This window comes from Salmo salar, chromosome ssa11 (genome assembly GCF_905237065.1).
Source record: "Salmo salar chromosome ssa11, Ssal_v3.1, whole genome shotgun sequence".
NCBI classification, from domain to species: domain Eukaryota; kingdom Metazoa; phylum Chordata; class Actinopteri; order Salmoniformes; family Salmonidae; genus Salmo; species Salmo salar.
In genome coordinates, this window is record NC_059452.1 from 35,124,094 (window position 1) to 35,235,966 (window position 111,873).

Genomic DNA, 111,873 nt, shown 5'->3' on the forward strand with positions numbered 1-111,873 from the left:
TGTTATTATAACTAGGCCTTATGCTCCATTCAGTTAATACTGTTATTATAACTAGGCCTTATGCTCCATTCAGTTAATACTGTTATTATAACTGGGCCTTATGCTCCATTCAGTTAATACTGTTATTATAACTAGGCCTTATGCTCCATTCAGTAAATACTGTTATTATAACTAGGCCTTATGCTCCATTCAGTTAATACTGTTATTATAACTAGGCCTTATGCTCCATTCAGTTAATACTGTTATTATAACTAGGCCTTATGCTCCATTCAGTTAATACTGTTATTATAACTACACCTTATGCTCCATTCAGTAAATACTGTTATTATAACTAGGCCTTATGCTCCATTCAGTTAATACTGTTATTATAACTAGGCCTTATGCTCCATTCAGTTAATACTGTTATTATAACTAGGCCTTATGCTCCATTCAGTAAATACTGTTATTATAACTAGGCCTTATGCTCCATTCAGTAAATACTGTTATTATAACTAGGTCTTATGCTCCATTCAGTTAATACTGTTATTATAACTAGGCCTTATGCTCCATTCAGCAAATACTGTTATTATAACTAGGCCTTATGCTCCATTCAGTTAATACTGTTATTTCAGCATTATAACTAGGCCTTATGCTCCATTCAGTAAATACTGTTATTATAACTAGGCCTTATGCTCCATTCAGTTAATACTGTTATTATAACTAGGCCTTATGCTCCATTCAGTTAATACTGTTATTAGAACTAGGCCTTATGCTCCATTCAGTAAATACTGTTATTATAACTAGGCCTTATGCTCCATTCAGTAAATACTGTTATTATAACTAGGTCTTATGCTCCATTCAGTTAATACTGTTATTATAACTAGGCCTTATGCTCCATTCAGTTAATACTGTTATTATAACTAGGCCTTATGCTCCATTCAGTTAATACTGTTATTATAACTAGGCCTTATGCTCCATTCAGTAAATACTGTTATTATAACTAGGCCTTATGCTCCATTCAGTAAATACTGTTATTATAACTAGGCCTTATGCTCCATTCAGTTAATACTGTTATTATAACTAGGCCTTATGCTCCATTCAGTTAATACTGTTATTATAACTAGGCCTTATGCTCCATTCAGTAAATACTGTTATTATAACTAGGCCTTATGCTCCATTCAGTAAATACTGTTATTATAACTAGGTCTTATGCTCCATTCAGTTAATACTGTTATTATAACTAGGCCTTATGCTCCATTCAGTTAATACTGTTATTATAACTAGGCCTTATGCTCCATTCAGTTAATACTGTTATTATAACTAGGCCTTATGCTCAATTCAGTAAATACTGTTATTATAACTAGGCCTTATGCTCCATTCAGTAAATACTGTTATTATAACTAGGCCTTATGCTCCATTCAGTTAATACTGTTATTATAACTAGGCCTTATGCTCCATTCAGTAAATACTGTTATTATAACTAGGCCTTATGCTCCATTCAGTAAATACTGTTATTATAACTAGGTCTTATGCTCCATTCAGTTAATACTGTTATTATAACTAGGCCTTATGCTCCATTCAGTAAATACTGTTATTATAACTAGGCCTTATGCTCCATTCAGTAAATACTGTTATTATAACTAGGCCTTATGCTCCATTCAGTTAATACTGTTATTATAACTAGGCCTTATGCTCCATTCAGTTAATACTGTTATTTCAGCATTATAACTAGGCCTTATGCTCCATTCAGTTAATACTGTTCAAATATTTGTTTATTCAGAGGGGGCATAATGTTGATAAATGGTTGCAATCAGGTTATGTAGTCTGTAATAATTTCATGACTAGCATTATGGTTTAACACAAACTATGGAAGGGAATAAAGTGCCTAAGCAATATTTTACTCAGTACTCAGATTGAAAAGCTGTGACCTATCAAACATCTAACTGTTCTGACAGATATTGCATTTTTTGATAAAAGGTTTGAGATCATTTTGATATCAGTGTAATTATATTTGACCAAAAGTATCATAAACATCAGATGAGTCTAGTATATTTTTATTGAAGATTAGCATAATATAAATTCTGTAGACATTCTGTTTGAATCACATAGCCTACAGACCATGTTTGTTCATATTGGCTCACCTGAATCCTAAAAATCTTCAGCCTGTTTGTAGAAATAGATGATTTATTGAGCAGTGACACATAGTCACCTGAGAACTTCAAACACTCCCCTCGCCAGTCTGCCAACACTGCAGGGCTCATGCCAGGGCAGAGGCTGCCAAATGCTGTGTGGAGGTCTCTCTGCACGAAGTTCAGCTACATGATTTACTCACATGCACAGAAACACGGCACGCAAATGCCGACACACATAGACAACGGCAAAGACACACACACACAAACACAGACACACACACACACACACACACACACACACACACACACACACACACACACACACACACACACACACACACACACACACACACACACACACACACACACACACACATGGATGCAGATACACACATACACACACACACACACACACACACAAGCCAGAGGAAACCACAACCCCAATACTCCTCCTGCCAATATCTACTCTGCGGGCAACTCTCTAGACTATTGAATAACTTTCTTCTGAATTTCACTAAAACCACATCATTTTACTGAGGAGAGCAAGGTGGTAGTGTTACAGTTTTTTACACTCACTTTGGCACTAATTTAAGAACCTTGATGTCATTTTTCAAAACTCTAGACACAAAACTCACAACCAATGATCAAAATGCTAATTTTTCAAAACTGACACTTTTTCCAATTGCTTGGATACAACACACATAAAGCTAAGATCATTTGTTCATTGAACTAAAATCACCTGTTCAAAATGAGACATCTTAGCATCAAATTATTACCATTTCAAAATACAATTCACACATTACATCTGAGATGACTGTCTATTCATTTCATTACAATCATCTAACTATCAAATGATACAACTGATCAAAATGATGAGTAACTGTTGCATTACTCTTAATGCATAGTTTTATGGAAACTGACAAACAATATTCCATGTTTAGATCATGAAAGTTTCAGAATAACGAGATCCATTGACACCAATTACCGTGGAACATGAACCAACTGGACTACATTATCTATGGATGTAATATTTCATCATCATTCTTTATCGGACACTGTTTCTATGGTCCCATGTGCCACTTTTCCAGACCATGTTTTCAGATTTGACATTACTGTACACTCACCGGCCACTCTATTAGGTACACCTATCTAGTAGGTGTACCCTTTTGCCTCCACCACAGCCTGAATTATTCACGGTGTTGTACATTAAGAGATGCCCTTCTGCACACCACTGTTTTAAACAGCTGTTATTTAAGCATTTGTGGCCTTTCTGTTAGCTTGAATGAGTCTGGACATTCTCCTCTGACCTCTCTCATTAACAAGGTGTTTTTGACCACAGAACGGCTGCTCACTGAATGTGTTTTGTTTATTGCACCATTCTCTGTAAACTCTAGAGACTGTAGTGCATAAAAATCCCAGGAGGGCAGCTGTTTCTGAGATGCTGGAATCACCATGTGTGGCATCAACAATCCTACCAAGGGTCAAAGTTGCTTAGATTACTCATCTTGCCCGTTCTAATGTTTGATCGAACAACAACTAAAGCTCTCTACTCTATATACTCTATATATTGAGTTGCAGGCAGCCACATGATTCGCTGTTTGAATATAACCTTCTTTGATGAGCTAAATCAGGTCTGTAGAGCTGATGGCATGACCTATGTCATTGTGTGGGATAATGTCAGGTTCCACCATGCTCAAATGGTGCAAGCATGGTTTCAGGCCCATCCACAATTTACCACCCTGTACTTACCACCATACTCTCCTTTCCTTAACCCGATTGAGGAATTTTTCTCCACATGGAGGTGGAAGGTATATGATAGGCGCCCTCACGAACAAGCCGCCCTTTTCCAGGCCATGAATGACGCATGCAATGACATCACGGCAGACAAGTGTCAGGCCTGGTTTCGCCATGCCCGAAGATTCTTCCCAATATGATTGGCTAATGAAAACATCCATTGTGATGTGGTTGAGAACCTATGGCCAAATCGACAAGACAGGGTTGATGGAAATATACATTTACATTACATTTAAGTCATTTAGCAGACGCTCTTATCCAGAGCGACTTACAAATTGGTGCATTCACCTTATGATATCCAGTGGAACAACCACTTTACAATAGTGCATCTAAATCTTTTAAGGGGGGTTAGAAGGATTACTTTATCCTATCCTAGGTATTCCTTAAAGAGGTGGGGTTTCAGGTGTCTCCGGAAGGTGGTGATTGACTCCGCTGTCCTGGCGTCGTGAGGGAGCTTGTTCCACCATTGGGGTGCCAGAGCAGCGAACAGTTTTGACTGGGCTGAGCGGGAACTGTGCTTCCTCAGAGGTAGGGAGGCGAGCAGGCCAGAGGTGGATGAACGCAGTGCCCTTGTTTGGGTGTAGGGCCTGATCAGAGCCTGAAGGTACGGAGGTGCCGTTCCCCTCACAGCTCCGTAGGCAATCACCATGGTCTTGTAGCGGATGCGAGCTTCAACTGGAAGCCAGTGGAGAGAGCGGAGGAGCGGGGTGACGTGAGAGAACTTGGGAAGGTTGAACACCAGACGGGCTGCGGCATTCTGGATGAGTTGTAGGGGTTTAATGGCACAGGCAGGGAGCCCAGCCAACAGCGAGTTGCAGTAATCCAGACGGGAGATGACAAGTGCCTGGATTAGGACCTGCGCCGCTTCCTGTGTGAGGCAGGGTCGTACTCTGCGAATGTTGTAGAGCATGAACCTACAGGATCGGGTCACCGCCTTGATGTTAGAATATAGAAGTACAGTAATCAATCCTTTGTTTTGCTTTTTACAGTAAGCCAGGTGAGGAACACTGCAGTTGATGTTTTACTGTAGTTTTTTCTTTTTTGTAGCTAATTATTTTTGCTTTATTCAAAGAAACCTATGTTGTGATTGTATTGTATTTCATCAATACATTTCAGATTTTGTTCAATGATTCCTCTGTGTCTGTAGTATTCTCTCTACTAGTCCTTTTACAGTGATGTATTTACGTGTAGTACCATAATGAAACATGTATCACATATTTTGTACTACAATATTTAATGATTGAACGAACAACTACATAGTGAAACTATCGGTATCTTGTGTGTGGGTGATCTAAATGAATGTTCCTATGGTATTTCATGATAAATGAGTTATTTGAACCAATGATTCTGCAAGTGCAAGGTTTCTTTAAAGATATGAATGCGCAAAGCAATATTTTTAACATTGGATAGCCTGTGTTACAAGTGATGACCGTTTTGAGTTTTGTGTCTAGAGTTTTGAAAAATGACCACAAGGTTCAGAAATGAGTGCCAAAGGGATTGTAAAAAACTGTAACAGACTCTTGCTGACCCCATATAACCGCTGACACTAAATCCCATCCAAAACATATGAAAACAAGCTAATAAGCATTTTGCTGTCACTGTCAAAGGACATGTTTGTATACATGCATTTCAGACGTGTTTATTTCAGATTCTGTCGCCATTTCTGACCCAGAGGATTTTTACAACCGTTCAGGTCGGTGCCTTGCATGTTTATATCACCCATTTCTCAGGATAAGTACATCGTGTTTGAGGTATTGTCGCCATGCACCAGAGGCCATGGTCGAAAGACATGGCCATATTTCTAAACCAATGGCCTAAGCAATGACTTAGACCCAGTCTTTCCCGCCTCACTAGGTTAGTATATGAGTGTTGTACCCCTGAGAATCATAGTCCCATCCCACACACAGACATTATTGGTACAGCAGTGAGAACAACCTAGATCACACCAGCCTTATACCTACAGAACCCTTCACTGAGGATAATACTACAAGTTAAACCATTGCAGCATGATGTTTAGTCTGTTACATGTCACACCTAGCAATACAATGTTGTATTCCCCTTTTCAGTGTTCAACTCTTTATCCACAAGTATGTTAGGATTTTTCCCCTTGTAAATCTCCATGGTTATTCAGTGTTTTGCTGCTATAATGTTCTTGGATTATGAACAAAATAGATAAAGACCATTATGTTGTGACCCGTTACTTTCCGAAGCCTATAAACCACTTGTGTTTGTGTTAGGAACATTGACTCAAATAAAGCCATATCATGAAGCTTGGGAAGCGAGACCACTGGTCCTTCATAAAAGTCATGATTCTTTATGATTGTTGAAGGTATATTGTCCGTAGTTCCTGGAGGGTTTTGTAAACATTCGCAGAAAGTGAATCTATTGCTACAGCTTTCACTCTGACAAAAACAGGGAAACACTTTTTATTCTCTTGATATTTTATAAAGTCTGTGACATCAGGTGTGAGAGAGGAAAGTGACTGGAGGCATCTGTCTCTGTATTTGTCTGTAATCTATGGACATACTCATAGAACAAGGTGATTGCATGACATGAAATGATACGCGCTTCAAATGTGAAAAAATAGATTTGGTAATGTTTGCTGTGAATTCACTTTTTTCGTAAAACAATTTACATTTGTTATTACAATGTAGAAAATAACATGTTAACTTAAATAAACACAAAGTCAATAGAATAGAATAGAATATTGTCCATTTGTTTGACTTGTTGCCTTTGTCTTCTGCTGAGGACACACGTTGAGAGAAACAGGGTCAGCCGAGTATAGCACCCCTAGAGCGGTTTTGGGTGTGAAGTGTCTTGCTCAAGGGCACAATGGCAGTGAATAGTATCTTAAACCAGCAGCCCCCCGGTTGCCAGGACATCCTCCACTTTTCTCACAGCATCTTTCTGGCTATTGGTCCCCCCCTCTAAGTGGATTTCAAGAAGTTGCCTTTTGGGCTCCTGCTGTTGGAGATATAACATTTCATTGCGGATGTAAACTTTTACTGGAGTTTCAGCTTTCTGCATTCCACACCCAGTTCTTTTGAAAAAGTTCTTACGTATGGCTATAACTAGCCATTAGGATACCAGCTCCTCCCACTACTCCTGCTGTGACATGTCCTCCTGCTAGTATTTCTGCAGGTGCCAAGGCACAAGCCACTCGTGCCTGCTCCCACTGCAGCGACTACAGACATTTTTACAGCCACTTTCTTTAATCTCATCCTCTCGGGTCTTTCTTTGAGCCTCCTGGTACATCAAATTAGATTGTATTCATCAGGTCGCCTAGTGGTTAAGCACATTGGGCCAGTAACTGAAAGGTTGCTGGTTTGAATCCTGAACTAACTAGGTGAAAATCTATCAATGTGCTCTTGTGTTGTTGTCTGTGTCACACTGCTTTGCTTTATCTTGGCCAGGTCGCAGTTGGAAATGAGAACTTGTTCTCAACTAGCCTACCTGGTTAAATAAATAAATAAAAACTTAAACTTAGTTGCTCTGGATAAGAGATCGGTAAAATGTACATGCCTTGTAAACAACAGGTGTAGATTAACAGTGAAATGCTTCCTTACGTTCCCTTCCCAACAATGCAGAGAGATATAAATAATAGCAAAGTAATAATAACAAATACACAATGAGTCATAGGAATTGATCGTGGAAACATTATGTACAAAAAAAATATAAATCACACAAAATAGACCCGACTTATTGGTGTTGTGCTGTCATCCATTCTTCTCCTCTATCTTCCTTAGCAGCTCTGTCACCTGAGTCTGGCCATCTCTGGCTTTATTATTAATGACATGAGCTCTATCATCACCACCTAAAGGAGAGTCAGAGGCTCCTTGCCCCCTTAAAGAAACACCTCCACTGGTTTTCCTTCCAGCTGATCCGCTCTAGTGAATATTACTATAGTGTAGTGTGAGGCCTCTTTTCCAAAGTTCTTCTGGATCCACTTCACTGCATCCAGCATCGCCGCTGTGTGTTTCCCAACGCCAATCACCAGAAGAAACGCATGGGGTTCTGGGACTGACAATTTGATCCAATTTCCTATGTCACTTTTCATTTCCTTTAATGACTGAGGTGTATCAGAGCCCCACGGTGTCGGTCACATGAACCTCCTTCTCATCCGCTTCTCCACTATGTTTCTGACACTGTGGTCACAGACTGTGGTCACAGACTGTAGAGAAATACACTTGAAATGCCTCTCTCCCCAGGATGGTGTTTCCAGTTGCCCTCTTCCCTGCTCCAGTTTCACCCACCAGAACAATCACCATCAGCTTATAAACGGAATCAGTTTATAAACACCCAATAAAACAGAACCCAATGCTGAATTTTCCTGTTGTGAATCAAAACTGGAAATGACCACAGCAACAGTTCTTTACTGTATGTCTAATATTCTGTACACACTGTAAAAGAGTAATGGTGAAGCATGTGACAATACCTCAACTTCCTCTTCATAAGTGGGAGGGATCATCTATGCTTCCACATGCGATGTTTGTGGTCTACATGTAACCGATGTGAAATGGCTAGTTAGTTAGCGGTGGTGCGCGCTAATAGCGTTTCAATCAGTGACGTCACTCGCTCTGAGACTTGAAGTAGGGTTGCCCCTTGCGTTGCAAGGGCCGCGGCTTTTGTGGCGCGATGGGTAACGATGCTTCGGTGGGTGTCAGTTGTTGGTGTGTGCAAGGGTCCCTGGTTTGAGCCCGGGTTGGGGCGAAGAGAGGGACGGAACCTACACTGTTACATACAGGCACAGTGAGGAACAATCAAAACACTTAAAAAGTCTGAATGTCACATAAAAAAGTGAACATGTGATGTTGACAGGCCTGTTATGACAAGCACACCTGGTCCATCACTGTTAAAGTTTTAAACAATAATCAACAGCATCATCTTAGGGGGGTTGGGGGGGGGGGCATGGTGAAGTGGGGACTGAAAAATGGTGATAGACTCACAGATGGCTGGAGGGAGGGAGTTCCAGAGGTTGGGTTTAGCCCCGGAGAAGTCCCTGTTGCTGAAGCTCTGGCCTCTTGGAGGATTTATCTCTAATAGATCTACAGTACCTGTGCAATGGGGTCTCACGATACATTTAGCGTACATAGTGACATTTTTTATTGCTACATAGTTAGTAAAGTACCCCCCCCCCAGCAAACAGGGAACTATACATGCACTATTCCCAATATAGTGCATGTATATTTGGTCAAAGTAGAGCCCTATGTAGAGAATAGGGTGCCATTTGGGACGCAGTGAGGATTCACCCTCAGAGGTTTGGGAATGGAAATGTTCTGGTCTTCTATGATAACTCCAGAGTGAGAACACATGGCCTTGGTAAAGATGTTAATAATGACTATTCTCATATCAGCATTGTAAATATCCCCCCCAAAATCTAGCTGCAATAATTGTTTTATGAGCTATTTTTCATTCAAAGCCATTGTTCAGTAGCGCATTGACTCTTCCCGAGCGACGTGCTCCTATTTTAGCGCAGGTTGGAGAGGCGTGGGCTACTACCGATCCCCTATGAGTGAGGCTTTGATGTTCGCACAGACGGGCTCTTTACTAGTGTGTTCCGCTGCTATAGGCTACGCATGAATGGCATTCGCTATTGGTGGCTGTGCGTACATGTAGAGGAGCGCTAGCGCGGGATAAGGGTTGGCGCCTGAGGTTCATATTTTCAACTTTTTACGGAATGAAATATCAGTCAACCCGGCTGTAAATTTCACTCGGACATGATGGATTTATGACAAACAGCATGCCTTTTCTGATGGAGTTGGATTGACGATTGACTAATTTGAGCGTCCATGCGTGTTATATTTGTAGATATGTGTTTTATCCCTTATTCTAGAGCTGATGTTGTAGGACAAGTTTCGGACACCAAAATGTGTTTATTTTTTATTTTCATATTTTCAACTTTAGAAATATGTCAGTCGCTGGCCCCTCGGAACGTTTATACAAATCACTGGGCAGTGCGTATTGCAGGGGGACAAGAAGAAGCGGATAAACTTGCTGCTAAATATGGTTATAATAATTATGGACAGGTAAGACCATTACCGTGTTTTTATTTTGTGCAGCCTGACCTGTTATGATTCCCTCTTTCTGCTTTGCGGATCAATAGTCTAATGTTTTGTCGAGTTCAGCTGCTGAACTTCGATACAGTAGGCTGGCTTTTTGTCGATCTTAATGCAGAGACATTCATAGAGGAATCAAAGAAAAGTGACGTGTGCGATTATTATCCGTGTCTGGCAAGCACCTGAACCCCTGCGCCAAATGTACAGCTTTGCGAGTTCCAGAGCGATTTTCTGTTGGCAACAAACGCACCAGCGCCACTGAAGTACATTCTTTTCAGGCCGTTGACTTATGGGCAATGGTTACGTTGCACTGTCCACATACAACGAGATTAAACATGACGCTGTAATTATACAATGTGTTGTAGACTACAGTAGGCTTGTGGACGATGATCAACACTGGAAATGGCACTGTGCCAAAAAAGAAAGTGCCCAAATTCCGTAATATTGGGTCATTTTCATTTCCCAAATTCGAAAAGGACTACAATCCAACTTGGTACACCATTGATGTTTTCACTTTAAGGATGTTATATATGACTGGAATGGGTTTACTTCATTCTAATAGTGGATTTGTTCTGCTCTTGTTCTAGCCATAATAGCCTTTACAATCCTCCCCAGGGGGTAATGCATTGATTATCCAGATGATTTGGAAGAGGAGTGCACCACAGCATGGCTTCTGTTGCAGCCTTTTTGTTGAAGTTGACCACATGCTATAAACTGCAATAAATTATCATGTGGTGTTGACATTTTAGTCTGTCTCCCATTGGGATTCACCCCCTACTAAACTTCCTAACGGATCTTCATTTTAATTTATTGACAGGTGATAGATACTCTTGGAGAATTCATGCAGACTGTGAAGATGACATGCTTGTGGATGGGGGAGCTGGCTGTCTTACAATAAAAAGAAAGCAGTAGATATTCTATAGATTATTGACATGAATCTGAGGATAAAAAGTCATTTAGGAGTAAGGACGTAGCCCACATAACTACTGTAGCCTAACAGTATGATACATTTATTCAGGGTATAAGGATGGAGACTGTGTTTGCATGACTCAGAGAAGTGTGATATCTGAAATTAAAGTTTATTCAATGGACCTTTAACCTTTTATGTTGTGACATTTTATATCTGCAGCGTCTGTGTACACTTGATATCTAAGCAATCATTCTAAATTCCTAAAAACTGACAGCCTTGGATGGAGATGGAGAGGGAAAGGCAGAGGGTGAGAAAGAGGGGAGAAATGGAGTGAGAACGACAGAGTGAGTGAAAGAGGGAAAGAGAGAGTTGAAATGAGTGGGGGAGACATATAGAGCAAGAGACAGAGAGAGAAAGAGGGTGAAAGGACAAATGAGTGAGAACAAGACAGAGGGAAAGAGGTGAAGGGAGGTAGCGAAAGGTTGAGAGAGAGCGAGAGAGAGAGTGTTGAAGAAGTCCTGGTTCAGATAATAACGCGGCTCAGTGCCAGAAGTGCACAAGTGCTCTGGGAATCCTGCCCGCATTTTTGGTGCAAAGTTATTTTTTCCTATTTATTACTTCACCTGCTTTGAATTTGAAATTGTTATTTTCCTCTGAGTAAGCAACATTTGCAGAAAAAGTCCCCCTGTACAAATGTAGGATCTTAATTTAATCACCATGTTGTAGGAGAAAAAAATTGTTTATTTGAGGTTTAAAAAAGGCTTCTGAAGTTTGTAATTTCCACTTTGAAAATTCAGACTCGATTTTCCCTTACAAAATTTGTATCAACCCTCTACAAAAATGTCCATGAATTATAATCCACATAATAATTAACATGTCCTGTTGCTGCATGATTATTTTCCTGCTGTAGCAAACTGGCTAACATTAAGATCCTACATCTGTATGTGTTCACACACTTCACATTGTTGGATACCGGTGCAAACATGTTCTTTCTCAAAACAATGTAGGTTGTTTGGTTTTAGGCACCATATTCCAAGTTAACCAATATCATGTACTGTATATCGATTTGCATTGATGTACAGACAGTAACATACAATACAATTATATGTGTTCTTGATCACTTCACTGCATGCTCAGTATCTCACTTTACTGTAGAATGCAGATTTAATCTGGCATTACCCTGTCTGCTGCCCACAACGATCATTTTTATGTATACTGTAAAGATTGCCGTGTATTTGCAGTGTATTTTCTTCTTTTTCTTCTTCTTCTTCTTCTCGCTACAAACCTACTGTTTGTTTTCATGTTGTTGCTGTCCAGATCGGGAGTCTGGAGGACCATTACCATTTCCACCACAGCAGAGTGGTGCGCAGAGCAGCTTTCTCCACTAGGGGCGCTCACTCCTTCATCCAGATGGACCCGAAGGTGAGACGTCTGCTTGGTAGTTACTCAGGGTGAATCCTAACCTAGAATTTTCACATAGTGGTCTATTTTCGTCTGGCATTAAGGCAGCGCTAGTGTCAAACGCATTTTAGTTTGCAATTTCGTCATGTGAAAACTGGTGCATTTGCATTTTCCAGCCCTAACACCAGGTTCGGTAATTTACCTGTCAAACATCAGCACACTTGCGCTCAGATGGGAGGGGCTGGAAATATTTGAGGCGTGTCCTTAGAAACATGATCCAAAGTGCTAATTTCAGGCAGTTCTGGTAGGGATATTTAAGACCAACCAAAAGCTGGTTTGGTTATGACATGAATTTTGACAGCAGAAACACAGCCTATCCAGCCGTGACGCACACTGCCCATATGAACATGGAACAAGAGTAGCCTGATGAGCTTTTGGAGTCTGAATACTTCCTATTTAGAAACATAAAAAATGTGTGTTTTTTCCCATTTCGTTTTATTTGCTTAAAAACCAAGCATAGCCTCCTCTCAATTAAGGCTTTTTTTCTGCCCAAATCAATCGCAAAGTAGTCAAGACTGTCGATAAAAGGTTTGGCTCCTGAGACCGCTTGGAAATAAATCTTAATCACCAAAGCTTTATTAAAATGTAAAGTTTGAGAGGAGTTAAACAGTGAGCTGACATTCCCTTTTTATCTGTGCAATGTAGGCAGGCCCACATTATTTTAGCATGCAGGTCACGTTTTGGATGTGTATAAAACCCTCCATAGTCTGCGTTGTTTTAATATTATATGTCCAAGGGAAGAAATGATGGTGCCTGTAAGTGTGACATAGCCTATTTAAAACAGGTTGTTTTGTTGTTTCATTCTCTTTTTAGGCCTTATCAATAATGAATTTAATCTTGCTTATTGACAATGTTTTGCATGTCCATGCTCAGCCATAATGCAATCTACTGTAGACCTAGTCCCTATATCAGTGTGAATTCTATTGAAGCCATGCAATTACTTAGAACAATGTGGACTGCAAATGGGTTCAAGTTAACCTATTTAGCAAAGATGGAATAGATAGGTGTACATGTTGTTATTTCGCATCTGTAAGCCATTTAACAAACTATAACGGACTAACATTGGCATTGGAGTTGATTCCAAGGCAATACATAAAATACCTTAAATACACAACTTGAAGCAACCACACGTTTAGCCATGGAGCACATTCTGATTGGCCAGTGAGGGGCCAAGCCTTGACACACCCACAACTTGTTTATTCATCAAAACCCAGCCCTTTCCCGCCAAAGCCAGCAAGTCCACGGATAATTGTAATAGTGAAAATTGCCAAAATATTTCGGACACACGTCTGAACCTATAACGCCACCACTTGCTCTTAGATTTACCATTGTGTTAGGTTTGTTAAAATAGAGCCCATAGTCTCCCTTTGACATCAATACATTACTAAGTGAACAGTTATGATTCACTTCTAAGGTGAATGCTAGAAAGGATGAATGGTAGGAATAATACTTTGGTGGTTTCTTATATTTCTCCTATTTCACACATGTACAAGTCTATTAATATGCATGTGTGAATTGTAAATGTGTTTTTTGCATATCCTAACTCCCCCTGAGACACCTTCGGAGAGCGGGGTCACGGCCAGGGTCTGTTATCACCAACAGCAACCAGGGAGCAACAGATGAGCAAGTACCAGAGGAGGCTGGTGGGAGGAGCTATAGGAGGAATCAATGCAACGGTATCACACACATCAAACATACGTAGTCCCGTGTGGCTCTGTTGGTAGAGCATGGTGTTTGCAACGCCAGGGTTGTGGGTTCGATTCCCATGAGGGACCAGTACGGGGAAAAAAAAAGGATGAAATGTATGCAATGACTACTAAAAAGTCGCTCTGGATAAGAGTGTCTGCTAAATGACTAAAATTTAAATATGGAAACCATGTGTTTGATTCTGTTCCTGCCATTACAATGAGGTTGTCCTCCTATAGCTACTCCCACCAGCATCCACTGGCAAATACATAGTCACAACAGTATAATGTTAGTCACAAAAGATGAGCAAGTACATGAGCTTAGGGATAGTTCCCTCGAAATTCAAATGTACATGATTTTCCACTTAGCTTGGCTGTAGTTGATTCACTGACACAGCTGTTGATATTTGCTTCTGTAGCAGGAGCCTACTGGGGAATGCAAGCCTGTGACATCATCTGCTCTGCTACAGATTTTGACTAATGTCTCTGGGTTAGAAATGTGGCAGACAGATGAAATATTTAACGGTAAAGAGCAAAACTTCATATTTGAAGTGGAATTTCCCTTTAAAGTTGGAATCCTTAATGGTGAAAGTGCCACATCGGTTTCGCGTGTTACAACAACAAAGAAGTACCATCATTCAGGGGCAGTAGAACAGCACAATATGTATTGGTGTTTTTAGTGTTGACCACTCTGATCAACACACCTCACCTCTGTTTAGTCCACAAAACAGAACTAATAACAAAAGTGCTCAGAGGCGCTGTTTCCCATAATGCAGATTCCATCTTCTAAGATTAGGATCAAGGGTTGAACTCGTGTTACGGATACGGTAATGTTTAGGGGTTAAAATCCCATTTGTCGCCAGAAAGTGTTGTACCTCTGTTCTTCGGACCACTTCAGCCCAGCTGTTTTACAGACGCAGCCCGCACACAGAGTTGGGTCTTTAACATACCTAACATAGTGATAGTTGACAGACCATTTATCCACTCAAGTGTCTCCCTCTCTGCATGCCCAGATCTCTTCATTTATTCTGTCTGGATGAAACATAAGCAGAGACACAAACACACACACACACACACACACACACACACACACACACACACACACACACACAGACACACACACACACACACACACAACACACACACACACACACACACACACACACACACACACACACACACACACACACACACACACACGCACACGCACACGCACACACACACTATCAGGGAACAAGAGAAGGCAATCCAATCAAAATCCTATCAGAACCTCAAGACAGATACACTTGGATAGATACATAGATACATGTACCCATCACCCGTATCACATCAGGCCCATCAGGTATTACTAGAGGCCTCCTTCCACCCTCCACTTCTAGCCTACAGGCAGCTTTAAGAATAAAAGTACAGCTGTTTGGGGAGCCTCTCCTCTGGCCTTCTCCCTGAGATTATCTCACTCAGACAGGCAGGATCTCAAGAGTAATAAAAGCCAAAGCCCAAAGTCTGGAGCTCCTCGACAGAGCTCATCCTGATCATATCACGCTCTAAGCCCTGTGTGTTTAAATGAAAGGTTGGGGCTGATGCCTAGAAACCAATTTTACCTCTGTCAGGCCTCTGATTTGCTGCCCCCCCAGCCTGTATGATTTCACCACCAACCACCAACCACTGTCACAACATAATTTATCAAGAAGAGAACTCTAAACACGGCATCTATATGGTTTCTGGGCCTCTCACCACAACCACTGGTCAGACCTACTACAGTAGGCTATATACAGTAGTTAATAAGATAGGACAGGTTTCTCGGACACAGAGTAAACCTAGTCCTGGACTTTAACGGTATTTCAATTGATATTCTCCATTCAGCATACTTTTAAGTCTATGGCCAGGCTTAATCTGTGTCTGGGAAACGGGCCCATTGTGTACAATTAACACCTAATATGCAATGGTTTGAGACTGCTATGAAGGCATGCACTGAATCGGATCATGCAGACACCACATGCAATTAAAACACGTCTTTGAATTGGGACTGCACTGCACGTAAACGCAGTGTGTACGTATGCAAGGTGCTTTGTGAATTTGCATTTGAATGTGTTTATCACATGGATTAAGAATAGATAGGATGGCTCCCAAATGCCCCCTGTTCCCTATGTTGTGTAATACTTTTGACAAGAGCCCTATGTGCCTTGGTTAAAAGTAGTGCACTACATAGTGAACAGGGTGCCATTTGGGACAGATACATAGTCATTCATTCCAATTTGCAAATCGACAAACATGTGTTTGTTTGTTAATGTGTGTAAAACTTCATCAGCGATTTCCATTCCCATATCCATCCTTGGGAGTCGCTTAAGCAAGCCACAATGTCCCTGTGGTCTCTCTACTGTGTGTGTGTGCGTGTGCGTGTGTGCACTCGTGTGTGTGTGTGTGATGTCTTTCTAGGTTGACTGGGTTCAACAGCAGCTAGTGAAGCAGAGAGTAAAGAGATACATCAAAAGCGACACCCGAAGCCCTGACCCCAACTTCATCCACTTCAACGACCCCAAATGGTCCAACATGTGGTATATTGTAAGTACACTACATATCTACCATCTATCCTCACTGGAGTCATATATGTAGTAGTACTTGAAATAATTGAATCAAGGAATAAATAATTAGCTGAAATGAAAATCAGGGTCATATTCATTAGGGAACGCAATGGAAACCTTTAATCGTCCCTGGTCAAAAGTAGTGCAGTATCTAGGGAATGGAGTGCCATTTTGGACGGGCCCCAACGAGTGCCCTCACTTCCCCTTGACACCATCGATCCCCCTGTTTAAGGTGCACCACTATTCCCTGAACATGTTTTGTCACCACACGAGTCTAATACAAACTGCCTTAAGCTAATGCATCTCTGCGGCTACGGTCCGGTCGTCTTTTAGTAATTAAACCAGGTTGACGATAAGAGCTTTGGGTAGGAACTCAAGTGTGAAATTGTCCAGAGCCTGCAGCTCTGTTGTCTACTCGGGAGAAGTGTCCAAACTTCTCAGGGCTCAGGGTAAATCTGGGGTTAGGATAGATTAGATGCTATAGAGGCGATGGATGTGGGTAAAATGATTCACTACCTGAATGCACTACATGGCAGGAATGTAACTGTTGTCTATGCTGGGGATGGGCCTCCGCTTTGGCATTCTGTGGGAGAAGACATTTTTAAACAGACAGATGGCCTATAATGGTTTCTCTCCCACAGAGCTTACGTTGTATATCTCTTTATCCTATATCTCATGCCAGAGTCTGTTGGTGCGAGTGTTTAACATGCATACTAAAAATAGGAGTCAAGGGGCAGAATCCTAATGCTCTTTAAGAAACGTGGGCTGGGTAAATGTAGGGGAAGTGCTGTGTTGTCATACTGAGTTTGGATCCAGAACTGGTTCTCTCAAATACTTTGAGCATTTGATAGATTAAGCATGCCTGGAATGCCAGATGGGCAGGGTTTACACTTTTCGGACTATTCTGTTCCATTGTGCCAGACACGCTAAATCAAGCGCTGCTAAAGTATTTGAAAGAAAACACATATGTGAACCCAGATCTGTTGGAGGGGGTTGGGTGATATAACATATAGAGAGACGATAATGGATGGAGAATTTATACTCAGGGTCATGTTTGTCTCACATCACCCTAATGCTGGGTGAGTTCAGAAGGGCACACCTTATCAAAACGTTTTGCAACAAAAAATGAAAATCAGTGTTCCTATTGAACAATATCTGGTAGTACCTCCCAGATTAATTTTAAAACCTTTTGCACCTATTTAACACGACCCCAGTATCCTGCCAGACAGTTTCACTCATCTGAGGGGAACAAGAATTGCTCTTCAATGTCCTCACATTCAAATTAGAAGGTGGGATGCAAAGATGAAAAAATGACAAACTCAAGGACAACCAAGCCATTACTGTTGAATAAAGATTTTCAATTTTTAAGGTTGTCAGTGACACATCGGTTGACATGACAGATATACGTACTGATTAACATAGGACCCCAGTCTGACCACTCCTCTGTTTCCTATTAACATTGTATGTGTCCTCTGTGGTCCTCTTCCTCAGCACTGTACGGACAAGAACAATCGCTGTCGGTCAGAGATGAACATTCTGGCAGCATGGCAGAGAGGCTACACAGGCAAGAACGTGGTGGTCACCATCCTGGATGACGGCATCGAGAGGAACCACCCTGACCTGGCACAGAACTATGTAAGTATACTATTGGGGTCTCTTCACATAGTCAAACGTTTTGTTCCCATATTCCTAGCACACAATGACTATATCAAGCTTGTGACTCATTGGATGCATTTGCATTTTGTTTGGGTTGTGTTTTGGGTTATGTTTTGGGTTGTGTTTTGGGTTGTGATTTGGGTTATGTTTTGCCCAGTGGGAACTGAATGGTGATTGATGTTCATGTTTTGAAAGGGCTACAGTAAAGTAAAGTGTTTATAAATTCCAAAATGATATCGCTGTCAAATGAAAAATTGCAACTGATATCAGTGCCCATCCCTAATGGATATGAATAAACAATTGAACAGAATATAACACAGATACAGTGGGGGGGAAAAGTATTTGATCCCGTGCTGATTTTGTACGTTTGCCCACTTACAAAGAAATGATCAGTCTATAATTTTAATGGTAGGTTTATTTGAACAGTGAGAGACAGAATAACAACAAAAAAATCCAGAAAAACGCATGTCAAAAATGTTATAAAATGATTTGCATTTTAATGAGGGAAATAAGTATTTGACCCCTCTGCAAAACATGACTTAGTACTTGGTGGCAAAACCCTTGTTGGCAATCACAGAGGTCAGACGTTTCTTGTAGTTGGCCACCAGGTTTGCACACATCTCAGGAGGGATTTTGTCCCACTCCTCTTTGCTGATATTCTCCAAGTCATTAAGGTTTCGAGGCTGACGTTTGGCAACTTGAACCTTCAGCTCCCTCCACAGATTTTCTATGGGATTAAGGTCTGGAGACTGGCTAGGCCCCTCCCGGACCTTAATGTGCTTCTTCTTGAGCCACTCCTTTGTTGCCTTGGCCGTGTGTTTTGGGTCATTGTCATGCTGGAATACCCATATACGACCCATTTTCAATGCCCTGGCTGAGGGAAGGATGTTCTCACCCAAGATTTGACGGTACATGGCCCCGTCAAATGATGCGGTGAAGTTGTCCTGTCCCCTTAGCAGAACCCCCCCCCCCCCCCCAAAGCATAATGTTTCCACCTCCATGTTTGACGGTGGGGATGGTGTTCTTGGGGTCATAGGCAGCATTCCTCCTCCTCCAAACACGGCGAGTTGAGTTGATGCCAAAGAGCTCCATTTTGGTCTCATCTGACCACAACACTTTCACCAGTTGTCCTCTGAATCATTCAGATGTTCATTGGCAAACTTTAGACGGGCATGTATATGTATTCTTGAGCAGGGGGACCTTGCGGGCGCTGCAGGATTTCAGTCCTTCACGGCGTAGTGTGTTACCAATTGTTTTCTTGGTGACTATGGTCCCAGCTGCCTTGAGATCATTGACAAGATCCTCCCATGTAGTTCTGGGCTGATTCCTCACCGTTCTCATGATCATTGCAACTCCACGAGGTGAGATCTTGCATGAAGTCCCAGGCCGAGGGAGATTGATAGTTCTTTTGTGTTTCTTCCATTTGCGAATAATCGCACCAAATGTTGTCACCTTCTCACCAAGCTGCTTCGCGATGGTCTTGTAGCCCATTCCAGCCTTGTGTACATCTACAATCTTGTCCCTGACATCCTTGGAGAGCTCTTTGGTCTTGGCCATGGTGGAGAGTTTGGAATCTGATTGATTGATTGCTTCTGTGGACAGGTGTCTTTTTTACAGGTAACAAACTGAGATTAGGAGCACTCCCTTAAAGAGTGTGCTGCTAATCTCAGCTCGTTACCTGTATAAAAGACCCCTGGGAGCCATAAAACTTTCTGATTGAGAGGGGGTCAAATACTTATTTCCCTCATTAAAATGCAAATCATTTTATACCATTTTTTTGGGTTATTCTGTCACTCACTGTTCAAATTAAACTACCATTAAAATTATAGACGGATAATTTCTTTGTCAGTGGGCAAACGTACAAAATCAGCAGGGGATCAAATACTTTTTTCCCCCACTGTAATAACATAACGTCCACCACCACCACCTTAGTTGCTGGAAAGGACAATGTGAAAAGAAAATACCCGGGCCAGAACAGTTTGGTTTGGCACGATTGTGTGAAAAGGGTACGTCCACAAAAACAACACACCCACACTGCTAGTATTTGTTGAGGCCATAACAACACACCACCTTTGTCGGAGAAATTTCATTTCTGTGCCTGACACATTGGATTACGTCTCTAAGTTATGGCCGGTGTTGGTTCCAATCTGTCACTGGTTCTCTAATAGTGCACGAGATGAGATATGACTGAAATGTAGAAAAACCATGGCAATATATTTCCTTTTCTGTTTTATGTCCTTTAGTGAGCAATACCTGCTTTGTTTTCTCCTTCTATCTGTCTCTCTCTGTTGCTCTTTTTATGTTCTCTCTCTTCTTTCTCTCTCTATCTCTTTCTCTGTCTCTCTGTCCCTCTGTCTCTGTCTCTCCATCTCTCTCCAGGACCAGCTGGCGAGTTATGATGTCAACGGGAACGACCATGATCCAACTCCTCGTTATGATTCTAGCAACGAGAACAAGTGAGAGCAAATATCCCTCAGTCCCCATCCTATCCCTCTATCCTTCATTTATTCCCTCCATCTCTCCATCCTTCTACGTCATCACTTTATCCCTTCACCTATCCATCCATCCTTCTATTCCTCATGCATTTATTCCCCTGTCCCTTTATCCATCATCTCTCTATTCCCTCTTCCCCTCTCCTTATCCATCCTTCCATTCACTCTTTCTGCTCACCCCTCCATTACTTGCACCCCTTTCTATTCCCCGTTCCCCGTTCCCCATCACCACGTACCTCCATTCCTCCATCCTTCCATTCCTACATATTTCCTTCCATCCATCCCAATGTACCTTTACTATGTACCTTTATCGCTCTTTTCCTCCATCCCTCCATCTCTCCATCAACCCATCCCTTGGGCTATTGACAGGAGGGTCCACTTCCCCACACCACGCTTCTGATGTAACCTAAATGACTCATGCACTGTTTTAATGTACATCCTTATTAATATGGTACTTTAATGAAACACTTTGACTTTCATCTCTGGTGGATGTGGCTGGGTGTTCATATGCTGCCTCTCTCTCTCTCTCTCTCTCTCTCTCTCTCTCTCTCTCTGTCTGACGTCTACAGGCTGGCTAATGAATATAAAGAGGACACAAAGACAACTTTGAAATGTGACAGGAAAATGTGACGGCTTTGAAATGTCCCCCAGCCGCAGTGTACCACTCTTTTATTTGTCATTGAACCTCGTGTTGTTTGTATCATACTTGTCCCACTGGAACGTCCAACATTCCATTGGTGACGATTTGAGCAGCTTGCTATGAAATAGTTTGACATACTTTTTTCTATTATACGTATTCAGTTTGAGAGTTATACTTATTCAGTTACACAAATGCCTCATTTCTGGATAGAAACTGACTCCAGACCAGACAGACTAGTCACTCATCATATCCTGTTGTGTATTCAGTTAGACAAACGTCTCATCTCTGGTTAGAAACTGACTCCAGACCAGACAGACTAGTCACTCATCATATCCTGTTGTGTATTCAGTTAGACAAACGTCTCATCTCTGGATAGAAACTGACTCCAGACCAGACAGACTAGTCACTCATCATATCCTGTTGTGTATTCAGTTAGACAAACGTCTCATCTCTGGTTAGAAACTGACTCCAGACCAGACAGACTAGTCACTCATCATATCCTGTTGTGTATTCAGTTGCTATCATCGTGTTTCTTATTGCTGCACTGAAGGCATTTCTGTCACAACACAAACTTCACCAAGCAATCAAATTAATCTGGAGTCTTGTTGACAAGCAAACAAACCCAAAAGGTCTTTATTCATTTTCTCCTCCTTCATCTCTCTCTCTCTGGGTGGTGTAATTCACCCCTGGCTGTAGAGGGACACGTAATTGGGATCAGGGGGAGAGGGGAAACAACTATTAAAGAGAAAGCCATTCAGGTTCTTTCTCTGTCACCCAGCCTTGGTGAGATTAGTTCACTGGATGCACCCAGCCTTGGTGAGATTAGTTCACTGGATGCACCCAGCCTTGGTGAGATTAGTTCACTGGATGCACCCAGCCTTGGTGAGATTAGTCCACTGGATGCACCCAGCCTTGGTGAGATTAGTTCACTGGATGCACCCAGCCTTGGTGAGATTAGTTCACTGGATGCACCCAGCCTTGGTGAGATGAGTTCACTGGATGCACCTGGACTGGGGTGAGATTAGTGCGTGTGTGCGTGTGTGTGTGTGTGTGTGTGTGTGTGTGTGTGTGTGTGTGTGTGTGTGTGTGTGTGTGTGTGTGTGTGTGTGTGTGTGTGTGTGTGTGTGTGTGTGTGTGTGTGTGTGTGCATTGGTATACAGGTGCTCTCTTCTCTTAAACTCATTACTGCGTGGCCTAACAGGAGGCGATGTGACACCATGTTTTATATTCCACCATGTTTTATATTCCACCATGTTTTATATTCCACCATGTTTTATATTCCACCATGTTTTATATTCCACCATGTTTTATATTCCACCATGTTTTATATTCCACCATGTTTTATATTCCACCATGTTTTATATTCCACCATGTTTTATATTCCACCATGTTTTATATTCCACCATGTTTTATATTCCACCATGTTTTATATTCCACCATGTTTTATATTCCACCATGTTTTATATTCCACCATGTTTTATATTCCACCATGTTTTATATTCCACCATGTTTTATATTCCACCATGTTTTATATTCCACCATGTTTTATATTCCACCATGTTTTATATTCCACCATGTTATATATTCCACCATGTTTTATATTCCACCATGTTTTATATTCCACCATGTTTTATATTCCACCATGTTTGGCCACACATTAATTTTCAAACAAGGCGACCAGCTGCACGGCAGGGGAGTGAACAGCGTACTGGTCCACGTACTCAGCTCAGTTCTCGCTTTCTCGGGAGAAAGGACTGGAACAACACTCCTTGTAGTTCTTTTCTCTTTATCTGTTTCTCTCCATCACGCTCTCACTAATTCCACATCTCAGTTGAAGGCTGAAATTCACCCTTTACAGTTTCAGTAGATCTCTGTATTCAGTACGATAACGTCTTTGTCACTTCCTTACTTAAAACTTCACAACATTTTCTCATCTAATTTCTCTTTAAAACATTTATTTGGTGAGTCTGGTTTGTTTTTGTGAAGAGGTGAAGTACGAGTTTTTTTTTTGTAATGTTTTTCATGTCTCTCGCTGGTGAAACAGTCATTATCCAGTAGCCATCGGTCCCTTGGGGCTGTAGGCTCCTATCAGGTGTGTTAACATGCTGTGATAAAGAGCGAAGGGAAGGAGAGAGAGAGAGAGAGAGAGAGAGAGAGAGAAGAAGGGAATGAGGAAGAGTGTCAGGTGTTGAATATTCACTCCTCCACCACCTGCTGAGCCTGTGAAGATAGGATAACCTTTACTTCATTCCAGAGGTGGACTGATCCCTTCTATTTGTGTGATATGTAAATGAAGAGTGGGAGATGAAATGCTTAGTATAGACCTTCAACTCTTTTCAATCCTTTACTAGTCCTTATGTTTAGTGACGGTATTACCCTGGACAGCCTAAAAGAGGATGGAACCTTCTGAGCCTGGTTCCTGGTACACTATTAGAAAAAACGGTTCCAAAAGGGTTCGTTGGATGTTCCCATTGGAGAACCCTTTTGGGTTCCATGTAGAACCCTCTGTGGAAAGGGTTTTTACATGAAACCTGGAACCAAAAAGGGTTCTTCAAAGGGTTCTCTTATGGGGACAGCCAAAGAACCCTTTTAGGTTTTAGATAACACCTTTTTTTCTAAGAGTGTAGTAAAGTTTCTTCCTTCTAGGGAATTTTTCCCTGTGCTTCTGCTTTTTATTTTTATTTGGGTCTAGGCACTGTTACTGTAAAAGCACTTTGTGACAACTGCTTTATAAATATGATTTATTTGATTGCAGCCAATTTAGATAAGGTACATGTGCCAGCACTACCATAAGATAACATTCATTTACATTGGTATGAGTTTCTGCCTGACAGCATTCCATCATGTAGTTCTCCTGGGCTAATACTAGCCATACTGATGAAAAACGTTCCTTTTCTTGCTCCATCTCTCCTCTCCCTCTCTCCTCTCCTTCTCTCCTCTCGCTCCCCCTCTCCTCTTTTTCTCTCCAGACATGGGACGCGGTGTGCCGGTGAGGTTGCAGCTGTGGCCAATAACTCCCACTGCATTGTGGGAATTGCATACAACGCACACATTGGAGGTAGAGTATCCTCTCCTCTCCTCTCCTCTCCTCTCCTCTCCTCTCCTCTCCTCTCCTCTCCTCTCCTCTCCTCTCCTCTCCTCTCCTCTCCTCTCCTCTCCTCTCCTCTCCTCTCAGACAGAATTATTCTGCATGTGTGCACCAGATTAACCTTGACTTGTCCTGCTCTGTGTAAAAAGTGTGTGTGTGTGAGAGGTGTAATAAGAGTGTTTCTCTAGCTTGCAGCGCTAAGCTGTGGACATTCATGCGTTCACAAGGCATTAATCCTGCCACGGTTTCTGTGATGTCAAATGTCGAGGGTTTTTAATCAAACGACAGAATCTCACATCCCCTCCCACTTTTTTGTCTTCTCTGCAGCTGTGCTGAAAGCGCAGGCATTTCTGTCTTTCTCGCTCACTCTTTGTCTTTCTCCCTCTCTCTTTTTCCATTCATCCATCTCTCTATCTCCCTCTCTCTTTCTTTTCTCACCCCAATGATCCCTCTCTCTTTTTAAACATATTTCTCTCTCTTTTTCTATTTCTTCTCTTTATAACCCTTTCCCCCTCTCTCTCGTCTACAGATGTCTGGAATGGTACCAGTAGCAGATACAGTACCATAGTGTAGTGAATGGTACCAGTAGCCTTTACAGTACTGTAGTGTAGTGAATGGTACCAGTAGCAGATACAGTACCATAGTGTAGTGAATGGTACCAGTAGCCTTTACAGTACTGTAGTGTAGTGAATGGTACCAGTAGCAGATACAGTACCATAGTGTAGTGAATGGTACCAGTAGCCTTTACAGTACTGTAGTGTAGTGAATGGTACCAGTAGCAGATACAGTACCATAGTGTAGTGAATGGTACCAGTAGCCTTTACAGTACTGTAGTGTAGTGAATGGTACCAGTAGCCTTTACAGTGCTATAGTGTAGTGAATGGTACCAGTAGCCTTTACAGAACTATAGTGTAGTGAATGGTACCAGTAGCCTTTACAGTTCTATAGTGTAGTGAATGGTACCAGTAGCAGATACAGTACCATAGTGTAGTGAATGGTACCAGTAGCCTTTACAGTACTGTAGTGTAGTGAATGGTACCAGTAGCCTTTACAGTACTGTAGTGTAGTGAATGGTACCAGTAGCCTTTACAGAACTATAGTGTAGTGAAGGGTACCAGTAGCCTTTACAGTGCTATAGTGTAGTGAATGGTACCAGTCGCCTTTACAGTTCTATAGTGTAGTGAATGGTACGAGTAGCCTTTACAGTACTGTAGTGTAGTGAATGGTACCAGTAGTCTTTACAGTACTGTAGTGTAGTGAATGGTACCAGTAGCCTTTACAGTACTGTAGTGTAGTGAATGGTACCAGTAGCCTTTACAGTTCTATAGTGTAGTGAATGGTACCAGTAGCCTTTACAGAACTATAGTGTAGTGAATGGTACCAGTAGCCTTTACAGAACTATAGTGTAGTGAATGGTACCAGTAGCCTTTACAGTGCTGTAGTGTAGTGAATGGTACAAGTAGTCTTTACAGTACTGTAGTGTAGTGAATGGTACCAGTATCCTTTACAGTACTGTAGTGTAGTGAATGGTACCAGTAGCCTTTACAGTGCTATAGTGTAGTGAATGGTACCAGTAGCCTTTACAGTTCTATAGTGTAGTGAATGGTACCAGTAGCCTTTACAGTTCTATAGTGTAGTGAATGGTACCAGTAGTCTTTACAGTACTGTAGTGTAGTGAATGGTACCAGTAGTCTTTACAGTACTGTAGTTTAGTGAATGGTACCAGTAGCCTTTACAGTTCTATAGTGTAGTGAATGGTACCAGTAGCCTTTACAGTTCTATAGTGTAGTGAATGGTACCAGTAGCCTTTACATTTCTATAGTGTAGTGAATGGTACCAGTAGTCTTTACAGTACTGTAGTGTAGTGAATGGTACCAGTAGCCTTTACAGTTCTATAGTGTAGTGAATGGTACCAGTAGCCTTTACAGTTCTATAGTGTAGTGAATGGTACCAGTAGCCTTTACAGTTCTATAGTGTGGTGAATGGTACCAGTAGTCTTTACAGTACTGTAGTGTAGTGAATGGTATGCTTGGATAATGGGAAGAATGAGTAGACGTTACTAGGTTCTAGCTTCTAGGGTTCTGGGTTCTAGATGGGCTCTAGATTAGATCGTTTACACAAATCAGTTATTGATGCATGGGCTAGCCTGCCATGCAATATCGTGATGGCTAAAACCCTTTTAGCTTTTACAGTTAGGCTAAACTACATTTTATTTCTCCAACACTCATCCATGTTACTCAGTAGAACTGTTGGTTTTCCCTCTGTGGACCCTCTCCCTTTTCATTAATCCCTCTTCTCTGATTTTCCTCATCTGCTTCAAGTCAGTGTATTTATACTCTCTCTCTCTCTCTCTCTCTCTCTCTCTCTCTCTCTTCTATCTTCTCTCTTGCTCTCTTTCTCTCTCGCTCTCTCTATCTTCTCTCTCTCTCTCCCTCTCGTTTCTTTCTCTCTCTCTCTTCTCTCTCGTTCGCCCTCTCTTTTCTCTCTCTCTCTCTGTCTCTCTCTCTCTATTCTCACTCTCCCTCGCTCGTTCGGTCTCGCTCTCTCTCTCTCGCTCTCTATCCTCTCTCTCCTTTCTTCTTTACGGTGAGGTTTCTCTTGTGAACGCAGCTCTCATCAGGTCTGTATCCCCCCACCCCCCAAGGGAACAACAGGAGAGGGCATAACAAACCAATACAAACACCATAACCCCCCCCCCCTTGTTCCCCTTTCACCACCAACCCTCCCCAAGGCACAACTTCAATGATATTTCTCTCTGTCGCTCCAAAATAAAAAGTGACTTATACAAGATACCATAATGACCTACCGTGGCTGTGAGAGCTATCGCTGGAACAGTTTTTGCTGTTTTGATTTAGTAGAATCAGGTGTGTTGGTTGTTTGTGTGTCTGTGGGGGGTTTGGGGGGGTGAAGAGGGCCGTGGGTTTGTTATGGTGTTTGTATTGGTTTGTTACGCCCTCTCCTATTGTTCCCCCGCTAACACAGAAATGTCCATTTCTATAATGGGAAAGACAATTGACACACAGGTGTGTGTGTATCTGATGGATTGTGAGATATGGGCGACGAGAGCCTATTCAAGAAAATAATAATCCTCCACAACCGTAAAGAAAGATGCTCTTGTCAAATAGTCATTTCCAGATCCAGCACACATTTCCTTTATCTTCCTCTCCTGCCAAATACAGAACTAGAACTCTGGCATGGCAACCATGGTCAGAGTAATGCATGCGTATCCCTCGTATTAAAACACTTCTGGAGTTCCTGGTTGTATCCTTGTGAGACACATCAGGAGCCTCTTAGCTTTCTTCATGCACCATAGAAACCAAACCGTGATGCTCGCTCACTCACTCACTCACTCACTCACTCACTCACTCACTCACTCACTCACTCACTCACTCACTCACTCACTCACTCACTCACTCACTCACTCACTCACTCACTCACTCACTCACTCACTCACTCACTCACTCACTCACTCACACACTCACACACACACACACACACACACACACACAGTTGGAATCCTTGATGGAGCCCTGTGTCTAATGGAGTAAAGGATTCAATAAAGTAATTATAGATTTACCACAGTAACACTGTTTGTTTGTGTGTGTGTGTGTGTGTGTGTAACTGGCGGCAATGCTGGCGGACGGCCAGAGTAAATGTTGTCAAAGTGGATTCCACCCGTTGACTTCATAGCTTATTGCTATTGCTTTTTAACCTAGCTGTCTGAACAGGCTCTCTGTTTGAGTTTACCACACACACACACGAACATGCGCACACACACACTTTATGTTCTTCTATCTTTGTGGGGACCTAAAATGTATTTCCATTCAAAATCATTTTTTCCCTACCCTAATTCTGACCCTAACCCTAATTGTAAACCTAACCCTAAACCTAAAACCTAAGCTTAAAATAGCCTTTGTTCTCATGGGGACTTGGGAAATGTCCCTACGGGGAGAAATGTCCTTGTTTTACTATCCTTGTGGGGACTTTTGTGGATTTTTGGTCCCCACAAGGATATACAGTAGCTTGCGAAAGTATTCACCCCCTTGGCATTTTTCCTATTTTGTTGCCTTACAACCTGGAATTAAAATTTATTTTTTGGGGGTTTGTATAATTTCATTTACACAACATTTACACAACACAACACTTTGAAGATGCAAAATATTTTCTTATATATTTTTATTGTGAAACAAACAAGAAATAAGACAAAAAAAACAGAAAACTTGAGCGTGCATAACTATTCACACCTCCCCAAAGTCAATACTTTGTAGAGCCACCTTTTGCAGCAATTACAGTTACAAGTCTCTTGGGGTATGTCTCTATAAGCTTGGCACATCTAGCCACTGGGATTTTTGCGCATTCTTCAAGGCAAAGCTGCTCCAGCTCCTTCAAATTGGATGGGTTCCGCAATCTGTAAATCATACCACATATTCTCAACTGGATTGAGGTCTGTGATTTGACTAGGCCAAGACATTTAAATGTTTCCCCTTAAACTACTCGAGTGTTGCTTTAGCAGTATACTTAGGGTCATTGTCCTGCTGGAAGTTGAACCTCCATCCCAGTCTCAATCTCTGGAAGACTGAAACAGGTTTCCCTCAAGAATTTCCCTGTATTTAGCGCCATCGATCATTCCTTTCATTCTGACCAGTTTCCCAGTCCCTGTTGATGAAAAACATCCCCACAGCATGATGCTGCCACCGCCATGCTTCACTGTGGGGATAGTGTTCTCGGGGTGATGAGAGGTGTTGGGTTTGTGCCAGACATAGCGTTTTACTTGATGGCCAAAAAGCTACATTTTAGTCTCATCTGACCAGAGTACCTTCTTCCATATGTCTCCCACATGCCTTTTGGCAAACACCAGACGTGTTTGCTTATTTTTTTCTTTAAGCAATGGCTTTTTTTCTGGCCACTCTTCCGTAAAGCCCAGCTCTGTGGATTGTACAGCTTAAAGTGGTCCTATGGACACATACTCCAATCTCCACTGTGGAGCTTTGCAGCTCCTTTAGGGTTATCTTTGTTCTCTTTGTTGTCTCTCTGATTAATTCCCTTCTTGCCTGGTCCGGGAGTTTTGGTGGGCGGCCCTCTCTTTGCAGGTTTGTTGTGGTGCCATATTCTTTCCATTTTTTAATAATGGATTTAATGGTGCTCCGTGGGAAGTTTCAGATATTTTTTTATAACCCAACCCTGATCTGTACTTCTCCACAACTTTGTCCCTGACCTGTTTGGAGAGCTCCTTGGTCTTCATGGTGCTGCTTGCTTGGTGGTGCCCCTTGCTTAGTGGTGTTGCAGACTCTGGGGCCTTTCAGAACAGGTGTATATATACTGAGATAATGTGACACTTAGATTGCACATAGGGGACTTTATTTAACTAATTATGTGACTTCTGCCGGTAATTGGTTGCACCAGATCTTATTTAGGGGCTTCATAGCAAAGGGCGTGAGTACATATGCACGCACCACTTTTCTGTTAAACATTTTTTTGAATTTTTTTAAACAAGTCTTTTCTAAATAACTATAATAAAATGTATTGGAACAGATTTGCCAGCTGGTAATTGAGGGAAATGGTTTTGCTAATGCAAACAAACAGCCTTTATGAGTGAACCCCTGCTTTATAATTTGTTTGATGCTCAGAACTTCCTCCAGAACTTTTCACACTCTCTCTTGCTCACGCCCCCCTTGGGAACATACTGTTCATTTTGAAATGAGGAGAGGGGTGGATGGAGGAGTGAACTCAATGGAGGGTTGGAGTAGAGGTGGAGGGGAAAGGGGGAGAGAGAGTCTTGCCAGGGTACAGCGAGTAGAGATCTATCCATGTAACTCTAACACACACTCACGCATGTGTACACACACACCCACACACAAAGGCACACACACAAACACACAAACACACACACACACACACACACACACACACACACACACACACACACACACACACACACACACACACACACACACACACACACACACACACACACACACACACAGTCTTCTTCACACACCCTCTCGCCGGCTGTGTTTGACAATAAATATGGGTTTAGAGTGGAAGATAAAGCAGAAGAGGAGGGCTGAACCAAACAAAAGAGTGAAACTGTGTCTTTGTGCTTCAGTAAAGGGAATAAATGTGTCGGCATAGTTTCACATTGGTCACACTTTTCTCTCAGTACTCAGCGGTCGCCTAGCTGGCAGCAAAGGCTTCTGATTATAATCATGCCACGTTTAGCAGAGTGTGATCTTAATTCTGCCCCTCAAACCCTTTGGCCTTGTTTCAATTCTATAAAGCGGCATCGTTCGTTGGTTCGTTAGTTTGTTAGTTCGTTAATTTGTTGTTTTTTGGTTAGTTGGTAGGTTCTTTTCTTCTTTCTTTCCTTCCTTACTTCCTTCCTTGGTGTAATCACTGACCTGACTAATCGTTATCAAAGCTATGTGAAAATATCCTGGCTCTCAACTATCCAACATGTGGATTTTGAGGGGACCCAAGGTAGACTAGCTGTTACTACACAAACAAAACAAATACGCTGACTCATTCTTTTAAACGGCAAGTCACCTTTGGACACAAATATATGCTAAATGACCATCTATTTGTTACTGTAAAACACTTTATGACAAAGATAAAAAAGTGACTTAGAAATGCATTTGATTGGTTGATTGATTCATTGTTTTATTTATTTATTGATTGGTTGATTGATTCATTGTTTTATTTATTTATTGATTGGTTGATTGATATTGGTTGTGTACCTGTGAGCAGGTATTCGTATGCTGGATGGTGATGTGACAGATGTAGTAGAGGCTAAGTCCCTTGGTATCAGACCTGACTACATAGACATCTACAGCGCCAGCTGGGGACCTGACGACGATGGAAAGACTGTGGACGGACCAGGGCCTCTGGCCAAACAGGCCTTCGAGATGGGCATCAAAAAGGTGAATTATGGTCTATAACCACGTTTCCATCCCCAGTTTTATGTGAGTAAAGTCATATAGTATTAAAAAAGACTGCTGTGCTGGAAACAGGAAGTTTCGGTACAATTTTATGAATGCCGACAGATCATCTGTCCGGATCTTTTTGTGCAGGTAAAATTCATTTTGCGAGAAATTCTGGTGGAAATGCCTTTATGCACAAACATTTATATTTTAGTCATTTAGCAGACACTCTTATCCAGAGCGACTTACAGTAGCGAATGCATACATTTCATACATTTTTTTTCTGTGCTGGCCCCCCGTGGGAATCGAACCCACAACCCTGGCATTGCAAACACCATGCTCTACCAACTGAGCTACAGGGAAGGCAATAATAACCATCATATGGAAGTAAACTTGGAGTCACATGATGATATGGTGTGTGGTCCTCCCACTACGACTCAGGAAACCATGTAGTTTATTTAGCTACAGATTAAATAAATTATGATGAAGTTCACAGGGTGATGAAAGTGCACAATGATGAGCTTGATGCTTCTTTCTACTAACTATCGTGGGTCTTATTCTGGTGACATGATGATCGCTTGACTACCGTTTGACAAATGTAAATATTCTTCTCCATAATAATCTCATCATGGAGACGACCCTACCTGCACTGTATCTGTGAGTGGTTGGCTAGAGCACCAAGACCAGACGAGGCACATTTGCTATTTAACGCAACAGTTTTTGTGAAAAAACTATCTGTAGAGTTGAAAACGTGATGGAAACACATGGAACTACAGATGTTTATTGGACACCTGAAAACTGAAGCAAAAAGTAAATGTTGTGCACACTAACTCATAACGCACCGATTTTTTGGCGGAAACACACCACTGGTGGGAAAATGCGCATATTTTCTTTATGTGGATTTTAGAATATTCGCATGAAAATCTGTAGACAATTGGATGGAAACCTAGTTTATAGCTAATCACACCCTATGTATTGCCCAATGTAGCGCACTACTTCGATGACACCCCATTCCCTGGGCCATATAGTGCTTTACTGATAACCCCCTTTGGGCCATATAGTGCACTACTAATGACCCCCTTTGGGCCATATAGTGCACTGCTAATGACCCCCTTTGGGCCATATAGTGCACTACTGATAACCCCCTTTGGGCCATATAGTGCACTACTGATAACCCCCTTTGGGCCATATAGTGCACTACTGATAACCCCCTTTGGGCCATATAGTGACTACTAATGACCGCCTTTGGGCCATATAGTGCACTACTGATAACCCCCTTTGGGCCATATAGTGCACTACTAATGACCCCCTTTGGGCCATATAGTGACTACTAATGACCGCCTTTGGGCCATATAGTGCACTACTGATAACCCCCTTTGGGCCATATAGTGCACTACTGATAACCCCCTTTGGGCCATATAGTGCACTACTGATAACCCCCTTTGGGCCATATAGTGCACTACTGATAACCCCCTTTGGGCCATATTGTTATGCTTTTCATAGGAGAAGTATCGAAGTCAGGCGCAGGACACAGGAATGAGTGCAAACAAAACGTTTTACTCAAAAACAATAATCCATCTTCTCCCGCAGCAATAAAACATGGCTGGGAGAAAATCCTCCAACAACTACAAAACAGGTAACAATCACGGACAAGATAAACATGAAAGCCAGAGGGTTAAATAATGAACATAATCAAGGAATATGAAACAGGTGTGTATAATAAAGACAAAACCAAACGAACAGGGAAACATAGATCGGTGGTAACTAGTAAGCCGGCGACGTCGATCGCCGCCCGAACAAGGAGAGGGGCCGACACCGGCCTCAGGGACGACCCGGAGGACGGGGAGCAGGGCGATCCGGACGGAAGCGGTGAAACTCCTGGATTAATGATGGGTCCAAGATGTCCTCCGCCGGTACCCAGCTTCACTCCTCCGGACCGTACCCCTCCCACTCCACGATGTACTGAAGGCCCCTCACCAGACGTCTGGAGTCCATAATGGCTCGTACTGTATACGCCGGGGCCTCCTCGATATCCAGAGGGGGCAGAGGAACCTCCCGTACCTTAGACTGCTGGAGCGGACCAGCCACCACCGGCCTGATGAGAGACACATGGAACGAGGGGTTAATATGATAATCAGGGGGGAGTTGTAACCTATAACAAACCTTGTTCAATCTCCTCAGGACTTTGAAAGGCCCCACAAACCGCGGACCCAGCTTCCGGCAGGGCAGGTGAAGGGGCAGGTTTCGGGTCGAGAGCCAGACCCGATCCCCAGGTGCATAAACCGGGGCCTCACTGCGGTGGCTGTTGGCACTCGCCTTTTGCCGCCTGATGGCTCATTGTAGTCATACATGGGCAGCGTTCCATGTCTCCTCCGAGTGCCGAAACCATTCATCCACCGCAGGAGCCTCGATCTGGCTCTGATGCCATGGAGCCAGGACCGGCTGATAACCTAGCACACACTGAAAAGGGGTAAGATTAGTTGAAGAGTGGCGTAGGGAGTTTTGGGCCATCTCCGCCCAGGGGATAAACGAGGCCCACTCTCCCGGCCGGTCCTGGCAATAGGACCGCAGAAACCTACCCACCTCTTGGTTGACTCTTTCCACCTGCCCGTTACTTTCGGGGTGGAAACCCGAGGTAAGGCTGACCGAGACCCCCAGGCGTTCCATAAACGCCCTCCAGACTCTAGACGTAAATTGGGGACTCCAATCAGACACTATGTCCTCAGGCACCCCGTAGTGCCGGAATACATGGGTGAACAGGGCCTCCGCAGTTTGTAGAGCCATAGGGAGACCGGGCAAAGGAAGGAGACGGCAAGACTTAGAAAACCGATCCACAATGACCAGGATCGTGGTGTTACCCCGTGACGGGGGAAGATCCGTCACGAAATCCACCGATAGGTGTGACCACGGTCGTTGCGGAACGGGAAGGGGTTGTAATTTCTCTCTGGGCAGATGTCTAGGTGCCTTGCACTGTGCGCATACCAAACAGGAGGAGACATAAACCCTCACGTCCTTAGCTAACGTGGGCCACCAGTACTTCCCCGCAAGGCAGCGCACCGTCCGACCAATACCAGGATGACCAGAGGAGGGTGATGTATGGGCCCAACAGATCAAACGATCGTGAACATCAAACGGAACGTACACGCGCCCAACGGGACACTGGGGGGGAGTGCGTTCTGCACGTGACGCCCGTTCGATGTCCGCGTCCACCTCCCATACCACCGGTGCCACCAGGCAAGAAGCTGGAGTTATGGGAGTGGGCTCCGTGGACCGCTCCTCTGTATCATACAGCCGGGACAGTGCGTCTGCCTTCACGTTCTGGGAACCTGGTTTGTAGGAAAGAGTGAAAGCAAAGCATGTGAAAAACATAGCCCACCTAGCCTGGCGAGGGTTCAGTCTCCTCGCTGCCCGAATGTACTCCAGATTTCGGTGGTCAGTCCAAATGAGGAAAGGGTGTCTAGCCCCCTCAAGCCAATGTCTCCACGCTTTCAGAGCCCTGACCACAGCCAACAACTCCCTATCCCCCACATCATAGTTACGCTCCGCTGGGCTGAGCTTCTTCGAAAAGAAAGCACAGGGGCGGAGTTTTGGTGGCTTACCCGAGCGCTGAGATAGCACAGCCCCTATTCCAGCCTCGGATGCGTCCACCTCAACTATGAACGCTAAGGAGGGATCAGGATGCGCCAGCACTGGAGCCGTGGTAAACAGAGCCTTCAGGTTACCAAAAGCTCTGTCCGCCTCAGCCGACCACCGCAGTCGCACCGGTCCCCCCTTCAGTAAGGAGGTAATGGGAGCTGCCACCTGGCCAAAACCCCGGATAAACCTCCGGTAGTAGTTGGCAAACCCTAAAAACCGCTGCACTTCCTTTACCATGGTTGGAGTCGGCCAATTACGCACGGCTGAAATGCGGTCAGCCTCCATCTCTACCCCTGACGCGGACCAACGGTACCCAAGGAAGGAGACGGACTGTTGGAAGAACAGACATTTCTCCGCCTTGACGTAAAGGTCATGCTCCAACAGTCGACCAAGCACCATGCGTACAAGGGACACATGCTTAGCGCGGGTGGTGGAGTATATTAGAATGTCATCTATATACACCACTATACCCCGCCCGTGCAGGTCCCTGAAGATCTCATCCACAAATGATTGGAAGACGGCTGGAGCATTCATTAACCCATACGGCATGACGAGGTACTCATAGTGCCCAGAAGTGGTGCTAAATGCCGTCTTCCACTCTCCCCTCCCTTGATACGTAACCAGGTTGTACGCGCTCCTGAGGTCCAATTTTGTGAAGAAGTGCGCCCCGTGCAATGATTCTGTCATACTAGCGATAAGAGGCAGCAGGTAAATGTATTTTACCGTAATCTGGTTCAAACCTCGATAGTCAATGCACGGGCGTAAACCGCCATCCTTCTTCTTCACAAAAAAGAAACTCGAGGAGACAGGTGAAATGGAGGGCGGAATGTATCCTTGTCCCAGAGATTCGGTGACATATGTCTCCATAGCCTCCGTCTCCTCCTGTGACATAGGATACACGTGACTCCTGGGAAGTGCAGCGCCCTCCCGGAGATTTATCGCACAATCCCCCGGTCGATGGGGTGGTAATTGAGTCGCCTTCTTTTTACAGAAGGCGATTGCCAAATCGGCATATTCGGGGGGAATGTGCATGGTGGAAACCTGGTTTGGACTCTCCACTGTAGTGGCACCTAAGGAAACACCTAAACACCTCCCTGAACACTGACAGGACCATCCCTTGAGAACCCTCTGTTGCCACGAAATAATAGGATCATGAGAAGCCAACCAGGGAAGACCCAAAACAACGGGAAACGCAGGAGAGTCAATCAGAAAGAGACTAATTCTCTCCTCATGACACCCCTGCGTCACCATAGCAATGGGAGCCGTGACCTCCCTAATCAGCCCCGACCCCAAAGGACGACTATCTAGGGCATGTACAGGGAAGGGAACATCAACGGGAACAATAGGAATCCCTAATCTATGAGCCAAAGACCGATCAATAAAGTTCCCAGCTGTGCCTGAATCTACTAGCACCTTATGCTGGGAATGCGGGGAGAACCCCGGAAATCCTATAGATAACCACATGTGAGCAACGGGGGGTCTGGGTGAGTCGTGTGCCTACTCACCTGAGATGAACCAGCAGTGTTCCGCCTACCACCTCGACTTCCTGGAGAACCTCCCCAGCACCAACCAGCAGTGTGTCCTCTGCGGCCACAGCTAGTGCATGGAATGGTTCCCCCTCCGGTCTCCCTCGTACCAGCCCCTCCCAACTCCATAGGTGTTGGGTCTAAGGGGCTGGGGGATGGAACCAACGAACCCCGATCTGGACGTTCGCGGGAGGCCAACAGGTTAAGTCCACCAGCTGGTCCAGGTGGATGGTGGTGTCCCTACAGGTTAGCTCCCGACGAACGTCCTCTCGCAAACCACACCTGTAGTGGTCGATCAGGGCCCGCTCATTCCATCCCGCACCCGCCGCCAGAGTACTAAAGTCCAGCGCAAACTCCTGAGCGCTCCTCATCCCCTGTCTTAACTGCAACAATCGCTCCCCCGCCGCTCTCCCTTCCGGTGGATGATCAAATACTGCCCGAAAGCGACGGGAGAAGTCCTCGTAGTTATCCAGAGTAGGGCCTACCCCTTCCCAGATGGCGTTGGCCCACTCCAAGGCTTTACCAGTCAGACAGGAGATGAGAGCGCTCACTCTCTCGCGTCCCGAAGGTGCCGGCTGGACAGCCGCCAGGTAGAGCTCCAGCTGGAGTAGGAACCCCTGGCACCCGGCAGCTGTTCCGTCATACGTTCCCGGGAGCGAGAGCCGAATCCCACTGGATACTGACGACGGATGGTTGAGCATGTGTGTCTGATGTGGTTCTGGTGGTGATGGAATGGCTGGGTCGAAGGGAAATCCTCTTCTCTCAATACTGTCCATAGTCTGCAGCACGCGATCCATGGCTGTCCCGAGACTCTGTAACATGATCGCGTGCTGCTGGACGCGCTCCTTTACTGGACTAGGAGTACTGGCTGCTCCTGCTGACTCCATTATAGTGGTCCGTGATTCTGTAATGCTTTTCATAGGAGAAGTATCAAAGTCAGGCGCAGGACACAGGGATGAGTGCAAACAAAACGTTTTACTCAAAAACAATAATCCAACTTCTCCCGCAGCAATAAAACATGGCTGGGAGAAAATCCTCCAACAACTACAAAACAGGTAACAATCACGGACAAGACAAACATGAAAGCCAGAGGGTTAAATAATGAACATAATCAAGGAATATGAAACAGGTGTGTATAATAAAGACAAAACCAAACGAACAGGGAAACATAGATCGGTGGTAACTAGTAAGCCGGCGTCGTCGATCGCCGAACGCCGCCCGAACAAGGAGAGGGGCCGACTTCGGCGGAAGTCGTGACACATATAGTGCACTACTGATAACCCCCTTTGGGCCATATAGTGCACTACTAATGGCCCCCTTTGGGCCATATAGTGCACTACTGATAACCCCCTTTGGGCCATATAGTGCACTACTAATGACCCCCTTTGGGCCATATAGTGCACTACTGATAACCCCCTTTGGGCCATATAGTGCACTACTAATGACCCCCTTTGGGCCATATAGTACACTACTGATGACCCCCTTTGGGCCATATAGTGCACTACTGATAACCCCCATTGGGCCATATAGTGCACTACTAATGACCCCCTTTGGGCCATATAGTGCACTACTAATGACCCCCTTTGGGCCATATAGTGCACTACTGATAACCCCCTTTGGGCCATATAGTGCACTACTAATGACCCCCTTTGGGCCATATAGTACACTACTGATGACCCCCTTTGGGCCATATAGTGCACTACTGATAACCCCCTTTGGGCCATATAGTGCACTACTTTTGACCAAACATTTGATCAAATGAAACCCAATTGTAGTGCACTACTTTCTTACATGAGTGTTTCAATGAAACCCTCCATTCCCTTCCTAGTGTACTACTTTTGACTTGAGCAACTCAAATTACACCCTATTCCCCATGTAGTGCACTACTCCTGACCAGAGGAATTTTTGATCAGAAAACGTCATGAATATCAGCCTTTGACGAACATGATTTGCCCAAAATAACTTTGGAAATCAGTGTACAGAACTGCATCACTCAAATTAGATTAGACAGTAACAGGACCTCAATATGAGGCACTTGATTTCAAAAGGTATTTTGGAGCAAATCAATCTACTTAACCGAGTCACTCAAATGAAACGAATAAGGAAATGCAATTCCACTTATTGTTTAGTGCCCCCAGAAGTACAAAGTGAAATGGTCCTTATTGCTGTGTGGTATTGAACTGGGCCTCAACTCTGTTGAAAAATGGATTGCATTGATTCAGTGGAGCGCTAAGAGCACATTACTTAACAAAGAGAAGAAAGTGTTTTTTGGGGGATGTACGAAGGCCATTTACAATGGAGATAATTTTAACGAGAAAGAAGTATTTTTCAAATCAACTTTCAATGTCTACTGATATCCTTTTCACACTATCGTGCTGAACCAAACTGTGCAGGCTCAGGTATCTTCTTTTCAAGTTGTATTTCTCAACAACTATGAAGGATGAGTAACCCAGCTTGATTTGGATCTTCTCTGTTTGGCTCAGTTGTTCACATCTGTCCCTCTCTCCCTCTCAAACAAGGCCCTAAAGGGTCTGGGCTCCATCTTTGTTCACATCTGTCCTTCTCTCCCTCTCAAATAGGGCCGGAAGGGTCTGGGATCCATCTTTGTTTGGGCGTCGGGGAACGGCGGTCGCCAGGGCGACCACTGTTCATGTGACGGCTACACCAATAGCATCTACACCATCTCCATCTCCAGCACCACAGAGAACGGCAACAAGCCCTGGTACCTGGAGGTCTGCTCCTCCACACTGGCCACCACCTACAGCAGCGGGGAGTTCTATGACAGGAAGATAGTAAGTGTGCGTGTGTGTGTGTGTGTGTGTCTGTGTGTGTCTGTGCATGTGTGTGATTCGTGTGTGTGTGTCTGTGCGTGTGTGTCTGTGCATGTGTGTGTGTGTGTGTGTGTGTGTGGTGGAGGAGGTATTGTGTGTGTGTGTGTGTGTGTGTGTGTGTGTGTGTGTGTGTGTGTGTGTGTGTGTGTGTGTGTGTGTGTGTGTGTGTGTGTGTGTGTGTGTGTGTGTGTGTGTGTGTGTGTGTGTGTGTGTGTGCAAGTCCTAGTACTTGGAGATCTGCTCTTCGTGGCAAGTTTTACAAAAGGAAAATAGTTGAGTTTTGAGGTGTGTTGATGTTTTAATCAAGTGTGCCTTTGCCTGCTTTCCCATGGAAGGAAAGCTGTTTAGTTGCAGGGTTAAATTTCAAACAGATTCAACCATAAAGACCAGGGAGGTTTTCTAATGCTTCACAAAGAAGGGTACTTATTGGTAGATGGGTTTAAAAAAAGCAGACATTGAATAGCCCTTTGAGCATGGTGAAGTTATTAATTACACAGTAGGAGAGGAAGGAAACCGCTAGGGATTTCACCATGAGGCCAATGGTGACTTTAAAACAGTCACAGAGTGTAAATTGCTGGGATAGGAGAGAACTGAGGATCGATCAACAACATTGTAGTTACTCCACAATACTAACCTAAATGACAGAGTGAAAAGAAGGAAGCCTGTACAGAATAAAAAATATTCCAAAACATGCATCCTGTTTGGAATAAGGTACTAAAGTAAGAAATTAACTTTACAGTGACGGAAAAAAGTATTTGATCCCCTGCTGATTTTGTACATTTACCCACTGACAAAGAAATGATCAGTCTATAATTTTAATGGTAGGTTTATTTGAACAGTGAGAGACAGAATAACAACAAAAAAATCCAGATAAGCGCAGGTCAAAAGTGTTATAAATTGATTTGCATTTTAATGAGGGAAATAAGTATTTGACCCCTCTGCAAAACATGACTTAGTACTTGGTGGCAAAACCCTTGTTGGCAATCACAGAGGTCAGACGTTTCTTGTAGTTGGCCACCAGGTTTGCACACATCTCAGGAGGGATTTTGTCCCACTCCTCTTTGCTGATCTTCTCCAAGTCATTAAGGTTTCGAGGCTGACGTTTGGCAACTCGAACCTTCAGCTCCCTCCACAGATTTTCTATGGGATTAAGGTCTGGAGACTGGCTAGGCCATTCCAGCACCTTAATGTGCTTCTTCTTGAGCCACTCCTTTGTTGCCTTGGCCGTGTGTTTTGGGTCATTGTCATGCTGGAATACCCATCCACGACCCATTTTCAATGCCCTGGCTGAGGGAAGGAGGTTCTCACCCAAGATTTGACGGTACATGGCCCCGTCCATCGTCCCTTTGATGCGGTGAAGTTGTCCTGTCCCCTTAGCAGAAAAACACCCCCAAAGCATAATGTTTCCACCTCCATGTTTGACGGTGGGGATGGTGTTCTTGGGGTCATAGGCAGCATTCCTCCTCCTCCAAACACGGCAAGTTGAGTTGATGCCAAAGAGCTCCATTTTGGTCTCATCTGACCACAACACTTTCACCCAATAGTCCTCTGAATCATTCAGATGTTCATTGGCAAACTTCAGACGGGCATGTATATGTGCTTTCTTGAGCAGGGGGACCTTGCGGGAGCTGCAGGATTTCAGTCCTTCACGGCGTAGTGTGTTACCAATTGTTTTCTTGGTGACTATGGTCCCAGCTGCCTTGAGATCATTGACAAGATCCTCCCGTGTAGTTCTGGGCTGATTCCTCACCGTTCTCATGATCATTGCAACTCCACGAGGTGAGCTCTTGCATGGAGCCCTAGGCCGAGGGAGATTGACAGTTCTTTTGTGTTTCTTCCATTTGCGAATAATCGCACCAAATGTTGTCACCTTCTCACCAAGCTGCTTGGCGATGGTCTTGTATCCCATTCCAGCCTTGTGTACGTCTACAATCTTGTCCCTGACATCCTTGGAGAGCTCTTTGGTCTTGGCCAGGGTGAAGAGTTTGGAATCTGATTGATTGATTGCTTTTGTTGACAGGTGTCTTTTATACAGGTAACAAGCTGAGATTAGCAGCACTCCCTTTAAGAGTGTGCTCCTAATCTCAGCTCGTTATCTGTATAAAAGACACCTGGGAGCCAGAAATCTTTCTGATTGAGAGGGGGTCAAATACTTATTTCCCTCATTAAAATGCAAATCAATTTATAACATTTTTGACATGCGTTTTTCTGGATTTTTTTGTTGTTATTCTGTCTCTCACTGTTTAAATAAACCTACCATTAAAATTATAGACTGATCATTTCTTTGTCAGTGGGCAAACGTACAAAATCAGCAGGAGATCAAAATTTCCCTCACTGTATGCCCTGAATTCTAAGTGTTATGTTTTGGGCAAATCCAGCACACGTCACTGAGTACCACTCTTCATATTTTCAAGCATGGTGGTGGCTGCATCATTTTATGGGTATGCTTGACATCACCAAGGACTAAGGATTTTATAGGATAAAAATAAACGGAATAGAGCTAAGCACAGGCAAAATCCTAGAGGAAAACCTTGTTCAGTCTGCTTTCCAACAGACACTGGAGACAAATTAAGGACAATAACCTAAAACACAAGGCCAAATATACACTGGAGTTGCTTACCAAGATTAAGAAGGAAAGCAATTCCACAATTTCACTTTTAACAAGGCACACTTGTTAATTGAAATTCATTCCAGGTGACTACCTCATGAAGCTGGTTGAGAGAATACCAAGAGTGTGCAAAGCTGTCAAGGCAAAGGGTGGCTACTTTAAAGAATCTCATATATAAAATATATTTTGATTTGTTTAACACTTTTTTGGTTACTACATGATTCCATATGTGTTATTTCATAGTTTTGATGTCTTCACTATTATTCTACAGTGTAGAAAATAGTAAAAATCACGAATAACCTTTGAATGAGTAGTTGTGACCAAACTTTTGACTGGCACTGTATGTAAATGAGATATTTCTGTATTTCATTTTCAATACATTTGCAAAACAATTATTAGATATAAATATTTTTTTTTTGCTTACGGCACCTGGTATTCCCATGCCGTCTCCCATCCAAGTACTAACCAGGCCCAAAATTTCTAAAAACGTGTTTCACTTTGTCATTATGGGGTATTGTTTGTAGATGGGTAAGGAAAAAAAATATTAAATACATTTTGAATTCAGGCTGTAACACAAGAAAATGTGGAATTAGTCAAGAGGTATGTCACGCATGTGTGTAGAAACGGACCAAGGCGCAGCGTGAGTATTGTTACACATCTTTATTATATTGTGAAACTTAGCCAAACAAACAATAAACTATAAACAAAACACAAACCGTGACGACCGAGGTGCAACATGCACTAACTCAAAATAATCTCCCACAAACACAGGTGGGAAAAACAACTACTTAAATATGATCCCCAATTAGAGACAACGATGACCAGCTGCCTCTAACTGGGAATCATACAAAAACCCCAACATAGAAAAAAGGAACTAGAACACAACATAGAAAAAATAAACTAGAGCACAACATAGAAAAAATAAACTAGATAAACCCCCCAGTCACGCCCTGACCTAATCTACCATAGAAAATAAGAGCACTCTATGATCAGAACGTGACAGGGTATGAATACTTTCTGAAGGCACTGTAAAGTAGTTCATTGAATTTTCATAAAATTCAAATGTTTTGCTGGCTTACAGGTAGCGATAAAACAGATAGTGAGTATTTTGTGGGTGGAAACTTGGACAAAAGATAGATAGGTCTGTGTTTAGAGATGCTATATTGATGGATGCTAGTTAAATTAAATGTCAGGGGTGCGTTCACTACATTCCACAAATCTGAAAGTAGTGGATTGGTGGAGGCATAGGCTTGAGTTTTTATTTGTATTTATTTTAGTTTACAGCACCAGGTATTCCCAGGCTGTCTTCCATCCAAGTACTAACCAGGCCCAACTCTGCGGAGCTACTGAGATCAGAAAATATCAGCCGTGTTCAGGGTGGTACGGCCTAAAGCATATTTAAAAAATATATAATTCTCCCCGAATTACGACCTTGGCTCATCGCTACAGTACAACTCCCGTATGGGCTCGGGAGAGGCCAGTACAACTCCCGTATGGGCTCGGGAGAGGCGAATACAACTCCCGTATGGGCTCGGGAGAGACCAGTACAACTCCCGTATGGGCTCGGGAGAGACCAGTACAACTCCCGTATGGGCTCGGGAGAGGCGAAGGTCGAGTCATGCGTCTTTTGAAACATGACCCGCCTGGCCTCGCTACTTTTTTTTATCACACTGCTTGTTTAACTCCCTTAACAATTCTTTAAAATTACAAACTTATAAATGTGTTTCCTTAACTTGAATGCAGTCCAGGGACAAGGAGATGTAAATCCAGACTTAGGTTTGGTATACATAGCCATTACCACTAACTGCTAACATAAGCATTTTCTAACAAACCTATAACAGTCAATGTATCCCAAAATAGAAGTATCCTTTAAAGAGCGCGGCATAATGTGGTAAAAAAAATCTGTTGGTTGGTAGCAGGGGCATAGGTAAACATAACCAATTGTGTCTTGCGGTTTCTCATTGACTGCTTCCAAGGTAAAGAAACAAAATGTAATATGCAATTTTGTAATTTGGGTGAACTATCCCTTTAAGGCCCTGGTGTGATAACTCTGGGTGGGGCTCTGGCCTCCTGGGCTCAGGGCCCATATTTGTCAAGACGCTTGATACAGCCCCCTGAGGCTGTGGATCCTGTACCTCTCCCCCTGGGGCTGTGGATCCTATACCTCTCCCCCTGGGGCTGTGGATCCTGTACCTCTCCCCCTGGGGCTGTGGATCCTATACCTCTCCCCCTGGGGCTGTGGATCCTATACCTCTACCCCTGGGGCTGTGGATCCTATACCTCTCCCCCTGGGGCTGTGGATCCTATGCCTCTCCCCCTGGGGCTGTGGATCCTATACCTCTCCCCCTGGGGCTGTGGATCCTATGACTCTCCCCCTGGGGCTGTGGATCCTATACCTCTCCCCCTGGGGCTGTGGATCCTGTACCTCTCCCCCTGGGGCTGTGGATCCTATGCCTCTCCCCCTGGGGCTGTGGATCCTATACCTCTCCCCCTGGGGCTGTGGATCCTATACCTCTCCCCCTGGGGCTGTGGATCCTATACCTCTCCCCCTGGGGCTGTGGATCCTATGCCTCTCCCCCTGGGGCTGTGGATCCTATACCTCTCCCCCTGGGGCTGTGGATCCTATACCTCTCCCCCTGGGGCTGTGGATCCTATGCCTCTCGCGGCCCCCTCCCCTGCCTATGGTCTAGGCCAACACTGTGGGTGTCCTGGTTAGAATAATATTTACTGAGTTTAGCAGAAGCTGAACCTGTGGCCCCAGCCCAGTACACATGGTAGGGCAGTGGTGGTATTTGGTATTTATTAAGATCCCCATTAGCCGCTGCAAAAGCAGCAGCAACTCTTCCTGGTGGTGGTGGTGGGGTTACCGCAAGGAGACTGCTCTCTGCCCTTCTCCCCTCACCCATCTGTCATGTACTTTAACAAGCCTTGGCTATGTGCTCCCTGCTCCGGCATCCACTTAACAGTCAATTGGTCTTTCCTCGCCAAGAGTCCGAAATAGCCTCCACTCATTGCTGTCTCCTTGCCGTCATTACTAATGATTTGTGAGAATGTCATATGTGAGTGAGAGTGTAGTGGCAAAGGGAACAAGAAAAGGAAGCTGCATAAGAGTATTAGGACATAACCCAAAATGCCAAAAAAACAAGTTCCTGTACTTAGTCATTATTATGTCATCACTTCTGTAAATAACTGTAAATATTACTGTAAATAGAATGTATGTTGTATTGCTATAGTCCGGTGTGTCTCGACAGGCAACTGGTTGTACAGTGCATTTTGTGGTTTAGGGAACACATTTCTGAGTGTCATCTTTGCGGCAGCCATTCATTCTAACTCAAGAAGAAATGAATGTAAAGAAAGATGATGAGTGAATAAGATGTAAACTCTGTCGTTTTCCCTTCTGTCAGATGACCACAGACCTGCGGCAGCGCTGTACTGATGGCCACACTGGCACCTCTGTGTCGGCTCCCATGGTGGCTGGGGTCATCGCTCTCGCTCTGGAGGCCAAGTCAGTACCCCTCTCTCTCTCTACCCTATCCCTCCATCCCTCTCTCTCTCTACCCTATCCCTCCATCCCTCCCTCTTTCTCTCTCCACCCTATCCCTCCATCCCTCTTTCTCTCTCTACCCTATCCCTCCATCCCTCCCTCTTTCTCTCTCTACCCTATCCCTCCATCCCTCTCTCTCTACCCTATCCCTCTATCCCTCTTTCTCTCTCTACCCTATCCCTCTATCCCTCTTTCTCTCTCTACCCTATCCCTCCATCCCTCTTTCTCTCTCTACCCTATCCCTCCATCCCTCTTTCTCTCTCTACCCTATCCCTCCATCCCTCTTTCTCTCTCTACCCTATCCCTCCATCCCTCTCTCTCTACCCTATCCCTCTATCCCTCTTTCTCTCTCTACCCTATCCCTCCATCCCTCTTTCTCTCTCTACCCTATCCCTCTATCCCTCTTTCTCTCTCTACCCTATCCCTCCATCCCTCTTTCTCTCTCTACCCTATCCCTCCATCCCTCTTTCTCTCTCTACCCTATCCCTCCATCCCTCTCTCTCTACCCTATCCCTCCATCCCTCTTTCTCTCTCTACCCTATCCTTCCATCCCTCTTTCTCTCTCTACCCTATCCCTCCATCCCCCTTTCTCTCTCTACCCTATCCCTCCATCCCTCTTTCTCTCTCTACCCTATCCCTCCATCCCTCTTTCTCTCTCTACCCTATCCCTCCATCCCTCTTTCTTTCTCTACCCTATCCCTTCATCCCTCTTTCTGTACCCTATCCCTCATCCCGCTTTTCTCGTTTCTGTCTAAAGCCCGCCTGTTTAGATTTCTTTCTTTTTCCCACTCCATTTCTCTTTATCCCTCTTCCTCTCTCTCTCCTGGCTCATTATGTCTTCTGTCCATCCATTTGGATCTTGTTCTCTCTATCTTTCCTTTCTCTCTCTCTTTCTCTTTACTGTATCCCTCTCTTTCTCTCTCTCTTTCTCTTGACTGCATCCCTCTCTTTCTCTCTCTCTTTCTCTTTACTGTATCCCTCTCTTTCTCTCTCTCTTTCTCTATACTGTATCCCTCCCTTTCTCTCTTTCTTTCTCTTTACTGTCTCCCTCTCTTTCTCTTTACTGTCTCCCTCTCTTTCTCTTTACTGTCTCCCTCTCTTTCTCTTTACTGTCTCCCTCTCTTTCTCTTTACTGTCTCCCTCTCTTTCTCTTTACTGTATCCCTCTCTTTCTCTCTTTTTACTCTAACCCTTTCCCCCACTCTCCTTGCTCATTGTCTGTCTGTCTGTCTGTCTGTCTGTCTGTCTGTCTGTCTGTCTGTCTGTCTGTCTGTCTGTCTGTCTGTCTGTCTGTCTGTCTGTCTGTCTGTCTGTCTGTCTGTCTGTCTGTCTGTCTGTCTGTCTCTGTCTGTCTGTCTGTCTGTCTGTCTGTCTGTCTGTCTGTCTGTCTGTCTGTCTGTCTGTCTGTCTGTCTGTCTGTCTGTCTGTCTGTCTGTCTGTCTGTCTGTCTGTCTGTCTGTCTGTCTGTCTGTCTGTCTAAATATCTATCTATCTATTCAATTCAATTCATGGGGCTTTATTGGAATGGGAAACACATCTTAACATTGCCAAAGCAAGTGAAGTAGATAATATACAAAGTGAAATAAACAATAAAAATGAACAGTAAACATTACACATACAGAAGTTTCAAAAGAATAAAGACATTACAAATGTCATATTATGTATATATACAGTGTTGTAACGATGTACAAATGGTTAAAGTACACAAGGGGAAAAGAATAAGCATAAATATGGTTTGTATTTACAATGGTGTTTGTTCTTCACTGGTTGCCCTTTTCTTGTGGCAACAGGTCACAAATCTTGCTGTTGTGATGTCACACTGTGGAATTTAACCCAGTAGATATGGGAGTTTATCAAAATTGGGTTTGTTTTCAAATTCTTTGTGGATCTGTGTAATCTGAGGGAAATATGTGTCTCTAATATGGTCATACATTGGGCAGGAGGTTAGGAAGTGCAGCTCAGTTTCCACCTCATTTTGTGGGCAGTGTGCACATAGCCTGTCTTCTCTTGAGAGTCAGGTCTGCCTACGGCGGCCTTTCGCAATAGCAAGGCAATTATCACTGAGTATGTACATAGTCAAAGCTTTCCTTAAGTTTGGGTCAGTCACAGTGGTCAGGTATTCTTCCTGGGTCATATTTATCTATCTATCTATCTATCTATCTATCTATCTATCTATCTATCTATCTATCTATCTATCTATCTATCTATCTATCTATCTATCTATCTATCTATCTATCTATCTATCTATCTATCTATCTATCTATCTATCTATCTATCTATCTATCTATCTATCTGTCTGTCTGTCTGTCTGTCTGTCTGTCTGTCTGTCTGTCTGTCTGTCTGTCTGTCTGTCTGTCTGTCTGTCTGTCTGTCTGTCTGTCTGTCTGTCTGTCTGTCTGTCTGTCTGTCTGTCTGTCTGTCTGTCTGTCTGTCTGTCTGTCTACACACATTTGAGCTGAGGAACTCAGGTAGTAGCAGGGGTGATTTGTGTTCAGACCTTCAGCAGCTCTGCACCTGTGGATCAGGGACTATTAGACTATTCCCACATCTGTAGATAACAGAGAATAATTGAAGATAATAATAGATGGAATACTAACTAGATATGTTAATGGTGTTCTATCTTACTGCTGTTACTGGGTCATGTAGCTCATAGTTGTCCCCTAGACAGTGGGAGGAGCCCTGGATATAGACTATGTGCTTAATACCCAATTATAAACTGGGTGGTTCGAGCCCTGAATGCTGACAGGCTGACAGCCGTGGTAGATCACGGGTATGACAAAACATGTATTTTTACCGCTCTAATTACGTGCTTAATACACAATTAGACAATGATACACAATGATACGACTGCAGAATGGGGTACATTTAATTTGATCGCTCTACATCAGATTTTTATGAGCAAATTGATCTTCTAAATTATTTAAATTAAGTTAAACGTCAAACTATTTGTGAGTGAATTGTTAGGGACATGACTTGTGCAAATACATTTGACTTATTTCTATAGTTTTCTACTTTTGGCCATACTGTATAAGAAAAAAAATATGGGTAAACAGCTGTCATTTCTTACTGCCTTCTTTGTGATTTTCTTAAGACCTGGGCACAAACCACAAGCTAAGTCAAGAAAACGTTAAGTATTGGGTCGTGTTCATCAGGGCACGCAGTAACATATTTATTTATGTTGTTCCAGCCCATTGGTCAGCTGGAGAGATATCCAGCACCTGCTGGTCAAGACGTCCAGGCCTGTCCACCTGAAGGCCAACGACTGGAAGACCAACGCAGCCGGACACAGAGGTAGCTACAGTACAATGGACTCCTCCTGTACCAGTGGAGGCTGGTGGAGGGAGAGATGGGGAGGACAGGCATTTTTCCTTCACCAGCCTCCACTGTCATATACTGTATGGCAGTGTTAGTTAACTTGGTCCTTCAGAGATCCCCAGCATTCAGAGATCCCCCAGCATTCAGCATTCAGAGATCCCCCAGCATTCAGAGATCCCCCAGCATTCAGAGATCCGCCAGCATTCAGAGATCCCCCAGCATTCAGAGATCCCCCAGCATTCAGAGATCCCCCAGCATTCAGAGATCCCCAGCATTCAGAGATCCCCAGCATTCAGAGATCCCCCAGCATTCAGAGATCCGCCAGCATTCAGAGATCCCCAGCATTCAGAGATCCCCCAGCATTCAGAGATCTGCCAGTATTCAGAGATCCCCCAGTATTCAGAGATCCCCCAGCATTCAGAGATCCGCCAGTATTCAGAGATCCGCCAGCATTCAGAGATCCGCCAGCATTCAGAGATCCCCCAGCATTCAGAGATCCCCCAGCATTCAGAGATCCCCCAGCATTCAGAGATCCCCCAGCATTCAGAGATCCCCCAGCATTCAGAGATCCCCCAGCATTCAGAGATCCCTCAGCCATTGCACACATTTGTTCTGTTCCAGCACTCGTGTTGGTTTATGATTTTCAAGTAATTGCTCGCCTTCGACTCACAAGGCACACTGTAGGGCTGAGTGGGTGTGTGAATGTACGTGTGAGTGTGTGTGTTTGATTATGGCTGGTACCTCTCTTATCACTTCACCTGGAGAGGAAGGTGTAACATTTGAACTGTTTCTTACAAATCCATCATCAGCTGTATAGCAGTTACACCAGTTCAGGATATCCCTCCCCCCCTGCCCACCCCCGAAATTAAAGAAAGGAAAAAAGAAAGATGGAATGTAATAATTTAGGGCAGCTTTCTCTTTAGAAGCTTCACTCATCCATTTAGACACAGGTCTAACTCCTCCTCATCTCTCTCCCTCTCGCTCTCGCTCCACCCCTCCCTCTCTCTTAGTGAGTCACCTGTATGGCTTTGGGCTGGTGGATGCGGAGGGTATGGTGGTGGAGGCTAAGAAGTGGAGGAGTGTTCCTACCCAGCACACCTGTACTAGGATGTCTGAACGACGTACCAGGTAAGGAAGCAGCGCCCTACCGGTTATGTGGTTCCCTTTGTGCCAAGACAACCTGTAACGTTCAGAATACATTTAAAAATAATGTCAAATACCCATTCAGGAGGGCTGTGGTATATTTGGTGAAGCATTCAGAATGTTTCAGATAGAACTATAATGAATAGAGCTCAAACAATTCCTTGTTCTACTGGACACACACACACACACACACACACACACACACACACACACACACACACACACACACACACATACACATTCAGACACACACATACATGATGGTAATTCAATTTCATATTGGCTGCTTTCTATTCATTCTGTCACTACCCTTAGCAACACAACGCTCCTCTGACACCCCATGCAGTCTATAATACAGTCAACATGTGTCTAATACAGTCGTTTCAGAAAAGGGTAGCTTTTATGGTAGCAGTATGTTTCACATGTCTGGTTGTCTTTGGTTTGTGAGTGGCCCCAGGCTTGCATAACAGTGATACTGCTTCTGACTCAGTCCTTCACAGAAAAACAGTAAGGAAAGAGAAAATATTACCTTGTTTCGAGGAAACCATATTTCTTTTTAAAACATTCACCACTTTGCAACGGAAACACAATGAATAGGTTCAGAGCTTACTTTTTCTCAAGGATGCTCAAGGCAATCTTGTTGTTTAGAAAATCATTTTTGAAAGGCTTTAATGTATTATCTTCACATTTCAATTGAAGCTTTCAGAAAGTTATTCTTAAATTGAAATGCAATACTTTAGATGCTTTTTCTACCTCTTTCTGGGAAATAGGCTTCTTTCTTTCTGGCATTGTGCATCTTTCGCAATGAATATGAGAGAACCAATCTCATACTGTGGCTCTTAGCCAATAAAAACAGTCCTCAATCAGCTCTAAGAGGTTAGAGGTCAGCTGGGTTTTAAGATGGGGAATAAGATGGAACATTAAAGTGGACTATAATATCCTCCACTGCCCTATCCCAAATCGACCCCTACTCCCCCCTCTCTTAAGGCGTCCGCATGCATTACACCTGAAACAGTTCGGGACAGTTAGTGCATATATTATGACAACATTTTCTGACGTCTTTGTCTGTTTTGGTCTTCGGGCAAAGGTCTTCGGCTGTTCGTGTGCACTACATTTTTTCTCGAAGCAAGTCGAAGTCGGTAGCCGAAGTCTACACCCCTTCGACGGTGATTGGTCAACAATAGGGATTCTTCAACGTGAGACAAATCGTTTTCATGCTAACATCTTAGTTAGATGTAAAATTGCACAACTAAGATCTCTTTGGCAAAATTTATGACAGATTATCTTAGAATAATTCTGACTATTTTGAGGTGGACAAACCATACTATTGCTAGTACTCGTTTTCAAAGGGAAGGTGTTTTAAAGGAGTATGGGAGCACACTCGTTCGGTACGCCTAGCCGAACTGAAGCATGTTGACGCCTTTACTCCCTTGGCACATGTAGATCTAGAAACATTGTCAAAAAAGCTAATGAGAAAATATTTGTGTAAGTTGGAGCTATTACCATAATGTTCATACGTATTGCCAGGAATTGTTACTGACCACATGAAGTATTTACACGTATCAGATCCTTTCAGATCTACACAAGTGCCTATAGGCCCGAGGGCAGGGGTCACCAACCCTGTTCCTGGAGAGTTACCATCCTGTATGTTTTAACTTCAACCCTGTTCCTGGAGATAACGAGATATCCTCAGCTCACCCCTAACAAATGTCTCTGAACACTTCCCTCTCTAAAAAACATCTCACTCAATATGAATAGGGTATTCTGTGCACGTGTGCGTGTCAGTTTGCTAAACCAAAATCAACTTAGATCTTCCATGATTTACTGTACTACTACTCTGACTGCCTGTCAGCGGTCCAAATGTCATCACCTCATATGACTCATATGACTCCCTTGGATAGGATCTGGAGCCTCCTGGCTCAGTTGGTAGAGCATGGTGTTTGTAACGCCAGGGTTGTGGGTTCGATTCTCACAGGGGACCAGTACCGGAAATAAATGTATGAAATGTATGCATTCACTACTGTAAGTCGCTCTGGATAAGAGCATCTGCTAAATGACTGAAATGTAAATGTCTAGTGAGGAATAAGGATTTGATTATGTACAGTAGCACGTCCATCAAAGACTGTGTTCCTGCCACAGATTCTTAACACATTGTGTGTCCCAAATGGAAGCCTATTCACTAGATAGTGCACTATGTTTGACCCATTTGGGATGTAGTCACAGTCAAGTATAGCAGCACTGGAGGGCATTGTGGACTGTTGTTTGCAATGTGACATTCTGCTTTGATTGGTGACAATCTGTTCTTCAGTGTGACATGTCACACACATGCACGCAAACACACACTCGCTGTCTCTCTCTTCTTCTCTCTCTCAAACACACAGACTCTCTCACTTACTCATGCGCACACACACACACACACAGGTCTTCAGTTGGATTTTCATTAGCCTGGTGGCTGAGCCAATTGAATGCTGATCCACCTCCGTCCAATAGAGCAGTGGAAAATATCCTGTCAGGTTTCATGAAAGAGATGAATATTCACATAACTGTGTGTGTGTGTGTTCCTGTGCGTGCGAGCGTGCGTCCGTGCGTGACTGTGACTGTGTCTGTGCCTGTGTGTGCGTGTGTGCATGCCTGTGTCTGTGTGTCTGTGCCTGTGCCTGTGCCTCTGTCTGTGTGTGCCTGTGTGTGTGTGTGTGTGTGTGTGTGTGTGTGTGTGTGGCATCTGTATGGGGGGATTACACGTTTTGGATGGGGACATAGTTCTGTGTCGTCCAAATCAGTGTTATTGACTTGCCATCTGTGGGTCGTAAACAAAGCAACTGTGATTCAATGTCTTTAAACTGATGTGTTCGTAGATCAGTGGAAATATAACTGTTATTATGTGTTGCCTATGAAAACACATGAATAAGCCTTTGGTATTTTGTTGCAGAACAGTTTTTTGCTAGCAACTTGCTTTGAACATTTCTCATCCATATACACTGCTCAAAAAATAAAGGGAGCACTAAAATAACACATCCTAGATCTGAATGAATGAAATAATCTTATTAAATACTTTTATCTTTACATAGTTGAATGTGCTGACAACAAAATCACACAAAAATAATCAATGGAAATCCAATTTATCAACTCATGGAGGTCTGGATTTGGAGTCACACTCAAAATTAAAGTGGAAAACCACACTACAGGCTGATCCAACTTTGATGTAATGTCCTTAAAACAAGTCAAAATGAGGCTCAGTAGTGTGTGTGGCCTCCACATGCCTGTATGACCTCCCTACAACGCCTGAGCATGCTCCTGATGAGGTGGCGGAGGGTCTCCTGAGGGATCTCCTCCTAGACCTGGACTAAAGCATCCGCCAATTCCTGGACAGTCTGTGGTGCAACGTGGCGTTGGTGGATGGAGCGAGACATGATGTCCCAGATGTGCTCAATTGGATTCAGGTCTGGGGAATGGGTGGGCCAGTCCATAGCATCAATGCCTTCCTCTTGCAGGAACTGCTGACACACTCCAGCCACATGAGGTCTAGCATTGTCTTGCATTAGGAGGAACCCAGGGCCAACCGCACCAGCATATGGTCTCACAAGGGGTCTGAGGATCTCATCTCGGTACCTAATAGCAGTCAGGCTACCTCTGGCGAGCACATGGAGGGCTGTGCGGCCCCCAAAGAAATGCCACCCCACACCATGACTGACCCACCGCCAAACCGGTCATGCTGGAGGATGTTGCAGGCAGCAGAACGTTCTTCACGGCGTCTCCAGACTGTCACGTCTGTCACATGTGCTCAGTGTGAACCTGCTTTCATCTGTGAGGAGCACAGGGCGCCAGTGGCGAATTTGCCAATCTTGGTGTTCTCTGGTGTTGTTGGGTTGTTGCCCTCCTACGGCCTCCTCCACGTCTCCTGATGTACTGGCCTGTCTCCTGGTAGCGCCTCCATGCTCTGAACACTACGCTGACAGACACAGCAAACCTTCTTGCCACAGCTCGCATTGATGTGCCATCCTGGATGAGCTGCACTTCCTGAGCCACTTGTGTGGGTTGTAGACTCCGTCTCATGTTACCACTAGAGTGAAAGCACCGCCAGCATTCAAAAGTGACCAAAACATCAGCCAGGAAGCATAGGAACTAAGAAGTGGTCTGTGGTTACCACCTGCAGAACCACTCCTTTATTGGGGGTGTCTTGCTAATTGCCTATAATTTCCACCTGTTGTCTATTCCATTTGCACAACAGCATGTGAAATTTATTGTCAATCAGTGTTGCTTCCTAACTGGACAGTTTGATTTCACAGAAGTGTGATTGACTTGGAGTTACATTGTGTTGTTTAAGTGTTCCCTTTATTTTTTTGAGCAGTATATTTATATATTCTTATTCCTTCCTATTACTTGTTATTACTTACTGCACTGTCGGAGACTAAAAGCACAAGCATTTCACTACACTCGCAATAACATCTGCTAACCATGTGTATGTGACCAATACATTTGATTTGATTTGAATACAGTGGGGCAAAAAAGCATTTAGTCAGCCACCAATTGTGCAAGTTCTCCCACTTAAAAAGATGAGAGAGGCCTGTAATTTTCATCATAGGTACACTTTAACTATGACAGACAAAATGAGGGAAAAAAATCCAGAAAATCACATTGTAGGATTTTTTTAATGAATTTATTTGCAAATTATGGTGGAAAATAAGTATTTGGTCAATAACAAACGTTTATCTCAATACTTTGTTATATACCCTTTGTTGGCAATGACATAGGTCAAACGTTTTCTGTAAGTCTTCACAAGGTTTTCACACACTGTTGCTGGTATTTTGGCCCATTCCTCCATGTAGATCTCCTCTAGAGCAGTGATGTTTTGGGGCTGTCGCTGGGCAACACGGACTTTTAACTCCCTCCAAAGATTTTCTATGGGGTTGAGATCTGGAGACTGGCTAGACCACTCCAGGACCTTGAAATGCTTCTTACGAAGCCACTCCTTTGTTGCCCGGGCGGTGTGTTTTGGATCATTGTCATGCTGAAAGACCCAGCCACGTTTCATCTTCAATGCCCTTGCTGATGGTAGGCTTTGTTACTTTGGTCCCAGCTCTCTGCAGGTCATTCACTAGGTCCCCCCGTGTGGTTCTGGGATTTTTGCTCACCGTTCTTGTGATCATTTTGACCCCACGGGGTGAGATCTTGCGTGGAGCCCCAGATCGAGGGAGATTATCAGTGGCCTTGTATGTCTTCCATTTCCTAATAATTGCTCCCACAGTTGATTTCTTCAAACCAAGCTGCTTACCTATTGCAGATTCAGTCTTCCCAGCCTGGTGCAGGTCTACAATTTTGTTTCTGGTGTCCTTTGACAGCTCTTTGGTCTTGGCCATAGTGGAGTTTGGAGTGTGATTGTTTGAGGTTGTGGACAGGTGTCTTTTATACTGATAACAAGTTCAAACAGGTGCCATTAATACAGGTAACGAGTGGAGGACAGAGGAGCCCCTTAAAGAAGAAGTTACAGGTCTGTGAGAGCCAGAAATCTTGCTTGTTTGTAGGTGACCAAATACTTATTTTCCACCATAATTTGCAAATAAATTCATAAAAAATCCTACAATGTGATTTTCTGGAATTCTTTTCTCTCATTTTGTCTGTCATAGTTGACATGTACCTTTTTAAGTGGGAGAACTTGCACAATTGGTGGCTGACTAAATACTTTTTTGCCCCACTGTATGTGCCCACCAGAGGCTGTGAGAGAAGATCAGTGGGGAAAAAGAGAAAACCTGAACATGCATTTACAGCTTTATAATGCTCACTGTAAGGGGGTTACCATGAATTTTACATCTTTATAATGCTCACTGTAAGGGGGTTACCATGAATTTAACATCTTTATAATGCTCCCTGTAAGGGTGTTACCATGAATTTGACAGCTTTATTGTCACGTCCTGACCATAGAGAGCTCTTATTTTCTATGGTAGAGTAGGTAAGGGCGTGACTGGGGGGTTGATCTAGTTTATTTATTTCTATGTGGGGTTCTAGGTTTGATTTTTTATGTTGATGATTTGTATGATTCCCAATTAGAGGCAGCTGGTAATCATTGTCTCTAATTGGGGATCATATTAAGTAGCTGTTTTTCCCACCTGTGTTTATGGGATCTTGTTCTGAGTTAGTGCACGTAGCATCTCTGTAGTCACGGTTCGTTTATTCATTCTTTGTTTGTTTTGTAGTTTGCTAAGTTTTACTTTATTAATAAAGATGTGGAACACTACTCACACTGCGCCTTGGTCCGATCATTATTACAACGAACGTGACAGAATATCCCATGAAACCAGGACCAAGCAGCATGACCAGGAGGAGCAGGGATCCTGGGCACGGGAGAGAAGAGAGTGGAGGACTTCCTGGACTTGGGAGGAGATCATGGCAGGAGACAAGAGCCTGCCATGGAAGCAGGCGGAGGCTGCGAAGGAGCATCAACGACGAGTCCGGGGTTCGCAACCATGACGGAAGCCCGAGAGACAGCCCGAAAAAGTTTTTTGGGGGGGGCACATGGAGTGGTCAGCGAGGCCGAGGGGCGAGTCAGAGAGTGAAGAGGAATATTGGGAGAGACTGAGCAAGGAGTATTGTGAGATAGTTGAGGGGAGTGATGAGGTACAGTTGATGGTTTGGTGTATGGAGCAAGACAGTCGCCGTGAGGAGCGTGGGACTAGTCAGGCACCATATTTTACGGAGATATGCAATGTGTCTCCAGTGCGCATCCACAGCCTGGTGTGTTCTGTGCCAGCTCCTTGCACTTGCCGTGCGAAAGTGAGCATCCAGCCAGGACGGGTTGTGCCGGCTCAGCGCTCATGGTCTCCAGTACGTCTCCTCGGTCCAGGATATCCTGCGCCAGCTCTACGCACTGTGTCGCCAGTGCGCCTTCACAGCCCAGTGCGTCCTGTGCCAGCGCCCCGCACTTGCCGGGCTAAAGTGAGCATCCAGCCAGGACGGGTTGTGCCAACTCTACGCTCCAGACCTCCAGTGCGCCTCCACGGTCCAGTATATCCTGCACCGGTTCTACGCACCAGGTCTCCAGTGCGCCTCCACAGCCCAGTGCGTCCTGTGCCTGCTCCCCGCACTCGCCCTGAAGTGTGTGTCACCAGTCTGGCGCCACCTGTGCCGGCTCCACGCACTAGGCCTCCAGTGCGCATTCCCAGTCCAGTACGTCCTGTGCCTACTCCCCGCACTCGTCCTGAGGTGCGTGTTCCCAGTCTGGCGCCACCTGTGCCGGCCCCACGCATCAGGCCTCCAGTGCGCCTTCCCGTTCCAGAGCTTCCGGTGACAGTTCCCCGTCTAGAGCTTCTGGCGACGGTTCCCAGTCCAGAGCTTCCGGCGACGGTCCACAGTCCGGAACCTCCTGAGACGACCCACGGTCCGGAACCTCCTGAGACGGCCCACTGCCCAGAACCTCCTGAGACGGCCCACTGTCCGGAACCTCCTGAGACAGCCCACGGTCCGGAACCTCCTGAGACGGTCAACGGTTCGGGACCTCCAGCTTCAAGGCCAGAGTCTTCTTCTGCGTTGGTGCCCAGTCCAGGCACAGCGTCCAGTCCCACTCCATGGCCGGAGCCTTCCCCTGCGCCGATGCCCAGTCTAAGCACAGCGTCCAGTCCAGCTCCAAGGCCAGAGTCTTCTTCTGCGTTGGTGCCCAGTCCAGGCACAGTGTTCAGCCTGGGTCCATGGCTGGACCCGCAGGATGAGCGGGTTCTTCGGCCCGCACCAGAGCCGCCCCCGATGCTGGTGGATCTGTGGGATGAGCAGGTACTTCACCCCGCACCAGAGCCACCACCGACACTAGACATAGCATCTCTGTAGTCACGGTTTGTTTATTCATTCTTTGTTTGTTTTGTAGTTTGCTAAGTTTCACTTTATTAATAAAGATGTGGAACGCTACTCACGCTGCGCCTTGGTCCGATCATTATTACAACGAACGTGACATTTATAATGCTCACTGTAAGGGGGTTACCATGAATTTTACAGCTTTATAATGCTCACTGTAAGGGGGTTACCATGAATTTGACAGCTTTATAATGCTCACTGCAAGTGGGTTACCATGAATTTGACAGTACACCTGCTGTAATATGAATATGGTATCAAAGCAAGTACTGTGTAATGACACACAGTACAATACTGTAACATTTACTTTATTATGCTGTAATAAAGTAAATGTTACTGTAATCAGAATGAATTAATGAATACATGAATGAATTAAATGAAATGAGGGGATGGGTTTGTATTTCACAGTATTTTACTGTGGGGTTAGTGCAAGCAGTTTGGCTGCTAAGTATTTCCACATTACAGCAAACAGTATCAATGAATATGTTGTGTTTTATCTCACTTACACTTCTAGAGGCCTTAACAAATACTTCCAAACTGGCAGCGACTACAGGGCAAACAGACCAAAAGGTCATGGCAAAATCAACCATTTAAGGTTTAAGACTTTCTGCCAGTCCAATATGTTCCCTATAAATGTTTAATTGATGGGGCACTTTAACCACATAGGAGTAAAATTGGTACAGCATTCTCGCTCATGGGTGCAACAAATATAGCCTCTTACAAGGTACGCTTCACAATATGTTAACGAGCCAGAAATAACAATACTGTGCACCCACTAGTGGACAAAATGTTTTTTTGGCACTCAAAATATACAGTACGGTACTGTATTCTGTGGGGTAGAATTACAATACCATTTAAAAAACAGAACCAACTTTGGGAAACTTTGATTTACAGTATGGTGCACTAAAACGTTGCAGCGTTTTTTACTGTTGATAATGCCTCAAATGACCTAGTAAATGACAGTTTTCCGTTACAGTGCTCTATGTACTGTATCTCATATGGTATGATGATGTAATGGAAACAATGGGAGTCTGTCTGCACTCTTTCATAGTCCTTATTTAAAAAATGATGTCAGTCACAGGTGGTTAGGTTTCAAAAACAGGATACTGGAAAGGATATACCTGCACACTGTCAAAAACATGGCGAGAAAAAAAATGAAGCTCAGATCAAATCAAAAAGCGAATAAAAACAGATTATGTTTCACTGGCCCACACACAATACCCCATAATGTCAAAGGGGAATTATGTTTTTAGACATTTTTACAAATTCATAAAAAAATGTCAATAAGTATTCAACCCCTTTTTTATGGCAAGCCTACATACGTTTAGGAGTAAATATTTGCTTAACAAGTTACATAATAAGTTGCATGTACTCACTCTGTGTGCAATAATAGTTTTTAACATGATTTTTGAATGACTGCCTCATCTTTGTACCCCACACGTTCAATTATCTCTAAGGTCCCTCGGTCGAGCAATGAATTTCAAACACAGATTCAACCACAAAGACCAGGGAGGTTTTCCAATGCCTCGCAAATAAGGGCTCTTATTGGTAGATTGGTAAAAAAAACAGATATTGAATATCCCTTTGAGCATGGTGAAGTTATGAATTACACTTTGGATGGTGTATCAATACACCCAGTCACTACAAATATACAGCCGTCCTTCCTAACTCAGTTGGCGGAGAGGAAGGAAACTGCTCAGGGATTTCACCATGAATTGGTGACTTTAAAACAGTCACAGAGTGTAAATTGCTGGGATAGGAGAGAACTGAGGATCGATCAACAACATTGTAGTTACTCCACAATACTAACCCAAATGACAGAGTGAAATGAAGGAAGCCTGTACAGAATAAAACTATTCCAAAATATGCATCCTGTTTGCAACAATGCACTAAAGTAATACTGCTAAAAATGTGGCAAAGCAATTCACTTTTTGGCCTGAATACAAAGTGTTATGTTTTGGGCAAATCCAATACAACAAATTGCTGAGAACTACTCTCCATATTTTCAAACATAGTGGTGGCTGCATCATGTTATGGGTATGCCTGTAATTGTTAAGGACTGGGGATTTTTTTCAGAATAAAAAATAAAATGGAATGGAGGTAAGCACAGACAAAATCCTAGAGGAAAACCTGGTTCAGTCTGCTTTCCACCAGAAACAGGGATATTAATTCACCTTTCAGCAAGACAATAACCTAACAACACAAGGCCCAATTCTACACTGGAGTATTCGGCACATGTGACAAATAAAATTTGATTTGATTTGAGTTGCTTACCAAGAAGAAAGTGAATGTTCCTGAGAGGCAGAGTTACAGTTTTGACTTTTGACTGCTTGAAAATCTAGGGCAAGACTTGAAAATGGTGGCCTAGCAATGATCAACAACCAATTTGACAGAGCTTGAAGAATTAAAAAAAGAATAATGTGCAAATATTGTACTATCCAGGTGTGCAAAGCTCTTAGAAGCGTACCCAGAAAGTCTCACAGCTGTATTCGCTGTCGAAGGTCATTCTAACATGTATTAACTCAGGGGTGTGAGTACTTATGTAAATGAGATATGTACAGTGGGGGAAAAAAGTATTTGATCCCCTGCTGATTTTGTACGTTTGCCCACTGACAAAGAAAGGATCAGTCTATAATTTTAATGGTAGGTTTATTTGAACTGTGAGAGACAGAATAACAACAACAAATATCCAGAAAAACGCATGTCAAAAATGTTATAAAATGATTTGCATTTTAATGAGGGGAATAAGTATTTGACCCCCTCTCAATCAGAAAGATTTCTGGCTCCCAGGTGTCTTTTATACCGGTAACGAGCTGAGATTAGGAGCACACTCTTAAAGGGAGTGCTCCTAACCGCAGCTTGTTACCTGTAAAAAAGACACCTGTCCACAGAAGCAATCAATCAATCAGATTCCAAACTCTCCACCATGGCCAAGACCAAAGAGCTCTCCAAGGATGTCAGGTACAAGATTGTAGACCTACACAAGGCCGGAATGGGCTACAAGACCATCGCCAAGCAGCTTGGTGTGAAGGTAACAACATTTGGTGCGATTATTCGCAAATGGAAGAAACACAAAATAACTGTCAATCTCCCTCGGCCTGGGGCTCCATGCAAGATCTCACCTCGTGGAGTTGCAATGATCATGAGAACAGTGAGGAATCAGCCCAGAACTACACGGGAGGATCTTGTCAATGATCTCAAGGCAGCTGGGACCATAGTCACCAACAAAACAATTGTAACACACTACGCCGTGAAGGACTGGAATGCTGCAGCGCCCGCAAGGTCCCGCTGCTCAAGAATACATATACAGGCCCGTCTGAAGTCTGCCAATGAACATCTGAATGATTCAGAGGACAACTGGTGAAAGAGTTGTGGTCAGATGAGACCAAAATGGAGCTCTTTGGCATAAACTCAACTCGCCGTGTTTAGAGGAGGAGGAATGCTGCCTATGACCCCAAGAACACCATCTCCACCGTCAAACATGGAGGTGGAAACATTATGCTTTGGGGGTGTTTTTCTGCTAAGGGGACAGGACAACTTCACCACATCAAAGGGACGATGGATAGGGCCATGTACCATCAAATCTTGGGTGAAAACCTCCTTCCGTCAGCCAGGGCATTGAAAATGGGTCGTGGATGGGTATTCAAGCATGACAATGACCCAAAACACATGGCCAAGGCAACAAAGGAGTGGCTCAAAAAGAAGCACATTAAGGTCCTGGAGTGGCCTAGCCAGTCTCCAGACCTTAATCTCATAGAAAATCTGTGGAAGGCGCTGAAGGTTCGAGTTGCCAAACGTCAGCCTCGAAACCTTAATGACTTGGAGAAGTTCTGCAAAGAGGAGTGGGACAAAATCCCTCCTGACATGTGTGCAAACCTGGTGGCCAACTACAAGGAACGTCTGACCTCTGTGATTGCCAACAAGGGTTTTGCCACCAAGTACTAAGTCATGTTTTGCAGAGGGGTCAAATACTTATTTCCCTCATTAAAATGCAAATCATTTTATAACATTTTTGACATGCGTTTTTCTGGATTTTTTTGTTGTTATTCTGTCTCTCACTGTTCAAATAAACCTACTATTAAAATTATAGACTGATCATTTCTTTGTAAGTGGGCAAACGTACAAAATCAGCAGGGGATCAAATACTTTTTTCCTCCACTGTATGTGTTTCATTTTCAATAAATTTGCTAAAATAAAAACAAAAACATGTTTTCACTTTGTTGTTAAGGGGTATTGTGTATGTAATACCCTTGTTTGAACTAGGTATTGAGTTTATACTTGTTTGAACCAAGTATTGAGTTTATTTGTTATAATGAATTGGTATTATATTTAAAAGATGATTGAATTGCTCCCAAACTGTAATGTTGTTAATGCATTATGCTTTTTGAAGAAATATGTATTTAATGTATAAGTGAATAGTTTGGTTTACTTTGAAGTTTAAGTTTTGACCAAAAAGGTCGCTTGTTAAGTTGTGGCCAATGGGAGTTGACCTGTTTAACCGGAAGCCTGGGGGAAAAAAGAGAGGGAAAGAGACGTTGATAAGAGGATGGACGTTTTACCTTAGGACGGTTGGTGAAAAAATATTATAAAATAAGACGACCGAACTAGAACAAAACCCTAAGACATGAAGGGAAATACCAATTTTATTTTATAAAAGAGTTGTTATAATTTTGTTAAAACTTAGTAAAGACTGAAGCTACCGTCTCGTCGTGGAGGTATTTGCCAGCCTTGAGGTTGGCCTAGCATCGTGTGACACCGGGAGATAATTGCTTGGGAAGCTTAACGAGTTCGTGTTCGCATGGGATATCGGTTACGACTAAGGAGTACTGTCTGCATGGGTAGCTGTGCTTGCCCTGGACTTTGTGAGGAAACCTGCATGGAACTGCCATACTCCGCTGAGGAAATATCTACTAAGTAGTTTGTAACCACAACGTGAGGTGCTTCTGGATATTTGTGGGTGTCGTCATTTTTTTTTAGCTCCAACGCGCGCCAACGGTTTATTTAAACAAACTTGAATTAATTTGGATACGGGTTGTGCACGACTCATTGGGGTTTATTATTTTTTATTTCTTTTGATGTTGTGTCTGAAAATGTATTTGTGTTTGAAAATGTTTTAATACACATATGGAACCTTATGTATGTTGCTTTGGTGGAGTCATTGATTGTTTCAATTTAATTTAATGCATGGGATGGTTTATCCTGATTCAATAACAGAAACCTATAATCATTTCATCTGAACTTAATACCCTATTGTCATAACCCTAGATAGTTTACAATAGGAATTCTTATTGGAGATGTCCTTCTCACCTAACATCCCATGCTGTTGAGATACTCTACATAAGTTAATATTGTGAGTCATATTCGAGCCTGGTGAGAGGGTTACATGTAGATAGTGAGAAGAAATAAAAACATCAAATTGAATTCAGGCTGTAACACACACAGTTAATTTGCTCACACACAAATAACACGCACACACATTCTCATACAATCATCATATACGCTGCTGCTGCTCTGTTTATCATATATCCTGATGCCTAGTTACACTACCCCTACCACTCCAGTAAATATACAGGCTGTGTATAGTATTACACGCTGTGTCACAGCCGCCCGTAACCGGGAGACCCATGTAAATATGGTATTGGCAATGACCCTGGAACTGACATTGTATATAGCTGCTGATCCTGGCACTGGCCCTGTATACTTACTTTCTCGTGTTCTTCTTATGTGTTTTTATTCTACTTTAGTTTATTTATAGTATACTATTTTTACTACTGATATTGATTACTGCGTTGTTGGGAAAGAGCTCGCAAGAAAGGCAATTCACTGTACTTGTGCACGTGACAATAAAACTTCAAACTTTATAAACTTTTCCAAAGATGCAGAGTTAAATAAGAAAAATTAAACACTTCAGAAATAAAACACACAAGAATGAAGTTATATACAAGGAGTACCAAAAAAAATCAATGAAATAAATCATTTATTAGGAGATGCAAAAACATTGCATATTTATTTGGACATGTTGCTTGCACAGCAGGGTTGGGGTCAGTCAATTCAGGAAGTGATTTGTATTTTTTTTTAAGTAAAAATGTTTGAAATAAATACCTTCTCCTTGTCAGTTCATTGAAATAGATACCCCTTTTTCCCAATTATTGAATTGGAATGTCAGTTTACTGAGCCCAACCCTGGTTTATTGAGCCCAACCTTGATTTACAGTGCAATAAAGTGCATTTAAATATAAGTGAAAAAACTCATGTTTTGTTTGACTTAACCAGCATCAGTGTCTCAAAGGCTAGCACACACTCCTGGCTTATATACAATTATTTGCCCTAATTAATATATAATAATTATATAATATCTTTGCATCTGAGCTTCCGTTTCAGATTTTTTTCCCCCTCATCAATACATTTGGCTACACCTGCTATCTTTGACCGCATCACAGCTCTGCCAATAAACGACACAACCCACACACTCATGTGCTACTGCTGTGTGTGGCCCTTCTGTTCTGTAGTACTGATAGTAAGACCCTCACACTCAATTGCTTCAACACAAACCTTTATTAGTTGACGATCTTAAGGATCGGAATGTTGTGAAATAATAAAAGTAGCCAATGTTGGAGTAATTGGGGGTGTGGGTCCTAGTTCATTCACTTCATACTGCTCTCTCCCACTTGGACAAGAGGGGAAATAACTATGTGAGAATGCTGTTCACAAACTACAACTCAGCGTTCAACACCATTTTCCCCTCCAAGCTCATCACCAAGCTGGGGACCCTGGGACTGTACACCTTCCTCTGGAGCTGGATCCTGGACTTCCTGATGGGACGGCCTCAGGTGGTGAGGGTAGGCAACGACACCTCCGCCACGCTGACCCTCAACACGGGGGCCCCTCAAGGGTGTGTGCTTAGTCCCCTCCTGTACTCCCTGTTCACCCACAACTGTGTGGCCACGCATGACTCCAACACCATTATCAAGTTCGCTTTCAACATGGCGATGGTAGGCCTGATCACCGACGGCGATGGGACAGCCTACAAGGAGGAGGTCAGAGACTTGGCAATGTGGTGCCATGACAACCTATCCCTCAACGTCAGTAAGACCAAGGAGCTGATGGTGGACTACAAGAGAAAGAGGGAACATCCCCATCCACATCGACAGGGATATAGTAGAGCGGGTTGAGAGATTTAAGTTCCTTGTCTCCCACATCACTAAGGACTTAATGGTTACCCGGACTATCTGCACTGACTCCATCTTGCACTGTCTCTATGCACACTCACAAGAATGTACACACCATATACACACTCTATCACACAACATCATCCCAGACACTTTTACACAAAACCCACACAAATTCAGAGACACTACATACACATACACACGCATACCGACAACACAAATACACACACACGCACATACACACACACTTTTACACTCATCATTTGCTGCTGCTACTTTGTTCTTTATTTTAATCTAATAATTATCTATCCTGATGCCTAGTCACTTTACCCTGCCTTCCTGTACATATCTACCTCAAATACCTCATATCCCTGTATATAGCTGCACATTGATCTGGTACTGGTACTCCCTGTATATAGCCTCACATTGATCTGCTACTGGTACTCCCTGTATATAGCTCCACATTGATCTGGTACTGGTACTCCCTGTATATAGCCTCACATTGATCTGGTACTGGTACTCCCTGTATATAGCCTCACATTGATCTGGTACTGGTATTCCCTGTATATAGCCTCACATTGATCTGGTACTGGTACTCCCTGTATATAGCTCCACATTGATCTGGTACTGGTACTCCCTGTATATAGCTCCACATTGATCTGGTACTGGTACTCCCTGTATATAGCTGCACATTGATCTGGTACTGGTACTCCCTGTATATAGCTGCACATTGATCTGGTACTGGTACTCCCTGTATATAGCTGCACATTGATCTGGTACTGGTACTCCCTGTATATAGCTGCACATTGATCTGGTACTGGTACTCCCTGTATATAGCTGCACATTGATCTGGTACTGGTACTCCCTGTATATAGCTGCACATTGATCTGGTACTGGTACTCACTGTATATAGCCTCACATTGATCTGGTACTGGTACTCCCTGTATATAGCTCCACATTGATCTGGTACTGGTACTCCCTCTATATAGCCTCACATTGATCTGGTACTGGTACTCCCTGTATATAGCTCCACATTGATCTGGTACTGGTACTCCCTGTATATAGCTCCACATTGATCTGGTACTGGTACTCCCTGTATATAGCCTCACATTGATCTGGTACTGGTACTCCCTGTATATAGCCTCACATTGATCTGGTACTGGTACTTCCTGTATATAGCTCCACAGTGATCTGGTACTGGTACTCCCTGTATATAGCTCCACATTGATCTGGTACTGGTACTCCCTGTATATAGCCTCACATTGATCTGGTACTGGTACTCCCTGTATATAGCCTCACATTGATCTGGTACTGGTACTCCCTGTATATAGCCTCACATTGATCTGGTCCTGGTACTCCCTGTATATAGCCTCACAGTGATCTGGTACTGGTACTCCCTGTATATAGCTCCACATTGATCTGGTACTGGTACTCCCTGTATATAGCTCCACATTGATCTGGTACTGGTACTTCCTGTATATAGCTCCACATTGATCTGGTACTGGTACTCCCTGTATGTAGTTCCACATTGATCTGGTACTGGTACTTCCTGTATGTAGCGTCACATTGATCTGGTACTGGTACTCCCTGTATATAGCTCCACATTCATCTGGTACTGGTACTCCCTGTATATAGTTCCACATTGATCTGGTACTGGTACTTCCTGTATGTAGCCTCACATTGATCTGGTACTGGTACTCCGTGTGTATAGCTCCATTCTTGTTTATTTTATTCCACTTTTTTTTGCTCTGGATCGTAAGCAAGTGTTTCACAGTTAAGTCGATACCCGTTGTATTTGGCGCATGTGACAAATAAAATAGCATTTGATTTGATTGATATGTTTTGTCCCAGCACCCTTTGAAAATGATGTGCATTACATGGTTTTATTGAACAGATAGTGACATGTTGACAAATAGGAAAAATAATGTGTCAAGGTAAAAGGAGAACGCATCACAGGGCAGTAGGTCACATCTTAACCAATGGCACACCTCTATACTTTAACTAATGGCACATCTCTATATTTTAACCAATGGTACTGGTACTCCCTGTATATAGGGGAAAATGGTACTGGTACTCCCTCTATATTTAAAAAAACGTCACACCTCTATATTTAAAAAAAAACGTCACACCTATATATTTTAACCAATGGCAGCAGACCTCTATATTCTAACCAATGTCACACCACTATATTTTAACCAGTGGCAGCAGATCTCTATATTTTAACCAATGTCACAACTCTATATTTGTGTGTAAGAGGCAGCAGCACTAACTGCTAGACTAACTGCTAGACACACATACTAACTAGTTGGCCTTGTTCACTTCCTGCCAGGTACATCCGTGCAGACCAGAGCCTGAACAGCACCATCACTAGCACAGGGTGTACGGAGCAGGCAGAGCAGCATGTGAGCTACGTAGAACATGTGGTGGTCAAGGTACTGATTGTCCATCCACGGCGAGGAGATCTGGAGATCAGCCTCATATCACCCTCAGGAACACGCTCACAGCTACTGGCCAAGAGGTGAGAGATACACACGGACACACACACACATGAACCTCGGTCTACCGCTCTGGAAAACAACGTCTTTACCATTAGCACAAGAGGAAATTCCTTCCTGGTGTGAGATTGACATTGGACTTACAGTCGTAGGCAGGGCTACTTTTTCACAATGGCGTGATTCCAAATCACATCTGCAACACACACACACATTCACGCACACACACACACACCCTGTGGCGTGGCAGGCAGGCTGGCTGTACACACTGATCTCTTAGCTGAAATCCCTGTCAGAGTTGAGCAGCTTCCCCAACCCTCACTAAATTTTGATGGGGTTGTTCTCCCATCTCTCCCCTCTCTCTCTTACCCCTCTCTCTCTTACCCCTCTCTCTCTTACCCCTCTCTCTCTTACCCCTCTCTCTCTTACCCCTCTCTCTCTTACCCCTCTCTCTCTTACCCCTCTCTCTCTTACCCCTCTCTCTCAGGCCCCTGATCATCGACGTTTGGTATCCTCCCAATGCTATTTGGACCGTTATATATACACACACACACACACACACACACACACACACACACACACACACACACACACACACACACACACACACACACACACACACACACACACACACACACACACATGCACAATCACACATGTATGGGGAAAGCACAAAGTGTGACATTAAATACTGTTGTGAGGAAGACACAAGTGAGGAAGACACAAGTGAGGAAGACACAAGTGAGGAAGACACAAGCGGCACTCTCCTTTTATTTTCCACAGAGTGCCATAATGATGTTAGTCAACTTCAAAACAGCTCCCTTTCTCCCTGCAGCCGCAAACACACACACACACACACACACACACACACACACACACACCCTCCCTGCATCCACAGGCTCAGCTAGTCCCTTTGTTTCGCTGTACTTGTTCTGACGTTGTTCGGACGTTGGCTCGGAACACTATGACGATTACTTTCCACAAGTGGCTTTTACTTTCAAGATTAGTTTTTAATTGAATCCTTCTTCCATCCTAATGCAGCGCTGAGCCTCTAGTGATCAAACAATCAGGGACTTTGTTCAATCAAGGCTGGTGTACAGCCTTGATTGTGCAAACAGGAAAACGTTTGCATCGAAAATCAATCCCGCTGTGAATACACCCCTGGTATGCAGAAGTTTTACTGACATGATATATAGTGTATGTACATGTTGTGGCAAACAGCAACGTCCCTTGCAGGTCTCCCAGCCCGTAGGCATTGCTGCTGACCACTGCTCCAGTTTATGGAACGTTCTCCAAACGTTCTTCAAGTTGGTGCCTCTAGGGCAATTCAGGCGGACGTTAGGGGGCCTTTTTTACTGAACAATTTGTTTGTTTCATATGATACGTCGTATGGTGTAATTCGTATGGTGTAATTGCTGTGTATTGATGTGTTCATGTATGGCTCATCTGCAAATGAGACCGTGATCTCAGCATGACTCTCTGGCTAAATAAAGGTTAAATAAGTAATCATAATAACCTCCTTGGGAAGATCAAAACAAGCCTTCCTAGGGAATGTTCCTTACTATATGATGGTTGTTATGTATAAATCTGGAGACATCCAGATAATGTTTTTGATTGAACAGCATCCCCTTTTCGCCTCCCTCAATCCCCATATGGGTATTACATGATATGAGTTTGTTTTCCCAAACTAAGCCTGGATTGAGTGCTGTCCCGTCTTTATAAAAGGTTACGATTGTATTGGGCAATATTTTTCTCACTTCAATTGCTCTATAGCATGCAGATGATGTCACATATGTTTGGCTGTCCTATGTTTCAGCTCTTTCTCTCTCTTTCTCTCTCTTTCTCTCTCTCTCCCTCTCTCTCCCTCTCTTTCTCACTCCCTCTCTATAATAAAGCATCCTCTCCTTCATTATGTCTCTGAGGTTGCCAGATTGCCAGCCAAGACATTTGGCTTGAGTTAGAGTGTGAGGGGTAAATTAGTGGTCAGGAGGATCTCACAGAACCCATCCGTTAAAACCATTTACCACCGGCGGGACTTGACAGATAGATTTACGCTTTCATTTACTCCCATTGGCCTGGAATGGGAATGGTTCAATCCCCTTCTCCCAACTCATCTCCTAAAGTAAAATGATTGTAGATTGCCTGGTGTAATGTAATATATTGTAATGTACATAGCTAACTAGCAGTAGTGCAGTGACGAGTCATTTTGGACTTGAAGTAAACAGAGTTAATTTGCAGCTTGGGCTGGTTGCCAGATTGGGAATGCACTGTGCATTGCCAGATTGGTGCACTGTGTAAAGGGAGGTATTGCTGTTGCTGATTATGTCCCCTGACAGCGAAAGAGAAAGAGAGAGAGAAGGGGAAGAAAGAAGGGGGAGAGAGAGGGGAAGAAAGAAGGGGGAGAGGGAGAGAGAGAGGGAGAGAGAGAGAGATGGGAAGAAAGAAGGAGGGGAAGAAGGAAGGAGAGGGAGAGAGGGGGAAGAAAGAAGGGGGAGAGAGAGAGGGGAAGAAATAAGGGGGAGAGGGAGAGAGAGAGAGAGAGAGAGATGGGAAGAAAGAAGGAGGGGAAGAAAGGAGAGGGAGAGAGGGGAAGAAAGAAGGGGGAGAGAGAGAGGGGAATAAATAAGGGGGAGAGGGAGAGAGAGAGAGAGAGAGAGAGAGAGATGGGAAGAAAGAAGGAGGGGAAGAAAGGAGAGGGAGAGAGGGGAAGAAAGAAGGGGGAGAGAGAGAGGGGAATAAATAAGGGGGAGAGGGAGAGAGAGGGGGAAGAAAGAAGGGGGGAGAGAGAGAGGGGAAGAAATAAGGGGGAGAGGGAGAGAGAGAGAGAGAGAGAGAGAGAGAGATGGGAAGAAAGAAGGAGGGGAAGAAAGGAGAGGGAGAGAGGGGAAGAAAGAAGGGGCGGAGAGAGAGGGGAAGAAATAAGGGGGAGAGGGAGAGAGAGGGGGGAAGAAAGAAGAGGGAGAGGGAGAGAGAGAGATTTTGTAGCTTTAATCAAACTGCTTGCTACAGCAGTTCAAAGAGAACACACACACACACACCGCTGAAGAGAGTTAGCCCCTTGGACATGAACTCCCTCCACGCAGTATGTGGCACAAACACAGACAGACAGATAGCCCTTGAAAATCCATTCTAGTACACCTGTTCAGCAGCTAGTTGTTGGAATATGTCACACCCTCCTCTGACAGTTGGCTCTGGTGCCGATGTGAGGACTCTCTCTCACGTATAGATGCAGAAACCTGCTGGCTTGGCTGCTGTTCAGATTCCCATTTGTTTCATCAATATAATTATACAGGCTGGGTGACAGATATTCAAAAGGTTAGATGTCATTTTTTCTCCCTTTATTTTGTATATTCCTAATTTTCAACCATCCTAGCCAACAGTAGACTGTCACTCTGTGAGCGAAAGTTTGCTTTAGATCTCAGGGAAGGTGTGATGTGAGTGCTTGACAGTGCTAACTGCTACACCAACCCCAGGGCACTGAAGCCCTTTCTCTGATCCTCTCCTGTAAAGGGGCAATCTGTTTCCCAAACTTGTTTGGGGAAACAGCTGAGGGATGGAGCTAGACAAAAGTAACCACTCTCAACTAAGTGATGTTCTTCAAGAATCAATGGCTGTATCGTTAATTTGACTTCCAAAATGGAATGTACCAATCCCAGATTGCCCCATTACACACAGTTACCCACCCTGTAGAGTAACCAAAACAGCTTCCTGAAACTTCCTGATAGCGTGCACAAACATTATTCCCAATCACACCAACACAGTAGCAGCCACGCCAGACCTCACCACATGCTACAGAGAGCTGAAGCCACTGTGATGTTACTTGAGCCCATTGATGTGATTTTATCTCCTGTCGCGGCTAGCTTTAAAGCAGCCAGTGCTTACATTTGTCTTTAATTAGCCTCTTTGAATAATTAAATATTTTTCTTCAGGGGGGCTGAGAAAGTACAAAGGCGTTAAGATTTGTCTGTTTGCGCTGTGAAACAGAATTTAATTGCCTTAGAAGTTGAGAAGTGACTTACTTTCTCTCCCCCCCTCTCTCTCTCTTCAGGTTGTTTGATAACTCTAATGAAGGTTTTAGGAACTGGGAGTTCATGACTGTTCACTGCTGGGGGGAGAGGACAGAGGGCCAGTGGATCCTGGAGATCATAGACTCTCCCTCATCGCTACGCAACCCAGAGGTGCTGGGTAAGAAAACACACACACACACACAGAGATCTCTTCATACTGTGTTTTTATGGAGATTTCTTCTCCTTGTTCTAGGTAAACTGAAAGAGTGGACGCTGGTCCTTTATGGCACCTCGGGGCACCCGTACCAGTCTCACGGGACCCAGCACTCTCGCTCCAGGATGCTTGAGATCCCAACCCCCAGCTGGGACCCCGACGGGCCCGAACCGCCCCCGGTGGTCCTCAAGCACCAGGAGGAGGAAGAGGAGGAGTACAGCGGTAGGAGAGGCTCTGCCATATACTGTTCGCTCTGAACTGTTACAACACTGTATTCCGACAACACAACTCAACCTCTGTGTGTGTGTGTGTTTTGTGTGTACCCTTGCATTTGTGTGTGTATTCTCTGTAACCCCTCTCAGGGCCGTGCCACAGTGAGTGTGGGGACCAGGGCTGTGACGGGACAGATCCTGAACACTGTCTGAACTGTATCCACTACAGCCTGGGCAGCCTCAAGACAGGCAGGTAAACAAACAGACTGGGACCAAAGATACTTTTAACTAACCCAAGATGGGACAGATTGGGCCTTTTACAATAGGAACCGCTGAATGTTTCATATACAGTATGAGAAAATTTGTGGAATGTTGGCCCCGTCCATCTCACTCCATCTTCTCCCTCTGTCTACCACTGGAATTCCTCTCATCACCATATTTGGTGGTGAGTGGAAGCCCCCACCGGATGCTTCAGATTTGTGACCCATCTTGGTTTCCTCTTTTATCTGTGCTGTGACTGTGACCATATCTGATTCAAACTCAGTAATTATTTATTGTTCTGTTTCTGCTCAACATCAAGACAGGAAGGCACAAGAGCATGTGGAAAGAGTGGGAGCATTTTGACTGTGTCCATTCTTTCTTCTTATTCAGAAAACCTGTATTACTTCGGTAGCTCTTTATTTTACGGTACAGAATTGACCTGGTATTTACTTAGAAATGACCTGGTATTTACTTAGAAATTACATGGTAATATGGTAATTACACAATAATACTTTAAAAAATAAAGGAGAGCCACACGCTCTAGGAGCTCAGATGCAAAAAAAATGTATGTCCAACGTTTGGACAGCCAAGCTGTCTTCATCAGGGTATGATCACAAACACTGCAGGGTGACTCGTTTATATAGTGTCACAAGACACACAGGTGTCTGTAATCATGGCCGGGTGTGGCCTGATATCATTGGTTAATTCTCATATATTAAAATAGCATACAAAAAACATAAATGGATAGCGTACGATCATAGATACAATTTGGCTACATAGGCCTACAAACATTTACAATAGCAAAATCACAATAATCACTAGAATGGCTTCAGATCAAAGTCTACGTTGAGACCGAAGGGAGCAAGGGTCTTTACACAATAATAACCTAAGAATACTTACTTGTTTATTTGATACTCCAACCAAAGGACACATCGGCACCATTTGGTACCAGGTAGTTACCAATTGTGTGAAATTCTTTGAATTAAATACCAGAAAGTCCCTTTTGATACCTCTTTATTTCCTAACAAATCTCAGGTCATTTCTGTACCATAAAACAGTGCTACCATAATACTTCTAATAGAAGATTACAGGAGAGGAATAATGAAGCTAATATAGGAATAACGAATGGGACATCAAATCTACTTGCCCTCTTTTTATGATGTTGTAGTCTTTCTGACTAATTCATTCAAAGGGTCTTATCCCCATTTACTTTATCTGTTGTTTATGTGAAATTCATTAATCAATTTAATTGATTAGATAAAACAGTAAAATAAACAATTGCCAACTTGCAGAGAGGTTACATTTCACATAATGAACAGATCGAGAATATGGGGAATAGGTCCTTTTGAATTAATAAATCCATCCGTTCATGCATCCATTTATCCATCCATCCATCCATCCATCCGTTCATCCATCCCAGGACTTGTGAAATACAGCATAGCCAGTCTCTACAAAGCTAATGTGTGTTTTACTGTATTATCAACTCAATTTACTGTAATTAGAACTCATCAATCAGTCGATCCATGACAGGACGTGTGTGAGCCACTGTCCGCTGGGCTTCTACGATAACTTGGAGGCCAGGAGGTGTCGACGCTGTTACAAGGGCTGTGAGAGGTGTGTGGGACGCACCCCCACCGAGTGTCGCTCCTGTCGCAGGGGGCTCTACTTCAACCCCCTCAACACTACCTGCTCTGAGACCTGCCCTGCTGGGTACTTCGCTGACGACAGTAAGTCAACTGGAGTTGCTTGAAGAAGTTGTGCCTAACCACAGATCTAGGATCAGTTTCCCCAAACTAACCACAGATCTAGGACATATTTACTGTAACTCTGCTGCTAGTGATGTTACTGTAAAGAGAAATGGTTAGGAAAATAAAAGAGATCTAGGTAGAACTTTCTAACCACAGATCTAGGATCAGTTTACCCTAACTAACTAAGCCCTAACTAACTGTATCACATCCGTCATTGATTGGGATTCCCATAGGGCGGGGCACAATTGGCCCAGCATCGTCCGGGTTTGGCCGGGGTAGGCTGTCATAGTAAATAAGAATTTGTTCTTAAATGACTGGCTTAGTTAAATAACGGTAAAATATATATATAGATACGAAAAATACAATTTAAGCTATTAGTGTTGTCTCTCCAAGAAGAAACAATGTACTACTTTACTTTAAGTTGCCCTCATACCTATTTAACTACACAGTAATAACTGTAGTAAAAGCGTTGTATTGACATAGAATCTGCTTAGTAACATGGTAACAGTTTGAGTGTGTGAAGATATTTTCTATAGAAGGGAATAAGGGAATGATTTGCGGCTCAAAAGTGTTGATGTGATGAGGTTTTTGCGTGACCACACAACAGGTCAATGTTCAACTCCCATGCTGCCTGTTATCCTGGACGCCAGGGATTAACTGGGTATGGTGGAGTGGGTTCATGTGTTGATTTGTGAATGACATGGACGCACACAGGCGAGCACGCATTGACGTCATCTGTCATAACCTGAGATACTCTCTGACGTACAGAGCACTCACAGAGCCTCTCTCATCTGTTTTTCAGCCATACTGTTTGTGTGTGTGTGTGTGTGTGTGTGTGTGTGTGTGTGTGTGTGTGTGTGTGTGTGTGTGTGTGTGTGTGTGTGTGTGTGTGTGTGTGTGTGTGTGTGTGTATGACCAGATAGGCTGGTCCATTGTTAGCCCAGTAGGCCTGTTTAACTTGGGTTTTTTGCACAAAATGATCATTATCTGGCTAATAATGGGGGACTGGCTGAAAAAATGGCCGGTGTGCGGGCATCAAGGAAATAAGTGGGCCGGTGTGTTATAAATGCCAGGGCCGATCTTTTGTCCCAGTCTGACCGTGTGTGTGTGAAATGGCTGAAACTGGGTTGCAGGCTCATTTACGGAGGTCTTTTGTGCTGTTGGACAGATGATGTTTGGATGGTATTTCCTCTATAAATCCTCCAAACACGCCAGGCCTGAGAGTGAGTGAGTGACCGACCAAACCCGGACACCCTCAGCACACAGGGGGACAAACACCTGCCTGGAGGTGACAGCATTCCCTCCCCCATATGCCCCTCTAGGCACAACTATGACAACATAACCAACAAAAACGGGTCAAAACTCCTGCAGCTCTGTCGCACGCTGGGTGTGTACATAATCAATGGTAGGCTTCGAGGGGACTCCTATGGTAGGTACACCTATAGCTCATCTCTTTGCAGTAGTATTGTAGACTACTTTATCACTGACCGCAACCCAGAGTCTCTCAGAGCGTTCACAGTCAGCCCACTGACACCCCTATCAGACCACAGCAAAATCACAGTCTACTTGAACAGAGCAATACTCAATCATGAGGCATCAAAGCCAAAAGGAACTGAGTAATATTAAGAAATGCTATAGATGGAAGGAATGTAGTTTGGAAACCTACCAAAAAACAATTAGGCAACAACAAATTCAATCCCTTTTAGACAACTTCCTGGATAAAACGTTCCACTGTAATAGTGAAGGTGTAAACTTGGCAGTAGAAAATCTTAACAGTATATTTGGCCTCTCAGCTTCCCTATCAAGTCTAAAAATCTCAAAAAGAAGACCAAAGAAAATGAACAACGATGAAGAATGTAAAAATCTAAGAAAGTAGTTGAGAAACCTGTCCAACCAAAAACATAGAGACTCGGAAAACCTGAGTCTACGCCTTCACTATGGTGAATCACTAAAACAATCAGTCAGAAATCAGCTCAATGTAATTTAAGAATCCATAAACTCTAACCACTTCTGGGAAAATTGGAAAACACTAAACAAACAACAACACAAAGAATTATCTATTCAAAATGGAGATGTATGGGTAAACCACTTCTCCAATATTTTTGGCTCTATAACAAAGAACAAAGAACAAACAGCAAAAACATATACATGATCAAATACAAATATTAGAATCAACTATTAAAGACTACCAGAACCCACTGGATTCTCCAATTACCTTGAAAGAACTACAGGACAAAATAAAAACCCTCCAACCCAAAAAGGCCTGTGGTGTTGGTAATATCCTCAATGAAATTGTCACGGGTGTCATAAAAATTGGACCAAGGTGCAGCGGGAACGTGTACACACATCTTCTTTATTAAATAAAAAGAAGAAAAAACAAAAGAAACACGTATACGAGACAACAAACGACACTAACAGTCCGAACAGGTGCATAGACACTAAACAGGAGACAACAACCCACAATTCCCATTACAAACACACCCCTATACATAGGACCTTCAATCAGAGGCAACGAGGAACAGCTGCCTCCAATTGAAGGCCAATCCCAATAAACTAAACATAGAACTAAACAACCTAGATCTAACATAGAAATACACTAACCTAGAACATAACCCAAAAACCCCGTAACACTCTAAACGTACACCCCTCTACATACCACATGACCCAAAAACCCCGGAACGCTCTGAACAAAACCCCTCTACATAACATATAGCCAAACAAACCCCGAAACCCTCTAAACAAACAACCCCCTGCCACGTCCTGACCAAACTACAATAACAAATAACCCCTTTACTGGTCAGTACGTGACAGAAATGATCAAATATAGAGACAACAAATTCCAATTGGCTATACTAAAACTCTTTAACATCATCCTTAACTCTGGCATCTTCCCCAATATTTGGAACCACGGACTGATCACCCCAATCCACAAAAGTGGAGACAAATTTGATCCTAATAACTACCGTGGGATATGCGTCAACAGAAACCTTGGGGAAATCCTCTGCATTATCATTAACAGCAGACTCGTACATTTCCTCAGTGAAAACAATGTATTTAGCAAATGTGAAATTGGCTTTTTACCAAATTATCATACGACAGACCACGTATTCACCCTGCACACCCTAACTGACAAACAAACAAAACAAAAGCAAAGTCTTCTCATGCTTTGTTGATTTGAAAAAAGCCTTCGACTCAATTTGGCATGAGGGTCTGCTATTCAAATTGATGGAAAGTGGTGTTGGGGGAAAAACATACGACATTATAAAATCCATGTAAACAAACAACAAGTGTGCGGTTAAAATAGGTAAAAACACACACATTTCTTCCCACAGGGCCGTGGGGTGAGACAGGGATGCAGCTTAAGCCCCACCCTCTTCAACATATAAACGAATTGGGGAGGGCGCTAGAACAGTCTGCATCACCCGGCCTCACCCTACTAGAATCTGAAGTCAAATGTCTACTGTTTGCTGATAATCTGGTGGGCCTAAAGCAGTACCTAGATCTTCTGCACAGATTCTTACAAACCTGGGCCCTGACAGTAAATCTCAGTAAGACCAAAATAATGGTGTTCCAAAAAAAGGTCCAATTGCCAGGACCACAAATACAAATTCCATCTAGACACCGTTGCACTAGAGCGCACAAAAAACTATACATACCTTGGCCTAAACATCAGCGCCACAGGTAACTTCCACAAAGCTGTGAACGATCTGAGAGACAAGGCAAGGGCATTCTATGCCATCAAAAGGAACATAAAATTCGACATACCAATTAGGATCTGGTTAAAAATACTTGAATCAGTTATAGAACCCATTGCCCTTTATGGTTGTGAGGTCTGGGATCCGCTCACCAACCAAGAACTCACAAAATGGGACAAACATCAAATTGAGACTGCATGCAGAATTCTGCAAAACTCTTCTCCATGTACAACGTAGAACACCAAATAATGCGTGCAGAGCAGAATTAGGCCAATACCCGCTAATTATCAAAATACAGAAAAGTGCCGTTAAATTCTACAACCACCTAAAAGGAAGCGATTCCCAAACCTTCCATAACAAAGCCATTACCTACAAAGAGATGAACCTGGAGAAGAGTCCCCGAAGCAAGCTGGTGCTGGGGCTCTGTTCACAAACAAAAACACACCCCACAGAGCCCCAGGACAGCAGCACAATTACACCCAACCAAATGATGAGAAAACAAAAAGATAATTACTTGACACATTGGAAAGAATTAACAAAAAAACAGAGCAAACTAGAATGCTATTTGGCCCTAAACAGAGAGTACACAGTGGCAGAATACCTGACCACTGTGACTGAACCAAGCTTAAGGAAAGCTTTGACTATGTACATACTCAGTGAGCATTGCCTTGCTATTGCGAAAGGCCGCCGTAGGCAGACCTGACTCTCAAGAGGAGAGAGGCTATGTGAACACTGCCCACAAAATGAGGTGGAAGCTGAGATGCACTTCCTAACCTCCTGCCAAATGTATGACCATATTAGAGACACATATTTCCCTCAAATTAATAAAGAATTCGAAAATAAACCCAAATTTGGTAAACTCCCATAGATACTGGGTGAAATACCACAGTGTGCCATCACAACAGCAAGATTTGTGACATGTTCCAACAAGAAAAGGTCAACCAGTGAAGAACAAACAGCATTGTAAATTCAACCCATATTTATGCTTCTTTTTTTTTCCCTTGTACTTTAACCATTTGTACATCATTACAACACTGTATATATACATAATATGACATTTGTAATGTCTTTATTCTTTTGGAACTTCTGTGAGTGTAATGTTTACTGTTCATTTTTATTGTTTATTTCACTTTTGTATATTATCTACTTCACTTGCTTTGGCAATGTTAAGATGTGTTTCCCATGCCAATAAAGCCCCTTGAATTGAATTGAATTGAGAGAGAGGGAGACTGAGCGAAAGAGAGGGAGCGGGAGAGAGAGAGAGACTGAGAGAGAGAGAGACTGAGAGAGAGGGAGTGGGGGAGAGAGGGAGACAGAGAGAGGGAGACGGAGAGAGGGAGACGGAGAGACGGAGAGAGAGAGAGACGGAGAGAGAGAGAGATGGAGAGAGAGAGAGACGGAGAGAGGACGACAAGACAGAGAGACTGAGGGAGAGGGAGAGAGGGAGACAGAGAGAGACGGAGACTGAGAGAGCCAGAGGGAGAGAGAGGGACAGAAAGAGGGAGACAGAGAGAGGGACAGAAAGAGGGAGACAGAGAAAGGGACAGAAAGAGGGAGACAGAGAGAGGGACAGAAAGAGAGAGACAGAGGGAGAGACAGAAAGAGAGAGACAGAGGGAGACAGAAAGAAGGCGACAGAGACAGAGAGAGAGGGGGAGACAGAAAGATTGAGAGAGAGAGACAGAAAGATCGAGAGGGAGAGACAGAAAGATCGAGACTGAGAGCCTGGTTGTTTTTGTGTTTGGTTTTGGTGGTTGAATGAGCAGTCCTCTGAGTACTGTACTGAGTTAAAAATGGATAACTATATTTATTTCTCACGCTCTCTTCCCATCTGCCCCCTCTACCTCCCCTCCCTCCCTCCCTCCCTCCCTCCCTCCCTCCCTCCCTCCCTCCTCCCTCCCTCCCTCCCTCCCTCCCTCCCTCCCTCCCTCCCTCTCCTCCCATTCCTTCCCTCCCTCCCTCCCTCCCTCCCTCTCCTCCCATTCCTTCCCTCCCTCTCCTCAGTTCAGAGGAAGTGTCTGAGGTGTCATGAGAACTGTATGAAGTGTCTGCGGGACTCAGACAGGTGTACTGCCTGTAACGACGGCTACAGGTAAACTACATGTAATCTCTTTAGGGAATGTCACTGATGAAAAATGTAATGTAGAGAACATAAGCGTGTTTTTGTGTGTGTGTGTGTGTGTGTGTGTGTGTGTGTGTGTGTGTGTGTGTGTGTGTGTGTGTGTGTGTGTGTGTGTGTGTGTGTGTGTGTGTGTGTGTGTGTGTGCGCAGTCTGGCGGGGATGACCTGTGTTCCGGAGTGTGCCAACGGAACCTTCTTTCATCTGGAGGAGATGAAGTGTAGTCCCTGTCACACCTCCTGCTCTACCTGCACAGGTCAGTGTCCCTGTCACACCTCCTGCTCTACCTGCACAGGTCAGTGTCCCTGTCACACCTCCTGCTCTACCTGCACAGGTCAGTGTCCCTGTCACACCTTCTGCTCTACCTGCACAGGTCAGTGTCCCTGTCACACCTCCTGCTCTACATGCACAGGTCAGTGTCCCTGTCACACCTCCTGTTCTACCTGCACAGGTCAGTGTCCCTGTCACACCTCCTGCTCTACCTGCACAGGTCAGTGTCCCTGTCACACCTCCTGCTCTACCTGCACAGGTCAGTGTCCGTCACACCTCCTGTTCTCATAAAGATAGGAGTAAAAAATATTGGCATCCCTGTTTGCAATACTCCAGCACTCTCCTCTTGCGAGGGTAATGGCACTGAGCCTTGCATTTTTTCACTCACTGGTCCTCTTAACGTTGAACTATTAATGTCAGGATCAAATGTCAACGGTCTATATGACCCATTTATGGAGGTCATAGTGTCAGAGTGACCTTGCTGTGTCACACTGTCATACTGGCCTGTTCTGGTGAGAACATCTCGCACGCTCCAGCACATACAGTGCCTTCAGAAAGCATTCATACCCCTTGACTTATTCCACATTTTGTTATGTTACAACCTGAATTCTCTCACCCATCTACACACAATACCGCATAATGACCCCATAATAATAAAACATGTTTCTAAACATGTTTTATTGAAAATTAAATACAGAAATATCTAATTTACATAAGTATTCACACCCCTTTGCAATGACACTCCAAATTCAGCTCAGGTGCCTCCAATTTCCTTTGATCATCCTTGAGATGTCACTTGATTGGAGTCCACCTGTGGCCAATTCGATTGATTGGACATGATTTAGAAAGAAACATACCTGTCTATATAAGGTTTCACAGTTGACAGTGCATGTCAGAGCAGAAACTATACCATGAAGTCCAAGCAACTGTCTGTAGATCTCTGAGATAGGATGAGGCATATATCTGGGGAAGGGTAGAAAACTATTTCTAGAGGGTTGAAAGGTTCCAAGAGCACACTGGTTTCCATCACTGGCCGTCTGACCAAGCTAAGCAATCGAGCAAGAAGGACCTTGGTCAGGGAGGCGACTTAGAACCCTACAGAGTTCCTTGGCTTAGATGGGGGAACCTGCCAGAAGGACAACAGTCTCAGCAATCTGGGCTTTATGGGAGAGTGGCCAGACGGAAGCCACTCCTGAGAAAAAGTCACATGACAGCAGACCTGGAGTTTACAAAAAGGCATGTGAAAGACTCTGAGATCATAAGGCAAAAGATTCTGTGGTCTGAGACAAAAATGTACTCTTTTGAATGAATGCACAGCGCTACGTCTGGAGAAAACCAGGCACAGCTCATCACCTGTCTAACACAATCCCTGCAATGAAGCATGGTGGTGGCAGCATCATACTATGGGGATGCTTTTCAGCAGCATGAACTGGGAGACTGGTGAAGAGCCAAATACAGGCAAATCCTTGATGAGAACCTGCTTCAGAGAGCAAATTACCTTTGGCTGTATGCTTGGTGTTTTCCTGTTGAAACGTAAATCTTCGCCCCCAGTCTAAGCAACGCTAGAAAGGCTTCATAACAAGAATGTGAAAGTCATTGAGTGGTCCAGTCAAAGCCCAGACTTGAATCCCATTGAAAATCTGTGGAAAGACTTGAAGATTGCTTTTCACCGTTGCTCCCCATTTAACTTAACAGAGTTTGAGAAAAGGAAGAATGGGAGAAAATCCCCAAATCCATATGTGTAAAGCTGATACAAACATACCCAAGACCACTCAAAGCTGTAATCGCCGCCAAAGGTGCTTCTACATAGTATTGACTCAGGGGTGTGAGAACTTATGCAAATTAGATATTTATGTATTTAATTTAATACATTTGCAAAAATGTCTAAAATCATATTTTCACTTTGTTATTATGGGGTATTGTGTGTAGATGGGTGAGAAAAAAATCTATTTAATCAATTTTGATTTCAGGCTACAAAATGTGGAATAAGTCAAGAGGTTTATACTTTCTGAAGGCACTGTCATTTGGCCAAGGTTCAGCCTCCTGGCAGAGACACTTGTGTGCGTGGTCAAAGAGCTCTATTTTCATGTCCTCCAACAAATATAAATGTCTGGAGTTTGCTAAACGGCACTGGCACTTGGGTTGGAACCTGTGCTATGGTCCGAAGACATGAAAATACCATAATTTCACAACGAATGAAAACTGAAAGGTTGCTTGCCAGTTCTGCCTATCGTGATCATTCCTTTCGGCACTGCGTCGACATCTCACGTCTGTGATCTACATGGGTGTCAGATTTAAGTCAATTCGCTCATTGATTTACATTAATTAAATCGGCCCCTAATTATGAGTGCTGTGTCCTGGGGTTAGGCCGTCGGACGCAGTTGACATTTAGCTGGTGAAGCTCTGGCGTTGCCCTGAGCCAGTAGTATTGACAGACAGAGCCAGACGTGCTGTGGGGAGAGAAAGCTGAGGGATTAGATTGTGTGTGTGCGCATGTGTGCGTGACTGTGTGCGTGTCTGTGGAACAAGTGAACTTAGCCTCAAAACAGCCAGTAGAGAAAGATGCTTATTGCTGTAGTAGAGGAGCAGAATTAGTGGTTCACCTCTCAACCAATGCCCTGGCACTGATTGTAATGAGAAAGAGAGGGTACATTAAAGGGATTGTTCATCCCCAAAACAAGCCAGACATTTTCCTAAAGGCATGTATCTGGCTTCAATTCCAAATAAATTGTATCAATTTCTTATATGTTGTTATTGGCAATTGGGATTAGGAAAGGTATCATCATTTTGAGTGCGGTCGGACGCCTTTTGCATTTGATGTTTTACTTTTGGTCTACGCACCACCGCATGTTCAGGGGACAGCCGTTTAAAACCTCTTACATGTAGACGTTCCGCTAGCAGAACACCTGCTCCAATATCCAATGATAGGCGTGGCGCGAAATACAAACTCCTCGAAAATCCGAAAACTTCAATTTTTCAAACATATGACTATTTTACACCATTTTAAAGACAAGACTCTCCTTTATCTAACCACACTGTCCGATTTCAAAAAGGCTTTACAGCGAAAGCAAAACATTAGATTATGTCAGCAGAGTACCCAGCCAGAAATAATCAGACACCCATTTTTCAAGCTAGCATATAATGTCACAAAACAAAAACACAGCTAAATGCAGCACTAACCTTTGATGATCTTCATCAGATGACACTCCTAGGACATTATGTTATACAATACATGCATGTTTTGTTCAATCAAGTTCCTATTTATATCAAAAACCAGCTTTTTACATTAGCATGTGACGTTCAGAACTAGCATTCCCACCGAACACTTCCGGTGAATTTACTAAATTACTCACGATAAACGTTCCCAAAAAACATAACAATTATTTTAAGAATTATAGATACAGAACTCCTTTATGCAATCGCGGTGTCAGATTTTAAAATAGCTTTTCGGCGAAAGCACATTTTGCAATATTCTGAGTAGATAGCTCGGCCATCACAGGCTAGCTATTTTGACACCCACCAAGTTTGGTACTCACCAAACTCAGATTTACTATAAGAAAAATTGGATTACCTTTGCTGTTCTTCGTCAGAATGCACTCCCAGGACTTCTACTTCAATAACAAATGTTGGTTTGGTTCCAAATAATCCATAGTTATATCCAAATAGCGGCGTTTTGTTGTGCGTTCAAGACACTATCCGAAGGGTAATGAAGGGTGACGCGCCCGGCGTGTTTCGTGACCAAAAAATTCTAAATATTCCATTACCGTACTTCGAAGCATGTCAAACGCTGTTTAAAATCACATTTTATGCGATTTTTCTTGTAAAAAAGCGATAATATTCCGACCGGGAGTTGTTGTTTTTGTTGAAAGACTGAAAATGAAAATATGGAGTCGTCTCGTGCACGCGCGCGACAGTCTCATTGTTCTCAGATCGACCACTTACCAAATGCGCTACTGTTTTTCAGCCATGGCCTGCAAAGTCATCATTCAACGTTCTGGCGCCTTCTGAGAGCCCATGGGAGCGTTAGAAAATGTCACGTTACAGCAGAGATCCCCTGTTTTGGATAGAGATGATCAAGAAGGCCAAGAAATGGTCAGAGAGGGCGCTTCCTGTTTGGAATCTTCTCAGGTTTTGGCCTGCCAAATGAGTTCTGTTATACTCACAGACACCATTCAAACAGTTTTAGAAACTTTGGAGTGTTTTCTATCCAAAGCTAATAATTATATGCATATTCTAGTTTTTGGGCAGGAGTAATAATCAGTTTAAATCGGGTACGTTTTTTTATCCGTCCGTGAAAATACTGCCCCCTATCCATAACAAGTTAAAGTACTTTGAACCAGGAACGGACTGGGACCAGAAATCGGCCCAGGAATTTCTTACACACCAGACAATTTGTTTCCTTGAGGACCTATTATTAGCCAAATAATGAAACAACTCACCCCACTGGGCTAAAGATGGACCAGTCCTTTTCTGTTTGGAACTGTTGCTGTGTGTTGTTGCAGGTCCAGGTAAGGAGGAGTGTATCCAGTGTGCCAGAGATCACCTGCAGCAAGAGTGGAGGTGTGTTCAGACCTGTGCCCCAGGATACTACTCAACAGAGGATGCTGGCTACCACCAGGGGATGTGTCACAAGTGAGTGACCCCATCATCAGGCTTAATTGCATTTCAGTCATTTAGCAGACACTGTTAGCCAGAGTGACTTACAGTATTGAGTCCATACATTCTGCAATCTGGTCCCTTTTGGGAATTGAACCCACAACCTTGGCATTGCAAGTGCCACACTCTACTAACTGAGCTACCCGGGACAATCACTAAAGCTTGTAGACCCTGGAAACACTATGGATTTCAAAGCCTGCCCTTTTAAATCTTAACTGTAGGGCAGAAATTCTAAACGTTATGCTATATGCTGAAAATCGAGCGGGAGATTTTCCTGCACCTGCCATAGGCTTCCATTCAAGTCCCTTTTTTAGGCGCTGTGAAACCAGACGGTTTGACAGAGAGAGAAAGCCGGCTAGAGGACAAGATTCTATTTCCTTCTTTTTTCTTTTTGCCTCTGGAGCCCCATTCGGGCCTGGGCCAGGAGCTTCAGACCCTGCATTAATCTGGCCATATAATTTTAAGAGATATACAGTACCCTTCTCATACTATTGGGCCAACCCAAACTGTACTGCACTGGATATTTGGATCTTTTCTTTTCACATTGTCCTGTCCAGCACTGTTCCGGTGGATCCAAGTATGGTGGATGTGTAACCAGGCTACAGTACAACTTGGCTTGGCTTTGCTCTGTAGGGTGAAAAGTGCCAAACAGGAAATTCAGGGTCAGTTTTCCATACAGAATTTCCATTGCTTTTTAGTCCAAGACAAGGCTTAATTTCCAGAAAATCAGTTGTCAGTTATAAAAACACAATTAAGGCTTCGTTAAACTCCAAGTTATTCATCTACTTCTCTTAAAAGTAATCTAAACTCCAGCTGAGTTCATATTCTGAACCCTCTGTGGCAAAGATCAGCAGCCTCTAACTAGATAGAATTAGATGGTGCCAATCTTTCCTATTCATGTGGGATTAAGTTGTGAAGAAATCTCTGAACTACCTTCAACATCAGTGCTCCTCTTAAAGAAATCTCTGAACTACCTTCAACATCAGCGCTCCTCTTAAAGAAATCTCTGAACCATCCTTCAACATCAGCGCTTCTCTTAAAGTAATCTCTGAATTCCCTTCAACATCAGCGCTTCTCTTAAAGAAATCTCTGAACCATCTTCAACATCAGCGCTTCTCTTAAAGAAATCTCTGAACTACCTTCAACATCAGCGCTTCTCTTAAAGAAATCTCTGAACTACCTTCAACATCAGCGCTTCTCTTAAAAAAATCTCTGAACTACCTTCAACATCAGCGCTTCTCTTAAAGAAATCTCTGAACCATCTTCAACATCAGTGCTTCTCTTAAAGAAATCTCTGAACTACCTTCAACATCAGCGCTTCTCTTAAAAAAATCTCTGAACTACCTTCAACATCAGCGCTTCTCTTAAAGAAATCTCTGAACTACCTTCAACATCAGCGCTTCTCTTAAAGAAATCTCTGAACTACCTTCAACATCAGCGCTTCTCTTAAAAAAATCTCTGAACTACCTTCAACATCAGCGCTTCTCTTAAAGAAATCTCTGAACTACCTTCAACATCAGCGCTTCTCTTAAAAAAATCTCTGAACTACCTTCAACATCAGCGCTTCTCTTAAAGAAATCTCTGAACTACCTTCAACATCAGCGCTTCTCTTAAAGAAATCTCTGAACTACCTTCAACATCAGTGCTTCTCTTAAAAAAATCTCTGAACTACCTTCAACATCAGCGCTTCTCTTAAAGAAATCTCTGAACTACCTTCAACATCAGCGCTTCTCTTAAAGAAATCTCTGAACTACCTTCAACATCAGCGCTTCTCTTAAAGAAATCTCTGAACTACCTTCAACATCAGCGCTCCTCTTACCCTCTCTCTGTTTATTTTCACTTTCATTTTCTATTTCCACTTGTCTCGCTCTCCCTTCTCTCTCTCCCTTCTTTCCCTGCCCTCTCTTCCTTCTCTCTCTCCTCTCTCCCTTCTCCCTCCCTTCTCTCTCCCTCCCTTCTCTCTCTCCTCTGTGTCCCTTCTCCCTCCCTTCTCCCTCCCTTCTCTCTCTCCTCTCTCCCTTCTCCCTCCCTTCTCTCTCTCCCTTCTTTCCCTGCCCTCTCTTCCTTCTCTCTCTCCTCTCTCCCTTCTCCCTCCCTTCTCTCTCCCTCCCTTCTCTCTCTCCTCTCTGTCCCTTCTCCCTCCCTTCTCTCTCACCTCTCTTTCACCTTTCTTCTGTTGGAGATTGACTGACTGAGGGTCAGTACCATCGACCATCTGGGTCTCATTAATTGGTATGTCTCTCTCTCTCTTGCGCTCTCTCTCAAATAATTTCTTCCAAACGCCTAGCTTTAGACAACAAACCCGGGCACAAAGGGGCCAGGTTACGCAATGAAAGTTCCAGAGGGATCCGTGACAATACCTCCCCGACGCGCTGAACTAGCACACCGGTCTTGAGGACGATCACAGGAACGCAGTGCGGGTCGATCAGGACCTGACGCAGCTGCCGAAGTTGCGTCGTCGTCGGACGGGCCAGTTGTGGCTGCTGTTGTAAAAAAAAACACAGCTCCACTATATCCTTCTGTCTGTTGTCCCTCTGCTCCACTATATCCTTCTGTCTGTTGTCCCTCTGCTCCACTATATCCTTCTGTCTGTTGTCCCTCTGCTCCACTATATCCTTCTGTCTATTGTCTCTCTGCTCCACTATATCCTTCTGTCTGTTGTCCCTCTGCTCCACTATATCCTTCTGTCTGTTGTCCCTCTGCTCCACTATATCCTTCTGTCTATTGTCTCTCTGCTCCACTATATCCTTCTGTCTGTTGTCCCTCTGCTCCACTATATCCTTCTGTCTGTTGTCCCTCTGCTCCACTATATCCTTCTGTCTGTTGTCTCTCTGCTCCACTATATCCTTCTGTCTGTTCTCCCTCTGCTCCACTATATCCTTCTGTCTGTTGTCCCTCTGCTCCACTATATCCTTCTGTCTGTTCTCCCTCTGCTCCACTATATCCTTCTGTCTGTTGTCTCTCTGCTCCACTATATCGTTCTGTCTGTTGTCCCTCTGCTCCACTATATCCTTCTGTCTGTTGTCTCTCTGCTCCACTATATCCTTCTGTCTGTTGTCCCTCTGCTCCACTATATCCTTCTGTCTGTTGTCTCTCTGCTCCACTATATCCTTCTGTCTGTTGTCCCTCTGCTCCACTATATCCTTCTGTCTGTTGTCCCTCTGCTCCACTATATCCTTCTGTCTGTTGTCCCTCTGCTCCACTATATCCTTCTGTCTGTTGTCCCTCTGCTCCACTATATCCTTCTGTCTGTTGTCCCTCTGCTCCACTATATCCTTCTGTCTGTTGTCTCTCTGCACCACTATATCCTTCTGTCTGTTGTCTCTCTGCTCCACTATATCCTTCTGTCTGTTGTCCCTCTGCTCCACTATATCCTTCTGTCTCTTCTCCCTCTGCTCCACTATATCCTTCTGTCTGTTGTCCCTCTGCTCCACTATATCCTTCTGTCTGTTCTCCCTCTGCTCCACTATATCCTTCTGTCTGTTGTCTCTCTGCTCCACTATATCCTTCTGTCTGTTGTCCCTCTGCTCCACTATATCCTTCTGTCTGTTGTCCCTCTGCTCCACTATATCCTTCTGTCTGTTGTCCCTCTGCTCCACTATATCCTTCTGTCTGTTCTCCCTCTGCTCCACTATATCCTTCTGTCTGTTGTCTCTATGCTCCACTATATCGTTCTGTCTGTTGTCCCTCTGCTCCACTATATCCTTCTGTCTGTTGTCTCTCTGCTCCACTATATCCTTCTGTCTGTTGTCCCTCTGCTCCACTATATCCTTCTGTCTGTTGTCCCTCTGCTCCACTATATCCTTCTGTCTGTTGTCCCTCTGCTCCACTATATCCTTCTGTCTGTTGTCCCTCTGCTCCACTATATCCTTCTGTCTGTTGTCCCTCTGCTCCACTATATCGTTCTGTCTGTTGTCCCTCTGCTCCACTATATCCTTCTGTCTGTTGTCCCTCTGCTCCACTATATCCTTCTGTCTGTTGTCTCTCTGCACCACTATATCCTTCTGTCTGTTGTCTCTCTGCTCCACTATATCCTTCTGTCTGTTGTCCCTCTGCTCCACTATATCCTTCTGTCTCTTCTCCCTCTGCTCCACTATATCCTTCTGTCTGTTGTCCCTCTGCTCCACTATATCCTTCTGTCTGTTCTCCCTCTGCTCCACTATATCCTTCTGTCTGTTGTCTCTCTGCTCCACTATATCCTTCTGTCTGTTGTCCCTCTGCTCCACTATATCCTTCTGTCTGTTGTCCCTCTGCTCCACTATATCCTTCTGTCTATTGTCTCTCTGCTCCACTATATCCTTCTGTCTGTTGTCCCTCTGCTCCACTATATCCTTCTGTCTGTTGTCTCTCTGCTCCACTATATCCTTCTGTCTGTTGTCCCTCTGCTCCACTATATCCTTCTGTCTGTTGTCCCTCTGCTCCACTATATCCTTCTGTCTCTTCTCCCTCTGCTCCACTATATCCTTCTGTCTGTTGTCCCTCTGCTCCACTATATCCTTCTGTCTGTTGTCCCTCTGCTCCACTATATCCTTCTGTCTGTTGTCCCTCTGCTCCACTATATCCTTCTGTCTGTTCTCCCTCTGCTCCACTATATCCTTCTGTCTGTTGTCCCTCTGCTCCACTATATCCTTCTGTCTGTTCTCCCTCTGCTCCACTATATCCTTCTGTCTCTTCTCCCTCTGCTCCACTATATCCTTCTGTCTGTTCTCCCTCTGCTCCACTATATCCTTCTGTCTGTTGTCCCTCTGCTCCACTATATCCTTCTGTATGTTCTCTCTCTGCTCCACTATATCCTTCTGTCTGTTGTCTCTCTGCTCCACTATATCCTTCTGTCTGTTGTCCCTCTGCTCCACTATATCCTTCTGTCTGTTCTCCCTCTGCTCCACTATATCCTTCTGTCTGTTGTCCCTCTGCTCCACTATATCCTTCTGTCTGTTCTCCCTCTGCTCCACTATATCCTTCTGTCTGTTGTCCCTCTGCTCCACTATATCCTTCTGTCTGTTGTCCCTCTGCTCCACTATATCCTTCTGTCTGTTGTCCCTCTGCTCCACTATATCCTTCTGTCTGTTGTCCCTCTGCTCCACTATATCCTTCTGTCTGTTGTCTCTCTGCTCCACTATATCCTTCTGTCTGTTCTCCCTCTGCTCCACTATATCCTTCTGTCTGTTGTCCCTCTGCTCCACTATATCCTTCTGTCTGTTGTCCCTCTGCTCCACTATATCCTTCTGTCTGTTGTCTCTCTGCTCCACTATATCCTTCTGTCTGTTGTCCCTCTGCTCCACTATATCCTTCTGTCTGTTCTCCCTCTGCTCCACTATATCCTTCTGTCTGTTGTCCCTCTGCTCCACTATATCCTTCTGTCTGTTGTCCCTCTGCTCCACTATATCCTTCTTTCTGTTGTCCCTCTGCTCCACTATATCCTTCTGTCTGTTGTCCCTCTGCTCCACTATATCCTTCTGTCTGTTGTCTCTCTGCTCCACTATATCCTTCTGTCTGTTGTCCCTCTGCTCCACTATATCGTTCTGTCTGTTGTCCCTCTGCTCCACTATATCCTTCTGTCTGTTGTCCCTCTGCTCCACTATATCCTTCTGTCTGTTGTCTCTCTGCTCCACTATATCCTTCTGTCTCTTCTCCCTCTGCTCCACTATATCCTTCTGTCTGTTGTCCCTCTGCTCCACTCATTATTCTTTGTCATCTCCATAATTGTCTTTAAATCAGATGGCATTGTGCAGTCAAACAGGATCAACAGGACTGACTGAGGGTGTAAATCTCACCTGCACCGACGCCGAGAATTTAATGGCAGCATCAACATCCTTTTAGCTCACCGTAATGGCTGAGCGCGGGGTGGCGAGGGGCACTCGCTTTCTCAATCTCTCTCGTTCTCTATCTCCACTGAGGAGTGGGGAGAGAGAAAGCTGTTTTTGGCGCACAGGGATTTTTATAAATCAGTCCAGTGGTTTATGGGAGATGTCAGAACCAAATAGAGGCTCTGATAGAAGGTCATGGTTTTGCGACGGCACCAGGGATGGATTCTCCTTTAGTTCTTTCTCTATGTCATTGTCTCTCTCTCTCTCTCTCTCTCTCTCTCTCTCTCTCTCTCTCTCTCTCTCTCTCTCTCTCTCTCTCTCTCTGTCTGTCTCCCCCCTCACTCTATTTCTCTTCCTCTCTCACTCCCTCTATCTTTTCTTCCCTCTCAGTTTCTCTTTCTTGTTTACTCTCTCCGGTTTGGGGCAGGAGCTGGAAATGGCAGGGGGAAGATAGTCAGGAAGAGGAAGAGAAGGGGTGTGGGTTGCTTGTGGCCACGGTGCTAGAAGGCAATAAAATAGCTGCAAAGGCTATGACCCATGGGTAACAGGGCAAGGAAAGATTTTAATTACAAGAGAAGGAGCGACAGAGAGAGGGGGGAGAACCTGTTTACAGTATATATCACGTCATATGAGCGTCTGAAAAAGAAGGCTTTATTATTGGCATGCAGAAACATCAAATATTATGTTGTTCTATTTCGATCTACTATTGAAGGCCACCGGTTTAAAAAAAATGAAGAGAAACCTAATCATATCGCAAAGAACTAATCCTAATCAGCATGGCCAGTTTAAATCCATTTAGTCTATCTTGTGACCACTCACTCTCTCTCTGTCTATCACCTCTTTCTCTTTCTATTGCTTTACATTGTTACAGTTCTTGTTGAGCCATGTCACTCTCTCTCCCCCTGTCCCATCATCCACTCTCTCACCCCTGTCCCATCATCCACTAGGTCAGACTCTGTCCCATCATCCACTAGGTCAGACTCTGTCCCATCACCCACTAGGTCAGACTCTGTCCCATCACCCACTAGGTCAGACCCTGTCCCATCACCCACTAGGTCAGACTCTGTCCCATCACCCACTAGGTCAGACTCTGTCCCATCATCCACTAGGTCAGACTCTGTCCCATCATCCACTAGGTCAGACTCTGTCCCATCACCCACTAGGTCAGACTCTGTCCCATCACCCACTAGGTCAGACCCTGTCCCATCATCCACTAGGTCAGACCCTGTCCCATCACCCACTAGGTCAGACTCTGTCCCATCACCCACTAGGTCAGACTCTGTCCCATCATCCACTAGGTCAGACTCTGTCCCATCATCCACTAGGTCAGACTCTGTCCCATCACCCACTAGGTCAGACTCTGTCCCATCATCCACTAGGTCAGACTCTGTCCCATCATCCACTAGGTCAGACTCTGTCCCATCACCCACTAGGTCAGACTCTGTCCCATCATCCACTAGGTCAGACTCTGTCCCATCACCCACTAGGTCAGACCCTTCCATAAATATTTATAACATCATTTTCTTCTTGTCCCTGTTCATTATCCAATACATTCTCTTTCTCTATCTCAACCTCCCCCCTCTCTCTTTCTCTACCCCTCTGTCTCTCTTTCTCCCTCTCAACCTCCTCTCTCTCTCTCTCTTTCTACATCTCTCTGGGGGGAAAAAGGCCCACCTTGTTTTCTGGACGTATTCCATACTCTTTCTTTCTTTTCATTCTCTCTCATTCTCTTTTGTGCCTCCATCTTAATGTGTGGGTGCGGTGTCCAGGTGTGAGGAGAATTGCCTGAGTTGCGACGGCCCCGGGACGACCTGCGTCAAGTGCAAAGACAGCTACAACCTCGTCAGCAGGACGTGCATCGTGAACGCCACCTGTAACAATGGTGAGTGTATGAAAGCTTGTTGAGGGTCACTCAAAAGGCCTGAAATACACACTCACACTTTCAGACACACACACACACAAATAGCGGTGGTGACACATACCCCAACAGTTCTTTCTCTGGTGGGATGACAATACAGGAGACTTGTGTGATTGAATTGTGTGAATGAATTGTGTGAATGCAGAACAGATTGGCGCGGGGTGCTAACAGAGAGTGGCGGGGTTGGGAGGTTGCCATGTTTATGAGGTTGCCATGTTGGCCCGCTTTCTGTCTAACCTGCCGCTTTCTGCATTCTACAACCCTAACGGCCCATCCAAAAAGGTGAGGTAAAGAATGAATGAGAAGAGTCTAGCTCTATCTTGCTAAGCCTTACTAAGCCACTATCCGGGGATATAGAGCTGTAATGTTGGATGTTTCACATACTGTAGGTGGCTATTGAGACATCTTGTGAAATGTTTGTTTATTCTGTTTTTACAGGGGCGGATTCGTCCAATTGGATGCACTCAGCAAGTTATTGGATATAGGAATAGACACACTGCTTTCCAGACTTGGGTTCAAATACAATTAGAAATCTCAACAAAAAAACTTTCAGCTTTTGCTCTTGCCTGCTCGGAGTGCCAGATGGTCAGTGTTTACAGTTTTGGGACTATTCTATTGGCCGATTACACCAGGCAAGCTCAATCAAGCACAGATAAAGTATTTTATATTATTTCAAATAGTATTTGAACACAGGTCTGCTGCCTTCTGCAAACTTCGTAGCTCGTTCCCCAATACTTTTTTTTTAAAGAAACACCCCTACGTTTGTGCCTTTAGGAAATGTTTCACGTTCAGATTCTCTCACTGTAAGTTTTAGTTACTTTCAGTTGTTGGGCCCCGCGGGGTGCTCGCTCGCTCAGATCTCCAGGGGTGTTTCTCAATTGCGTGCCGCAGGATGTGAGAGGAAGGGATGTGATTTGGGTTTGAAAGAGCAACTAGGGCCCATGGCTGTAGCAGCCTGTGAGCTATGGGAGGGAGGGAGGAGGAGGAGGGAGGGAGGGAGGGAGGGAGGGAGGGAGGGAGGGAGGGAGGGAGGGAGGGAGGGAGGGAGGGAGGGAAAGGCTATGGGCCCTGGTCAAAAGTAGTGCACAACATAGTGAATAGTGCCAATTGGGACGCACTGAAAGTATTGGCCGAGCAGCCATAATGTTGCTTTGAGTAAACAGTGCCTTTGTATGGCCTCACCAGGGCCTCACACCTCCATGGGAGCTTTGGTATAACAGGGAACAGGATTGGTCTGGGGACCTCTCTGTGGTTAACAGGCTTCTCTCTATGCACCAGGGATTCTCTACAGTGACCCACTCTACAGTGACCCAATTCCACCACCGGACTAGAAAGAATATTCTACCAGAGTAGAGGGGTCATAGCAAAGTGAGAACGGATGTGGGGAAGAGGAGGAGAGGGCACGGAAAGGGTAGAATTGATGGATATGGAGAAAGGGTGTAGTAGAGAAGTAGATCTAGGAGAGGAGGGGACAAGGAGAGGGTATGAGGAGGGCAGAAGGGAGGGGGCTGAGAGTGGAGAAAGAGGAGGAGAGGGCATTTTTGGAGGATGACTGGGAAAGGGGGGGGTTGTGTAGTAGTAAAGGATTGGCACAGAAAGTTTGTATAGGGGAAGGGAGGAAAGAGTGGGAGAGGACAGCTGTGTGTATAATCTATGAAGTCTCTGTCTCTTTCTCTGTCTCTCTCTGTCTCTCTGTCTCTGTCTCTCTCTCTCTCTCCCTCTAGCCGACGAGGTGTTTTGTGAGATGGTAAAGTCCAACCGGCTGTGTGTATAATCTATGAAGTCTCTCTCTCTCCCTCTAGCCGACGAGGTGTTTTGTGAGATGGTAAAGTCCAACCGGCTGTGTGAGAAGAAGCTGTTCCGTCAGTTCTGCTGCAGAACCTGTCTGATGACCGGTTGAGAATCCTAGTAGAGAACCTGAAGAGTGGAACCTGGAGAGGAACCCTGCGTGGAACCCACCACTTCCTCATCCGCTGTACATTTACAAACTAGCTAATGTCTGTGTCTGAATGAAAAGAAAGAATGAATAGGCCTTCACCAGGGTTGGGGGTCAATTCCATTTCCCTCAATGCGTTCCTGAATCCACTGAATTGAAATGGAATTGATCCCAACCCTGGAACACACACTATTCCTCCCATCAATTTTACCCCGCAAAGGGTAGACTTGATTTTCATACGATATATACAGTATTTTAAAGTTGTCTTTTTTTATTAAAAGAACTACATACAGTATGTAACATGTATATTTTTTATTGTAATGCTGCATTGTTGTAAAGTACAGTACTTTTTACGACTACACATGTTAGTCGATAACTCTCTGATTGAACCACTGTTTTTTGGAAGTGAATTGGTCACCTGAATAGTATGAGCTGGTTGATAAAGAAACAGCATCACTCAAAATGGGGATCGTATTTATAAGGCACCAAATGGAATAAAACAAACTGAAACATGAAGGGACTACTTGGAACTTTTCTGTTTTCTGTCGTGTGCCCTACCGAATACGACCCAGATCAACTTTTTCATACTTAAGATACAAACTTCCTCACAAAAAAATGGTTTATACTGTATAAGGCTTTTAGGTTTTTTTTATAAAGAAATGTGTAAAACAATGAATTACTGTAATTGTATTTACATTTTAGCAGACACTTCAGAGTGACTTACAGTAGTGAGTGCATACATTTTCATACTTTTTTTTCGTACTGGTCCCTGTGGGAATCACACCCACAGAGCATGGCGTTGCAAGCTTCATGCTCTACCAACTGAGCTACACGGGACTATTACTGAATACTGTACAATTCCTGTATACTGTACCATTTCAAATGCTGTTGTACATTTTAGAATGTGTATTTGATGTTTTTATCGTTTGATTTATGTATGAAATAAAAGACGTACATTGTGTATGATATCTTGTTGCATAGACATGTTTGACACAGGCTTTCAAACTCACTAAAGCTTCAACCCGAATATGACTTAACAGATTTTTACAAACCAATTAGAAATTGTTAAATTGTGTCTAAAGCATCAGGCCTAGATTCAATCAATTTGCCGTGTTTAGCCGATGTCGGAGGTGAACTAGCGTTGGAGCTGTCACATCCACAAGTGGCTTCCAGTATTATACCTATCGTAGACATGAGTCGCATAGACGGGCTAGCTGACAACGTCACGTAAACAATGAGCTGGCTTCGATGGGGCAGAAGTCTGTGTGTTGTTGTGATTCTGGATGACCAGATAGCTAGCAACAATGACAAGAAGCTGCAATGTGGGGAATCGTAGGCGACTCGTTTCAGCTCGTTGTATATTGATCACATGTTGTTTAGAGGTGTTTTGACTGGTCATGTCTAAGCTGATATGGCAACAACAAAAAATCGCTAGTGTCAAGTCGCGTCAATTCGAATCTGGTATTAGGATATAAACAAACCATGCAACTTAGTTTTGCAATGATTATTTAATTCATCTTTAAGTAAATAGAATGATAGTACAAATGGAAAATATGATGTTCGTATATACACTCTCCCTGTAACACCACGCAGGGCAGACAGAGAAGAGAGCGACACATCCTTTGTTCATCCTTAAATACTCTGACAGAGATAGTTCCCGCTCATTGCTGGCCTGTCAGAGCGAGGATGAGCGTGGTTTAAACCTACTCATCCTATCGCTGGCATGCAGGCTGGTCCCATCCTCGTGACGCACTTCCTGTCACCGGGCGTAGTTCTTGTCTTCAGCAGTTGACTTATCCATAGTTTATTTACTTAATATTGTAGCATAGCTTCTCCGTTATATTATATAGGCTATGCAAACAAATAGCCAGTTCAACCCTAACACTAGCTAGTTAACCTGTTATGGCTAGGGGGCAGTATTTTCACAGCCGGATAAAAAACGTACCCGATTTCATCTGATTATTACTCCTGCCCAGAAACTAGAATATGCATATAATTATTAGCTTTGGATAGAAAACACTCCAAAGTTTCTAAAACTGTTTGAATGGTGTCTGTGAGTATAACAGAACTCATTTGGCAGGCCAAAACCTGAGAAGATTCTGTACAGGAAGTACACTGTCTGACCATTTCTTGGCCTTCTTGATTATCTCTATCCAATACAGGGGATCTCTGCTGTTACGTGACACTTCCTACGGCTCCCATGGGCTCTCAGAAGGCGGCAAAAAGCTGAATCGTGGCTTTGCAGGCTCTGGCTGAAAAACAGTAGCACGTTTGGATAGTGGCCGGTCAGAGTACTATGAAACTGAGGCGTGTGCACGAGTCGACTCCATGTTTTTATTCTTTCGTCTTTGAACGAAAACCACCCCTCCCGGTCGGAATATTATCGCTTTTTTACGAGAAAAATGGCATAAAAATTTATTTTAAACAGCGGTTGACATGCTTCGAAGTACGGTAATGGAATATTTCGAATTTTTTTTGTCACGAAATGCGTCGTGCGCGTGACCCTTCGTCACCCTTGGATAGTGTCTTGAACGCACGAACAAAACGCCACTATTTGGATATAACTATGGATTATTTTGAACCAAACCAACATTTGTTATTGAAGTAGAAGTTCTGGGAGTGCATTCTGATGAAGAACACCAAAGGTAATCCAACTTTTCTAATAGTAAATCGGAGTTTGGTCAGGGCTAAACTTGCTGGGTGTCAAAATAGCTAGCCGTGATGGCTGGGCTATCTACTCAGAATATTGCAAAATGTGCTTTCACCGAAAAGCTATTTTAAAATCGGACACCTCGATTGCACAAAGGAGTTCTGTATCTATAATTCTTAAAATAATTGTTATGTTTTTTGTGAACGTTTATCGTGAGTAATTTAGTAAATTCACCGGAAGTGTTTGGTGGGAATGCTAGTTCTGAACGTCACATGCTAATGTAAAAAGCTATTTTTTGATATAAATATGAACTTGATTGAACAAAACATGCATGTATTGTATAACATAATGTCCTAGGCATGTCATCTGATGAAGATCATCAAAGGTTAGTGCTGCATTTAGCTGTGGTTTTGTTTTTTGTGACATTATATGCTAGCTTGAAAAATGGGTGTCTGATTATTTCTGGCTGGGTACTCTGCTGACATAATCTAATGTTTTGCTTTCGCTGTAAAGCCTTTTTGAAATCGGACAGTGTGGTTAGATAAAGGAGAGTCTTGTCTTTAAAATGCTGTAAAATAGTCATATGTTTGAAAAATGGACGTTTTTGTATTTTTGAGGAATTTGTAATTCGCGCCACGCCTATCATTGGATATTGGAGCAGGTGTTCCGCTAGCGGAACGTCTAGATGTAAGAGGTTAACCTCTATGGGACCCCTTCCCGTTCTCATCCCGGTAACGGGATTGCTTGACAAGATAGCAAAAATCTAATAATTTCAATTTTTCAAACAATCAACTATTTTACACCATTTGAAAGATAAACATCTCCTTAATCCAACCACGTTGTCCGATTTCAAAGAGGCTTTACGGCAAAAGCATAAAGTTAGATTATGTTAGGACAGTACATTGACAAAACATTACACACAGCTATTTTCAATGCAAAGACAGGCGTCACCAAAAGCAGAAAACCAGCTACAATTATACACTAACCTTTGACAATCTTCATCAGATGACACTCCTAGGACATTATGTTAGACAATACATGCATTTTTTGTTCTATCAAGTTCATATTTATATCCAAAAACAGCATTTTACAATGGCGGTGATGTTCAGAAAATATTTAGCCTCCAAAACTGCCGGTGAATCTGCGCTACAATTTACAAAATTACTATTCGAAAACATTGGTAAAATATAATATTGTCATTCAAAGAATTATAGATTAACATCTCGTGAATGCAACCGCATTGCCAGATTTCAAAATAACTACTGGGAAATCACACTTTGCAATAAACGAGGTACTATGCTCAGAAAAATAGGCTAGGCGATACAGGTTAGCGCCATCTTGGAACCATCTAAAATCAAATATACTATTGTAAATATTCACTTACCTTTGATTATCTTCATCAGAAGGCACTTCCAGGAATCCCAAGTCCACAACAAATTTAGTTTTGTTCGAAAAAGTTAATAATTTATGTCCATATAGCTCCTTCTTGTTAGCGCGTTCCGAAGGCTACTCAAAATGTACGAAGCGCACGGGATATGTCGTCACGAAAGTGCAAAAAAATATTATTTACGTTCGTTCAAACATGTCAAACATTGTATAGCATAAATCTTTAGGGACTTTTTCAATCAGAACTTCAATAATATTCAAGGCGGACGATTATATTGTATTACAAAATGTTTCGGAACGAGAGAGTACCCACGGGCACGCGCGTCATAGTAGTAATGGCCCTCCCCCTATGACAAACTTTCCAGGCCTCTCGTTCGGTCAGTTTTTACAGGAGAAGACTCAAACCACTTTGTAAAGACTGTTGACATCTAGTGGAAGCCGTAGGAAGTGCTACATGAATCCTAATTTACAATGTGTTTCATAGGCAAAGGCTTGAAAGTGATTCCACACATCAGATTTCCACTTCCTGTTAGGATTTCTCTCAGGGTTTTGACTGCCATATGAGTTCTGTTATACTCACAGACACCATTCAAACGGTTTTAGAAACATCAGAGTGTTTTCTATCCAAATCTACTAATAATATGCATATCCTACGTTCTGAGTTTGAGTAGGAGGCAGTTTAATATGGGCACATATTTTTTCCGAAATTGTCAATACTGCCCCCTAGCCCCAACAGGTTTTAACCAACAACTGTAATGTATCGGGAAAGACAATAAATGCACATTGTGCAAATTGATTTATGTTTTTAATAAACATTGTGGACGTAATATGTTTACATGTAAACAGTCGAAGCCAACCCTGTCTGTGTTGCACAATAGTTGCGCACCCGTCGGTTTTGTTGTTAAACAACCAACCGTCTTTTAGTAGAAATCCCATGTAGCACAAGTTGAACACTGGAATGTGTGATGTAATCTTCACTTTGATAAGGCTGATATAGATCTTTATTATTTTGCTGAATGATTTTAAATGTAAATGTAATTTCTATATTGCCTACACTTTCTCGTTCTGAACTTCTAAAGCGAGTGGAAAGGGTGTGGCTTTGTGACAATGACCACATGAGCAGTCGTTCACCGATTTGACAGCTCTAACGCAGTTACACCTATGACATCGCCTAAATAAAAACAATGATATGCTATGCAATTGTCGGTTAACGCTGAACTGATTGAATCTAAGCCTCAGTTTTCACCAGCATGAATTAACCATCATTTCATTTCACTTGGCACATTACAATGCGTTCTCTAATTGAAAACACCTTGCAGTGATTTCACTTAATCTCTTTCCCTTAACATTTGCATACCTTCTTACTAACATGATGGTTTAAATAGGATTTAGTGTCAAAATTCTGATCACTTCAGGGTGTCTGATAACACCATGCTCTCTGGAAATCATGTTCGTTTGAGCTTTCTCAGTCTAACGCTGACTTCCCAGAAAACACACAACAACCCCACAACTATGTCCTGTGGTAATCCTGGTAAATTTAACACACAGTCAAATATTCCTGTGGTACTTCTCCTGTGGTAGTCTTGTGGTACTCTGGGTTATTCCTGTGGTACAAGAGGGTTATTCCTGTGGTACAAGCCACAAGAGCATTAGTGAGGTTGGGCACTGATGTTGGGTGATTGGGCCTGACTCGCAGTTAGTGTTCCAATTCATCCCAAAGGTGTTCGATGGGGTAGCGTTCTCCTGGCATCCGCCAAACATAGATTTGTCCGTCTGACTATCAGATGGTGAAGTGTCATTCATCACTCCAGAGAATGCGGATGAAAAACATGGCATTGCCCATGGTGATCTTAGGCTTCTGTGCTGCTCGGCCATGGAAACCCTTTTCATGAAGCTCCCGATGAACAGTTATTGTGCTTACGTTGCTTCCAGAGGCAGTTTGTAACCCGGTAGTGAGTGTTGCAACCGAGGACAGATGATTTTTACACGCTACGCGCTTCAGCGGTCCTGTTCTGTGAGCTTGTGTAGCCCAACACTTCGCGGCTGAGCCGTTGTTGCTCCTAGACGTTTCCACTTCACAATAACAGCACACAATAACAGATGGTGGTACATTGAAAGTCACTGAGCTCTTGAGTAAGGCCATTCTACTGCCAATGGTTTGTCTATGGTGATTGCATGGCTGTGTGCTCGATTTTATACTACTATCAGCAACGGGTGTGGCTGAAGTAGCCAAATTCACAAATTTGAAGGGGTGTCCACATACTTTTGTATATACAGTATATTTTGGACCATTTTACCACACATGTGTTATTGCTGTGGTACAAATCCTGTGTTGTGTGGGGTAATTTTAGTTTTTTAATGTGGTCATTCTATGTTTTTGGTGTGGTTATTTAGTGGTACCACATGGTATGGTAATTTTTGCATTTTATCTATGTGAAACTGATCTGTAAAACGCAATTTACAAATGTGAGGCAACTCACAAATATGTATATGCATGTGCCATGATCTATTGAATTGATGTCAAGTATGCCTTTTAAAAGTGAAGTATTCTTAATTACATTTCACACCTGAGCTCCAGATAAAGTGAATAATGAATAAAATAAACAATAAACTTGTAAAAAAAAAAAAACTAAGACCTGTCATTTCTCCTGAAAGAGGTTGTTTTAAGATTTGAACGGTCCAATTTGTCTAATCCTACTCAGAACATGATATTGAGTTACCTATTAGCTACATTTTGAGGATTATTCTGTTCAGGCAGTATGGTACCACAGGAATAGCTTGCCTTTGATGATTTCTGTCAAATACTGCAAGATTACCACCACATTATCACAGAAAAAGACATTATCACTACATTTTTTTTACTCTTGTGGTAATTTACCACATTACTTGTATTCTTGTTTTACGGTACCACAGGACCTTTCTGTTGTATTCCTGTCATTCTGACAGGTTTTAATGAACCTTTTACTGCAGTGGGCTAAATCAGGGTCACACAGAGTGTTTCTTGGTATTCTTAAACAATTCTACTTTGAAACTAAAGTACACTGCTCAAAAAATAAAGGGAACACTTAAACAACACAATGTAACTCCAAGTCAATCACACTTCTGTGAAATCAAACTGTCCACTTAGGAAGCAACACTGATTGACAATACATTTCACATGCTGTTGTGCAAATGGAATAGACAACAGGTGGAAATTATAGGCAATTAGCAAGACACCCCCAATAAAGGAGTGGTTCTGCAGGTGGGGACCACAGACCACTTCTCAGTTCCTATGCTTCCTGGCTGATGTTTTGGTCACTTTTGAATGCTGGCGGTGCTTTCACTCTAGTGGTAGCATGAGACGGAGTCTACAACCCACACAAGTGGCTCAGGTAGTGCAGCTCATCTAGGATGGCACATCAATGCGAGCTGTGGCAAGAAGGTTTGCTGTGTCTGTCAGCGTAGTGTCCAGAGCATGGAAGCGCTACCAGGAGACAGGCCAGTACATCAGGAGACGTGGAGGAGGCCGTAGGAGGGCAACAACCCAGCAGCAGGACCGCTACCTCTGCCTTTGTGCAAGGAGGAGCAGGAGAAGCACTGCCAGAGCCCTGCAAAATGACCTCCAGCAGGCCACAAATGTGCCTGTGTCTGCTCAAACGGTCAGAAAAAGACTCCATGAGGGTGGTATGAGGGCCCGACGTCCACAGGTGGGGGTTGTGCTTACAGCCCAACACCGTGCAGGACGTTTGGCATTTGCCAGAGAACACCAAGATTGGCAAATTCGCCACTGGCGCCCTGTGCTCTTCACAGATGAAAGGAGGTTCACACTGAGCACGTGACAGACGTGACAGAGTCTGGAGATTGTCACGTCCTGACCAGCAGATGGAGCTGTTGTTGTAGTTTTGGGGTCAGGACGTGGCAGTCTTGTGTGTGTGATTGTTCTGTGTTGGTCTTGTGACTCCTGATCAGGAACAGCTGGGGATCGTTGTTCCTGATTGGGAGTCATATATGTAGGAGTATGTTTGTCACTTGGTTTTGTGGGTAGTTGTTTTTGCACTGCGTGTTGTGTGCCTGCAAAACTGTTCCTGTCGTATATATTATTTGAATTGTTAAGTGGATGCTCTACTCCTTTATTTTAATTAAAGATGAGTATTCACATACCTGCTGCGCCTTGGTCCATTTCTACAGAAGACAGCCGTTACAGAGATGCCGTGAAGAACGTTCTGCTGCCTGCAACATCCTCCAGCATGACCGGTTTGGCGGTGGGTCAGTCATGGTGTGGGGTGGCATTTCTTTGGGGGGCTGCACAGCCCTCCATGTGCTCGCCAGAGGTAGCCTGACTGTCATTAGGTACCGAGATGAGATCCTCAGACCCCTTGTGAGACCATATGCTGGTGCGGTTGGCCCTGGGTTCCTCCTAATGCAAGACAATGCTAGACCTCATGTGGCTGGAGTGTGTCAGCAGTTCCTGCAAGAGGAAGGCATTGATGCTATGGACTGGCCTGCCCGTTTCCCAGACCTGAATCCAATTGAGCACATCTGGGACATCATGTCTCGCTCCATCCACCAACGCCACGTTGCACCACAGACTGTCCAGGAGTTGGCGGATGCTTTAGTCCAGGTCTGGGAGGAGATCCCTCAGGAGACCATCCGCCACCTCATCAGGAGCATGCCCAGGCGTTGTAGGGAGGTCATACAGACACGTGGAGGCCACACACACTACTGAGCCTCATTTTGACTTGTTTTAAGGACATTACATCAAAGTTGGATCAGCCTGTAGTGTGGTTTTCCACTTTAATTTTGAGTGTGACTCCAAATCCAGACCTCCATGGGTTGATAAATTGGATTTCCATTGATTATTTTTGTGTGATTTTGATGTCAGCACATTCAACTATGTAAAGAAAAAAGTATTTAATAAGATTTTTTCTTTCATTCAGAGCTAGGATGTGTTGTTTAAGTGTTCCTTTTATTTTTTTGAGCAGTATACATGTATTTGAACCCTGGTCTGACTGCCCCACACCTTCATATAGGTTCCACATTAAAAATAACTCAAAACAGCCATCTCTCTATCAGCTAGGCAGGTCATTAGATCACCTAGGAAACCAAGTACTATCCCTTGGGCCCTGGACCGGCATAAAAAAAAAATGTTTCTTAAATGTCATACTATCAAATGATCAAAGGCAACAATCCATGTGCCCCAAACAATATATTTGGAGTATTGTTGTACAGAAACTATGTATTTAGTGTTGATGTACAAAAATTCTATATTTAGAGTGTTCTTGTTCAGAAACAATATATTTAGCTTTGTCACGAATCCCACCGAAGGTGGCTGCCCTGCCTGCTCAGGCGGCGCTCGGCGGTCGTCGTCACCGGCCTACTAGCCGCCGCTGATCCCTTTTTCCTTTTCATTTGGTATGTCTTATTGTTTGCACCTGTTCCTCATTTGGGTCTTTTGATTTTGGTTATTTAAGCCTGGTTAGCCCGCCCAGGTTTGTGCGGGATTATTTAGCGTCAGGTTGTGTTTTGTATTTGGATGTGCTGGCGATCTACTACTGTTATATTTTATGCATGCTGTGCACCTGTTCTGGGCACTTTGCATTTTTCCACGCCGGTTGTGTTGGCGTCGATCGTGATGTGTTTTATTTAATAAACACACAGTTCCTTACCTCTGCTCTCTGCGCCTGACTCCTACCACCACTCCTAGCAACTACTGACAAGCTTGTTGTTTTACAGAAACAATATATTTAGAGTGTCGTTGTACAGAAACAAAATATTTACAGTGTTGTTGTACAGAAGCAATATATTTAGAGTGTTGCATAGAAACAATATATTTAGTGTTGTTGTACAAAGGGTTAAACCATCAGACACTTTTCAATATAGGGGGAGATAGACAGATAGCCTATAATTAATATCAATACTGCACTCTGTTAACAACTTGACCTAGCTCCCAAACAGCCACTGGTGTGGTTAACTAAATGCCTGGGTAGTTTTGAGCAGTGACAGAGAAACAGCAGCAGTGATGGGAAACAGCAGTAGTGATGGGGAAACAGCAGCAGTGATGGGGAAACAGCAGCAGTGATGGGGAAACAGCAGCAGTGACAGAGAAACAGCAGCAGTGATGGGAAACAGCAGTAGTGATGGGGAAACAGCAGCAGTGATGGGAAACAGCAGCAGTGACAGAGAAACAGCAGTAGTGATGGGGAAACAGCAGCAGTGATGGGGAAACAGCAGCAGTGATGGGGAAACAGCAGCAGTGATGGGAAACAGCAGTAGTGATGGGGAAACAGCAGCAGTGATGGGGAAACAGCAGTAGTGATGGGGAAACAGCAGCAGTGATGGGGAAACAGCAGCAGTGATGGGAAACAGCAGCAGTGATGGGAAAACAGCAGCAGTGATGGGAAACAGCAGCAGTGATGGGGAAACAGCAGCAGTGATGGGAAACAGCAGTAGTGATGGGGAAACAGCAGCAGTGATGGGAAACAGCAGTAGTGATGGGGAAACAGCAGCAGTGATGGGAAACAGCAGCAGTGATGGGGAAACAGCAGCAGTGATGGGAAACAGCAGTAGTGATGGGGAAACAGCAGCAGTGATGGGGAAACAGCAGCAGTGACAGGGAAACAGCAGCAGTGACAGGGAAACAGCAGCAGTGACAGAGAAACAGCAGTAGTGATGGGAAACAGCAGCAGTGATGGGGAAACAGCAGCAGTGATGGGGAAACAGCAGAAGTGATGGGAAACAGCAGTAGTGATGGGAAACAGCAGTAGTGATGGGAAAACAGCAGCAGTGATGGGAAACAGCAGCAGTGATGGGAAACAGCAGCAGTGATGGGGAAACAGCAGCAGTGACAGGGAAACAGCAGCAGTGATGGGGAAACAGCAGCAGTGACAGGGAAACAGCAGCAGTGATGGGAAAACAGCAGAAGTGATGGGGAAACAGCAGTAGTGATGGGGAAACAGCAGCAGTGACAGGGAAACAGCAGTAGTGATGGGAAAACAGCAGCAGTGATGGGAAACAGCAGCAGTGATGGGAAACAGCAGCAGTGATGGGGAAACAGCAGCAGTGATGGGGAAACAGCAGCAGTGATGGGGAAACAGCAGCAGTGACAGGGAAACAGCAGCAGTGACAGGGAAACAGCAGCAGTGATGGGAAAACAGCAGCAGTGATGGGAAACAGCAGCAGTGATGGGAAACAGCAGTAGTGATGGGGAAACAGCAGCAGTGACGGGAAAACAGCAGCAGTGATGGGAAACAGCAGTAGTGATGGGGAAACAGCAGCAGTGATGGGGAAACAGCAGTAGTGATGGGGAAACAGCAGCAGTGATGGGAAACAGCAGCAGTGATGGGGAAACAGCAGCAGTGATGGGGAAACAGCAGTAGTGATGGGAAACAGCAGTAGTGATGGGGAAACAGCAGCAGTGACGGGAAACAGCAGCAGTGATGGGAAACAGCAGCAGTGATGGGAAACAGCAGCAGTGATGGGGAAACAGCAGCAGTGATGGGGAAACAGCAGCAGTGATGGGGAAACAGCAGCAGTGACGGGAAACAGCAGCAGTGATGGGAAACAGCAGCAGTGAGGGGAAACAGCAGCAGTGATGGGAAACAGCAGCAGTGAGGGGAAACAGCAGCAGTGAGGGGAAACAGCAGTAGTGATGGGGAAACAGCAGCAGTGATGGGAAACAGCAGCAGTGAGGGGAAACAGCAGCAGTGATGGGAAACAGCAGCAGTGATGGGGAAACAGCAGCAGTGATGGGAAACAGCAGCAGTGAGGGGAAACAGCAGCAGTGATGGGAAACAGCAGCAGTGAGGGGAAACAGCAGCAGTGACAGGGAAACAGCAGCAGTGAGGGGAAACAGCAGCAGTGATGGGAAACAGCAGCAGTGAGGGGAAACAGCAGCAGTGAGGGGAAACAGCAGCAGTGATGGGAAACAGCAGCAGTGATGGGAAACAGCAGCAGTGATGGTTTGTAAGTCGCTCTGGATAAGAGTGTCTGCTAAATAAGAGTGTCTGTAAATGTAAATGTAAATGATGGTGAAACAGCAGCAGTGATGGGGAAACAGCAGCAGTGAGGGGAAACAGCAGCAGTGATGGGAAACAGCAGTAGTGATGGGGAAACAGCAGCAGTGATGGGGAAACAGCAGCAGTGATGGGAAACAGCAGCAGTGATGGGAAACAGCAGTAGTGATGGGGAAACAGCAGCAGTGATGGGGAAACAGCAGCAGTGATGGGGAAACAGCAGCAGTGACAGGGAAACAGCAGCAGTGACAGGGAAACAGCAGCAGTGAGGGGAAACAGCAGCAGTGATGGGAAACAGCAGTAGTGATGGGGAAACAGCAGCAGTGATGGGGAAACAGCAGCAGTGATGGGGAAACAGCAGCAGTGATGGGGAAACAGCAGCAGTGAGGGGAAACAGCAGCAGTGATGGGAAACAGCAGTAGTGATGGGGAAACAGCAGCAGTGATGGGGAAACAGCAGCAGTGATGGGAAACAGCAGCAGTGATGGGAAACAGCAGCAGTGATGGGGAAACAGCAGCAGTGATGGGGAAACAGCAGCAGTGATGGGGAAACAGCAGCAGTGATGGGGAAACAGCAGCAGTGAGGGGAAACAGCAGCAGTGATGGGAAACAGCAGCAGTGATGGGGAAACAGCAGCAGTGATGGGGAAACAGCAGCAGTGATGGGAAACAGCAGCAGTGACAGGGAAACAGCAGCAGTGATGGGGAAACAGCAGCAGTGATGGGGAAACAGCAGCAGTGAGGGGAAACAGCAGCAGTGACAGGGAAACAGCAGTAGTGATGGGGAAACAGCAGCAGTGACAGGGAAACAGCAGTAGTGATGGGGAAACAGCAGCAGTGATGGGGAAACAGCAGTAGTGATGGGGAAACAGCAGCAGTGACAGGGAAACAGCAGCAGTGACAGGGAAACAGCAGCAGTGACAGGGAAACAGCAGCAGTGATGGGGAAACAGCAGTAGTGATGGGGAAACAGCAGCAGTGATGGGGAAACAGCAGCAGTGACAGGGAAACAGCAGCAGTGACAGGGAAACAGCAGCAGTGATGGGAATCAATGACAGAAGCCCGAGAGGCAGCGGCAAATGTTTTTGGGGGCGGGGCACACGGGGAGATTGGCGAGCTCGGGGTTGAGACCTGAGCCAACTCCCCGTGCTTACCGTGGGGAGCGAGTGACCGAGCAAGCACCCTATTATGAGGTGAGGCATACTGTGTCGCCGGTGCGCACTCACAGCCCGGTGCGCTCGGTGCAAGGTCCTCACAGTTGTCGTGCTAGAGTTGGCCGTCAGCCAGGAAGAAGTGCGCCGGCTCAGCGAATCTGGTCTCCAGTGCGTCTCTACGGCCCAGGTTATCCTGCGCCTGCTCTACGCACGGTACCCCCCGTTCACCAGCGCAGCACAGTTCGTCCTGTGCCAGCGTCCCGCCCTTGCTGGACTACAGTGACCATCCAGCCAGGACGAGGTGTGCCAGCCCTGAGCTCCAGACCTCCGGTGCGCCTCCACAGCCCAGTGTTCCCTGTGCCTGCTCTGCGCACCCAGTCTCCTGTGCGTCTCCCCAGTCTGGTGAGACCGGTTCCAGCTCCCAGGGGAAGCCTCCAGTGATGATAAATGGTCCGAAGCCTCCAGTGATAATCCATGGCACGAAAGACTCCAGTGATGATCAATGGTCCGAAGCCTCCAATGATAATCCATGGCCCGGAGCCTGTAGGGATGATCCATGGCACGAAGCCTCCAGTGATAATCCATGGTGCGGAACCAGTAGCGATGATCCATGGCACGGAGCCTGCAGCGAAGGTCCCCAGTCCGGAGCCTCCAGCGACGCTCCCCAGTCCAGAGCCTCTAGCGACGGTCTGCAGTCCGGAGCCTCGAGCAATGGTCTGCAGCCCCGAGTCTCCAGCGACGGTCTGGAGCCTCCAGCGACGGCCTGCATCCCCGAGTCTCCAGCAACGGCCTGCAGCCCCGAGTCTCCAGCGACGGCCTGCAGCCCAGAGTCTTCAGTGGCGGTTGGCAGTTCAGAGCCTCTGGCGCTGAGCCACCGTCTGGTTCCTCCAGCGACACAGAAGCGGGGAGATCAGCGGGCGGTGGGGGGGCTGCGCCCCAAACCAGAGCCGCCACCATGAGTAGATGCCCACCCGGACCCTCCCCTATAGGTTCAGGTTTGCGGCCGGGAGTCCGTACCTTTGGGGGGGGTACTGTCACGCCCTGACCTGAGAGAGTCGTTTTTCTCTGTTTGGTTAGGTCAGGGTGTGACATGGGGTGGGCATTCTATGTGTTGTATGTCTATGTTGTTTTTGTATTTCTTTGTTTTGAGCCGAGTATGGTTCCTAATCAGAGGCAGCTGTCTATCGTTGTCTCTGATTAGGAATCATACTTAGGCAGCCTGTTCCCCACCTGTGTTTGTGGGTTATTGTTATTTCTGTGTGTGTATGGCACAGTGCGTTACGTTTCTTGCTGCGTACCTGTTTATTGTTTCGGTTTCGGTTTCCCTCAATAAAGATGTGGAATTACCGGCAGGCTGCGCCTTGGCTCCTTTATGACAGGGAATTTGAAGATTCAGAACGTGACAGCATCATAACTGCTCCCCGTGGGCAGAATGAAGGTAGACTATGGAGGCTTTTACACACATCCAAAATAATACTAGGTGCTAGCTAAAATAATGATAACAAATACGATACCGCTCCCTGTTTTGCTGGTCCGAAACATGATCTTTTAATAAAGCTTTGGTGATTCATATTTATTTCCAAGCAATCTCACGAGCCAACCCCTTTATTGATGGGCTGCTATTTGGTGAATGCATAGATGGGTTGGCTGACAACTTTACGAAAACGATGTGCGCGCTTCCATGGGGCAGAAGTTAGCCTGTTCTGATTCTGGATGGCCAGATTGCTAGCAAGAATGACAAGAAACTGCCATGTGGGGAATTGTATGTGGCTTGTTTCAGTTTGTTTCACCATGTTATTGATACCATGTCTTGTTTTGAGGTGTTTTGACTGATTTCATGTCAATGCTAATATGGCACAAATTCGCTAGTTAGCTAACCAACAACTGTAATGATGTATTGTGAGACATCAAATGGTCTTTGTGCAAATGTATTTATGTTTTCAATAAACATTGGAGATGAAATATAGCTTACATGTTGTCAACAATCTAAGGCAACCTCATCTGTTTTGCCCCATGGTTGGGCGCGCATCGTTTTTGTTGTTAATTGAGGGGAGGCTATGCTTGGTTTTTAATCAAATCAAGCAATCTGTTTTTTAAAACAACAACATTTCTAAATAGAATGGGGTCAGAAGCATGATGTCATAAATCACATCTGTTGTTCCATGGCACTTTGTGCAAACGTAGGCCTAAATATCGTTTTGCATAACAATGACATATCTAGAAAAAAAAGTCAATTGTCATTGCCTATGTGCAATGCACATTCTCAAAACAAATCTGCAGTTGCTATGGCATTATAGGAGGACTGAATAGTTTGGAGGGGTGTGTCTGGTAATCGGACGAGGCGCACTCTTTGAAATGGATAGTCTACTGAACAAGTGAAATTAAGTATACAGGTACTGTATATGAATTGTGAATAATGAAAAAGCAATATATTTAGAGGGAAAAAACCTCCAAAATATTTCAAGGCACTCTCAGTAGAACATTTAAAACCCCTTTATTCATATAGGCTACTTAGGTAATGCCAGGATAAAAAGACGCTCTATGCGAAGCCTCTAAACCAGCCTTGATTAAGGGGATGGTAGTCTATGCTTGTTTTTTAAAATAAAATTCAACTAAATGGGGAAAACCAATCGGTTTTCTCTGTTTCTAAATACGACATTCACAGGCACAAAAGGCACATCTCTTGCTCCATGGGCACTGTGCGTCACTGCTGGGTAGGCTGCACTTCCGCTCTCAAAATCATGTCATTACCAACTGCGTCACAGTTAAGGCTTTTGGTGGCTCTTAAAAATTTCCTTTAGCTCTGCATGAAATTATCACTTTTGTGCTTGTTTTCATGAACACACCTCAAATATTGCTAAGAGTGTGCAAAGCTATCATCAAGGCAAAGTGTGGCTACTTTGAAGAATCTGAAATATTAAATATATTTGGATTTGTTTAACACTTTTCTGGTTGCTACATGATTCCATATGTGTTATTTCATAGTGTTGATGTCTTCACTATTATTCTACAATGTAGAAAATAGTAAAAAATGAAGAAAGACCCTGGAATGAGTAGGTGTGTCCAAACTTTTGACTAGTATTGCAGATCAGAAAGTACCACTAGAATCATGAAGCCAAATGACCAAATTGCCATCTAGTGGCCTCATGGGTGGAATGTTATTCATATTTTTCATAATTTCATAATTAATCAACATTATTTTAACAACAAAAAAACACTGAAAATCTTGTGTTTCTATGTCAAACAGTTTTGTTATATTTCTGTCTTCTGTGATGCATATAAAGTGTAATATTGGGATGCAAACTCAAAATGTAATACATTTCAGCTCCATATCTGACATGGTACAGGTGTCTTTTTTTTGAAGATCATAACCATGTGTGTGTGGTATATACTATATTAAATCAATACTTATTTTCTTTGTATTTGAGTATTTTCAAATAATGTGGTGGAATCAACTACTTCTATTTAAAGTATAAGCAATTGTTTTCTAACAATTTCCTATAAATAATATTTTCAAACTATTTTTAAATACTTGTTTCCAAATAAGTACATGTACGTGACAGTTTGGCTCCGTTAACAGAGCGTAGAACTTGTAGGTTCGATCACTAAAGGGGTACAGCGTAACTGAAAAGAACACTCTTTGTCCTGACTTTGCATGCACTAAGCCCACTGTAACTAGCTTTTGATGGAAACCGATGTTGAATTGCTAAAGGCCTATTAGATGACACCTGAGAAGTTGATTCTCTGAGCGGAGTTAGACCTACCTATATTTGCTATACACTAATATTGTAGAACAGTGTAGCCTGCATGTGAAAGTTGACACTTGTTTGTTTTGTGCATAATATCAAATATTTTTTCTTTCCTAAATAGGCAATGAGAATATCAAAGAGGATCATATTTATTCGCCTCTTTTCTCAAATATCATATCAGAAAACTATGATATGTCACGTCCTGACCAGTAAAGGGGTTATTTGTTATTATAGTTTGGTCAGGACGTGGCAGGGGGTATTTGTTTTATATGGTTTGGGGTGTGTGTGTATGTAGAGGGGTGTTTGGTTTATGTATTCCGGGGTTTTTGTCATTGTTCTATGTTAGTGTATTTCTATGTTCTGTCTAGTCATTTCTATTTCTATGTTTACGTAATTGGGGTTGGGGCCTTCAATTGGAGGCAGCTGTCTATCATTGCCTCTGATTGAAGGTCTTATAAATAGGAATGTGTTTGTCATGGGATTTGTGGGAGGTTGTTCTTTGCATAGCTGTGTGTTGCCTGCAAGACTGTTTGTCGTCCGTTCGTTTTTCTTGTTTTGTTTATAAGTGTTCTAATAAAGTTAATATGAGCACTCAACCCGCTGCGCCTTGGTCC

General features: G+C 44.0%; 1 protein-coding gene across 5 annotated transcripts; it reads left to right on the plus strand.

The window, feature by feature from the left end:
* The first annotated feature begins 9,439 nt into the window (after positions 1-9,439).
* LOC106590834 (proprotein convertase subtilisin/kexin type 6) lies at positions 9,440-95,298 on the plus strand. Of its 5 annotated transcripts, none has more exons than XM_045689431.1 (21): positions 9,440-9,931; positions 12,189-12,293; positions 16,454-16,579; positions 18,091-18,234; positions 20,635-20,711; positions 24,357-24,445; positions 31,220-31,392; positions 39,134-39,346; positions 45,398-45,498; positions 48,724-48,827; positions 49,862-49,979; positions 67,328-67,516; positions 71,539-71,675; positions 71,751-71,933; positions 72,074-72,176; positions 73,715-73,911; positions 79,631-79,718; positions 79,898-80,274; positions 84,518-84,647; positions 92,248-92,360; positions 94,199-95,298. In XM_045689431.1, exons 1-21 carry the CDS (start codon positions 9,695-9,697, stop codon positions 94,294-94,296), a joined length of 3,102 nt encoding a protein of 1,033 aa, XP_045545387.1. In that variant the 5' UTR covers positions 9,440-9,694; the 3' UTR covers positions 94,297-95,298. The 5 variants fall into 5 exon arrangements, with proteins under 5 accessions (XP_045545387.1, XP_045545388.1, XP_045545389.1 ...); XM_045689432.1 differs by having other exon boundaries at positions 79,898-80,235; XM_045689433.1 differs by having other exon boundaries at positions 9,442-9,931; positions 79,898-80,040.
* Positions 95,299-111,873: the final 16,575 nt, after the last annotated feature.

Coding starts and splice junctions, on each gene's coding strand:
- LOC106590834 (XM_045689431.1), top strand. CDS start 9,695: ATGCGTGTTATATTTGTAGATATGTGTTTTATCCCTTATTCTAGAGCT. Junction 18,235..20,634: donor CTGACCTGGCACAGAACTAT/GTAAGTATACTA, acceptor ATCTCTCTCCAG/GACCAGCTGGCGAGTTATGA. Junction 84,648..92,247: donor CACCAGGGGATGTGTCACAA/GTGAGTGACCCC, acceptor TGCGGTGTCCAG/GTGTGAGGAGAATTGCCTGA.